The 142,835-nt window shown below is 39.4% G+C and overlaps 9 protein-coding genes and 1 long non-coding RNA gene across 23 annotated transcripts in view; 7 read left to right on the forward strand and 3 right to left on the reverse strand.

Moving 5' to 3' along the window:
- Positions 1-14,018: 14,018 nt before the first annotated feature.
- Positions 14,019-67,152, reverse strand: ntn1b (netrin 1b). 2 transcript variants are annotated; one of them, XM_077559699.1, is made up of 7 exons: positions 66,946-67,152; positions 65,825-66,864; positions 39,082-39,270; positions 32,619-32,768; positions 29,852-29,905; positions 22,046-22,120; positions 14,019-14,341 (listed from the first exon to the last, which is right to left on the reverse strand). In XM_077559699.1, the coding sequence occupies exons 2-7, from the start codon at positions 66,837-66,839 to the stop codon at positions 14,019-14,021; spliced, it is 1,806 nt and encodes a 601-aa protein (XP_077415825.1). In that variant the 5' UTR covers positions 66,840-66,864; positions 66,946-67,152. The 2 variants fall into 2 exon arrangements, with proteins under 2 accessions (XP_077415825.1, XP_077415824.1); XM_077559698.1 differs by having other exon boundaries at positions 65,825-66,867.
- Positions 67,153-70,083: 2,931 nt separating this feature from the next.
- Positions 70,084-78,670, forward strand: LOC144044963 (phosphoinositide 3-kinase regulatory subunit 5-like). 3 transcript variants are annotated; one of them, XM_077559695.1, is made up of 17 exons: positions 70,084-70,301; positions 71,457-71,557; positions 71,627-71,695; positions 71,780-71,918; positions 73,087-73,156; positions 73,247-73,424; positions 73,504-73,672; positions 74,670-74,738; positions 74,840-75,603; positions 75,705-75,827; positions 76,159-76,290; positions 77,124-77,226; positions 77,312-77,388; positions 77,551-77,644; positions 77,729-77,811; positions 77,888-78,006; positions 78,478-78,670. In XM_077559695.1, the coding sequence occupies exons 1-17, from the start codon at positions 70,202-70,204 to the stop codon at positions 78,614-78,616; spliced, it is 2,529 nt and encodes an 842-aa protein (XP_077415821.1). In that variant the 5' UTR covers positions 70,084-70,201; the 3' UTR covers positions 78,617-78,670. The 3 variants fall into 3 exon arrangements, with proteins under 3 accessions (XP_077415821.1, XP_077415822.1, XP_077415823.1); XM_077559696.1 differs by having other exon boundaries at positions 77,133-77,226; XM_077559697.1 differs by lacking the exon at positions 71,457-71,557.
- Positions 78,671-78,940: 270 nt separating this feature from the next.
- Positions 78,941-83,126, forward strand: mfsd6l (major facilitator superfamily domain containing 6-like). 2 transcript variants are annotated; one of them, XM_077555536.1, is made up of 2 exons: positions 78,941-79,116; positions 80,567-83,126. In XM_077555536.1, the coding sequence occupies exon 2, from the start codon at positions 80,608-80,610 to the stop codon at positions 82,231-82,233; it is 1,626 nt and encodes a 541-aa protein (XP_077411662.1). In that variant the 5' UTR covers positions 78,941-79,116; positions 80,567-80,607; the 3' UTR covers positions 82,234-83,126. The 2 variants fall into 2 exon arrangements, with proteins under 2 accessions (XP_077411662.1, XP_077411663.1); XM_077555537.1 differs by having other exon boundaries at positions 78,941-79,105.
- Positions 83,127-84,377: 1,251 nt separating this feature from the next.
- LOC144044121 (bMERB domain-containing protein 1) lies at positions 84,378-93,086 on the forward strand. Of its 2 annotated transcripts, none has more exons than XM_077558343.1 (6): positions 84,378-84,582; positions 87,934-88,051; positions 89,511-89,584; positions 90,758-90,872; positions 92,115-92,185; positions 92,272-93,086. In XM_077558343.1, exons 1-6 carry the CDS (start codon positions 84,558-84,560, stop codon positions 92,388-92,390), a joined length of 522 nt encoding a protein of 173 aa, XP_077414469.1. In that variant the 5' UTR covers positions 84,378-84,557; the 3' UTR covers positions 92,391-93,086. The 2 variants fall into 2 exon arrangements, with proteins under 2 accessions (XP_077414469.1, XP_077414470.1); XM_077558344.1 differs by having other exon boundaries at positions 87,937-88,051.
- A 2,309-nt stretch (positions 93,087-95,395) lies between these two features.
- On the forward strand, positions 95,396-105,506 carry tom1 (target of myb1 membrane trafficking protein). Of its 5 annotated transcripts, none has more exons than XM_077556790.1 (16): positions 95,398-95,596; positions 96,575-96,659; positions 96,737-96,815; positions 96,890-97,039; positions 97,160-97,294; positions 97,395-97,529; positions 100,436-100,552; positions 100,738-100,868; positions 101,937-101,979; positions 102,058-102,181; positions 102,483-102,546; positions 102,667-102,733; positions 103,398-103,463; positions 103,860-103,922; positions 104,363-104,402; positions 104,832-105,506. In XM_077556790.1, exons 1-16 carry the CDS (start codon positions 95,545-95,547, stop codon positions 104,924-104,926), a joined length of 1,446 nt encoding a protein of 481 aa, XP_077412916.1. In that variant the 5' UTR covers positions 95,398-95,544; the 3' UTR covers positions 104,927-105,506. The 5 variants fall into 5 exon arrangements, with proteins under 5 accessions (XP_077412920.1, XP_077412916.1, XP_077412918.1 ...); XM_077556789.1 differs by having other exon boundaries at positions 95,400-95,596; positions 100,735-100,868; XM_077556794.1 differs by lacking the exon at positions 97,395-97,529 and having other exon boundaries at positions 95,396-95,596.
- On the reverse strand, positions 102,820-107,188 carry LOC144043315 (uncharacterized). Its single transcript, XR_013291083.1, has 2 exons — positions 106,586-107,188; positions 102,820-106,148 (listed from the first exon to the last, which is right to left on the reverse strand). It is a non-coding gene; the product is annotated as an uncharacterized LOC144043315 (long non-coding RNA).
- Positions 107,189-107,549: 361 nt separating this feature from the next.
- Positions 107,550-114,591, forward strand: gcat (glycine C-acetyltransferase). Its single transcript, XM_077556795.1, has 9 exons — positions 107,550-107,841; positions 108,504-108,634; positions 110,198-110,299; positions 110,398-110,544; positions 110,915-111,069; positions 111,185-111,267; positions 113,432-113,603; positions 114,054-114,175; positions 114,272-114,591. The coding sequence occupies exons 1-9, from the start codon at positions 107,622-107,624 to the stop codon at positions 114,421-114,423; spliced, it is 1,284 nt and encodes a 427-aa protein (XP_077412921.1). The 5' UTR covers positions 107,550-107,621; the 3' UTR covers positions 114,424-114,591.
- A 726-nt stretch (positions 114,592-115,317) lies between these two features.
- Positions 115,318-123,796, forward strand: LOC144042623 (volume-regulated anion channel subunit LRRC8D). 4 transcript variants are annotated; one of them, XM_077555427.1, is made up of 8 exons: positions 115,318-115,369; positions 116,248-116,604; positions 118,385-118,728; positions 118,804-118,924; positions 119,152-119,199; positions 119,293-119,402; positions 119,788-120,153; positions 122,230-123,796. In XM_077555427.1, exons 2-8 carry the CDS (start codon positions 116,275-116,277, stop codon positions 123,314-123,316), a joined length of 2,406 nt encoding a protein of 801 aa, XP_077411553.1. In that variant the 5' UTR covers positions 115,318-115,369; positions 116,248-116,274; the 3' UTR covers positions 123,317-123,796. The 4 variants fall into 4 exon arrangements, with proteins under 4 accessions (XP_077411553.1, XP_077411551.1, XP_077411554.1 ...); XM_077555426.1 differs by adding an exon at positions 115,655-115,738 and having other exon boundaries at positions 115,324-115,369; positions 119,152-119,402; XM_077555425.1 differs by having other exon boundaries at positions 119,152-119,402.
- Positions 123,797-125,996: 2,200 nt separating this feature from the next.
- Positions 125,997-137,064, forward strand: ddx39ab (DEAD (Asp-Glu-Ala-Asp) box polypeptide 39Ab). 2 transcript variants are annotated; one of them, XM_077559807.1, is made up of 10 exons: positions 125,997-126,113; positions 126,757-126,973; positions 127,065-127,192; positions 128,819-129,095; positions 129,172-129,290; positions 129,366-129,497; positions 133,056-133,165; positions 133,338-133,482; positions 136,205-136,352; positions 136,722-137,064. In XM_077559807.1, exons 2-10 carry the CDS (start codon positions 126,766-126,768, stop codon positions 136,736-136,738), a joined length of 1,284 nt encoding a protein of 427 aa, XP_077415933.1. In that variant the 5' UTR covers positions 125,997-126,113; positions 126,757-126,765; the 3' UTR covers positions 136,739-137,064. The 2 variants fall into 2 exon arrangements, with proteins under 2 accessions (XP_077415933.1, XP_077415932.1); XM_077559806.1 differs by lacking the exon at positions 125,997-126,113 and adding an exon at positions 126,354-126,517.
- Positions 137,065-139,129: 2,065 nt separating this feature from the next.
- LOC144044872 (CCN family member 1) overlaps positions 139,130-142,835 on the reverse strand; it is a 12,163-nt gene continuing 8,457 nt past the window's right edge. The window contains exon 5 of the mRNA XM_077559564.1: positions 139,130-142,324. Within this exon, the coding sequence (XP_077415690.1) occupies positions 142,019-142,324 (306 nt within the window). The 3' untranslated portion in view covers positions 139,130-142,018. The remainder of the gene's footprint in view (positions 142,325-142,835) is intronic.

Here is a 142,835-nt window from a genome sequence, read left to right on the forward strand (position 1 = left end):
TGTTTATACCAGTTTTTGTGAGAGTCCAAGAAGGTGATGTGATGTTCATCCAGGCACCTGCGTGTGTTTGTGAGATCTCTCAGGTAATCTTTACATCGATTTGTTTGTGGCAGACAGGCCGACTTAAATCCTCCTCCTGTGAAGATTACTCTGACGAGACTTTCGATCCTAACGTCGATGGGAAGCCTTTGATGGCCTTTGCGCTTTGATGCCTGCTAGGATGAATTGTAAGCACCTTTGTGAGACACACACATTGACCCAATAGCATCATCACCCACTGGGACTTGACATTTTGCTGACATTCTGTTGTCCCTTCATCTCAACCTTACATACCTGAAGAATGTTGTTGTTGTTTTAACCATAGTGGCCATCCCTCTTAGCGCATCATCCACTTCTAGTCAGGAAACATGAATGGATTGTCAATCTATTCCTTTAGTTTGCAGATGCTGTTGCTCACACATTTACTGTCAACTCCATTTAAACAAAAACAACAGATCGCTCTATATTTTCTGTGTTTTCTGGGCAATGATATGAACCCAAAATGTGCTGTAAACTCAAGGTGAACTTCATTTGACGTTTTTCAACTTTTGAATGCGCATGCCCAAAGTTAGATCCATTGACAAGAAAGGCCTCACAATGATGATGTACTGGTGATCAACTTTTAGGTGTCTTCTTGGTCTCATGACATCAAAATATGAACAGCATGATGAAGAGGACTGTTTAAATACCAATTCTAAGTAAAACAGCAAATGTTGTGCTTGTAATTTCATGCAGGTTTAGTTGTGTTTCTGACCATTCGATTCCGTCAGGGATTCAGGTAAATGGGTGTGTGTGAGGCAAGACAGTTGACAGTTGAGGCAAATAATGGCGGACCCAAATGCAAGGAAGCTGAGAGGTAAGACATAGTGACTCTCCGACCCCAAAAATAATAATTTCCAAAAAACTAAAAGATCACCAATATATACACTCTAAAAAAAGAATGGTTGAACCAATTTAAGACTACAAATTGTTGACCAATTAAAAATAAAATCACTTCAATTGGTAACACACAAATGAATTAAGATAATCCAAAGTAAATAGATTAAGTTTAATTAATTGAGTTAAATTAATCCAAAATGAATCCAAAGCGAATATATGAACTTTAATGAACTCATAATTAAATGAATCCAAAATTGATCAAAAATTTAATGAACAATTAAATTTAATCTATTCACTTTGGATTAATTTAATTAAATTGTGTTACCAATTGAAGCAATTGTTTTTGGAATTGGTCAACAATTCAATTTGTAATCTTAAATTGGTTCAACAATTCTCTTTTTAGAGTGTACTTCATTTAAAAAAACATCCCCAAATAATCAAGATTCAAAGTAACAAAGAAACACAAGGGGGAAAAAAATCACCAAGACAGGAACCATGATAAACAACAACTATGAACAGAAGCAGACGAGACGAGACAACGAGGTACACCTGGACAAGCTGATTGGTAGACACAAGGAACAGGACTGACAATTACAGGTGCAAGCAAAAAACGAGTAGACATGACGTGAAAATAGCGAGACAGGGAAAGCATGACACAAAACGAAGACTAAACAAAGACGTGTGATTCATGACTTTTGATTGAATACTTTTTAGTCAGACATTGCAACCTTCCATCCATCCATTATCTGAACCGCTTATCCTCTGTAAAATAAATTCCTGATTTCAATGAACTTAGTGCAATGTCATATAGGCCGATATTTACATTGAATGTGACTTATTATAATAAGTCATCCACTCAATTGGTAATGTAAATTTTAGGATGCCTTGAAAAGTCATACACAAGCCATCTCATTGTTTTTAAACAGGTTTAAAATTTGCCAACATTCTGAGAGTTATAGACGTACTGACAGCGGCGTGAATGGTTTTTCGAACACTAAATCTCAACATAGGTCAGCGCTTTGTTTCCCCACAACTTCTGTCTCACACTCGACCCAGAACTGTCTGCGAGCTTCTCAGAGCTCCATGGACGAGCAAGAGCAAAGAGTGGGGGGAAAAATGGCAATAGAAAAAGTGATTGTGAAATGTGGGAGCGAGAAGTGTTTGGCAGCGGTCTTCTTGTTTGCTCAGTAAACTCCAAAGCCTGTGTGTGTGTGTTTTTTCTGCCGAGGGAAATGCCCACATTGTTGGGCCCGGAGACCGTGGTTACAGGCCGGCCTCGGACCCGGCCAGCCACGTTGCGACAAACAACAAGATGAAGGTCAGCTAATATAGCAGTTAATTCCACTTCCTGGTCCCCATGACACCCGGGCCGGCTTTATTTGAAGATCCCAGACCCTGAAGTCACTCTGGAGTTTGTTTTTGTCCCTGAGCATTTCAGATATGAATGTAACCCAATGAGGAGTGGGTGGAAGAAGGTGGGAGGAGAGCCAAGCATTTAGGAGGAAAATTCCACATGGCCTTTTTTTTCTTTCTGTTTTCCATCTTTTGTCACTGATTTAGCATGAAAAACGTACTCACACGCACCTTCCGATATGGAATAATGTTCCTTTAAACTTTGAGATCAAGCCATAATCGTGCGACAGTGGTAGTAGAGTAACAAAGTACTTAGTGCAGAATGTTCACATATCTGAGTATTTATTTTTCTGATGACTTTTTACTGCCCCCATCCATACTTTCTAGGCTTGCTATTTTTTCTACCTCCACGGACATAAATATCATGTAAAAAATGTTTAAAGAGAAAAAAGTAATGTAAACTGTGGGTGATTCTTGATTAATGAACATATCATAGGACTTATAAGGCACAATCCCAACCTAATTGTTTGCTGTTGTTCCACTAATGATTTGAGGCAAATGTGTTGTGGCATTCAAGAAATATTTGCCTAATCTGTAAAACACATACAGGAAAAATGTTTTTTTCACCCCCACCAGTTATACTAATTAGCTAAAATGGTAATTTTGTTAGTCAGGTTCACAACATTACCAAAGCAAAGCGGACAAGTCTTTTTGATGGTTTAAAAGCCAACACTAGCTAGCTGTTGTTTCTTTTCTTTTCCGTGCAATGAAAGTTAATACTTTTTTTCATTGTGCCAAGTTAGCAAAATGTGTATTATATAATTGACAGATTTTTTTTTTTTAATTTTAACTTACTTTGTTCTTAAGTACAGTTTTACAGCATTTAAAGTATTACTTAAAACACCCGTGTTTTGTTCCTTTGTGTTTTTCTGTGGGCAACGGTGAAAAAGTATCCATAACACCAGTAATGGCATCATAAAGGGTCTGGATGTTCAGTGCATTATATTCAATACTATGAATATGATATGGTTGACTTGACAAATGTGTTTAACAAAGCAGCAATGCTTGCATTATCTCCATTATGATTCTGTCGGGGTGTCTTCAAAGGAGTAGCTTTCATTTAATTTGGTCGTATTTTACAATCTGTTTATACTGAATGACAGTTTGAGAATGTTACAATGTTACCTAAAATATCATCAGTAGAGTTTTTATGACGAGCTTGGAACACACAAATCTGCTATAAATGGCTTCCAATGGGAATAATTATAAACCAGCCTCGCACAATAGATTATATTTGGATTTTGCGGTTTCGTTATCACTAGCAGTATTTATATTAAAGATTGGTTAAAATCAATAAAAATAAGAATCGGCATCGTCATAAAAACAACCCAGACATTAAGGAATGTTTACAAAAAAATGTCAAATCGCAGTTCATGTTCTATTGTGCATGACAGAATGAGACAGGGCTCCTCCGGGAGATAAATTACTTATTGTTGAATTAAATCCATTCATGCTGCTCTTAATGTGATTGTGTGCGAGGAAAGACATGAAAAAGAACGATTTTATGAGCTTATTGTCTCACTGCACATTTAACTGAGAGCCAGAGAATGCACATGGGAGTCGGGGAGGGTTAAAATATACTACACAAGATCCAAAAGCCAAGTGGCTTAATCCTGTATGGAAATGGTAATGAGAAGAAAGCTCTCTGTCTGTGTGCACTCTCCTATCCAAGATGGGATGGAGGCCTCTCTAGTGGGGTTCCTCCAGGATGCATAAGAAGAGCTTTTGTGCCCCAATGTAGTAAGCCAGAAATACAGCTTTTGAACCATGTGCATTGAAAGAGAGAAATGGAGAGGTTTGGGGGGAATGAATTGGTGAGGGAAAGAAGAGTCGGGGGTTGGGAGGACTCGAAAGGTGTTAGTGTCAAATGCAGAGGGTGTCATGCATTTGGCGAGTGTGTGTGTGTGTGTGTCCTGGATTGCGCCTATACGTATCCGTGCACGTCCTGTATCAAGTGCCTCTTTAAGCTCTCCTTACATCCCCAAAGATGCTTCACTCTTCAGTTCCCACTACCCTTCTTCACGTCACATGACTGCGAATGAGGGCTTGGGAAAAAACAGCCATCGCAGGACAGATGTCCGTGAAAATTTATACTTTCTTTTGGATGGCTCCCAAATTTTGATGGTCAAGGTATGGTGGTAAGAGGCTGGGTACACCCTAAATTGAACTGGACTGGACTGAACTGGCCACAAAAACAAACATTCATACTAACATTCACACCAATGGAAAATTTGGAGCCTTCAATTAATCTACCATAGATATTTTCGAAAGCTATGGTGAGAACATGCAAACTCCACATAGAAAGGCAAGCACCTGGATTTGAACCCACAACCGCTTCCTTTACTTAGAATACTAATGTTCATTTTTGATTTCTTATAATTATTTTGCATGTTCATTATTGTGGTTTGCAGGGTGTTGTACTGTGTTGTATTATATTGACAGTGGTGTAATTTTTTTTTGTTTTACTCGTTAGTATCACTAACTGGAGTAACCCAAATATTACAGTGGTTCTCAATTTTTTTTCAGTGACGTAACCCCTGTGAAATATTTTTTTCAGCCAAAAACCCCCTAACCAGCGCAAAGCATTTCTGCAATAATAATAATAATAATAATAATAAAAATACTTAAAACCTAGTTTCTTTGTAACTCGATTTGTATTTATGTGGTCTCTTGAACTATTTGGAAATAAAAATGTACTTCTAAATAAGAAAATAAATGAATAAATAATTAATTTAAATATAAGTAAAGATTTGTACTTTTTTCAACTATTTATTTGTATCAGGGACAGTACATATTACCTCATTCACTGCCATTGATGGCTATAGACGTCAAAAATTCATTTGAACTATTTCTATTAGTTTCACATTTTTTCCACTTTTGTTAACAAGAGTATGAAAACATTTCAGTAAATATGCCAGAATTAGCCAAAAGACTACTTTTCATCTGCAATCCAGAGATAGATCGTAACATAAAGTGTCATCTTTTGGGATCATAGTAAAGCTCTGTTCTCAAAAAGAAATAATTATAGGTAACTGAATTTTAAATAAAGTTTTCAAGTGATTGACAGGTGTTTCCATGTGGCTAGTTGGGTCGAACCATTCTGGTCTGGGGGAGATGCTGGGTTTATAGGACACTGAAAATGAATAGCCTACTGAATATGAAATAAATTTTTTGAACTTATATTACTCTGAACTATTTACAATAATATATTTTAAAATCTCACGTACCCCCTGGATTGCCATCACCTACCCCCAGGGGTACACATACTCCCATTTGAGAAGGGGCAGCGTGCCTCAGTGGATGAGTGGTCGTCTCCCATCTGTAAGGTTGTGGGTTCGATCCTCACCCCTGATGACCATGTCGAAGTGTCCTTGAGCAAGACACTGAACCCCGATTTGCTCCCAGTGGACCTGGCAGCGCATTGTATGGCAGCAGTCGACCACCGGTGTGTGTGTATGAATGGGTGAATGTGAGGCTTAATAATAAAGAGCTTTGGGCACCATATGGTGTAGTTAAAGCGCTATATAAATGCAGTCCATTTACCAGTTACCAACCACTGTACTAATTGTACACTGGCGTGTACCAATACCTAGAGGTATCGGGCCGATACCATTACCAGGCTTTCGTTCAAGGTATCGATACTCATGACGTTGTCCGATACTGCCCTCTTGTGGCCGTTTTACAATCAGGAACTTGAAATTAGGAATAAAAAGAATAGAAAATTGCCATTAATTTCATGCAATTTTAAGGAAACATGCTGCATTGAAATATTGGTATTTCTTTAAAATGATCTATCATTGTTTTTTGGGAACTTTTGTCTATCAAAAGTACGAGGGGTATTAGAACTTGATTTCTGTATCAGTGGCAACTCAAGAGTGAAGTACTCGTACTGGTATAGGTCTGAAAAAAAAAGTGGTATCCAACATCCCTCTCATTTATATATTACATATTACATGAATCAGTTGGCTGGTGTATACTGTTGCTGTCTGGTGAAAACAAGGTATATTTCCCATTAATGACCATTTATCCTTTTGAACACATTACAAATCTTCCATCTTTTAATTTACATTTGATTTAAACAACCAATGTTTTATGTTGCCTTTTTGTTGTGACACTTTCAAGACAATAATTAAACTTTGATACATTTGGGAAAAATTGCATTTTTTGTCACTCAAAAAACTGACAAAGCCAAAGTGGGATATTCTACAATAGGTTTCCTTGATGTTTAGCATTTGAAATAGTGTCCCAGTTTTAACATCAGTTGATGCAGATAAAATTGTATATAGGCCAAAGTTAATTTGCAGACATGTTAAATCAGAATTGAACAAATGTGTCTTGGGCCTGAAAGTTGACTGAATATGTTGACTTGGTAATGTCCCTTATGAGAGAAGTCCTTTTTCCAGACATTCCCCCGATGTGTGAAACGCGGCCGTGTGAGCGCAGATTAGACACGGTGGCGCTTTAGGCCGATGATGCAAATCAGTCTCTGTGATCCTCTCGGGTGTTCCCCCTTCTTCTTCCCAAACAGCTAATCCACTCAAGTGTCTCAGGCCTCTCAACTCTGTGGCCAAACTCATTTGGGCAGGTCTCAATAATTACTTCTCTCCCTCCCCCCATTAATAGCCATTAGAACCTTGTTCATTTACACCAGAATGTTTTGGAAATACATAATTCGATAATTATAAGACAATCTGAGAAGGTACGACAGCGTATTAGGGCCACGTAAAAAAAAAGAAATTTAGAGGGCTGAGGCAATATTCAGAGAAAAAAAAAACTTACAAGAAATACACATAGCGTAGCTATATTCTAATCATGTGAGGATTTGATGGTGGATAATGGGACACTTTATAAAATAAAAGGGCAGGATGGAGTCGGATTCATTCTTAAATTTAAACTTTACTCGTCATTCATCGCAGCTAGAGCGACAACACTTCCTGATCTCCTTTCAGATGACTAACACTAACCAATCAGATGCTAGCGTACTTTAGGTAAATGCTAGTGAATGACGGAGAGTAGCAGATTCAACACATCAACTTAGATACTTGTACAAAAAAATACCAAAATTTATGAATGTGTAAATAATTATTCTGGAAACATAAATGTACAAGTAAATATACATTTGAACAAATTAACTTAAATGCTTGATCGTCCGAGTGTGGACCCTTTGCAAAGCGAGGCGTCACACAACGGTTCAAAGAGCGAATGCTTAACATGATATGGTTAATCTATGCTAAAGCAATTACTATCCTCCTATTTGTAAACCCGACCGAAAAATATTGGCACAAATAGTCGAGTAGTACGCTTCGTGTATTTCTCTAAAGTTTTTTTTTTCTTCTCGCAAATCTGCCACTATATAAAGTCTTAAATTTGTTACTTTATAAAGTGGCAAATTTGCGCAATTTTTTTTTGTAAATTTGCGAGTTTATAAAGTGGCAAATTTGAGAGTTTTTTTCTCTTTTCTAATTCTGAAACCACATTGTTCTGTAATGTTAAAAAAATGATCTGTTCTATGCTTGCATTTTTCTTATTGCATATCTTAGTGTTTGGAAGGGTTAGAAGCAAGTTTAATTAGGGGCCATTTTTTATTTCTTCATTTTATTCCTTTTTAACATAGTTTCAAGACAGGACATTTAACTGGTATTGCCTTTAAAGCAGTCCCAAGTTGGCCTTTTCTATACCTCTATTGCTTTAATAAATGGCAAATATTCGACAGTGTAGTGCAATAAAACACTTAAGTCATGACATGTCTATTACTAAACAAAATAATATTGTCTTAGACAATAGGATTTATACAGTATATGAATTTCATTTGATTGAAGTTAGCAATGCATTCCATAATAACAGAGAGTCCATAGTCTAAATTTAGAGCGCCTTTCAAATAAGAAGAATAAGGAACAAATATAAGGACAAATTCATAACATTGTGTTAAGGCAGTAATGCTCAGTGGGTACTAGTGAGCATATAAACATGTTTCCTTTCAGTTGTCAGCACAGCACACCAAGGGCAAGAAGGCCGTTCTGCCTGGAATAACCTCATTGTGTCACATCATTGGCAACAGCGAGCCAGGCAAGCAAGTGGAAATTGTTATTTTTTTATTTTTCCAAAGTGTAGTCACCGTTAACAGGAAGACAATGGCAATGGTGCAATTGTGGAAAGTTCCAAACTGATGCAGCTGATGGGCCCATTGAGCGATTTATGAACATCATCCTGAAGTCAGAAGGTTCTGTCATATGTTCCCTCTCTACCCACATCACAGCCACGAACTATTTGATCCCAGTGGTGTTTGATCAGGTCAGGTTTTATCCACACAGAAGCCACCTAAGCATGCCTCTGTGGATTTAGCTTATTATGTTGGAACACAAAAAAGTGCCATAAGATGAACAATTAAGAGTCAAGTCAAATGTCTTAACTGTGTACCTTTACTATGAAACCAACAGTATCATATTGTGCTCCCCGCAGTTTATTAGCAAGTTCGACATGTTTTACAGCCAGTAACAGCAGTGAGCCGAAGTTAATGGAGAACACAGCTTAAACGTCACTGGTGACTTAACAGGTTGGTCCCTTTTGAGCATTTTTGCACTCAGCATTGCAGAAAGAGTATATCACTATCCTGTCAATTCAGATGGACTCACATTCGAAGCATGGCCACTAAGTAGTATTTTGTTTTAAAATCCCCAAATGAATAGAGCAACTGATGTTGCCTCCCAGCTTCAGGAACATCTGCACTTTAGGTTAAACTTGCAGGGGGCATCACTCCTTATGTTCAACCTTCATTACGACAACCACAATTGATTTTTTTCCCCCAGTGGATCTGAACAATACATTTAGCAGAACTTGGTTGATGTTTCCTGTCAGCGTACAATCCTTATTTTTTAAATGCTTGTTTTTACCTCAAATTCAAATTTTTCTTTTTTTCTTTCTCAACATTACATGTGGACTAGGTAACAATTACGATGCTATGAATCATTTATCTCTTACAATACATATCTATTAACAGTAGCCTACAGTGCAGGCCAAAAGTTTGGACACACCTTCTCATTTAATGCGATTGCTTTATTTTTATAATTACTTACTTTGTAATTTATTTAAAAATAACTCAATAATAACTCAAAACATGTTTTATGTTCTAGATTTTTCAAAACAGCCACCCTTGGCTCAGGTTACTTTTTTGCTTTAAGAGGTAGTCTGTTAACTGAAATGGTTTTCCAACAGTCTTGAAAGAGTTCCCAGAGGTTGAAATGCCAAGATTGTACTACGAAGTAATCAGAGTAAAGGGTGGCCATTTTGAAGAATCTAGAATATCTCAAAAATTTCCAAACATTTCAAAACATGTCAATATAAAATAAGCCTATTGTTTCATACACACCTCTTTAACAGTGGCAAAAAAATGGGTTCAGTTATCCTTAGTAAAGATGAAATGTATACAGCCATCTTTATCTCAATAGAATATGGCAGAATAAATATGTAAGCCAGTGGTCAGCATGTCCAATGCCCAACAGTTCAAATCTCTGCTCTAGCTTCTTAGCACAATCCAAAAACATGAATGTTAGGTTCATTGAGCACCAATGGCCTTTTTTCCATGCCTTGAGCAAGTGTAGACTAAATGTGTGCATGGGTGGAGTTGGGTGCAGGTAGAACGTTGTGTTTGTGCCGTTGTGGGAGTGAACACAGATGACTTACTTTCTGCCCAATGAAAGCGCATACTTTCATTCCCTTTAAATTCAGTGCTGCAGAGGCGCACACAGTATTTAACATTGTGGAAGCAGAAATAGACTTGCTGGAGTCCATGCAGAAGATTGAAACACACAAAGTAAGTTTATAAGGAATTGCAAGCAAACATCTACTTGCGGATGATTTAAATTTGGTAAAGGTGATCGTAAGTTTATAAGGAATTGCAAGCAAACATCTACTTGCGGATGATTTAAATTTGGTAAAGGTGATCATAGATCACCGCTGTGAAGTGGGTGCTTGGAGACCGCCTTCCACTCCAATCGCTTATATTGTGTGTGTGACCCCCTGCATAACTGTGCCAAAATATTTTAAAAAGCTGATAATAATAATGATGCGTTTAACGACTTGATTTCAACAAGGATTCAGAGGCAAACTCTTTTCATATTTATGAATGAACTACAATGGCACCCACCACACATGTTGGCAGACTTGCTTATAGTTGGTCTATGGTCTAGTCTACAAAAAAAAAGGGAAAGGCGCTGCGGGAGAAAGAGTGGCTCACCTGTAATGCAGTACACGACAGTTCTGTCCTTTTTCAACCCTCTTAAATGTTGTACACCAAGCGACGCCCCTCTTCACTGGTGTGCCCAATGACCCCGGGAGCTGCTGCGGCTGACCGGTGTAGACTCACAGCTGAAAAGCCAGCGACAAGAAAAGGCGGACACTCATCCCCGCGTTCGCTGTTTAATTCAAACAGACGCTTGCTTGCAGCGTTTTTTTTTGCTTGCGTCACCACAACATCCTATTTTGACCATATTCTTACGGCTTTAATTTTTTTATTTTAAAATTGCCATTTTCGGTGGCAGAATATTCAGTGCATCACTAGTCTAAAGTATAGTCTACTTTCTGTCACCAAATTGTCAGGTGCACCGGGTGCATGTAATAGAAAATGCCCATTGTCCGCTGCATGGAGTGCCCAGAATGCCGTAGTGCAGTCTGACAAATTTACAAACATAGAAAAAAGAGACTTGCCCCGGCACGAAAATGAAGATGTGCGAGTTTTTATATTGAGTGCAAGTGTGCTGTCTACAAAAAAAGAATACTAACTGCCTACACAGTAGGTGTGTGAATCTTTGTTTGTTTATATGTGCCCTATGGTTGACTTGCGACCAATCAAGGGTGTAACTGCAGCTCTCATGCAAAGACATCGTATCCAACTCCACTGAGGCCTTAATAAGGACAAGCAGCATAGAAAATGGCTACTGCAAAAGATGACCCACGTCTGAAAATGGATTAAATCTTGGTGAGTATTTATTATATTTTAGCAAGCAAAATGTTGTCACCCAATCAAAAAGCGGTATAATATTTAATTAAAATGATATGATGTGCATTGAATAAATGCATTTGCGTAGTTTTGCGATTGCAAGACTAGAAATGAAAATCTGATTTCAGCAGGGCTCTCTCTCTTTTTTTAAACACAGCTTTATTTCTGATGAATTAAATTTCACTGCTATCAGGCTGTTCAACTGGCAACCACATGTCAAAACTTTTCATTACAGCCATCTATAATTCAATGCAAAAGGTCATAAACGTAAAAAAAAAAGGACAAAAAAAATAATCACAAAAGCTGCAATGTTTCACACATCATTAAATATATTCCTTTGATAAACATAATATATTAGTATTACAAGACATTACACCACCTTATCAATGGCCACTGCTACTCACCGTATAAACAAAATAATTCAGATATGTGTCTGGGGGTGGGGGGGGGGGGCAGAAGGGTGGTAGGAGTACCTTTCTGCAAAACCACCACCACATTTGTTTTGACAGAGATTTTTTTAGCATATTTTAGAGTTAGATGCAGACTACTGAAGTGCGCCACTGGGTTAATTTTCAAAGAAAGCATGACTTAATTCAAATTGTCAACCTGGTGGAAACACCGTAGCTAAACTTTGTATTTAACAAGCAAAAAAGGCCAAAGTAAAACAATTTTTTTTTTTTTTTTTAAAATAACCACTTATTGGCTGCTTTGAGGTGATGCAACCTGTTACTTCATCACTCCACATGTAACTGTCACCACAACACCAAATCACCAAATACTGCATGTGTATTCATCGCAATCAATGTAGCCAGCAGTCAGCCTTTGTGATTTTAGTTTCATGCTTGGCAGTTCAGTTAACTTGAAGAGAGTAGTGCCTTGAGATACGAGTGACCCCACTTACCAGTTCTTCAAGATACAAGTACATTTTTTGTTTTGACTTGTGAGCAAAAATGTGTGATATGACCGATATGTAGCAACAGTTGGGCAGATAGCGAGCAATTCTGCTTCAAACTGTAAAATGCCATTCCAGGTTGAAGTTTACCGTCAAACCAAACATAAAACAAAGAGAATGACATGCTATGTATTTAAAACCTTACCTTTCATTCTGCTAGCTTAATGCTATCACATAAAAGGAACCCCCCCCCCCCAAAAAAAAACCCCATCTCCAACATATAGCAGTATTGTAATGCATTCAGAAACAGATATTTGAACACAAACAGTGCGGCAACATATGTATAGAGACAGAAATTATACTGTTCTTCATCCTCTGTGAAAACTGACGCATATTACTTCAGTTTCTGAGTCACTTACAGTAGTTTTGAAATACTTTTTTTGGGGGGTGTCTGCATGACCTTATCATTTCTGGGGGTCAGGTCACAAACACCACAGAGATGCAATGAATTAATCATAATAATTTTACTCTTATATGTTTTTATAAACTACAATATGATAGATTTTTATTTACCTTATTAAATGCAGGACAAAATTGTTGACATTTATGGGAGGCTGGAACGGCTGAATTGCACCCGTTGATTTTAATGAGGAATGTTGATTTGAGTTACAGTGTGGTCACAGAATAATTTAAACGTATCTCAAGGCAACACTATATTTGAAGAGAAACGCCACGCTTTCTTGTTATAAGTCCAGTTTTCAGCAGGTCGATGTGTTTTTGACTTCCATAGAAAAATAATACATCTTTTATTTACTGTGTGAAGAGTTTGGCGGTGCACAGTCACTGAGCAAATGGGAACAAATAACAAAAGTTAAAACATTGCTGACTAGAATATATACAGTATTACTGAGGGACTTTTCTTACTCATAATTTCAAATGTCACCACTGTTACTGTAATAAGCGATTATAGCGACAGTATGAAACTAAATAAAAAAAGTTAGGTATTAATAAAGTTAAATGGTTGGGTTGCCATCTGAAAAAGCGATTCATTAACAATTCATCAGGGAAAGAAGCATTATTATCTGTACAAGTGGCACTTTCCAATAGTTAATATCACATAATATGTAACTATACAGATTTTTTTGCATCAAATGGCATAATAGAGTATGTTTACCCTTTTGCACGTCACTTGAAAAAATATGAACATATCTCATATGCTCTAAAATAAGTCAACTAGTCGTAGTAAGTGCAGGGTTGACGTGTCTATTCTACATCTAGTTGATGCTATGACATCGATCTACTTTGAATGTATGCACATAAAATGTACTTGTACACTGCGGAGGTCACCACGACAACGTAGTGTTAATATGAGCAGGCCCATGTTAGCGTCTGTTTGTAACGTTTGCATTTGAGGAGCTGACCACAGCTATGAACACTTTCAGAAACATCGGGCAACTTATTTTTACCGTAATGATAAAAATCTGTTCATGTTCAGTTTCAGGGAAATTCCTACAAAATAAGGTTACAGATGATTTTGATGCGTTGTGATGTAACTCATCTAGGTGCAAACTCTGCAAACAGACAAACAGAAACAGAATGAGCTCCTTCACAAATTATTATTTTTTTCCTTAATATTTTGTCCCAACTCAGAGCAGCAGCCCTCAATTACCCCTTTTACATTACACTTGTGTTTTTCTATCGAAAAATGGAATCATCCTTCCAGTTTTGTTTGTCATCCCTTCTTCCTTGCAAATCACTGGAGATTTGCCTCCACTTCTCCCTCCCTCCCTTTTCCCCCCTCTAGCACTTTCCCCTCTTGTCGCGCTGCTGAAACTTCCGAAGGCGGCGTCCCCACAGGTCCTTCCAAGGGATGAGCAGGCTGCCCTTGTCCGCCACCACCCCGCTCTGGCCTGGGGAGTCGTCATCGTCCGAGCCCATCAGCAGGTACTTCCTGCCGGGTTTGATCTTGGGACATTTGCAGGCCACGTCCTTGGCGCGCACCCACAGCAGCTGGTCCCCGCGACGAATGCGCTGCTCGCCTTGTTTGTAGACCGATATGATGTTCACGGTGAACTTCCACCACTCGCCCGCCTTGTCCCCTTTCAGCACGTGCGCCTGGACAGCTGAGAGTGGAGAGCAAAAAAACTTTTCAGGCATCTCGACAAATAATGCTAATAATAATTCTTTCACGCCAAAGCTGGCTACAGCAGACAAACTTGCCATGAGAGAAGAATTACAGCCCTCGCCGGCGGAGCCAAATAGAACATTTCTTCACATCACTTTGATTGCTGCAAGAGGGACACATCTCTGAAGCCAATCTGGCCTCGATGTGCCTTACAATGTGGCTTTCATTTCAACTGTGTTATTCATATTTATTTAAAATAGTGCAAACGTTTCTAATCTTGAGCACACTGTTTGAGATGACAGGGAATTGCTCAAAAGGGTCACGCAAAGCAGCTGCATGTGTGCAGAATCAACTTATCTCTTGATCCACATCTCATGTAACGCTACAATTCCTGTGTTGAGTCTTAGGGGAACATTGTAACGATCGTCATTCCTAACACCATTGAGTGAATAAGGTGAAATTATACAATACAAATGACCCAATTTACAAGGTTTTTGAGATACAACACATCATTTGGTCCATTAAAAAAAAAAAAAAATGTTTTGCTTTGTCTTACGAGCACAAACATGAGATACAAGTGTTTTATGCTTGCTAAATATTGAACAATCTATCAAAAGAGAGGCTTCAAGCTCACACTTTAAGTTAATTGTAGTGCTGTCATATTTAAAGTGTTAACTCAATGATTAATTATTATTAAATTAATACATTGATTATGTATTAATGCAGATTAATCATACTTTAAGTTTTTTGACCGCAGGTGGTTACATCAAAGGTAGCACAGGTTGTGTTTGAGCAATAAACATAACTACATGCATTGATGTCAAGCATTTAATAAATGACATTCAGAATATTTGTTCATGTCAAACTACTGGGGTCATTTTTTTTATTTTTTATTATGCAAGTAATTAACTGATTAGAAAAAGAGAGGAAGATGAGCGTCTGCTCATATAAAATGTTGAAGACGTCCTCATAACACTAAATGTCAAAAGGATTAACATGTAACAGGTGCTCTTCAAATTGATTAAAATGCCTTTTTTTATTGGGTGATTAATCGAGGTTAATCAAAATTCTAAAATGTGATTAATCTGATTAAAACATTTTAATCGTTTGACAGCTCTAATTAATCGTCAAACTAATGATAAAACAATTACAAGTAGACATTGTGTAATTAAAACAACATAGATTTAGCTTTAGCAACGTCCACTTAGCTTAATGCTACCAAACAATGTAAACGCCCTTGACATGCTAATTGTTAGAACTGTTTTATAAGCATCGGTGGGGTAATGCATGTAGATAGAAAACATAACAATACTCACAGGCATATATTCTTTATCCTCTTAATGAGTCATGAACAGATGTAGTAGAGGAAGTAGAGGAAGTATTATTTTCAATGCAGCACATGGATTGCAATCAAAATGTATAAAGTGTAATTGATTACATTCTATGAATTTCGATTACTCAATGTTTTTTATTATTATTATTATTATTTTAAATAAATGACAGAATTATGTGCTATTTTGTCCTCATTAAAAACACAATTTGTTGGAACAGATTAATGGCACGGAGTCCACCGGCGGTCCTCTTATTAGAGCCGAGAATGAGGTGAACTGGAAGGGGCGGGGCATTATGCCGCGTAAGTGTGTGTGTCTGCGCAAAATACACACAATATGGGAAGAAAGGAGGTTTGTTGAGCAGAGTAAGAGTGAGCTCTCACAGGCCTGCCATTCAATCGCAGCCCTCTCCTTCATGCGCACCACATAAAGAGTGCGTGAGGGGGGTTTGTCGGGAGGAGAGGCCACTGTTTGTCTTCCCAGCCACAGAATAAGTTGCAGGAGAATCGGAATATGTTCCGACCTCGTGAGCGATCCGGGTTCTGCTCCCAGAGCCCCATCCAACTTCCCAGCGTGAGAATCCACTGGAGACAGCGCCCTCTTCTCTGCAGCATCCAGGCACCGAGCCTCGCTTCCTCTTGGTATCTTTCACTCTTCCTCTCTCAAGTATATTCTCACTTTGTGCCTAAACACACACAAATCCCCACACGTCCGGCCACTTGCTTGAAACTAAATAGCGGCCGGCAAAAGAGGCGCACTCAGCAGCGGGTCAAAGAGTGTGTCGCAAATAAGTGACAGTGTGGTGAGACACAGAGTTGTGCGAGGAAAAACAGTTTTTGTGAGAGGAAGCGATAAGTGTGAAATAGCGCTGCGCTCACACAATGGCTGCCAAATGAGAGCAGCTCACAGCCAAACCTCCCAGTGGGTTAAACCGCTTTGGGCAGTGTGCTGCAGCTTGACACTGCGCGCCATCAACCGGCACGGGCTAATGACATTAGAGCTCACTTCATTACAGCGGCAGGGAGGCCCCTGTCCCATCTGCTTATCAGCTGAGAGAATGATCTGAGACCTGCCAGCCTCAACGGAGTCAGTCGCAGAGGGAGCTTCCGTGCCTTTGACCGCCATCCCCGAGCGTTGGTAAACACACCAGGCTTTGATTCATTGTTCTCCCGGTGGCGCACGGAGGGAGGGAACGTGTGTGCCGAGGAGGATGTCAGGCGAGAAAATAATCCCTTTGTGGCGGCCATCTCCGTGGCGACCACGGCGATGAAAAACAAAAATTGAATAAACAAAACATATTTCTTTCTCTCCGAGGTGGCAATCCGTCACCGTCTGCCTAATTTAACACCTGTTTGTGCCCCGAGGAATGCTCGGTGACGGCAGAGTGCACAACTGTGTTTAAACAGAGGGCCCCTTCCCGTGACCCCTGGGGGGCCAGCGTGGCCACGCACACACAGGGGTTGCGGCACCCCCCAGAGAACAGGGAGGGAGCAATAAAAGCGAGACGACAGGCTTGAGAAGTGAATGAAAGCCAAAAGAAAGGGAATGCATGCGAAGCAAAGATGTCTTCAGACGGAATCCTCTCCTTCCAGAAGGACTTCAGAAAGAAAATCAGCAGGAATTGCTTGAGTTTGTCAGTTGTTTTCATGGCAAATCCTTCAAATGATCAAAATTATCTGCTGTAAATTAGATGGCGGAGGTAAAAGATGTTCTAAATTTGGCCCCCGTGTGTCTAGTCAAGTGTTTCCCAACCTTTCTTAATCCAAGGCACATATAGAGTTTTACAATTGAAAAAAATCTCACAGCACATCAAACAAAAATAACAATTAGTATATATACTAAAATATTGATGATCTTGCCTCAATGTGCTCACAAATGTTCATATTGAATGGATCTTATGTCAGTTAATTGCTGTGTTGTGTAAAGTTCAGATGGTAACTTTCACCGGTTCTTTTATCTTGAATGCTCGCTTTACTAATAATAACAACCAGGAGGACTGCATAACTTCTCAGTTGAACTATTTACTGGATGCCAGAAAGATCGAGTACACAGCTGTGGAGCCTTATCTGCTGAATGCGGAAGAAGGCCTGTTCTATTCAAAATGGTCTCTACACTTATACTGCCTTCTACCCACCCACACGGGAGACGGCTCAACCTACCCCATGTGAAAATGTGTGACCTGATGGTCTTAACTGGTTTCAACTGGATAAATGTGCCGATAGATAGAAAGGCGCCAAGCCAGGACTGGTCTCAGCGACACAACGGCCTCGCTCAAGTCACCTATCTAGTCATTGAGAGGCCTGATCTAACAATTACCTTGGGAAAGTAACCTAATTACTGATTACTTGATTTAAAGGTAACTTAGTTGCTGATTACTTGATTTAAAAAGTAACATTACACTACAAGTTAATTACTATATTAGTTACTTTCAGCATAACAAAAAAACTAAAATGCACAAAAATAACAAAAGTGACTACAGAATTTGCCAATACTTTATTGGAAGTGCATTTATAACAGTCATGTTAGTCATGATAAAGTTTTTTTTTTTTTTTTTTTATCAAATAATGTAATAAAGGCCTTTTTAACTTCTCATTATTTTAGTTTAATATTTTGGTGAGTCTGTTCTATTTGGGCCAGTACTGAAACTGTTTAACTTGGAGGGAGATGGTGCCTCTCCAAGCTGATTTTGGGAGGACTGCACCCTGGATTGATTGTCAATCACAGACCACGTATAGGAATGACATGTAAGACAACCACTCACACGCAAACACGACTGAGTGGGAGCTGAACTCACGCTACCTGCGTGGAAGTCGGGTGAGTGAACCACTAAAGCATTAGTGCCTGCACTTTATGATTACGTAAAACAGGAAAAGCCACCCAATAAGTGAAATCCGCCAGAAATACCCTATTTAAATACTCACAGGCATGTTTTAATAGCATTTACAGAACTCAATTCTTCTAGTCTTTACACATGCTTTTACAAACATACAAACACATTTAAACACTTGTAAAATATTGAAAGAGAGAGCAAGAGCAATGGATACCCCAAAAATATTATACAGTGTAACGGTTGTGTTTGCATCAGTAATCATGCTCGAAGATGTATATCAAAAAATTGACATATATAGCATGGCCTTCTGTAGGCGTAAAAAGCAGGATTACAATACTGTAAGTTTGTTTCGTTCTTCATTCATATTTACACCATCTTAAACAAAATAAGTTTGCTACCATCTAGTGGTCAACTATTGAATCACATCCATTATAAATGAGCGTAAAACCAAAATAGACTTAATTACACAGGTTTTGTGAATAAACTCTGACACGACCGGATACACGTAGCACATTTTGACCGGATATTACATCACACGTACGTTTGTAGTCTCAAAGCAATTGCGGACGATAAATAAGGTATGTTTGGGAGGACGACGAAACAGAAATCTTTTTGGAATTAATTAAAGAAGCGAATATTAATGCTGTTTTAAATGTAAAGCAGTAAAGATACGCTACGGTTTATCAAGAATTACAAAAGCAAACATTTACGACGTCATTGCACAGCGCAGTCGCTTCCTGGTCTTCTTCTTTTTCTTTTAAATTACTGGTGGATCACATCTCTTAATGGTGTATATACCGCCACCTAGAGCGGCGGAGTCCCCTCTCAATATTCGCAAAAGAAGAAGAGATGGAAACGGGCATAAATCGCATGTCTGACTCCAGCACAGGAAGATCATGCAAACTCTACACAGGAAAGCCAATTTCAAACTCAGAATAATACAACTGAGAGGTAGTCAAGACAAGTCAAGACAGCACTTCCGAGTTGGTGACCCATGTGAGAAGGCTGTTTGACCTTAAATATAATCCAAGACATTTGGATTGAGGTTTTGGATTATGACTGTGACAACCAAGAAATTGTGTTTCCCTCTCCTTAAATTCCAAACAATATATTTTTTTAGGAATGATTGCTAGCATATCAAATCAAATACCTGACCATAGGAGCAAAACAACATCAACAACTACAATTGCGTGCAACAACAACACGCTCTACCAAGAACTTCTGGTTGAGGATGTTGATCGTAAAACTGACTCTTTTCACAACATCTGGTAAAAATCGAAGGAGACATATCATTTTGGATGGATTCTTGATTTGATCCCAGATTTTTTTCAGACATCTCCATTTGTTTGTTTGTAGTCCAAATCCTGACAAGTCTCGAAAGGAAACAATGTTGTTATTTGTCTACATTTGATTGTGCATTGAGTTGTTTTGGTTTTTTTTACTTGTGGGAAGTAATGCGAACCTAACGTTAGAGTTCCATTAAAATATTAGTTATTTTTATTAGTTAACATTAACACATACATTACTTCAGAAGGCATTGCTAAGAAAAGTGTTAATATTAAACCTGTTATTTGAATCGTATTTTCCTGGACATGCCCACATTTCGGACCTAGAAAAATCATCTGTTGGAATTTTAAAACCATCTGGGATTTCTCCACTTCAGTCAGTATGAATTATTCCACTCCACTGTGGCTTGTGTTTCACTAGTTGGCATCTATCACTGGGTCTGCATGGTAGGCATTATGCACAGCACCACTGCTTGATCGTGATGTCACTTAATGTGTGGCGTTATTACAAGCTGCATTAAGACTCAGCCTCGTTACTTACCTGTTCACACAAGCATTGACATCGACGGGACAATGTCACTAAGCTCCAAAAAATAAGCATTTCTCTGTTTCACAATTTTTTTTATTTTACTTGTGGTTTTGCTACTTTTGAGGGCGGACTTGCATATTATGCAAGTGGCTTTGCTAGACTCATTTTTGGTCAAATATTTCCACATTCTTGCAGCATAGTACTGCATATGACGGTGAGTGTGTAACAGTGTTATAAAGCAACACAAGCATTGTGATTGTGGTACGTGTGGTGATATAAGTAAAGTGCTAGCACAGTTACTGTCTGTGTATCATTGTACATTTTGGCGAAGAGGATGGAGCTTTCCTTGGATGCTGCTGCCCCCGTTCCGCGCTACCAGTTTTGCAGTTACACAGGTAGGAATCTTTAAAGATTAGCGACGATTGGAATAGCCAAATCTATCAAGGCTAACTACTAGTGGTGCAACAGATCATCATTGATACATGGTCGGTTCGGATCAGGCGCCACGGTTCGGATCGTCAACGATCCGCGGAACGGTTGGTGGGGGAGGAAAAAAACAGTGCGCATTCACGTTGGACACAATTCAGGAAATCTGAAACATACTCAACGTAACACGCTAAGCCTAACTTCAAAATTAAATTTACCAAATACAGTAATACATTGACGGCAATGCAAATAGCCTTAGTACACTTTTACTTTGAAATTGGCCCACGTTGTGGCGTGATGGTTACCTTGACTTCCCTTTTAGACATTTAGGCGTTCTTTATCGTAATTTTGATCGACATTGTAGTTGCGGCCAACATCAACACAACGCTATCCCGAACTCATATTCAATCGCTAATTTAGGACGCCAAGAAATCACTCATTAATTACGCCACCATTGTATGATACGGCAGAAGTTTCCGAGGTAAGTGGCTAACGGCTAACTGTTAGCATTACCGTGTGTCTGGCTGATTGCTGTAAATGAGTTTGACAGCTGGTACCTGATGGCTTACTTGAATTATTTTTCAATATTCTGGACCAAGGCCACTTTGTAATTCACTCTCCATTTTAAAGGAAGGGAATGCGCACATTAAGGTATTTTCGTAATTATTAAAAAATAAAAAATAAATAGAACTTCCTCATTTATTTTATAAAACACTTTTGCCCATTAAAAAACAACAACAACAACAACATTCAACTCAAAATTTCAAACATAGTCGTTTAGATTTTAGGAACACCACTTTAAGCCATTAATACTTTGATACAAAATAAATAAAGACAAAAGTATTGTTTATCTTTTTTTTTTTTTGCTGACCCATAAAAACTATCCGATCCGAGGCTCAAATCCGTGATCCGATCCGAACCGTGACTTTTGTGATCCGTTGCACCACTACTAACTACAATTCTATTTCATAACCAGCCAAGGTTATTATAGTTGATGAAAACTCTCTCTCTCTCTCTCTCTCTCTCTCTCTCTCTCTCTCTCTCTCTCTCTCTCTCTCTCTCTCGCTCATTCAGCCATGACGTCACTGTGACAAAGTGCCGAATATCCGAACACACACCAGATTATTCCACCACAGAAAGAGAAGATGTGAGTGGAGATGAACGTGCATCACGAGCTGCGACTGTTTAAGTCATCAGTCGCAGGGCAGGGCAGCAACAGGGCGTGGATGTTGCGTGGCTCTGATTAATTGAGACGTTTAACGTCCACAGCGGCACATTTTTGCGTAGAGGACTCACTCACCATAGTCTTTTTTGCAGTACTTCTTCATGGTGATCTTCATTTTCCCTTTGGAAGCTTTACAGTGGGATTCACAATCTGGAAATACGGGAAACACACATTTTTAGCTTTTGATTCATACAATACTGTATATTAAATCACATCTTAATTTAAAGCAGTGATTCTCATTTGGTGGGTTGCTGATAAAAAAGTTGGGGGGTAGGGGGATGACAGCATAGATTTTTTTTTAATCACGTTTTCATACATGTAATTATTATGTTCCTCTTTAATCCAGTTTTAAATGAATGTTGCACATGTGCAATTACCGGTATGTTTTTTTTTTATTAAAAAAAAGATGACGTGTGTTTTCAAAGGCTATTTTTAACTTCTGTAAAATAGTGTCACAGCATAATGACCATGGAAAAATGTGTGGTTCAATTGCGAGCTCCTGTTCTAAAGAGTCATTTTTTGAAAACCCTCCTGGACTTTCATTATTGTGGATCACATCGTACCCGGGATGGTGTTCTGGGGGGTCCCACTGAGAAACATTAAGAAATCCTCTTCTGTTTGTCACTCACATGTCCTCTGTTCCCTTTACAGTGCACCCCTGAATATTCGTGGTTTGGCATTTGAAGATGTGTTTTTGGAACTTCTCTACGGAACAGTGGACCAGCTCTACACCCTCAGCAGGGTCCTCGAGGGTGCGTGGGAATTCGCCCAACCAGTCCACATGTGCTTTGTGGACTTGGAGAAGGCATTTGACCGTATCTCTCGGGGAGTTCTGTGGGGGGTGCTTCGGGAGTATGGGTTACCGAGCCCCCTGATACGGGCTATTCGGTCCCTGTACGACCGATGTCAGAGTCTGGTCCGCATTGCCGGCAGTAAGTCGAATTTGTTTCCTGTGAGGGTTGGACTCCGCCAAGGTTGCCCTTTGTCACCGATTCTGTTCATAACTTTTATGGACAGAATTTCTAGGCGTAGCCGAGGCGTTGAGGGGGTCCGGTTTGGTGGCCTCAGCATTGCATCTCTGCTTTTTGCAGATGATGTGGTGCTGTTGGCTTCTTCAAGCCGTGATCTCCAGCTCTCACTGGAGCGGTTCGCAGCCGAGTGTGAAGCGGTTGGGATGAGGATTAGCACCTCCAAATCCGAGACCGTGGTCCTCAGTCGGAAAAGGGTGGAGTGCCCTCTCCGGGTCGGGGAGGAGGTCCTGCCCCGAGTGGAGGAGTTCAAGTATCTTGGGGTCTTGTTCACGAGTGAGGATAGGTTAGAGCAGGAGATCGACAGGCGGATCGGTGCAGCGTCTGCAGTGATGTGGACGCTGTATCGGTCCGTTGTGGTAAAGAAAGAGCTGAGCCAAAAGGCAAAGCTCTCCATTTACCGGTCGATCTACGTTCCTGCCCTCACCTATGGTCACGAGCTGTGGGTCGTGACCGAAAGAACAAGATCCCGGATACAAGCGGCCGAAATGAGTTTCCTCCGCAGGGTAGCCGGGCTCTCCCTTAGAGATAGGGTGAGAAGCTCGGTCATCCGAGAGGGACTCAGCGTCGAGTCGCTGCTCCTCCACGTTGAGAGGAACCAGTTGAGGTGGCTCGGGCATCTGGTTCGGATGCCTCCTGGACGCCTCCCTGGGGAGGTGTTCCGGGCATGTCCTACCAGCAGGAGGCCCCGGGGACGACCCAGGACACGCTGGAGAGACTATGTCTCTCGGCTGTCCTGGGAACGCCTTGGGGTCCTGTCGGATGAGCTGGCTGAAGTGGCTGGGGAGAGGGAAGTCTGGGCTTCCCTGCTAAAGCTGCTACCCCCGCGACCCGACCTCGGATAAGTGGAAGAAGACGGACGGACGGACGGACGGTATACACTGTATGATAGTTATTTAATTGTAGTGTCTCTCAATTGAGCCAAGTGCCGTAAGCATGAGACAAAAGACAGAAGGTTTTTGTTAAGGCGGAAGTTACATACATAAAGTTCATGCACATAAATCTCAATCCAACAGCAGCTGTGTTGGATTTGTCAATCAGCAGGAGAGGGCACAGCTCAAACTAAGCAGTTTTGCATCACAATTTGAGTCAAAAGTTGCATTTTGTGCCTCACAAACACGGTGAAACGCAAAACGGCAAATGAGGAGCACTGCTTCGATTTGCCAGGGATCAAGTCAGCTGTGTTCACTCCTACAACGGCGCAAATGCACAACTCTAACTGCGCCTGTCTACAAAAATCATAAAACAAAACAAAGAAAACTACCAATGCGCAGTTTCCGCGAGACTTGCCGTGGGCAGGAAAATTCCAAATGTAAAAAAACCCAACATGGCGGCCGCTACAGAAGGCATGTTATTAGTTCCCTTCGCTGCCTCCATCAGGGACTCGGGAGGCAGCCACAGTGTGTCACTTATAACCAATCGGGGAAGAGAGCCCCGTTCGTGTGTGAGCCTGTTGCTGCGCTTAATGGAAGCATATTAGGCTACGACTTTGAGGCCCAAGGTAAATAAACCCTACGAGTAACATTTTGACAAAAGGTGAGTTGTGTAATTTAGACCACTTTGTCAGAAATCAGTTATTATTATTATTTATATTTATAATATTATTATTTGACAGGTTAAGTTTTATTTTTTATTTTTTAACTTTAACTCATTCACTGCCATCGACGGCTATAGACGTCCAAAATTCATTTGAACTATTTCTATTAGTTTAAAAAAAAAATCCTCACTTTTGTTAACAAAAGTATGAAAACCTAGAAAAAAAATTATTGGACATTCAGAACAGATGTAAAATTTGTGGTTAATCGTGAGTTAACTAGTGAAGTCATGCGATTAATTACAATTAAAAAATGTAATCGCCTGACGCCCCTAATTTGTAATAATCTTTTCTTTAAAAAAAGAAAAATATTAAAAACAAAATGTCTAGGTTTTCATACGCTCGTTAACAAAAGTGGGAAAAACATGTTAAACTAATAGAAATAGTTCAAATGAATTTTTGACGTTTATAGGTGTCAATGGCAGTGAATGAGTTAATTTACTTTTATTTTATTTTATCTCATTTTATTATGGTTCTCACCAACTAAAAGGTGTGCATTTGAGACATTTCTCCTATTTCCTGAGTTACATAAAATCATTAAACTGCTTCTTGAGTGTTACTTTCTAACAAGTGAATCATCTAAACACTTTTAGTGAAATCGATGAGAACATTAATCAACATTTAATATAGTTTAACATTTCAACTGTTCCCTCTTGAGGTGTCCTCATTTTAGAACCTTTCACACTTCCAAAACTCCTACTAGTGTAAAGAATACTTTTCGTTTTCCTAGTCCATAGTCTAAGATCATAAACATAAACATTAGAAGCTCAAGTTAAGTTAAAGTGTTAAAGCCTTTTTTTTTTGCATTTAACACCTTATGTTTTTAATCCAGGTTTGATATTTGCCAAAGTGCATGCACTAAGAATACTATGCACTAAGAAATCAAAACTGGTCATTATAAAAAGGGAAACCAATTGGTTACTTATAAAGTGAAATGCATTAATGCATTTATGCGCGCTTGACATTTCGTGGCAGGCTTTAAAGACGACTGCTGCTTTTGTCTCCCTGCCAGGTAATGTCCATAAATGAGGGAGCTGGTGGTGGGACCAGAGGGCATTTTTTTTTAAATTGAAATCATTTGTTCTTTCCACTCTCCACTGACTGACACAAATTGCAAGCAGATCGTCTACTAGTGTTGCCGTAGCTCCTGCTCTCTCTGAGTCGGAAGACTTGTGCTCCCTTTTCCGGGGGGTGGGAATGCTGGGCTGGGCCGTTTAGAAGAGGAAGGAGGGAGCAGTTGAGAGAGGGGGGCCTTTCAGTTCGCCTGAATATGGACAAACTTCATTATTTCTTCCAGCTCGCCATCCAGTCGTCCCCTTTCTTCTCCATTATCCTCTGTGTGAATGAGGTTGCCCGGGTAATGATGGAGGAAGAAAAAAACGCCCCTCTCCCCCCACTCTTAAAAAAGAAAAAGTCGTTTGGTTTGTGGGATGAGGATCGAATTCGTGTATGTTGAGGAAACATTTTTTGCCGCTTTCTCAGGTGGTGGGATCATAAAAAATAAAAGGAAAAAGAGAGAAAAAAAAACAGAAATCCCAGAGTAAATGACTTTGACTAGTCCATATCAAGCAATGGCTAATTTCCATCTGAATGCAGGAAAGAGGCTGGTTGGGGCCTCGATCTGCCTCTGGCCTCTGGGGGCCTCCATCACACCTCCCCTTTGATAGGCGACACTGACGTTGCGCCCCCTCAGAGAAATTGCTGCACACTGAGCCATTACACCCGCAGCGCTCATTAAGGTCCAATCTCCTGCTGGGAAGACAAACGCCCCCATTGTGTGGCTGTGCGGCAGCGCCACGCTCATTCTGCGGGGACCACACGGCTTCTAATTTGGAGGGTGGCGTCCACACACAATCCAAGCTTCACACTGTCTCAGCCATACTTCTTTCACTGTCGCCGGGAGTCAGAAATGACTCACCCCATTCTCAGAAATGCCACAACAGGGCGGGCAACCAAGGCAATCAAGAGACGGCTGACAATGGCCCGTGTCAATGAGAAAACGATGGCTCTGCTTCCGATACTGCAGTGTCGGGAATCCGAGTTTTTGCTGACTGGTGGCTAGTAGGGGACCCGAGATTTTTAAACACTCGTAGACACAATTGGAAATTTCCCTATGGGGTTACCTAGTAGCAGTCTTGTTGTCAAACATGGCAACAAAACTAAATTAGGGATAGACCGATCATTGGCTGGGCCGATTATTGGTGCCGATATTTAGCATTTTGATGAATAGCGCCATTTGCCTTTTAAAGAAAAAATCTGATGGCCGATAAGAGGTCAAATAACTAAGGGGAGGAACCATTCAAAATTTCCTTTAACTTCTAGAGATGCCGCTGACCTTGGGAAGTCTGCACCTTTTGTTTTTGTTTGAAATAAAACAAAAATAAGTGAAAGTTTTAAGATTTGCTGATGACACTGGAAGTTCCCTGAACTTTTTGTGACAATTATAAAACAAAGGTGTCTATTGTCTTAAGATTTAGACAAAGCATATTATCTTAGACTCATCACAATAAAGTCAAAGGGGAAGTCAACTCGAAAAATTAATTTCCAATAATATGTTCAATGTAGGCCCACTAGTCTAAACACGGTTTTCTTATTAATATTGCATTTGTGAAATATGAGTTAAGCAGTACTAGTGGGGGCACAGACACATTTTCGGGTTGATTTGTATATTTCAAATATTTTCCCTTTTTAGTGCAAATGAGTATCAGCTCCAAATATCAATTGCCAGTCTCTCTGATTACTAATAATTGATATTGGCTTAAACACAAAAAAACTGATCGTTCTATCTCCTAACGAAATTAAGCAAATTCATCACTCAGGTGCACAAAACGAAACGAGGTGGTAAGTGGGAATGTAAGTGGCTAAGTTATTTATTATTAATTTCACATCATATATATTTAATAAAAGTTATCAAGATTTCAAACCTGTTCTTTTTTCCCCCTCCACCTCCCCTGCGTCTTCCCTTTCCGTCCTGTTTCCCTGTTGGTCATCGTTTTTCATTTTTCTTGGATTGGTTAAGCCTGTTAAGGTAAATTTTGTTGCTCTGTACTTGTGCATGTGCAATGACAATAATCCTAACTCACAGTCAAACTAATTGAGGCAACACTGTAAACAACTAAGACAACAGGTTCGAAGAGGGTCCGGACCTAATGAGCCATGAACGGAACACACTCCCCCCCAAAAATGACACTAAAGCGATGGGTAAACACTGCCGTGGCACATCGTCTTATGTCACCACATGGTGACTCTTGTTAGAGTAAACCAACAATAGCTTCAGCCTGGGCTTTGCTGCCAGCGCAGTCAGCCGTGATTGAAATACAAACTGGTGCAAATGAAGCATGTAATCAGATTAAGGTTGAAACCCCAGGGGGGGTTGCTGTGCAGGCTGGGAATACAGGCAATGACGCCACAGGGAGCCATGAAAAGTGAGACCAAGTTAATGTGGATGGAGGATGGAATATACAAATATTAATGCAATTTTATTTACAATGTTTCCAATAGTGTGAATAGCTATAAAAAAAAAAGAGAGAAAAAAACTGCGTGTAACATTAAAGGGTCTTAAACTTGATCCGGTAAAGTACATTTTTAAGTTCAGCGGCATGGTATGTAAAGGGGTACTTAATTCATTTAGCCATTTTCAGCAGTAAAAAGTTAGTATCTTGTCCAGAACTAATTTGATAACTTCATTATTTTTCATGCAAAATGAATACCTTTAAAAACAAATGTTGCTGTCGTCTGAAAATGACATCACAGGTGCTCAGGAAACAGGTAACAACCAATCACAGCTCACCTGTTTTCTGGGTTTGGTCATATTAACAAACTGAGCATAGGCACGCGTCATGTCACCTTCGGTCGAAAGCAAGTGGCATAATGTGTTTTTAAAGGTATTAATTGTACAGGAAAAAATAAGTTATCATATTCATTATAAACACAGTTGTATCTTCGTTCTGCTGAAAATTTCTAAATGAGTATCCCTTGAACTTTGTTTAAAAAAAAAAATACATCTAACTTTTGAGTACAAGGCTTTTAAATTAATTGAATCATCATTTAATCACAGTTTAATAATTGATATTCTAATTAGTGCTATCAAAGTTAAAGCGTTAATTAATTAATTAATCACATTTTTTTTATTGCATTAATCATGTTTTAAAGCAGTTTAATCACACTATCAATTTTGGCCGAAGATGATCCTTTAGCTGACAGCAGATGATTACGTTAAAGGTAGCACAGGTTGCGTTTGAGCAATAAACATAACTACATGCATTAAAGTAAAGCATTTAATAAATGTTTGTGTATGACATTCAGAATATTTGCTCATGTCAAAATATTTTTCCCTCCATTTTAAATTACGAAAGTAATTAATTGACTAGAAAAAAAGAAGAGGATGAGAGCATGGAGTGGATCAAAAAATGACATCCTAATAACATTAGATGTAGAAAGAATTAACGCGTAACAGGTGCTCTTCAAATTTGGTTGGCAAAAAATATTGATAAAAAGCCTTTTTAATTAAGCGATGAATCGCAATTAATCAAAATTCTATAATATGATTAATCTGATTACAAATTGTAATTGTTTGACAGCTCTAATATGAATTCTAATCTCCTAGATTTAAGCAAAGCATTCAATTTCAGACTACGCACAATGTTGCAGTGGTTTACAATAAAATGAAATGCATTTTTCATGAAAAAAATCTATTCCTCATTTTTGATAAAGAGTTGGGCTTACTTTTCTACTGGAATTTATTGTTGCCCTTTATGTTGATACTTTGAGGTGGTGCAAAAACTTTCAGAGCAACTTTATTTAGAACTTTTATTCAATAAAACTATTCTAAATTGAATGTACTTAAATAAAACATTGGGTTGTACAAGCAAGGATTAAATAGCACAAATTGGAGATGAGCATGCAACATTTGTCATATGAAGAGTTTTTTTGTTGTTGTGTTTTTTTTGTGTCTTACAGCATTAGGGAGGTAAAAAGCACGTCACTATAGCAGAAACTGATAAAAGTAATTTCAACCCAGTTAAGAGTAAAAACAGCAAATATGAGATTACATCTCATAAATTCTGCTTGATAATTGTCATTATGAATAAAGAGTGGCCTAAAGGTGACCATTCTAGACATGAAGGAAGTCCAAAGCATGATACACAAAACAGACTAATGTAAAGTCCATAAACAAGAGAACAATATCAAACAACGTCAATCAATTACTCCCTGTGAATAATGATAAGAAATGCTGCGCTAGACCGTTTGCTTACTGACCTGATGTCTCATCGTAGCTGCTGTAAGTCGCCGTAGGGGATGCAACTGGAATCTCTGCGGTGCAGACGGGAAGCGGGTCATTAATTGTCATCTCAAGAGAATTGTCAGCATGTGTTTTTTTTTGTCCACTAGAGCACACTTTCTCCTGCCTTGGACCATATGTAACCTATTTGGGATCATACATGGAATACACCTGTGGGAATGAACGGGATGTTTTCTTAATGACATTGCCTAATCATCTGTCGGAAGATGAGTTTGCTTTAAGTGCTGTGATTGTGGTACGTTGAAGGTGCTGAGAGCCAAACTGAAGCTGAACAGTGCTATGGGAGAAGCAAATATATTCTCTTTTTGCGCTTCATGATGAGGATAAAAACTACATTTCAGCAGCTACAGACATGACTTATCTTTTAATACCAGTCACATGCTCTTTGATAAAAACAGCTACCAGTGATCTCTATCTATCTCAGTGTGAGGCTGGTGTATATTACTGAAGGCTTGGCGTCTGCAGCCAATAAATATACAGTATCAGCCATCATTTCTTTGAAAAAAAAAAGAGCTAAATATCTATCCAAAATAATGGAACAGGATATAAGAATAACAAGATGTGACTGCAAGGCTAACAAGCATTCACAAGCATAAGCATTTCAAGTTGTCTTCAAAGATAAATTGAGCATACACTGGTTTCAAATTCAAAGCAGTTTGGATTTGTAAACCTATTGTAAGAATAATAACTCCCAGCAAATGGTCATGCTTTTGTTCAGATGAAAAATATTTACAATTGGATAAAGCACTGTGGTTTATTTACTATATAACATTTATTTATGAAGACCAGATGTCTTCTTGAGGGTGATAAAACCCTCAATGTGGATTTATTTACAATAACACCATTGTAACACATTGTATGGTGGTGCCTTGAGATATGAGTTTAAGTTGTTCCATGTACATGCTTGTAACTCAAAACATTGCTTTCTTGATTGAAATGACGGGAAATTCCTTTAATCTATTCATTAAGCCACCCCTTCCCCTCCAAAAATTAAAAAAACGAAGTATTTAAAAACATAGAGTAGTAACATAATTGTGTAAGTTTGCCCATCATCATTTAATGCTGCAATTCAATACATTTTGCTGCTCTTTCTGGAGTTCCCATCTTGGCCACCAGTAGGCAGTATATTAATATACTATATTAATAATAATATATATATATATTATATATATATATATATATATATATATATATATATATATATATATATATATATATATATATATATATATATATATATATATATATAATATATAGAGAATAGTACTTCATCAACCACTACTGTGATGCATTTATGCAAATATGAGTTCATTAAAGGGTTTATAAACAGCTACTATCTATGTTAAACGCAAGTGTTTTTCATTTTTAAAAGGAACCCTGACTGTCATGACAAGTTTGCTCTATATTATTTATTTGGTTGTTACTAACATAACTATGAGATTCATTTTCCTCAAATCTTTTCCAGTTCAATACATTTTGTATAAACTTTATTTAGACGTACGCCTCCATTGTAATTTACGTCGCAACGCATTCAGTGCGTAGTGACATAGAATGGCGGCTGGCTCTCTGCCGAGCAATGTGAAACGCCTATCAAGAAAGCAATGTAAGCTTCCGTTGCGTTCCTAAAGGGACGATCAAAACTATTGAATGTGTCCTGGTGAATGACGAGAGCACGACGTGGGGGGGATGGGGGGTGGGGGCTGACTCTCCCGATCGCATGTTTCTTTAGGAACGCTACGAGGCTTAACTTGCTTTCTTCACATTGCTCGGCAAAGAGCCTGCCGTCATATTATTAAATTTAATTTAATTTAGTTTCTTCAGTGTTCCTGCAAACTCCGCACAGGAGGGTCTGAGCTGAGATCCAAACCCATTTTTGCCAACCACAAAGTGCTGCTTCTCATTATTAATCATGAAAGTTAATCACATGCCATGAACAAGGTTGGCACCTATCAAATTAATCCCAACGGAACATCTGTCAATAATAATAAAGACTTGGCGTTAGAGAAAAATACATTATTATATTTAGTCCTTAAATTTTCTCATTTAAGTGGTACTGGACTTTTTGAGCCCAAAATTGGATAATAACGTCATTAATCAAATTATTTAAGTCAGGGCTCCCCAACCGCAGGCCTATATAGCAGTAACAGACCACACTGAAAGTTATTATATATATATATTTGAATCTGCAGACTATTAATCCTGTGTCTCATTCCTGCACGTTTCATACACCTGCAAGCTCAAAAAGGTAGGAAAAAGCTGATTGGACGTTCTCTTTTAGTCTGACATGTTAACTGTTGGCGTCTGACTGTTTTTTAAAAATAAATAACAATAATTATATGTTATATGACATCTTTCTACATGTATACGTTCACTGTGACATGTCTTTCTGTATGTCTAACTGTACTGTGCAAATGATTTGTTACTGTACTTCAGATTTTCCAGGAATCTTCTATACTTGAGTATGTATTTTTCTGCAGTTCTGTAAAACTACTTCAATACGGCGTGGGGGTACTTTGCCACCCACCACTGGCAATCTTTGAGTGGTCTTAACATCAATCATTTGAGCAGCTCCACTAAATTCTCACGAGGCCACAGATACTGGGACATACTGATGGATGGTCCAACCTTGTGTTTCCTTGTCTGTTCGTATACAAGTTTACATTTCATTAAGAAATGATCATTTTTTTAACTGTACTTTTTCTGTCAGTTGTGAGAAAGGCTTACTGATGCAGGGAGCGATGGGAGAGCGGCTCTGCTGGTACCCCTTGGCACATCGGTTGCAGGTGATTCCCGCAACTCCGTCCTTGCAAGGACATTGGCCTGTTGTCTGATTGCACGTCTTCCCTGCCGCTCCAACTGGATGGCAGTCACATGCTGGGGAGAGGAAATGACAGAGATGTGTCACCAAAGAAACTTGAAAACAAAAGTCATGTAGTTTATACAGATAGTAAGTAGACTACACCATAGACCAGCTAACGGCAGGTCTAAGTTGTGGTGCAGGTGGTTCAATGCAATTTGGTGGATTTGATCAAAAGCGCAGGCCGACAGATTATGCTCTCTGCTGATATGTGAGGTTTTTAAAATCAAATCAAATCATCTTAATCATCGCAGAAATCAATTACTCAACCGTAATCTAAATGCTCAAACATAATGAGAAATCATTCCCTTTAGAGTTGACTTAGTTTTCTTTGAGTGACATCCCAGACGAGCAAATGGGCCTCGCACCTGCATAAATCCACATATTACACAGCTTGCCTCCACCCTTCATGAGGGGGAAGGGGGGGGGGGGGGAAACTTGATTCCGATTAGCATTTCACAGACTTAGCATTTCTTTCATCTTGTGTTTTAGTATCGAAACGTATGCAGGTATGAGTCTGTCTTGAAGTAGAACGGGCGCAGACGTTTGTGATCAGGCAGGCCGTGTGCTTCTCAGATTGAGTTTCCAATGCGAAACTTTTTGGCAACGATTTCCTCGCAAACATTGGCTGAATAATGTTTCCCGGTAACGCTTGAGTGGAACACACTTCAAAGTCTGCTTAAGCGGTTAGCTGGGAAAACTGCACGTTCAATGTGAGAAATTTGCTCTGTGAGTGTGCACTATTACAGTACCAAGATACAGTGTTTGAAGTGCAGCCTTTGGATTAGCATTGAAAGTGTTGCACTGTGTGTACTACAGGCATTGGTGGTTTTACTTCAACTCTTATCAGATGTTTTTAAGAGCTCACCACCTCAATTTTATGGCTATAAGTATTACTGTAATTACAAGAAAAGTCATATTGTTTTTTTTTGGGGGGGGGGGGGTCATGAAAAAAGACGTTACAACTACTACTACATACAAGCAAAACGTTTATATTGATAAAAGGAGGGTCAAAACCCATGTATTTGGTTTAGCTTTTAGCTGATTTCTTTATTAAATATTTAGATATTCATTGTTCTTCTTACTTATTTATCCATACCCTAACCCTAACCCTCCCATAAGGAGACACTGGAGGTAAATTTAAAAAGGCTAACGGGATTCAAAAACTAAAACAAACTACAACTAAAATACATAAAATAAATAGGATATGTAACCATAACAATTAAATGAATAGAAAAATGAATAAGTAGAAAAATAAGGATAAAAAAATAGATAAATGGATAAATACGTGAGAAGAACAATGAATATCTAAATATTTAATAAAGAAATCAGCTAAAAGCTAAACCAAACAAATGGGTTTTGACCCTCCTTTTAAAAGGGGAATCAACCCCAAAACGTTCTTGTTTTATTTAGCCCCATTCTGATTAATAGTGTGTTTGCGAAATATGAGTTAAGCAGAAAAATCCACCAGTCTTTTTCCATCTCAAGGGTCGGCCATTTTCCCACATACTGACGACTGAAGATGACGAGCTCCTTGTTAAAGTGGAAATCAACCCCCCCAAAAAATTGTTTTGACAACATGTTCTATGCAGCCCCTCTAGTGTAAATATGGCATTCTTGTTAATATTTTAAGTGGAATACGAGTTAAGTAGCAAAATCCAGTCGTTTTTATCCATCTCAGAAGGCGGCCATTTTACCACTTGCTCTCCAGTGAAAATGACATCACAGTTGCTCAGGGCTCAAGTAACGACCAATCATGGCTCAACTTCAGAGAACAGGTGAGCCGCAACATTGATGTCATCTTCAGTTGACAAAAGTGCAAAATGGCCGCCCACTTGGATAGATAAAAATGGGTGGATTTTGCTGCTTAACTTATATTCCACAAATGCAATATTAATCAGAATGGCATGTTAAGACTAGTGAGGGCACATACAAAATATTATTGTCAAAAAAAGTTTTGGGTTGACTTCACCTTGTAATGCATCAACAGTTGCCCTCTGGCAGGCTGTTTCAGAGGTACAAAGTTAGAATATCTGACTGCTGCTTTTCCGTAAATTTTTGTTGTAGCTCTCGGAATTTAAAAGGCTGGTGCCAGAGGACCTCTGGGCCCATGAGGGTTGATATGATAAAAAGCATATTAGTCAAATATGATGGGTCCAAGACCGTAAAGACATTTAAAAACGAGTAAACGAAGCATAAAATCGATCCTGAAGCACACAGAGAGCCAATACTAATAAATATTTGTTAAAACAACAGCACTGTGGCGAAGTGGGAAACACATCTGCCTCCAGATTCTGAGTTTTGGAATTTGCTTTCAAACTCATGCTCGGTTAAGTGAGGACTCTAAATTGCGCAACTATGTGAGTGTGAATGTGAATGGTTGTTTGTTCTGCATGTGTCTGTCATGTTTAGATTCTGTTTTCCTTGTGTGTCTTCCTTGTCTTGTTAAGTGTGATCCTGCCCTTCCACGTGTTATCCAATCAGTGCCCTCAGCCACTTGTGTCTTGCCCAGGTGTGTCGTTAGTGTTTGTGTATTTAGTCTGCTGTCTCCCTTCTGTCTGTGTGGGTTCATTGTTTTTCCCCCCATGTTATGCTGCCCGTTTTTTGCCTCGGGTTTTCCCCATGTCATGCTGCTCGTTTTTTTGCCTCGGGTTTTCCCCATGTCATGCTGCTCGTTTTGCCTTGCCTCTCCTCACACAGAGAATAATTTTTATAGTAAATATTGAACAGGTAGAACATTTGCACTTTTAGGAGGAAAAATAATCATTGATCCTCCCCACACTCCAGGATAATTAGCATAATCTTCATATTTGATAATAAGCCTTTGCTGAATTTGATTGGAAGGGGAGAATCTGACTCCACGCTGTTGTTGGGTAAATTTAATTTGGGCTTGAATAAAAAGGGGAAGGGAACCATTGGCTATAAGGAATTTGGGCAGAAGGGGGCATAACGTCAGTGCATGCATGGTGGATTTATTTCCCACTCATGATGTGAAGGTGAGCATGTTTGCCTACTCTGCCTCTATATGAGCCAGGGGATTGACTGGAAACCAGCCAAGGGTGTTGTCCACCTTTCACAGGATAAACAAGATAAATAATAGAGGAAATGGTTGAGTTGGGGCAGAATAATGCAGTATGACTAAGACTGCGCCCACTTATAAGTGGGTAAGTACAATAGTCTAAATGTGGCATTCTGGTGAACATTGTGTTAGTGGAATATGAGTTAAGCAGCAAAATTCATTCGTTTTTATCCATCATTGGGGGGGTGACATCACTGTTGGTCAGGTCCCAGATAACAACCAATCATACCGCAGCTTCAGAAAACAGGTTAGCTGTGATTGGTCGTTGCCTGAGCCCTGAGCAACTGTGATGTCTTCTTCAGTCGACAGCAAGTGACAAAATGGCCACCCTTTGCGATGGATAAAAAACGGATGAATTTTGTTTCATAAATCATATTCAACAAATGTAATATTAATGAGAATGTCATGTTTAGACAAGTGAGGTCTCATATAGCATATTATTGTCAAGAAATGTTTATGGTTGACTTCCACTCGAACTCATTCACTGCCATTGACGACTATACGCGTAAAAAAAAATCATGTGAACTATTTCTATTAGTTTCATTTCATTATTTTTTTAATGAAAACCTAGATTTTTTTTACTGTACATTTATAACAGATATAAAATTATCATGCGATTAATTATGATTAAACGCCCCATATATATATATATTTTTTTAAATTAGGCCCATCAGGCGATAAATTTTTCTTAATTGTAATTAATCACATTACTTCACTTGTTAACTAATGATTAATCACAAATTTTATATCTGCTCTAAATTTACAATATTTTTTTCTAGGTTTTCATACTCTTGTTAGCAAAATTGGGGAAAAAAATGTTAAACTAATAGAAATAGTTCAAATGAATTTTTGACGTCTATAGCCGTCAATGGCAGTGAATGAGTTAAAGGCTTCAACCTCTAATATTTTGGAAGAACAAAAAAAAAAAAGCATCAAGTATATCTAATGTGATTCTCCAAGAGTTTTGTCTACTATGCGCTTGATGAGGGATGAAGTTGTTAATGTGTATATAGAATCTAAAATAAAGCATGAGCCATTCCATACTGCCACTGGAGATTCGCACGTCGAGTTTTCTCCCATACAGCGTGCATCCATTAGGCACATTGGTGCAATACATTTAACTCATGTCAAGTGAGGCAGAGGAGGAGTCCTGAGGGATAAAAGCAGACTTCCTCGGATCTGTGTTGGCACGCCAGTGACTATATTTCCTGCCCAACAACAGAACAGTGGGATGGTTGGCTGAATTGGACAATAATTGGTTGTTTAACTGATGTTACGTTGGCCCATTTTGAGGAGGAAAGGCAGAAATCGGGCTGTTTGGATGAAGGAGGCGCGGAAGTGAGCGGGTCTGGGTACTGATCCAGCTGTTTAGAAAGACTTTGCAAACATCAATGGATGTCGCTACATCATCAGGTTGAGCAAGAACCCCTCTTGCATTAACCCGACGCCAGATCCAACACTCTCAGTCTAACTCCTCTGCAAATGTGTGAAAATGTTTAGACTGGCAGCCTGAAACAATGCTGCAAAGGACCATTTAAGTGTGGGTGATCTATCAAGCTTTTGTTCAACACAGCATTACCACATGCAGTAAACGGATCCCAGGACTGTGTTTATAAAAGAGCTTGGATTTAAGAGTTAGTTTTTTTTTGAATCCCGATCACAGAGCTCTTTCGTTTCATTTCAGTCAGAATAAATCAATATGAAACCATGCAGAACGACAGATCCACAGAAACATTAGCAACGACAGATTACAGAGCGTTAACATTGGCTAAATATGAATGAATTAAACATTTTTGGAGCCATGTCAATGTTATCATTAGAAAAATAATTTTTAAATGTTCCGTTCCATGCTGAAGTGATGTCCTTTTCGCTGAAATGCTTTGGTCAGCACAGATGCTCCCTTTTTGTCTTTCCTGTTGATAATCTTCTGCAGTTTGAGGTATGTGTCAGTATGTTGTGTGTACTCATGTGTGTGCACGTGTTACATGCAGGTATGAATAGATTAGCGAGCTGGTTCCACAATCCGCTCACACCTCAGCTTCTGCTTGTTATCTTTGTCTTGTCAGTCATTCATAGGGGACCCCAAATAGCTTTGTGCTTGTACGGGTCACTTCACCAGTGCCGAGACAGGTGGCTCCTTTATTCCAAACTTTCCAAAGAATTCCTTTAATACCTCAAGCATGGCGGTATAGTATTGACTGGTAACAGTGTGTGAATAAAGGGATTATTTTACTGGAATTTTACTGGAATTTTTGAATGTCTAATATGCAATGACAACCTCAAAAGCCCCTTTTATGACAATGTTGACTTTTCAACACAGGATTCAACAAGGCGTTCTTCTGCATGTACTGAAAGAGGGCAAGTCCAACCAAACATATTCTTTACAATAATATGTTCCACCACTGGTCTAAACATGGGATTCTGATTGATATTTTGTTTGTGGAATATGAATTAGTAGCAGCAAAATTCATCCGTTTTTATCAATCTAATGGGACGGCCATTGTGCCACTTGCTGTCAACAGAAAATTACATCACAGTTGCCCAGGGTTCAGGTAACAACCAATCGTGGCTCTGCTTCAGAAAACAGGTGAGCTCTGATTGGTCGTTGCCTGAGCCCTGAGCAACTGTGATGTCATCTTCAGTCGATAGCGAGATGGTCGACCCATGAAATGGATAAAAAAAACGGCTGGATTTTGGAGGTGCTACAACCAAACCATCAATGGTGAAATTCACAACAGGTGTTTGATCAGTTAAAATTTCCAAGGGTATCCAGTAGTATGCCTTTCTGTAACTCTTCCAGTCTTTCTCTTTGTTGTAGTCTGCTGATGACAGTGCATGTGTGACATTCTGTTTCAAATGTGAATTTTGCAGTTGAGCTCCTTGTTAAAGTGGAAATCACCCCCCTATCCCCCCACCCCACATTTTTTTCTTTTTTCTTGACAACATGTTCTATTCAGTCCCCCTAATGTAAATATGGCATTATTGTTAATATTTTAAGTGGAATACAAGTTAAGTAGTAAAATCCGGTAGTTTTTATTCATCTCAGAAGGCGGCCATTTTACCACTTGCTCTCGAGTGAAAATTACATCACAGTTGCTCAGGACTCAAGTTACAACCAATCACAGCTCAGCTTCAGAAAACAGGTGAGCTCTGATTGGTTGTTGCCTGAGCCCTGAGCAACTGTGATGTCATCTTCAGTCGATAGCAAGATGTATTTGTATTACGGTGTCTTTATTTATTTATATATTTACCTTTGCAAGCTCTCCGGTGTGAGATGGACTTGGTCATGTCCCTGTAGAAGCCTTCCTTGCAGTAGTGGCAATGTCGGCCGGCCGTGTTGTGACGACAGTTGAGACACACCCCTCCGCTCCTGCGCCCTGACAGCTTGTACAGCTCCATGTTGAATCGGCAGCGACGAGCGTGGAGGTTGCAGTGGCAGGCTGATCGGCGGGAGACGGGGAGACAAGCAATCAACACTCCGACAAGACGCTTTATCTTGACTATTTGCAGTCTAGCTCGGCACCCTCTGGCGTTCATGAACACAAAAAGCAAGCTGTAAGAAGACGTCAGTTTGTTTTGGGAAAATGTGACTTTGTCACGCAGCGTATGTAAAAATGGGACTTTATTTCATCACAGTGAGGCGGAGGGCTGTTATTGAAACAGATGGCCTGACCTGGTTCAGATCACTTTGCCTCTGCCACCTGCTTGCAAATTTAACCTTTGAACCCTGGCAGGAAAAGGTTCTTCCACTGTCACAAAGATCTGAGACCATTCTACAATTTTCAGTCATTTAAATTCACCTTAAAGAACTTCCTTATTAAACATTATTAGATGATCTTGTTCAAAAAATATTGTCAGATTGTTATCAACCAGCTATTAAGTGGTTCAAAGCCAGTCATTATTTGACAGGTTTCTTTAATATTGTATCCCTAATTCATTATTCCACAATGGACATAAAATCTGTGAGGTTTTCACATTTTGTCCTGATTTCCGGTCTTTACTGTTCATATGAGTAGAGCTCACGTTGCCTCGCATTTCAGTAATCTTCCCCATCCGCGTGCCTCACGTCTTTTAATGTTATTGCATGGAGATGCTGTCTGCTGATAACTCCGTCACATGTGCTCCAATATCATCAGGGCTCTGAATCACATACAAACGGACTCACACCTGCCAGAAGGGACTCAAGCCGGCAGGTGGCGGGGATTCATGCATACACCCCTCTTTAAACATGGGGCCCATTACTAATACACACACATTCACTCAAACACTCACACAGAGGTGTTTGGCAGCTGTCACAAGCTTATCTCCGATGGTTCCCTCCCTGGGGCTGATTGAACACACAAGGTTTTTAAGAATTCACACACATGCTCCCTCCTCCCATTCCCTCTTTGCTCTTTACCACGTTCTTATCCCAGATGTTATCTCCACTTAAAGGAAGTGTGTGAGAGGGAAATGGAAGCGGGGGGGGGGGGGGGGGGCGTCTATTTTTCATGGAGAATAATCGGAACGCTCCTGGTTCACTACTGAAGAAAGAAAGTATTATATTTTAATCTAAATGAATATTCAGAGATGGCATATAGCAGACAAATACTATTTAAAAAATATTTACACACAAACAGAGTTTAACTGTTTGTTTTTAAGGGAAGACTTTGCTACCCAAAAATGTGTTTTTTCAAATTATGTGTGAGGGTGTCAGACAATTAATAAATACTATCTTTACAGCTGTCCCCAGGCCCTTGTAGTGAGCACTGGACTATCTCACTCACACAGTCACCACAACAGTTGTCCAGCAGCGGCAATAACGTAAATGCCGATAAGCCCGATGCCACCTCAGAGCACGTGCCATCTAAACATAGATACAGTCGAACATCGGTTTTTGTTTGCCCTACGATTTTTTTTTTAGCAACATTTGTTCCGTTTCTGTTAAAAAAGAAAGAAAGTTGTGTAAAGGTTGAACAAATGGCAGGACATATTCCACAATGCAAGCTTTTGTATGTATGGCTTGACTGAATATTTTGGTCTTTAAATATATTTAAATTTAAATACATTTAATTTTGTTTTAGTTGAATGTAATGCTGCTCCGTGTGTGTCAAAGTAGCAGTTTGTTGAAGGTTTATACTTACCGTAACATCAACGCTAATTTATGTTAGCCTGTGTGTGGCATTTTGTATTTTATGTTAGCCTTAAGCTAGCAGAATTCAGTTGCTATTATATGACTCGGTTAACCTTTAGGTGTTCATAAAAGCAATTTACAATTTTCTTTTGCGTGTCAGTTTTACAGTAAACGTCAAGTAGGACTGACAAATAAAGCACATGAAGCAAGTTTTGCTTTTCATTTCAAGCACTTTGAGAGCAAGCACACTCGCACAGAAAGGCACAGACAAAGACATGACAATACATGGAGTCATTTGATTATGATTGTTTAAAAAAAAAAAGTGTTTTAATATGTAAAAGAATGTATTTAATGCAAATCGGAGAAGCAAACCCTTTTTTTTTTGTCTCTCGGCATCGCAGATTTTCACCTAGATGGGTCTGGAATGTATACCCCACAATAAAAAGGAGTTTAATTTAAAGTGTAGTAGCTTAAAATTGCAACTCTCATCAGTTATGCATGTGATGATAAATGTGTACTACAGCACAATTGTGTTGTGGTTCTGCTTTGATTTGGTGTAAAGGGCCTGCTTGAAGCAATGCTATTCGATTCTATTTATGTTCAAGGGTCATCTATCAGGCTTAGTGAAGGAGCCACTCGGGGTGGGTGTGCATATTGGATGGAAATGACAAATCCCACATTTTGGTGGAGGCGTCCAACCCCCCCCCGCCCCCTTCCACTCCATCCAGAGACGAGAGAACAATGATGGGGAAAGATTTCTCTACATGATGATCTGTGATGTGTGCAGTGTGTTTGTACGAACATATTAATCTGAATGGAATTCTGTTTTTACTGGAACAATTATTCTTTCACCATGCACAATAGGGTGAAGTCACTCTAACTGTGGGTTTGATGAAATGCTTAAATCAGAGCTGCCGGCCTAGAAAGACTTTTCTGCCTTCTGAAGATTACAATGACAACACTGCATAATTCAGATACAAACACATTGACTGGTTCATACATTATAAGGACCCATTTAATGTGCATCTCATTGGAAGGCTTGATTTGTCATGTATCTTAACTTCAACTTTTTGAGAAATTGGATCACATGAATTTTACCGTAAAAGAATTTCACTGACCATCTCATGGAGATTACACAATGCTTACATAACACTAGTCAGGTATATGTGGGTGGCCTTTTAAGTTTGTTCTCTCAAGAGTGAGGTGAAGTCATGTGATGCTTTATATGACGATCTGCAACGTTTTTAATTTAGTTTAATTTAATTTGCCATGATTAACTCATTCACTGCCATTGACGGCTAAAAACATCAAAAATACATTTGAACTATTTCTATTAGTTTAACATTTTTTTCCTCTTTTGTTAACAAGAGTATGAAAAGCTCGATTTTTTTTTAATTGTACATTTGAAATAGATATAAAATTGTGATTAATCGTGAGTTAACTTTTTTATATTTTTTTTAAATGAATTTATGGCAGTGAATGAGTTAATGGTTACATGGTTCAATTATGAACGTAGGGCAAACTTGTCAGTCATAGCATGGAACAGTATGTTATCGTGTTTTTATGCTTTTTGTCATGTTTACGGTTGGGTTAGGGCGCATCTCATTCAGGACAGGTAAGTTATAACTTGAAGTCACTCTCAAAATTATTTGTTAATTAGCAGGTAACGGTGATGTTATGATGCCGTCGTTGGCATGACCTCAAAACTGCTACTCAGCATCTTATCACCCATTTAGTGCTCACAGTTCGTAGGCGGCATAATTGCATAAGGTCTAGGGTTTTCTGGGATATATTAGCAAACTATATCATCCTCAATTACTAAGAATAAATACAGTAAATAATTCATTTGATTGAACTAATAATAAAATAAAATAAGCATGGGGTGTGCACTAGCTTAATCATGTGACACAAACACGTTCATTCAATTTATCTTTAATAAATAAAGTAATATATTTGAGACATGATCTTAACACTTTTCAGCATGGACTCCGGAGACATTTTGACCTGCTGCCACCATACGGCAGGTTTCTCCGTAAGAATTTCAACCACGCATGTCTGCAGCTGCTTAGATATTGTGATGTAGGTGAGTGTGAGGACAACAAGAAAGGAGCAACACGCTCTCCAGATGATGAATCATTTTACAAGAGATTGGAGCGATTTTGATGATTTCGCTGCAGGCAAAAATGTAAACAGTGAAGGAAAAGAAAAAATGTTTGATTTCAATCTTGGCCAGAAATGTTGTAGGTTTACGCAATGAGGCGGTCGCGTTGGTATCTCGGAAACAAATAAAGCCTAAATTAATGTGCCAATCCAAACGTTATAAGATCATCTTTGACCAAAATAAGAGAGAACTACATGAATGCATATCTTAATCAGAGCATATTGATTGTAGTCATTTCAAAGGAAGATTAAAGGATCAGGTCCAATAGGCAACCTATTGAGCTTATTGTGTAGGTACTCTTGTTGACAAACGGGAATGTGACCGATGACTCGAAAATGGAAGAAAATGTACTTGGCCTTTACAATTGCACCAGTTTCCATTTTTCTGGACCTGGCCTTTGTTCCCTCGGAACAGAAAAGAATATTACCTCAAACTGTTGGATGCACGTCCAAAAGATATTTTATTGTACTATGATTTTAAATTAAGCAGGGGCCTCCTTGAAAAAGACATTACTTGGATGGCCACATGTGTTGCTCCAAAACATGAATGTAACGTTCAGCTTTATGTGCATTGACTAGGCAAGATGCTGTTTAGGGGGCCCCTAGCTTGCCAAACTACAATGAAGAGATTCTTAACCCTTTAGATGGTCTCTTAAGATAGCACATTCTATAAGACTTTATGAACAAAACATACTGCAGTTAAAATTAAACATCTTAAGTTGGCAGTCATTTTTACATCACTAAATAAAACAGCTTGTGAGTGTTTAGACAAATGTTTAATTTAAATAAAACACAACAAAACAAACTCAATTTTAAAGTGCTACAAGGAAAACAAACTAACTTAAAATAGCTCCTTAGGTTATCAAGCAAATAGACCAGGAGTGAATATTCCTATTTTTTTAATTACAGTAATATTGCAGTAATACAGAATATTAAAACTAATCTGTTTTTATATTAAAAATTGTGATGTGAAGTGTCTTTTTAAAGCTTGTACCCAATTACAAATTTGCCACTTTTAAGCATTTTCTACAATAATTTACATATTTTACTAGTTAAACCAGGGACTGGCCAAGGGAAGGTTAACATCTGTAAATAACAAAATAAATGCCTGAGGCTAGCGAGCTGGCTAGCAAAACAAACAAACTTGCTAAAAATAAAATAAAATGGAATTTTATTCCGCCTACTATCCATCACCAACAAGTGCCAATGTTTCTCCTTTGACTGTTTTTTTTTCTTCTGTTTTCTTTTTCTTCCGTTTTTTCACACCGCTCAGTTAACTTCTTTTTGATGCCATTACGGTGTCAGCATTCCTCAACTTTCCCAGTCATTTTGTTGCCACTGTCCCAGCTTGTTTTTTTTAATGCGTTGCAGGTATCAAATTAAAATGAGAGAATATTTGCGAAACAACAAGGTTCATCAGTTTGAACATTATCTTACACATCATTCCAACTTCATAGGATTTGAGGTTTGTACTGCTAATTGTACATTGACAATTGTTGACCCTGGCCATTTCCCGAGCAGATCAGGGAGTCAAAATCCCTCTTAAGATCCCTCAACACAAGTTAATCATTCAGAAAGAATTGGATCTTTGGTGACTTTGATCTACAGTTGGGGGCATAATGCTGACATGACTGATTATGGGTATGTGTTTAAAAGGGCCTATTACAGTACAGTTCCTGATGACTGTCCGATCAATAACCCCATCCAGATATTGAGAAATCAGATTTAGCTTACCGCCCACATCACAACTGGCACAAAGGGCAAAGGGCAACGTGGAGGTTGAAGAGCATCTGTTTGTCTCTTTAAAGCTACTGAACGTAGAATGTTCCATTTCGAATCGCTACTGCCACCTGCTGGCGAAAAATTAAAATGCACATACCGTTCTTCACGTGCACACCACGCACATTACGTCACATCCGCAGACAGGGCGCGGGAAATTCTAACCCGAATCCAGTCAGAAAACTATTGGCCAGAGGCTTGCAGGAGTACCCATTGTGAACAGCTAAGATGTTATTCTACTAATTAGAAGGCATTTCAGTCATAGATGATCAAATAAAAAGCTTTTTGTAAAGTTATTATTGGGAAAAAAGTTCCATATTGTAACTTTAAGGAAATATACTAATCATTCTAATGATGTCACCATTGCCAATCACACAGCAACACCGCTCTTCCCTGTGGGGAGTAGTCGTGTCTGCTTTGCTACCACAAGAACAAACAGAGAAATGTAATGAGCCATCACTCAGCTCACCTTTCACCTCTGAGAAGCTGCATGTGTGTGTGTGTGTGTTGTTTGTTTTGTTTTTCCCTGGGACCAGATGATGAAAAGATATAAGCTCAGATAATAAAGTGAGTTTTCCTTATTGATGAAAGCCTATCTGAAAGACATCTCAACTTTGGCCAGATTGTTTGCTTGGAGAAATCTGCTGCCCACTGTCAGTGTTTATTTGAGCTTTTTAGAAGATGAGGCTTCATTTAAAAAAAAAAAAATCTGATATTGTGTTGTATCACTCACATAGAAAAACTAAATATCCTGTAGCTTTGCTTGACTTCTCACCTCCAATGGTAGTAACAAGTCATGCTTGAAAACATCCTTTGAGATGGTCAGCTTCAGGCCACCAACTCAAGCCTGGTAGTTGAATGCTGGCAAACTGAAAGCTTTCCATTGACTGGAGATGTCACGGGAGGCGTTCCCCGTCTTTCCAGGCAAAGCTCTGTGATCTTTGGTGGAGATCAATTAGCAGAGCAATCAAGCAGCCTTGTGCTTTTGTGCACTTGTAAACGGCCCCGTTGCCGGGCGAAGGCGGAATGCACTGCCTCGACATAAACAGCTAGTGGATGTTATTTGGCCACATAAAATGACATGAGTGCTCACAATGCATCATTAGGCAATGCCATTTAAGTTCAGCTGATGGTAATGTTTATGGGGCACGGTAACGACCTGCTTGTGGCCAGACGGTGAAACAAACAGCTGACTTTATTATTTGGAAAGATTCATCTATGAAATGTGACTACCGCTCTATGTGTGACCACTCAAGGCCGTGGCCACCCCTGACTACTACGTGCCTCCACCATTGGTTTTGGAGTGTGTTCTAATATTTTGTTCATATAAATGTAAGTTTTTGTAGAATGTGTCCACTGTCCTATATACAGTCCAGTATTTATGAATGAGCTAGCCTTGCCCCCGTGTTGTTTAGATGTAGAAACATACTGACAGGAATGCTCTCTTTTCCTTCCTCAGTGTTTCCTTTCATGTATGGCAAAGGTGATGAAAAGTCTGATCCATACTGTGCACTATTGCTGGGTTGTTATGGCCAAATTGCCTATTTCTCGTCTCTTTATTATTTTTATTTTATTTCCCATTGAAACAATTTAACAGGATTTCAATCTGTTGCAGTGCACATACAGAGAGCATATTGACTGATATTTTTAAAACAGCATAAAGCGATTTGAATTAATAAAGGTAGACTAATTCTTAAATGTGTTAATATCTTGGCAGTGTATACAAAGCAGGTATGATTCCTGACCTGTGTCCAAATACCCAACCGTGTCCCATCTCAAGGCTGGGTAAAAAATGTTTGAGTTGCATCAGTTAGGGCAGGGGTGCTCAAGTTCGGTCCTCGAGAGCTCCTATCCAGCCTGTTTTCCATGTTTCTCTCCACTAACGCACCTGATTCATGATCAGGATCGTTATCAGGCTTCTGCAAAACTTGCTGATTAGCTGATCATTAGATTCAGCTGTGCTGCAGGAGGGAAAAAAGGAAAACAGGCTAGGTAGGCACTCTCGAGGACCGAACTTGAGCACCCCTGAGTTAGGGTATCTGGCATAAAAAAAAGCCAAGAAAATCCCACTTGCTCCAAAGCCAAGAGTTATATATATATATATATAAAAAAAGTGCCATTTAAGTAGTGTTACTGACATACAGCTGATGACATTGTTCAAAAAATGCAAACGGGGGGAATTATAGGTGCACTAATGTCCATAGTCGACAGAATTGTTAGTCTTAGTACGACTCCTGACATGACGCATATTCAATAGATCTTCTGATTCCAATTTTACAATGCACCCTTCGCTACCTGCGTGCACACACAATGATTCTCCACGTTAAAGTGAGCGCACACACTGAGGTGGATATATTAATCAGATCACAAATGTAAGCATACTCAAGCTTATTTTTTGGTATGTACTGCATGAAGCATGAAGGGTGCACCTACACCTACATTCTGTGTGGCATTATCGGCTTCTATTCTCCTTTTTTTTCATGTTTATTGTTTTATTTTCCAAGGCTTCCTATTAATTATGCAGTGTAGTTTGAGACAGAATGAATTGTTGCCTGGAGGTTGTCTCACCATCACTTTTTATTGATGCGCCTGTGCGACCGACATTCCCAATGCAGCAATGTCAGGTCTCTGTCCTATGTTTATTTCATGAATTAAATCAATTTTCTTTTCAACATAATTCTGCCTTCATCCACATCATTTTTACTTGTTTCTGGACATTTTGGGATCATTGTTGGTATTTTTTGATTCCACGTTGGGAAGAACATGCTGATGTGGATATGTAGCCATGGCTCAGGGTGTAGAGACGGTCGCTCAGTAACCAGAAGGTCGGCTGTTCGATCCCCGCTCTCCCCAAGTCATGTGTTGTTGTGTCCTTGGGCAAGGCACTTCACACACATTACCTCCAGTGCTACTTACACTGGTGTATGGAAGGTGCGAATGTTTGGTGGTGGTCAGCGGGGCCGTAGGTGTACATTGGCAGCCACGCCACTGTCAGCCTGCCCGAGTCCAGCTGAGGCTACTTAAGTAGCTTACCGCCACCACAGTGTGGATGTGTGAGTGCATTGATAATGTATCCATTCTATTGTAAAGCATCTTTGAGTGTCTAGAAAAGCGCTATATAAATCTGATGCAGTATTATTATTAAGACAATCAGGCCGTTTAAGCTCTCGCAGGTTACATTTTGGCAGTTTGGCATTCGCTAAATTGTCTTACAGTGTGAATGTTACTTTTTTTGTCCAAGTTATCTGCGAATTGTCTTTAAATTTTGGTTTCTTGTCTAACAGTTTTTTTTTAAGCTTACAACTGCTAACCTGAGGAGTTTTCCATCTAGGCGGTTTGTTTTGGCTGTATATCTGACCTGAGTGCAGTGTTAAGGTGCGAGGGGTCGTCTCTAAGGACTAAACCTGCCCCAAGCATCTGTGAGACTTTTCTGCTCAATGTTCGGCGCAGGTCCAAATGTTTCCCACTGAGCAGGGAGGTTATTATAACACTCCGGCACGCGCTGTGCTCCCCTGTGTAGAAGAAAAGGGGAGAAGGAGGTAGGAAGCCACTGGGCTGTAAATCATAACGCTGCGATGAAAATCCACATTGTGGCGGCATGTTTATTATGCTTTTCTGCTCTTTGCTCCATGGATCTATTTCAAACAAGCCAGATCCCTATGTCAAAAATGTCTCCTATATGTGCATTAACCCTATACGCCGAGTTTTAGCGTTTCTTTTCCATTTTATATTCACTCGGAGGCCAATGGAGAGAGACAGTGAGCACCGAGGACAGAAAGATTAATCGAGGGTGATTAGATACATACAAAGATGTGATCTGTGACTATGGTATGTTGACTTTCTCTGAGCTCACACATTGTAGCACAAAAAAAAAAACTGAGGGAGTTGAAATGTGACTTAAAAGAGGATGACAGACTGAACACGACGGCCACATGGTCTCCAGATAGGAAGGAAAAAGTTAATGGTGGCCGATTGTTTTTCTGGAAACACTGAGTTGACATCACAATGGTATTCAATTCACTTTGCTCCCAAAGTTTGTGCTGGTTGCTAGGTGGCCTCCAGGACGTTGCTACAAGCTGAAAAGGAAAAGGCTTGGTTCTTCCTGAATCACAGCAGCTTCTGGCAACCTTTGCGGTGACCCGTCAACATTATTAAAGAGGAAATAAAAGGCTACCTAGCCCATTGAGGTCGTTTACAGCATGAGGCCTCCCTGAGCATCACTACACGTATTTTCCACATAAGGTTTTGTTAGGGGAGCATTCCAAAATTGAAACAGTAAGTAAATATCCTCTGATGATGTCATCAGAATAAGAAAAACAGATGTATTTACTCATAAAGTATCATCTAAAAATGAAGAAAGGATTGTAATTGTGGAAATTAGATGAGCGAGTTAAGCCTACGCTAAGTTTGTGCCTGGTCCTAAATTGAGCTTAATTTGGTTCCGTTCCATTACATGTCTGTAGCAGTTTCCAGAATGATAACTGAAACATTCCTGGATCTGCAACAAAACTTTTTCTGTCACGGCCCTCCAGCATTGTTTTTGGAAATTAGTTGTGTAGTTTTTTTGTTTTTTTTTACCTGACTAAGACATACACATCCAAAAACCAATCCATTTGAACACAAACATTATCTCCATTCATTACTCCACCAAGTGCAAATGTACGGAAGCGTATTGCATACACCAAAAAAGTCCTGTTTTTCTGACAATTTTGGGGGGGAACTTGACAGAGTATTTTTTCCCTGTTTTATAAAATATTTTTTTTCTGTTTTTCTGAATATTTTTTTTCGTTTTTTATGAATAATTTAAACAAGGGTTTTCACTCAGAGATTAGAGAAAAAAAAATATTTTTAGTATACACATTCATTCCTTTATTGAGAGCCAGTAAGTAAACATGACCATCTTATTGCATATGGAGATATGCGGGAAAGTGTCCGCTTCCGCTATTAGCGAGTCTGCAACAAGTCATTTGGAGTTCAGAGGTAAAAAATAAAAATAAAAATAAAACTCCAAAAAAAAGAACACCAGCTGTTTTTCGGAATAATAATTGTTTTAAAGTTTTTTTGAATATTTTTTTCCCTGTTCTTCTGAGTAATTTTTCCTCCTGTTTTTCTGAATATTTTTTGTTCAGCCTGTTTTTCAGAATATTTTTTAACAGAAAAAAAAATCTGTAAAACAGAAAAAAATATTCTGAAAAGCAGAAAAAAATAATAAATACTCAAAAAAACAAAGCTTCCCCAAATAAATTGTCAGAAAAACAGGAAGGGCTTTTTTTCAAGTGAATGCAATACGCTTCCATACAAATGTACTAAATGAAAACTTATTTTTTTGAATGTCATTGGTTTGTCAGTTAGCAGGATCACACAACAACCAATTTCCACAAATGTGCCAAAGATGAGCAAATGACATTTTGATGACGGTGAGACTAAAGTTTAGGTTTTTTTCTCACACTTTTAATCAATGTTCACCCTTGCCATATAATGGGAGTCCTTTCCGGGGCTGCCATAATAGGGAGAAAGGTTCTGACTGCAATGACTCACTAAGGGGCCTAAAATTATTATTTTCAATTTGCTGCTCTAAAGTAGTGGGAAATAAAGTAATATTTTCCAACCAAATGCCCACAACCCGAAGTCAGAAATGGTAAGTCCTGCCATGTTATGCATCCGCACCTTACATGAAGCAGAAAATGTTATGCTAATAATTTGCTTTGTAAGCAGTTCAACCATGGCCAGTTCTGTGCTGATTGTTACGTTGCTACTGATTCTACTTATGTTAAGTATTAAAAGTTCACCCAGCGTCGCGGTCACGTCTTCATCCATTAGTGTCCTCAGCATGATGGGTGGCTGATACTGTGTTAATTTTTTTCAGGTGTAATCCTGACACTCGACAATATAAAAACCTTGTAAAACAGAACCCAGACACTCCATGTATTGTCTCGGTGCTCCGTCTGAGGTCATTATTTTTCCCAGTGGTGGGCTGAAGTGGGAACCAGACACCCTGCGTTATCTCCAACTCTCTATCACGAGAAATTGGGCCTCGATGTCTGTGTAAATAAGCGCAAACGCAATCAAAACGTTCTATGGGGTTTACGTCAGCAGTTAAGGTTTTCCTGAAAGAGGAAACTGCCTCAGATAGAGACACTTCTGTTGTCTGTTGCTGTGAGAGTGAAGCTGGGCTGATCTACTGTTAAACACTGGATGTGATCACTGATGAGACTGTAATGCCACACTCATGAGACTGAGAATGGCCATCACAGCGGAGGTTGATCAAATTGGGTAAGGCTTCACTCAAGTCCTAGGTACCAAATAAACGGACCACCAATGCTCTCTCCCAAAGAAGAGCTGGTCACTGGGATATTTTTGAGATGCATATAGAAGACTAGCAGATGTAGAAATCCATAAAAGAGCAACGGGACTTTTTTTTTCCATCATCATGAGGGGAACCGCTTTGATTGGTCGGCTGTGTTCCATCCCACAATGGTGCAAACGCCCTCTTCTATATTAGAGCAAAATGCAAAAAGAAGAAAAACTCCAGGCATGTGCACAGTTAGACTTGTAGACTGTACTTTGAGCTCTTCAACCCGGTCTCATCAGCATTGCTCCTCATGTCAGCCAATCAGCTCCTTTCCCTATTTATGTTCTTTTCATATCTTTGTCATTCATCTGTGTATTTATTTTCTTCTGTGTCGTCATTCAATTTCTGCTCATTGTTGAATGTCATGTCATGTTGATTGTCGCATGTGTGGTGAGTTTGTTACCAGTTTTCCTCAGTTTAGCTCCTAGTTTCTGGGATTGTTTTGCACTTTGCCTTTTATTTTATTATTTTATTTTTTTAATCATTTATATTAATTATCTAACCGATAAGTCACATTCTCAACAAATTTAAATATGCACAGAATAGAGCATGGTGTCAAAACTACGGCCCGAGGGCCATTTGCGGCCCGCCATCCATTTTTCTGCGGCCTGTGGCAAATATTAAAAATTATGACATTTTGACATGGCCCATAAGGCTAGAAGGGACGGTATCACTAAATAGAGGCCATATACAGTATACTGTAGATCTTTTTTTTTTTTTAATATGCCAACAATTTATGACTTAAATAATAGGACAGTTTCTCTTCAAAATACTGTGGTGAATAAAGATAAAAGCAACAAAGAGTTTCATCCACCTTCTGTTTTGTGAGAAGGTCAAGGATTTATGACGGTATCAAATTACGGATCCTCAAGTAACTGCTTTAAAATGGTCAACTTACTACAATTGGCTCATTTTGGTTCTGGAGATGGGATTTTGACTGCTGTTCAGTGCAGAGGTGGATCTAGTCGAATTGGATACAGGGCCGTTGGCCACCCCAAAATCTTGACCATATTTATTAAGGATATATATCTTAAACAGAAAGCTGTTTATACAACTTAATTAGAAAATGTAAACAATTTACAGTTTAATGAATTCACGTCAAATAATTTGAAAGTGGCCCTTACGTCCTTCCATTTTCTTGTATATGGCCCTCAAACTAAGAAGTTTGGCCACCCCTGGAGTAGAGTATCAAAAATATGCTTTCAATTTTCACAGGTAAAAGCAATAATGGTCTTGCTAACCCAAAAATGAAGGAACCGTAGCTTAAAAAGTGTCACAGAGTACAAGTGTTTATTGTGCAAACAGCACTGACACTGAGCTGGTTGTGTGGGGTGGCAGTGTAGCAGAAGAGCAGGTTTGGGCTCTGAAGCTGAGCCCCAAAGCGTGTCCCTCCTCCGGCCAATTAATCATTCCGAGCCTGCCCTTCTTCACACTTTCCAAAGAAGCTCAATCTGTGCACACCCTAGGTGGTCCTGATGCCACGCTGGATTTTCCCTCTTAACCCCCATCCAGACAGACTTTCTACAAAGGCTCTAGGATCCACACGTACACAAAGACGTGCGTGTCCATTTCGGCTATAAAGTAAAATGTAGCTTGTAGAACAGAAAATAAACAAGAAACTGTTTGAACTGTCACGGGCACACGACTGGACAGACAAAGGATGAGGCCCAACACATAGTTGTGAGTCACAAGCCACATATAATCAATGGTGCATAAATTGAGATGGAGATCTCTTGCCAATCATTTTCCATCCATAAAAGATTGATCTTTTTTGTAAGTTCACTGCAGTGTTGAATTTGTGTTACAATTTAAAATGTTGTTTCACTGCACAGTTGTTTGCAGCAAAAACGATAGATGAGGAATACAAAATGACAAATCAATACTATGAAGTGGTTTCAATCCGCAAAATGCCATCATAGCACATGACATTTTTAATATGCTGTCAAAACTCTTGCTGGTTCCGAACGGCTTCTTTCTGTCTTGAATTATGTGCTCAGGGAAACAACCAAATCTAGAAAGCATGCCATTACCCAGAGGACACTGGGCTGTAACACACGGACTTGAAAACAAATCCACAAAATGCATTTCTTTGTTTAGCAGTCATTTGTGTACAGAAAATCTTTTGACCCAAGTCAGACATGCTTATGTTGAAGGACGACTGGAGGCGACAGAGTGAATGCCAGTTTTTGGAAGCATTGTTCTTGTTGGCTATATTGATTTAAGACATGGTTTGCAGCATGTACAGCAAATACTGAATGGTCTCTTGTCATTGTTGTTGTTGTTGTTGCTGAAACTCTCAGCCTTTATTGTGGACCAGGGGGGCTCACAAGAATGCAGGCTGAACTTTAACGCGTTTGATATTTACATAGCTTTTTATAAATATACAGTATGTTCAGTATTTTAATGATAATTTTCTGCCATACTTTTTTATCCTGGAAAAAAAAACAGAGCCAAGCCACTAACACAATACAATATGGACATCATGTAACGGTATTATGTAATTGTTTTACATACGTTTTTTTTCTTTTTCTTTGCCTTTCTTAACAATTGAAGTGGTTAGAGAAGGTTTTTTTTGTCTTTTTGAACCGGGTGAAGAAAAAAAGAAAAAGCTCACTTGAGAAGTCCTGTTTTCTCATTCCATATTTCTTTTCATTTGAATTGTTATGATAATATAAGTGGCCAAATGGTTTCTTTGTATTCAAAATGTTTATTAAAGATGACAGCAATTCTGCCTCTGGTTTTCCTCCTTCCTTTAATTCATTTAATGGATTATTTCAATGTTTTTTTTTTCATGCACAGTGCCCTTCAAAAGCTTTGAAACAGTCAAGCCATTTTTTTCATTTTTGCAGTAGACTGAAAACATTCAGGTGAGATCAACATTGCATCTGTTTTTTCCCCAGGTATTTACTGCATTGAATAAACAGCAATTTAGACCATAGGCATACTTTATTATGTCTTAATCCAGAGCTTGGCTTGGCGAGTCTCACACATTGCATTTTTTCCACTGTTTAAGATTCTGATATGGATTCGCCATTACATTTTGGGTCCCTATTTTGCAACACAATGAAGGAAGTTGGTTGCAACATTCTTTAAATTGACAGACAATATTTTTGCTGACTTGTGGGAGTTCTACAGTTAATTCAGCTGCTGCCAACATCATGATTATGAATGAAGATTTGTGATCACGAGCAGCTTGTTGGGATACTAACAAAAGGCTGCCATGAATTTGACATCACGCTTTCACTCCGACTCCTACAATGTTTTGAATACTTCATAATTCTTTGTGTTTATATATACAGTAGTCATATAATTTACTGCCAAGTAGTGGGGGCAGCAGTTTTAGCAGAGAAGCCAGGACTGCCCTCTCCTTAGCCACTTCATCCAGCTCTTCCAGGACACTCCCAAATTATTCCCAGGCGACTGAGTCTCTCCAGTGCCTCTTGGGTCATCCTGGGGTTTCTCGTGGTGGCACGTGCCCACAAAACCTCGCCAGGAAGGTGTCCAGGAAGCATCCTTATCAGATGCCCGAGCCACCTCATCTAACTTCTCCCAATTTGGAGAAGCAGCGGTTTGATTTTGATCCCCTCACAGATGACGGAGAATCTAAACCTGTCTCTACGTGTGAGAACCGACACCATTCAGAGGAAAATTATTTTGGCCGGTCCCTCGCTCATGAACAGGACCCCAACCCAGCGAACACGTACAGTTGATGCCCATATGGGGACCTCTTGGTCGAGTTGGACTTTCACTGGGCATGGGCTTGGAGTGGGCTTTGTTGTTGGGCCCCAGTTGGGCAGTAGGTGGGTAGTAGATGGGCGATATTAACTCTCTCAATACATATGACGTATCAATACGTCATAAGCGTCATAGTCGCCGCGTACACATGACGTATAAATACGTCATAAGCTTTTATTTATGCACGAGTGTACAGGAGGGGCTGGCACAGCTTCTGACTGAAGGAATAGGCTTGACTGCAATCTTATTGAAACGAAACGGCCAGCAGGTGGCAGCAAGTATAAGATCAGCCAGTATAACGCAAAGATCTTGTTGCAGAAGAAGAGAAACACAATTTTTTTACGTTTTTTTCCTCAGGAATTGGAATTTCGACAAAACTTGGCTATATTCTAACGCTGATAACTAAAGAATGGAGAAAGATAGAAATACACTTCTTTTTTATGTTGAAAGAAGAGAGTCTAATCTATTGGTATATTCCATGTTCATATAGCAATAGAACACAATATTCTGTGGGCCTTGTGAAATCAGTCAAAATCCAGTAAAATGACTAGTATTGAAGCGGATTGCTCCATTGAAAATGGCTGGTATTCAATGAGTTAAGTATGGTCAATAAGTGGGCTCTGGCTGGGCTTCACTCCAAAATATTCAAATTTTGTACAGAAACAGCATGCGTGATAGAGCTTACTATCTGGCCTATATTTCTTTACAATTAAGTAAGATTTTCTTTTTTAAATAAATGCGCAAAAATATATATATTTCAATTTGATATTGACACCTTCTTAAAAAGTCATGTTTTTCAGATTTTTCAGTAAACTGGGAGAAATTTTCACTTACAGAAGAGACTTCCCCAAAAACTTGATGGTTAAAATGTGATCAGTGATAGGCCGATTTCATGTTAAATGTAAAACTTGAAATTTGTTGTGTCCTTGTATAGCTCAGTGATTAAGGTGTCTTGACTTAAAAAAAATTAATAAATTAAAAAGGTGTCTTGACCCTGGTTCAAATTTTATGAGTCAACTTTTTGCTGTATTGATTGTTTTTTATAATGTATTGCTATGTTTGGCTGGGACCCAGCTGGGCAGCCAAGGTGGGGCGCATTCACCAGTCCATTCCATACCCATGTGGGTATTAGCTAGGGCCCATATGAGACCTACCTTTAAGCCAATGTAGGTTTTAGCTAGATATGAGGCCCACCTTGAGCCCAACTGGGCTTGCCCACATGGTGCCACTATGAAATCCCTGGCTAATACTAACTGGGACCCAGCTGGGCAGCCCAGATGGGACCCATTCACCAGCCGATATCCAACCCACATGGGTGTGTTGACAGAGCAAGGTACGTGAACTCCTCCACTTGGAGCAGGATTTCATCACCGACCTGGAAAAGGCAATCCACTCTTTCCTGATTGAGGACCGTGTTCTCTAATTTGGAGGTTCTCTCTCCAGTACAACCACTGTCTCTCTGAGTACGACCCATTTCGTGACGTCACGAGTTTCGATCAACACGTAAACGGCGTGCGACAGTTTCTGCCATGACGTCACCCAAGCAGGAGGAGAGGAAACAAGGAAAGAGAAAAACTTTAGGTGGTTGCTGTTTTTCTCAGCTTTTTATTTTATGTACTTGACGTGGATGGATGGTTTGAGTGAGAGGAGACGGCATTTAGATGAAGAATTTGAAAAGGCTGACTCACAAGTTCCGAGTTTCAATCGACACGTAATCGCCTTGCGACGGTTTCTGTGACGTCACCCAAGCACGGCGCCGCAAAAATGAGAACAAGGAAAGAGAAAAATTTGTGGCGGTTGCCGTTTTTTCTGCTTTTTTTCATGTACTTGGCGTGGATGGATGTTTGAGTGAGAGGAGATGACGTCTAGATGAAGAATTTGAAAAGGCTAACAGTAGAGTGGAACGAAAATAGGCAAAGGATTATTAAGATAATTGTTTTAGTGGAAGAGACTTAAGCCGAGAATGCATCATCGTCGTGCATGAAAGTAAGATACTTTTTTATACTAAATCATTTTCAGCCAATCAGCACGAAAGCCCGATCCAGAGTTTATCGGGCCAGCGGAGTACCTACCCTCGTGTAGGACCTTCGCTTGTCCCCGTAAGTTCCTGTAAATGTGGCCCGGTTGGGAAGGCTCCTGCAATGGAGACCCGCACATATGGGGCTGGCCCCGTAAATTTACCCCGAAGTTCCTGCGGTGGAAACGCGGCTATTGAGTCCGAGTGGGCCATGTTCCGTGCCTCCATTTTTGAGGCGGCCGATCGGAGCTGTGGCCGTGAGGTGGTCGGTGCCTGTCATGGCGGCAATCCTGGTGGACACCAGCAAGGGATGCCGTCAAGCTGAAGGAGTCCTATTGGGCCTTTCTGGCCTGTGGGACTCCAGAGGCAGCTGACAGGTACCGGCTGGCCAAGCGGAATGCAGCTTCGGCGGTCGCTGAGGCAAAAATTCGGACATGGGAGGAGTTCGGTGAGGCCATGGCTTAGAAAAAATTCTGGTCCACCATCCGGTGTCTCAGGAGAGAAAAGCAGTGCACCATTAACACTGTGTATAGTGGAGATGGGGTGCCACTGACTTCTAATCGGGACGTCGTGAGTCAGTGGGGAGAATACTTTGAAGACCTCCTCAATTCTACCGACACGCCTTCCTTCGAGGAAGCAGAGTCTGGGGACTCTGTGGTGGGCTCCCCTATCTCTGGGGTCGAAGTCACTGAGGTGGTTGGAAAGCTCCTCGATGGCAGGGCCTCGGGGGTAGATGAGATCCGCCCGGAGTTCCTAAAGCCTCTGGATGATTATGGGGCTGTCATGGTTGACACGTCTCTACAACATCGCGTGGACATCGGGGACAGTGCCACTGGATTGGCAAACCGGGGTGGTGGTCCCCCTTTTTTGTGTTCCAGCTATAGAGGGATCACACATTCTCAGTCTCCCTGGTAAGGTCTATTCAGGGGTGCTGGAGAGGAGGGTCCATCGGGAAGTCGAATCTCGGATTCAGGAGGAGCAGTGTGATTTTTGTCCCGGCCGTGGAACAGTGGACCAGCTCTACACCCTTGGCAGGGTACTCGAGGGTGCATGGGATTTCGCCTAACCAGTTTATGGTGTATGATGTGTAGACACTTGCTGTGAAATGTGAATATTTACTTTGCGAGTTAATTTATTAAAATGTAATTTTCTTCCTGTGGTCCTAACATTTTAAGTTAGGAGCTACTGCGTTCCTGGCAAAAAAATGTGTGCAGCCCTGATATATGTGCTAGAAATGGGTAAACCACCATCAGTGAGTCTGCCCACGGGGAGGGGCCGCTGCATTGCTGAGGAGTGTCCCACATTGTCCCTCAGAAACATACCCCTTGTCCCCCCATGGGCTTATTAGCAGTTGGTCACCCTACCGCAACCTGCTCCAGCCAAAGTTGAAGAACACGACATGAAGCCAACAGAACCACATGATCTTCAAAAAGCACAGACGTAGTACTGAGGTCACCATAGCAGACCCCTTCAACGCCTCAGCAGCACCTAGAAATTCAGTCCATAAAGATTTTGAACAGAAAGTACCGTCTGCCTCGATGTTGTAAATCACATAAACAGACACGTATATAAAGCAGAAAAGAAAGCAAAGATGCTTGACATTGACTGTTCCTCCAGTGATGCGAAGGTCACTGGTGACTGCCTTTCCACTCACTAAGCGGCTGCCGGCCACATTGTTTGACTTTTCCACTGCAGCAGCCCCGAGCCGCAGTCAAGCTTCGGCATGTTCTAGATGACTGAGACTCGGCAGTCCATCTAACTGGCACTCTGCTGCTGATGGGATTTTCAAGGGTGTGTGACTTTCAACCCTATTGGGAGACCAAGAAATGTTCCCCAACCTGCTTCACACCTGTTTTCTATCAACCAGTGCAGGTTTTATGTTTGCTTTCACCTGGAATCAATTTTTTCCAAATACTTACTCTCGTTTTTTTCTTCACTACAACTACTCCTATTCTCATGTAATCTTTATTATTAAATCCAATTTGTTGTTTTGGGTCGGACTATTTACACAGCACATCTGAAAGTGGTAATGTTCGAACCCAAAGGGGAAACAACTATTGTAGTCATTAATAGAGATCTCAACAAACCGCCACAATAGCAACACATGCAGTTGTTTTTATGATTGTGTTCTCATCTTCTCTGTGGCATCGAGTGAATGTTATGTTCTTACATTAAATTTAATAGTAGTGGTTGCCTATGCCTTGGTACTGGCACACAATGATGGGCAAGAGAGAAAGGGGGAAGAACAAGAGAGGGGTGCGAATGGAGAATCATCTGTAAGGATCTATGACATCATACTTTGCTCCACTCATCACATGAGCCAATGGTAAGGATTTCAAATGAGAGACAGATGGTGAGTGGGCCTGGCGGGGCCAGACCTGTCGACCCAAAGAGGAGGCGGGCAACACAATCAGCGTGACAGTGGTCCCAGCGGTCAGTCCCACGGACAAAGACTGGGAGAGAGAAAGAGATCTTAATGTCTTCAAATCCTTGTGGTTGGATGTTGAACCAAATTGGGGAATTCTCTTTCAAAAGGAGACTGGTTCTGTGTTGTATGGCGTCTCGGGGCCCCAAGAGGCTCCTTACTTCATGTCCAAACTGGTGTTTCTTCTTTCTGTGAGTTGCTGTCATGCAACAAGCTTGTTGAGGAAAGAAAGAATGCACTGTTTTTAAAAGGAGCTCTTGTTGTTTTGACTTTCAAGACTCACGGCGTGACTTGTAATCTGCAACGCTGTTGATTTTAAAAACTCTTCCTCTGGTTTATGAGCAAACATGCTCCACATCCATCTCCAGAATGCTCCACGTTGTTAAATGTTTTCTCAGCATGCGTTTTAGCTCTCCTTTTGTAGAACTATTGGCGCTCCCGGGACGAGAGCCAACGGGTAATTGACACAATCATGTCCTTATTAATCTACTTTGTATGCAACTCTTCAACTCTTGGATGGACATACGTACATTTTAGAATATGTCAATGGGGATTTTTTTTTTGTCCATTCAGAAAGAATCTTTGTTCGAGTTCATCCCAAAGATGTTTGATGGATTTTAGGTCACGGCTCTCATGTTCTTTCACACCAATATTATCCAAACATCCCATAATAGACGTTATTTTGTGCACCTGAAAGAAAAGACTTCCCAAAACGGTTGCAAATATGGAATCATATAATTGCCCACAATTTCTTGGTAAGATTGAGAATTTAGTTTTAATGGGAACTCCCCCAATCCATGATTGATTAAATGATTTAATTTAGAGGTGTACCTTTTGGCTTTTGTCCACATGATTTATGATAAGAGGGCAACAATATACAGTGTATAAATTAAATGCCTCACAACAAGTTTGTGCCTTCTTGACTTCCTGTCCCAAACAGCACATTTGGCCCTTGCTTGCCATTCCAACAGCCTTGTGGTTGTAGCTAGTACTACAATTGACAGCCATGTCTACATTGGCCTATAGTGCACAAATAGCAAATATTGCCTAGCAACAAATGATGATTGACATGACCAAGGAAAAGATAATTAGCTAGGCCTGCGGCCACAATCTGACAGGCCCCATGATTAATTTTCCACCAAACAAATATTTATTTATGTATTTATTTGTGTGTGTGTGTGTGCGTGTGTGTGTGTGTGTGTGTGTGTGTGTGTGTGTGTGTGTGCGTGTGTGTGTGTGTGTGTGTGTGTGTGTGTGTGTGTGCGTGTGTGTGTGTGTGTGTATGTGTATGTGTGTGTGTGGTGGGGGTGGTGGTGTAGCTTGGCATCCACAAATTATTTGTATTTCTTTTTAAATATTTATTTTTCTTTGTTTTGGGTTTTATGGGGGTGAGCAAGCCCTCATTCTTTGTGGAAATGTGTATATTGGAAGTTTATCTGTGTTTTTTTGGGGGGAGTTTCCCCACCAAAATAAAAAATATATTATTATTATTATTATTTACTTGCACTAAGTCTTATACTTTCCTATACTACAATGTGACTTAAGGCCTAATAATTTTTTTGCGGCTTTGGAATGAAATGCAGGACAAACATCGTACTGTACCTCCCTGAGTTACAGACATTCGTAGATACAAACAAATGCTGACTAAATGTAATTCGCAAGTTCATATTTTTAATTGCGCGCCACATCATACAGTACATTACTATAGTTTCCATTTCAGCCACAACCCACGTAGAACAACACCTAACCATACGCACATTTCCAGCACATATCTATCTTGAAAAGGGGAAGACAAGAAAATGAAGAAGGAAGACCACTCAGGCCACCAAATCCTCTGCAATGCCTTTGTCAACCTGTTCCTGGACATACCACGCTAGTTTGCCCCTTTGAGCACAAGTCGTGTCCAAAGGGGCAACCTTTTCCACTTTGATAATCAACCCTGAAGATAAAAGTGTGTCAGTAATGCAAACTGACATTTGAAGGTTGTGTGAACAGAATCCATACAAGTTTCACTCAAAGAAAATAAAGCCATTTTACAGCTAACTCATATCATAAGGCTTTGTTAGTGAACCTCTTACAAGAGCTTCAGAGATCCCTAGGAGAAACAAGTGTTCTTTGAGTTGTTGGAAAGAGGGACTTCTGGACACAAGGCAGGGGAATATAAGAGACAAAGAGGCAAACATTTAGTCCTGAACCTTAAAATGTCCATAACAACCGATGGTAACGTTCTTGGCTTTCATCTAGGTAAGTGCATTTAGGCTCATCTTTCCCTTGTTCATGCTTCAATATTTACTACAATATTTACTAACAATACAATCCTCAACACATGCAACTTTGTTGTGATACACCGCTTAGCCATGATGCTCGCTAGTAGTGTTAATTTTATCAGCCATTTTTAAATTTAGTCTCAGTTTTAGCCCAGTTTCAATCACGCTTGTTAGGTTTGATCATAGTTACTCAACCACTTCCCGTTTTTGTTCAGTCAATTTTTAGTCGACTATAAATCTAGCATTTTAGTCTTTATTTTAATCCATGAAAATAATCTTATTTGTCTAGTTTTAGTCAACAAAAACTGTCAACAATTTAGTCTAGTTTCAATCAGGACAATCATTTTACCCCTGTTAAATGTTGAACATTTTAGATCTAAAACTATTTCACACAAAATTTCCTCTCATCTTTTTGATGAAAAAACAACTTCACACACTATTACAGTATATCAACAAGTAGCTACTTTAGCTCCATGCAACGAGCTAGTAAATTAGCCAGCATTAGTTAGCGGAAAGATTAACATTATTGTTGGAATGATATAGCCGTTTGATTAATGTTACATTATAACTATAATTGACTTTCTTGTTTTTCTCTTTTTTTTAACCTTCGGACCTAACCTTTCCCATTTGATTGTGCATGTTGCACTAGCTTGCTGTGGAAAGGGGGGGGGGGGGTCACTGTGTGTCACATGACAGTGTCACTGTCACAGATTAGCAGAGACAGGATTTTACAAAATCATATAGGCCTAATTTTCGTCCTGTTTTTGTTCATGAACTGAAATGTCCATAGATTTTAGTTTTTTATTACGTGAACTACATTTTCGTCTCGTCTTCATTATGTCGATAAAAAAAGCATAATTTAAGTTTTTGTTTATTAATGAGGGTTTAGTCTAGTCTAGTCTAGTCTAGTTTTCGTCCGGGGAAAAATGTGTGTTGACGAAATTATTTTTGTTTAATTTTTGTTAACGACATTAACACTACTCGCTAGTCTCGTTTGACAAGCGAGTCAGCCTGTCCCACTAGCTAACAGCTCTGCTTGTTGGAAGAAAATAACAGACACTGTAGACTTCTTCATTCTACCATGCACAAGGTAACTGTTCTTTGTGTTTACCTTGGAACTGATATTGTGTTGGTTTGGACACGTCTGATGGTAGCCAAGCTAAAAAAAAATAAAGTGAATCACCCGTCTGAAAACATCTCACCTGTTCATTGAGCTGATGTACAGCTAGAATTACAAAGTACTACAACGGCAAGAATACATGTGTGAGTGATAAAGGCTACCGTTTCCAACTCTCAGTATCCACTTGGCACGCACGAGTTTCCCACACAGTTGCCTTTGCAGCCCATCCGTCAGGGCAGACAGTGGGTGGAGGGGGGGTATGGGGGGGTTGTGGTGATGGCCTGGCAGTACAGGGTCACTGCTACACTGCACATGGAGAGAATATGAAGCAGCTGCCTGGAGGGACCCGACCCGTGTCATCAGATGTGTTTTCTTTCAACAACATGCAATCATCTTCATCTGGATAATGGCTTCTGTCTGATACTTGCCATACAAGTTAAAGGTGAGTTCACAAATGATTAGCTTTTCTTCTGAATCACAATACTTTATCAATAGCATGGAGGAATTTGATATATTTACATGCTGTACTCATTCATCCATTTTCCACTGCTTTTTGTGTTCAGGGCTCGGGATGAAGTGGAACCCATTCCAGGTGACTTTGGCAAAGAGTTCATAAACTGTACAATATACAATAGAACACATTCTCCAGTCAATCACAGGGCATCTTATAAAATATTATTGATATTATTTTCTGTTCTGTTTACTGCCAAAAATACTGTACAGAGACTGACAAGATTTCACATTCACACTACGAATGGGAACTGACTGCTGTATTACATCCTTCCCTTTTCTAAAGTGCTTATCTGTACTTAGATCAGGGGTGAGCAGGGTACACCCTGGACTGGTCGCCAGGCAATCGTAGTGCAGGTACGAACAACCATTCACACTACTATGCATGTTTTTGGAATGTAGGAGGAAACCAGAGGGAACACTCACACGTTCACACAAAGAACATTGTATGAATATAAGAAATGACATTTTTATTATCTAATGAAATAAATCTTTTTTTTCATGTGGCAAAATAAGTAGGCTCAATGTTTAGTGTTAGCAATACCCCTACTAGACACTGTTGACTTTCTGGATGGCGATGCCAATTTACGGTTGCATTTGATTGGTCAGAGTCAAATAAAAGCATACAATTCCATATGGAAAATTTCATTTATGGCTCGATTTTGCAATACGCGTATTGTACAGTATGTGCCATTATCGCGATGTCCATATTTTTTCAATATACTGTGTAGCCCGTCACCTGCTTTTACACCAATGAGGAAGCTCAAGACTGATTAACTACTTTTTTGCTTATTGAAGCAGTCCCAGGTCTTTTTTCATGCTTTATGTGTCAGACCCACCTTATTATGTCCTCTTTGGTAGATAGAAGTGATGGTGAAAGTGGGCCTCCCACACACAGCGAGATGGATGGCGCAAGTGACAAGCTTTTTGTTTTAGTAAAATACACTCACATGCCGCCTTTGCAAGGGGCCAAAGGCGGAGGCCAAGCTGAACAACTTGTCCTGTTTGGTTGAGCGAACCAATGCATTGTCACAACTTGTTACTTTTCCAGCTTTGCTTCACGGTGCTCAGGGCAGTGACTTGTTGATACAGCCCCCCTGAAGGCACCCCCTTGCTCTGCTTGAAAAAATAAACATTACAGCAATACGTTCACTTGCGCTGAACTCTTAAATCAGGATTTAAATGACCTCCCACTGTGTTCTTTCTGAATTGCTAGCCTGCTTTTTAAGGCGGCTCTGTGGGTGCCATAAAATGTCAGTAAAAGCAGACTAATTGTAATGGCAACTTGTGAAGGAAACACAAACACGCCCCTGAAGTCTATCACTGCAGCTGCAATGTTTCTTTCCCTCTGCAGTTTTGGGGAACATACTCAAAGCAGCATTACACATTCAGATAGCTTGGGTGCACTTATTGTTGTCGAAATTACTTCCTACTATTTATTTTCTCCTCTGTAATTTTCTTTTGGTGCAAATACAAATCAAAAGTCAACAAAGTGCATCCTCAGCAATCAAATGTGTGGATATTGAACAAGCAGATGTCATTGATTTATTTTGAGTTGGCAACATAATTAATATGTTTTAATAATTGTCCTAATTAACCACCTTAAGTCTACATTGGTCTAAATAAATTGTGTTTTTGTGGCTAATTATTTTTAAATGGCAATATCCATCCATTAATCAATTTTGTAGAGAGTTTATCTTAATTATTTACCCTTGTTTGTGAGCTGAGTGAAAGGCGGGCACACCCTTGACTGGTCACCAGCCAATCACAGATCACATGTACAAAAACCATCAGTTAAACTGATATTCACACATATGATCAATTAAGGGTCTTCATTTTACACCCTTAAAACTAAATTCAAAAAACAAATAATAAACGTACAAAAAAGTAGTTGGGTCAAATTAATCCAAGTTAACGTTCAGTCCATTTAAAAAAAAAATGTTGAACCAAAATTGGGTTATTTTGACCCATCAGATTTAAAAGTGTACTGGATATGCATATTTTAGGGATGTAATAAGAAGCCTAAACGCCCCAGAATTGTGTATTACCATCACCACCATCATCACAATCATCATCATCATCATCATCATCATTATTATTATTAATATTAATATTAATATTATTATTATTATTATTATTGGCCCACACAAACAGTAAACACAGGGAGGATATGCAAATTCCTCACAGCATGACCAGAGGTGATATTCGATTCGTTAGGTGGACATGCCCTTCAGTCTCTCTAAAATAATTTACTTATAACATATGTGTCAAGGGTTTTAAAACGTGATGTCATTTTCTTAAATAATATATTTTTTTTAAACCATGGTGGATCGTTTTTGTAATTGGAAATGTGAGCATCAAACACGGCTTTTGTTTTCTTTTTGAAAAAACTGAATTGTTTATTTCAATGCGTTGGTGCGTAATTCCCGTGCGTAAATGCAGATTTTTACCATAATTACACAATAGTTTTTATCCCAAATATTGTCGTAAGAAAAAAAAAACGGATTTTGGCTTACCGACACACTCGTTGGCCTCCCTCGCCGTGGCGCGCTGCCAGGGTCGGTCATAGTGAAAAGGTTTGCACCTGTCGCACTCGGGTCCCGCTGTGTTGTGCTTGCACTCGCACACCAGTTGACCTTCTCTGTCCTTGACGCACTTGGACGCGTGGCCGTTGCACTTGCACCGTCCACCCACCTGTAGGTCCGACACGGCGTAGTAGTACGAGTCTCGGGCTAACTCCGAGTCGTCCTCGTTCTCGTCCCCGAAGGTGTGCAGCCGGCTAAAGATCACTTTAATGTCGGTGGCCGTCACCCAGTCCTGGAGCACCGGCGAGTTGTCAAAGTCGTGCGCTGACGGTCTTCCGTCCAGTGTGCTGAAGGCGATGAGACCCCCAGTCAGCGGGTGCATGTCCGTGTGGGAGTCCGTGCAGATGGCCTCCTGCTCGTTCTGCTTGGTGATCACCGCCTTGTTCTGCCGGTTATACATCTTCTTGCACTGGGTTGAGTAGTATTGGAACGGCACCCAGGATTTGCCGTAGTCCATGGACTTGTAGATGGCCATGGATTCTGGTCTGGGTGAGCAAAACTGCAAGCTCACGTAGGTGACCTCGAACTTCTTGCTCAGGGACAAAGTGAGGGTGACGTTTTGGGGATATTGCGCGTAGTTCTCCGACTGCCAGCAGGTGAGGTTGTGCGGGTTGTTGAGGTCAGTCAAATAAGCGGCCGGGTGACACTTCTTGGGGTCCCCCGCGTCGCAGGTGTGGCAGTCCCGCGTCCTGTCGTCTCCCTTCTCGGACACCACGCAATACCTGGCCGCGGGGGAGCCACACGTGCTGGACACTCGCACGTCCTTTCCGAAGGCTGAGTTGACGAAGTCGGGGATGCACCTTCGGGGGTTCCCGTTCTCGTCGTAGCACGGATCTGGAGGGGAGGACTGGGCAGCAAACATGCTCAGCCCGTAGCCCCCAAAGACCCTCTCGGCCAGGGCGTAGAGTGTCACAAAGGTCAGCCAAACCTCCAAAATTGTTTGCATGGTAGTCCGTGCGCCGCGGTGATTTCTCCTGGCATGAGAGAAAAAAATCAGTACAGTTGCAAATAAGACACATTTGAGTAGATTCACGAGTGTGACATATTCTTACCAGGAAAATAACCCTCACTCAAATAAAAAAAACTACTCAGCTGGTCTGCGTGCGGCAAAAATACCTAGAGTCATAAACTTTTTAGTTTATGCACACAAAAAACTTGGATTGTGTTTTCCTCTGATGGAACGAGGTGATGTGTAGGGCCGGCTGGCTGTGAGTGTCTCTGCCTGCGTTTGTCCACACTCAGTCACACCTCTGGCCACCCTCGGCTCTGTCTGCCCCATTCCATCTGTGGTGAGCTGCAAAAAAAAGGGGGTCCTCTCACTGCTCGAAAGAGGAGAGGCATCCACCTCGGTGAGTCATTGATGGGGAACAGCGTCATCTTGTGGTCAAGATAAGACTCAATACAGATATATATATTTTTTAAGAAACGTATTGTTTAATCTACAGTTTTTGTTTCTTTCAAGAAAATAACCAAGAGGTGTGCACACTATAGCAACTTTATTACGTCTGTGCTCACTAATAGCAACTAGGCCTAGTCCGTTGCATATGTATTATGTACAGTGTGTTTCCCAACCTTTATTAAGCCCAGGCACACACCCATTTTACTTAAGAAATAGAACACAAACAAATAAAATTATTGAAATAATGATTGATATTGTCTGGTTTGACTCACATTATGGATGTGTTTGATTGAACACATGACTAATACATACTCGCAAATCCAAAGCCATAACGTGTTCTCTTGGACCAACTACCATCTAATGGAAGTGCATTTTATTGTTCTGCCTCGCAGTATACGTTGCGGGCATGGATAGAAGAACAAAGACGTGCTTGTAATTAATAATTTTTTTCTGGCAAATGTACTTAAATTTGATATTTTTTACTGTGGCATTCCTGATGATCTCTCACAGCACACTGGCACCCTGGTTGAGAATTTTTAAACTATATTGTTTCTGAAGCAATTTTGGGTGACTGTTGAAGAGCTAAAAGTTTCCCAGGAATGCTGTGCAGTGAATTGTTGTGATGTAGAATGTGAAGCAAAGCTGGAACGATTTAAATTAGATAAGAAAAAAATGGAAGTCGTAAAGCATGTAAATATGTAGTTTGTTAGTTTGTCTACATTTACAGGGCATGTAATCACTGACTTTTATTTGGATTTAAAAAGTTATCTCTTTTTTATACATATGGTTCAGGAGATTAGAATTATTTTTTGGGATGGGGGACTCCCAATACCAAGTGTCAGTATCGGCGCAAATATCAGCCTTTTTTTTTAGCCCATTCACTGCCATTGACGGCTATAGATGTCAAAAACTCATTTGACCTATTTCTATTAGTTTCAATTTTGTTAACAAGAGTATGAAAACCTGGGGGGAAAAAAATCTTGTACGTTTAGAACAGAAAATTTGTGATTAATCGTGAGTTAACTATTGAAGTCATGCGATTAATTACAATTAAAAAATTAATCGTCTGACGGCCCTAATTTTTTAATAATATTTTCTTTTTTGTATGATTACCTAATTATTTAAACTCAAGATTAATCACAAATTTTATATCTGTTCTATATGTACAATAAAAAAATTCTAGGTTTTCATACTCTTGTTAACAAAAGTGGAAAGAAATGTGAAACTCATAGAAATAGTTCAAATGAATTTTTGACTTCTATAGCCGTCAATGGCAGTTAATGAGTTAATGTATCTGTACTTACAACAGCTGCTGATACCCGTATGGGCCACCCTCTTGTGAATGTTCTACGTTCAGGAACTAGAAATTTGACAAATAGAAAATTGCCATTAATTTCATGTAATTTTAAGCAAAATGTTCAACTGATTTATATACAGTAGGTTTGTCTTTGAGATTATCCGTCATTGTTTCTCGGGGGAAATGTTATGTATCAAAAGTAATAGTATCGGTACTTTGTATCTGTTTGAAAAAAAGTGTCATCGAACATCCCTAATTAGAAAACAGAGCCAAAACAATTCCAAGTTAATTTATTTTTTATGTACAAAACATCTCAAAGTTCAAAATATCTCAAATATGTGTATATTATTTATTCAATCATTGCGGTTTGTTATAACGCATTACATGCACTGAAAATGAGAAACTGAAACAAGGATATGTTAAGATATAGTTGTGATTTTGTTGTCAGATTAGGCCACCCATCAAATGAAAACAAACCTTCTATTTCTTTATTTCTTTTTATAGAAGAGACTAGAAACTAACACAGGAGGATGCGGTTTGTATATCGTTTCCCTCCATCGGATCATCTCAAAGTGTAGTTAATAAACAGTAGTTAGTAAACAAAAGCAGGGTATCTACTTGCAATTACACAATAAGAAACTGCTTGACATGACTCAAGTGGAGATCAGAAGGCGACTGATGGAGAAACAAACTTGGCCAGAAACTAACATCAATAGCAAATACTGTATTCACAAGTAAAATTGTCTCCTTTGTAGTTTTGGGCTCCGTTGAGTGTCATTCTAGTTTGAGTAGATGCAAGTTTTTGGAACATGACAATGTTGGTGAAGTAATTCTGCTGTCCTGAGTTCATATCTGAAAGAAAGGATTTGGAATATTAGCACAATAAAAGTACATCCTTCCACAATATAGCTAAGACACGTTGCTGCCTCGCAGCGGGCTTTTTCCTGTTTTGATGGGCACAGGTCAGGCCAAGTTTGTTACCATTTACTTTGCAGACCCCTTGTCTTTGTTTGGTAAGCCATTCATCACGAGTCAAGTGACACCTCTAACACAGCTGGCATTCTGAGACAATAATGTAACATCCGTGTGAGTCTCATAGCAATTCCATTTCCAGTTCCATTCATTGTAGATGTAGCGCTTCACTGTAATTATGTGCAATATCTCTAACGTGCTCATTCCAGAGAAGCAAATGGAAAATTGGGAACATTAGATTTGACTGGTTTTATTATTTGAATCATCATTTCCATGACTAATACTAATGTGTGTGTGCGTGCGTGTGTTATCAGACAAACAGGTGCCAAATAGGAAGTCGTACTTGAAGAGTCATTTCCGTAGCACTTTTGACAGATAAAGGTGATTGTTGGCTGTTAAATTTCTGAATGAAAATGAAGAAGTTGTGGCTGGTGTTCATAGCCAGCCCACTTGTGAGTCAATATCTGAGTAGGAAGTGGGAGGCTGCATTGGACATTTGTGTGAGACTTTTATTATGATGGGCTCCGAAAGCAGTAGTGAATGGAAAATGTTAGCTTTCATAACAAGATAATATTGAGACTTTTGTTTATACATTTTCTTTTCTTCTAATTTGTGACTGCTTTGAATGCAACTGTAGACGATGGAGCAAAACTCGTGCACGGAGGATCGTCTTCAGCATGTTCTTGAACGCTGCCTCTGTGACCTTGAGTTCAACACTCCTGACAAGCAACTCTGGAACGGTAGGAACCAACAGCAAAACATGGACAAGTGAGCTCAAGCCTATCTCAGTGCTGGTTACCAGCCAGTTGCAGGTCACTGACAAAGAGCCGCTTACAATTTTGAGCTTTTCTATGTGTAGGGGCAATATTCAAAATCTCAAGTAAAGTATTTCCTGGCCACCCATCGTATTTTCATCAACAGGTGTTTGTTTAATCCTGTTGCACAAGCTACACTGTAAAAAAAAAAAAAGAGGGAGAAAACTACTAATAATTTTTTTTAAAAAAAAGAGGGAAAAAACTACTAATAATTAAAAAAAAAAAAAAAAAAAAAACGTTAATTTTCCTGCAGCTGGGGCGCCAGAAAGATACTATGAAATAACATAAAATTACTTTCTCGTAAAAACTTTTTTTTCATAATTAAAGTACAGTTTTTAACTGTAATTTTAATTCTAATTTTGTATGTAGGTTAACAGTATATGACCCCAAAAAATTAGATTAATCTTTCAAAACATGGCCAATAACGGTGGAAAAACTATAGATACTCTGTTTAAAATTGCAACAGTTTACTGTTAGGGTAATTCATTTATGAAGCATTTTTTCACCATATGAGGCACTAAAACTACTTTACATTTTTGACTAGTCATTCACCTAGTTATTTTAACTTTAAAAAAATAAATTGTCAATTCATTAAGAAATTATGGTAAAATTACACATTTTTACTATTAATTTCTCAGTAAATATAAATGGGTTTTAAAAAAAATTGGGTTTTAAAGTTTAATTTTACATTTTATTCCATTAAATAACAGACAAATATTTGTGAAATTACGATGCATTTGTGAACGTATTTTAACAATCAATATATCTATTTTTAATGGAGTTGTTGTTTTTTAAACAGAAATATTGTGCATTTTTACAGTTTTAGTGATTTCATGTTATTTTACATTTGCCATGTAAAATAAGAGTTTATTTTTTGTAAATTAAATTATATTTTTTAAATACAAAAAAAAACCCAGTAAAAAAGTAAAATTCAGTTATACTACAGGGTTTTTTAACAGTGTAAATAGGAAACAAATAAACATGGATGGTACATAAAAACTGGCACATGTTTACTGTGTCATCATAGTGAAACACAAAAGGAGAAATAAGTTCCCTGCGTGCTTTTGTCTGTCTGATCAGCCGGGCTGTGCATGAACCGCTGGTGTTTGGAGGAACTGGTGATGAGAGATCCCCACAACTTCCCCTTCCTTCTGCAGACAATTCTCAAGAGAACAAAGGAGGTGAAAATTTAAGTACAATTCAAGTAGCAATACATTCTGACGGCGTTTTTAACTTTCTGTCGTTTATAGGTGCTTGTGCAATGTCAGTACGTACTAGTGGTGCCTCTTACGCTCCTGTTTTCCTCAACACTCATAAAAGTGAGCTCCCATACAAACCTTCTCTATGTAGCTAACACACAGTCACATATTATCATGTGTGTTGCACATTTTCTTGTCCCACAGGCTCCTTATCTCCACCCAGATTGTGATGTGCTGTTGGAAGCTTACCTGCTGTTCCACCATTTCCTGTCCTGGCCAGATCCTTATTGCACTGCCTCGCAACACCTGCTGAATATAATCTATAATGAGCTCAGAGCACCAGGTACAGCCTAGGACATGCAAAATATTCAACATCTTTTGGTCCATTGAGTGCCAATTTTTTTAACATGAGAGAGCCAACACACGACACGAAACAAATCGGAATTGGGGTACGTCATGTCTTGTTGGCCTACCTTGCAAAATGACCCTCTGCCCCATGGTGAATGGCACCCTAAGCATGATGATGCAAGTTTACACCAGCTTCCAGTGGGCGTTATTTTTGCATCACTCAAACGGCATGTGGCAATTAGTGCTGGTGGTAGTGAATTAGACGGTGTTTATCAATAAATCTCGAGATTTGCTTAGGGGTGGGCAATTTCTGCCCAAATATATGCATAATACCTCATTTAAATATGTGCAAATACCACTGGCGCAACGAGACGCATTTTGCTTGGCTGCACAGTAAGTGACACATATGACCCTCTCCATTTATACCTGTTAAAGGCGCGCAAAAGCTACACAAACCATGAATGGATTATATTTGTGGCTTAGAAGTGTTTTTAATGCAAATATTTTGCATAGGGTAGTAGTAAAATCATGGTGCGTCCCAATTTACGTACAAATGACCTAAGAGTCTACTGTAGTACCAAAACTAACCTGTGAGAGGCAACAAAGTACCATGTCATTCAGGCTGACAGGGGGAAAAGCCAGAAGAAAGTAGTAGCAACAGCACACTACTAATAGAAATATATATATATTTAGAGTTTTAAGTAGCGGGGTGGAGTAGCCATTGGGAATTTCCGCAGTTTCCCGAAAGGCCGGTCCCTTTTCACTCCCCCATTGATGAATAGTAATCGCTGCATGTCACCGGCCGCACTCCCTTGCCCTATCGACGAAGGAATAGGATTTGGCTCATGTTGTCTGCAACCCCCATCTCCCCCAAATTCTCGGGTTGAATTTTTGTTCCATTCTGTCCCAGTTGAGTAGTAATAGTATAGCAGAAGTAAAAGCTACTACTATTACTATTACTATTACTGCTACAACTGTCAAGGAGAAAGATCAATCACTCTTAACAGACCTACAATACAGGATAATCAATCAGGATAGTCTTTCAGAGACATATAATAATCAGCAATATTTTGCTGTCCTTGGTCGGAAATGAGGAAATGTTCACTGTAAAGATGATCATGATGTATTTGCAGAGAAACGATGAATCAACCTTTGATTTTTAGGCATATCATTTCAAAGACTGGTGAAGGCGGAGCATTGCATTTCCAATGAAAAGCAACACTCTAAAACTATGTAAGCTCAACCTGACACATGAAGAACGAATGTGCAGTCGATTTAAGAGATGCAATAAGTAATCGATCTCTTTGTGTATGTGTTTACCAGGATCGTGCTTTTAGTGAGTCCAGATGAAGATAGTCCCCCTGAGGTCCAGTCTGTCTCCAAGCAGCTGAGTGCAAATCAGCTGCCCAAACGAGACATCACTATCACCCTCATTTTGCACGGCTTCCAGGCTGCTCTGGGCACCAAAATCCACCTGCAGGGACTCCGTGATGCATTGCAGGTGGATTTTGGTGCAAGAAGCTTCTATTTATCTTTACATATCTGAGTTGCAGGGCATTTATTCCTCAAATTTGCTCCAGACAAAACAGCCTGGTGAGCTGGAGCAGCTACTGGAGACAGTAACTTGCTGCATGGAGGCGGCAGCCTCCACAGCAGATCTCAGCACTGCCAGAGAGAATCTGCTCCAGACTCTGGATCAGCTCAGACAAAGCCTTATTCCTACGACTGGGGGTGATCACTTGGATACTGGTAAGTATTATATAGAAACAGAATGACAGCAATGGTTTTATACAGCTATGTGCACAAGCACAAATGTACCAACGGGTCTGGTCTATTGATCACTAAAGTACTGTTAGTGAATGAGGAAGATGGATGGATGGATGGATGGATGGATGGATGGATGGATGGATGGATGGATGGATGGATGGATGGATTTATTAATGGATGGATGGATGGACAGAGATGTTATGGATGGATGGATTTATTAATGGATGGACGGATGTATGGATTGATGGTTAGCTGTTTAGATGGATGGATGAATGGATGGTTGGATCAATTAATAGATGGTTGGATGACTAGATGGATGGTTGGTTGGATCAATTAATAGATGGATGGATGATGGGTGGATGGTTGGTTGGATTAATTAATGGATGGATGGATGATGGATGGTTGGATAGATGGATGGATGATGGATGGCTGGATGGATCAATTAATAGATTGATGGTGATGATGATGATGGATGGTTAGATGGTTGGATGGATGGATCTATTAATGGGTGGATGGATGGATGGATGGATGGATGGATATATTAATGGATGGATGGAGGGATGGATGGTTGGATGTTTAGATGGATGGATGGATGAATGGATGGTTGGATCTATTAATGGATGGATGGATGGATAGATGGATGGCTCAATTAAGAGATGGTTGGATGGTTAGATGGATGGATGGTTGGTTGGATCAGTTAATAGATGGACAGATGATGGATGATAAATGGATGGATGGATAGATGGATGGATGAATGGATGAATGGATGAATGGATGAATGGATCAATCAATAGATGGATGATGATTATGATGATGATGATGATGACGGATGGATGGATTGTAATCAGTGCAATACTGTATAGTCGAAGTGCTTCCAAATTAAATAAAGAGCAGTAGTGGTAACTATCAGCAAATGTGTATTTAGACTGACGTCAAACCTCACCGCTCCTCAATCTCAGCATCTTTTCCGTCCCATTAGGGCTTGCTGAGACTTTCATGCTGCCCTTTCCCAAATGTCACACCATCTACTGGCAAAACGACAACTTTGGTGACTTACACCTTTTGAACACCTCCACACAAGCATGTTAACTTACCAGATATCTCAAATCCGAGTTGTTAACTCCTGCAAATGCTTTCTCCATATTCCAGACTTTCTCAATAATATTCTCATGAGAGAATGCTACCTGGATTCCCCTCTGGCATGTGTGAAAAAAGATGAGGACGACAGTACTGACATCCAGAAGGAGGAAGTCATGCAGAGAAGCAAAGCGGATCAGGTCTTGAAGAACCATTCTATCTCCACGGCATCCTCCTTGCCGTCCGGTCACTCTCCCTCCTCAAGCTGCTCAGTGTCCACAACATGTGGCTCATCATTTGTGAAAAGTGACTTTGGTGAATTTGTGGCACATGAGGACGCAGCTGAGAGACAAAAGAGTCAGTCAACGTATAGAAAGAAGCCCAAGAAGAAATCCAAAAGCCTCTTGGGCCTGGAGCACTTCTCTGTGTTTTTCAAGAACCCATGCAATGTTGGGGCACAATTCAAACAATCTCTACCGAACCAAGATCAACTCATGCATCCATTTACCGGGTCCCGTCCTCGCCGCGCTGAAGATACTCTCTCGCCCCAGAAGCATCTTTGCATCCGCAGAAGGCCCATCCTGAGCAGCAGCGAAAACGACGCGCCTCAGGCGGCAACTCTGGTGCGAGTACTGGTGTTCGGTCGGGACAGAGAGGCCGGACGGCTGGCGAGGGCTTACAGCGACCTGCAGCAGAAAGAGGCCAAATGTCCGCTACTCACCAAGATGTGCAAGTTGCAGTTTTACTTTGTGCCCTCAAAAAGGACATTTGCGGGAAATTTGAGAGGAACACACTCGTCGAGTGAGACCGGACGTTCAACTAAAGCTGCTTCTGTGGTGAGATCACCTGTTCACAACTTCTTCCTCCTTACCACTGGCGGGACGTGCATTTGGTACGTTTTCAACTGTTACTAATCCCCCTCGCATCTTGTTGGCAGCCGAATGGCATTTCCCCAGATGATAGCACCACAGATTTAGCCCAGATGTTGGGAATGATGGACCCCTGGTATGACCGAAGTGTCCACAGTCTGCTCAGTCTCTCCTCAGATGTCCTTTGCCAGGTAATCACTCTGAAACCGTCACCACTAGTCTGCTTCATTCAGTCACATTATGATAACCAACATGGCCCCAAGGGGAAGCTTAAAATGGATCAGCACCAATTTGTACATATTGATAGACAAACATCCTACAATCATTTGTATTCTTGTCAGCAGACATTTTTCAGCTCTTTCACCCTTAATTCTTTTGGGTCGTTATTAAAATATGAAGGTCATTAAATACGCCTACAAGCACCACCTGTTTTGAGGATGAAAAAAAAATAGTAGTGGAATACATGTCCAGAAATACAGTATCTAAAAGCGAATGTCAACTTCTGTGTTGTCTGTGGTGCAGCCTGCATGGAAGGAAGAAAGCGTCTCCGAGAACAATGGCAGAAAGGTTCATCTTCCCTTGATGGCTGACTTGGTTCTTTACTACTGTAGACATGCAAACCAACCTGTCCTGGTGCAGCTGTACCGGGTTGAGGTTAGTAGAAAATGACACACATGTAGGACATCCCAGTGCATGTTATTAGAAAAAGTGTTAGAATATGCATGGGCATTAGGTTGCACTGAGGTTGTCAAGTCTACGACTACGTCCCAGTCAAAGGTTTTAGATTTGAATCTTGGCTCTAATATTTCTTTGTTTAGTTTTCATGTGTTCCCTGTGCTGGTTAAAAGCCCATCCCTCCTTCGTCCACTAGGAGGCAGTGTGTCTGTCTTTTTTTAACAGAGATGAGCACTATCCCGTTTTTTGTTTAAAAATTGGAAAACATCAAATCAGATTTTCTAGTGTTTCTTTATTCAACACATGTTGGGAAATAAAATACGACTGTCTGTTACCCTTCAGCTTGCTTTGTCATGACCCAGAAGACCTTCTTCTTCTGCTTTTGCTACAGTAGCGTAGAAGAAGAAGAAGATGTAGCAAATCTTTGCCCATAGTTACTGAGGTTGATAGAAGGCCTGGCTCACAATCTACATTCTAGTTTAGTGCTTCTCAGACTTTTTACACCATCTCCCTTCATATATTTTTTTCTAATATATGTATTTGTATTTCATTTTTTTATTTTATTTTTAACTCACTCCATTCCTCATGTACCACGAGAAAGAGCCCATTTGTAAGAATGACTGTTCTGGTTCATATCAAAAGTTCTCCCAAACCAAGCTTATCCAAGCATACATTTATGGACTTGAAAAACAAAACGATCTTCCACACAATATTGGAAGCACATAAAATGTTTTGGTGAAATGCTGAAATCTAATCGATTCACTCAAGGATGACTCTGTTTGGAAAGTGTGTACCAGCCTAATTTAATTTAGTCTTCACAGCTGACCCTGGCTGGCGGAGACAAGAGAAGTGAAGTATTTATTCATTCTGTAGAACTTGGACACACGGCTGCAACCAGAGCAGTCAAGACCATGGGTGAGTCACACTCTGACGTCCAGAAGCAGACATACACTCGCCAAACAGAGCACATTAGACAAAGTGCATGTCATTGTCCTTACAGGTGCTGCCGGCAAAAGGTTCGGAATTCATGAAGAGAGCGAGGCTGCCCCCTTAACACTACGTGTTGCCTATAATAAGGTGCTAAAATGAAGCATAATGGACAATACTTTGGCCTACTTTGAGAAAATTGCAGTCCAGGCGTGTTAGTAACATACCTGGGAACTGTTTTGAATTATGATGAATGATTTAAACATTGAGCAGCTATATTTATCAACCAGCTCACTTCATCCATGTTTGCAGGTGGCCTGCAGTGGAAGGAGCCAATGGACGCAAGCAGAAATGCTTTGCACATCCGTAAATATTCACAAAGTCTCGAGGAAAGCTGAACATTTAGGTGTGCCGCATCACTCTATTTAATCTATTCATAAAAAATAAAATAAAAACTGTTTTGTAACATATTTGAATCCTGTCTATCAAGAGTCTGGAAGTGAGAGCTTGTGGCTGTCAGTGAATGAACTCCCAAAGAAACACTGTCCCAAGTCTAAAAAGAGCAACAGCCAGGTGAATGTTTTATCGTATACATTGAAAATAACACATCTCGTTTTTCTTACCAATACTCTTTATATCCCTCTGGTAGCATTCCTCGAAATCAGAGGTGAACGTCAACAGAGTTGAGGTCAGCAGTGGGAAAGCGCAGACAACCTTTGCTGTGTGTCTGGATCAAGACGAGAGGAAGTTCTTGCAAAGTGTCACCAGGTACTACAAAGCCAGTCACACATAGAAAAAGTCTTGCAGTGTGCTAGGGCGTTTCATTTACACAAAAATAGTAATTTGCCATCATTTTGTAGCATATATAGCAACCATTAATAACTAATCATATAAATCATAAATGGGGGTGTTGAATGCTCATGAATTTTCATTAGTAATGGCAGGTCTTGCACTTTACTACATTTCAAGCCACAATTACTGTTTTTTAAAATGTTATCTATGAAAGGCAATGAATATGTGTATTGTATTTTATTTTTCTTTGAAAACTGCAATTGGCTGGTGACTAGTCCAGGGAGTACCCCATCTCTTTCCCAAAGCCAGGTGCGACCTAATGATGACGAGAAGTTTAGAAATGGATGGGTGTTTATTATTATACTTATTATTATTATTATTTACATAATGACAAGGACTCTCCGTGTTCTACTCATTTGAGGCTTCTGTACATGTCTGTGTCCTCAGGCTCGAAGTGTCTTTGTGCTGTAAACCGGGAAGCAGTTCCGACTGGAAGCCTTCACCAGGGCAAGTCCAGCCTCTGAACCCATCTTACTGCTCCATGCTTTGCCTTCCCTTCATCTCTTTCTCTGCCTTGCATACCTGAAAACACCTTAACTGGAATGGACCAACAGCAATGGTGACCAAAAGAAACACACAGTTTGTCTCACAATAAAAGTATTTTTCAATGAATTTAAGTCATCTTGGGTATTGTGTATTCACTGATGTTGGAGAGGCAGGATATGGTTCACAAAATGGATGCCTGGGTTTTGTATTCATATGTTCACATGTACTAAACTCATTTTCAAACAGCTCAGTGCACGTGTGCACATTTTTAATGCATGGTGGTGACACCTGTTGTCACAAACAACTAAATGCTCTCACTCAAATACATGAAGAACATTTTACTTTGCCACCCGTGCCTGAAGGGGTCGCTGCAGTCTTGCAAACTATTTTCCAGATGGACTGTAAACGTTGCAGAACAAGTGTCTGAACAAACTGGGAACAGGTGGAGGTATCAAAAAGTGATCGAAATGCTCCACTTCTTGATGGAAAAGGCGCAGTGCAACGATTTAAGAAGTGTGGCGGGGAAGAGGTAAAAATAAGGTACAACATCTTTAATGTTTTGTTTTATAATGTGGTGACGTAGACGCGTGCTCCAAGTCTCGATCAGAGAACTGGTGCGTCCAGCCTGACAGGTGTTGCATGGTGAATGACAAGTTCCTTATTGCTTTAGACAGCACTAAATGAACCTTTTCGCATCAGAGATTTCGTTTTAAACCTCAAACTTGATTTGAATTAATGTATTTTTAAGAATCTAATTTTATGTGTATTGTACGCATACTCAACAGACACTTCATCAGGTACACGTTTGTAAAAACAAAAAACAAAACTGTCTTTATGATGAAATAATGATCCGTTTTTATCGTCACTGCCGGAGAGGTACTCATTTTAACTTTTCATTTGCGATTGCATGTGCGTCAGACTTTGAACTTTTAGATACATTTTAGAACCTGTCATCTGTGCATTGTTTCACTTTTGTAATAACTTTATTTAGAGTAGAAATGTACGGAAGCGTATTGAATTCACTTGGAGAGAGAAAAAAATAATATAAAATACTCAGAAAAACAGGGAAAAGCAATTTATTTTGGAGCATTTTTATTTTTTTTTTTTAACCTCTGAACTCAAAGTGACTTGTTGCAGACTCACTAATAGCGGAAGCGGACACTTTCCCGCATACCTCCATATGCAATAAGATGGTCATGTTTACTTACTGGCTCTCAATAAAGGAATGAATGTTTATACTGTATTGTGGTTTGTTCTCTAATCTTGGAGGGAAAACCCTTTAAAAAAAAATATTCTGAAAATAAAAAAAATAAACAGAAAAAAAATAATTCAATAAAACAGAGAAAAATTCTCAGAAAAAAACAAAGCTCCCCCAAAAAATTAGTCAGAAAAACAGGACTTTTTTTTTTCAAGTGAATCTCAGTATTTCAATTCAAAATGTGAACACATAAGAAAATACTTTTCAGAAGGATGGGTCATACCTACTTCCTATATCTAAAACTATTTGGCTTGTTTCTTTTGTACTTTATTTTAAATTGTGAAGATGGTAAATTTTTATTTTTATTAGCTGCACGCTATACTAGTAATTATTCAAAAATTAATCAAGAAACATTTCATGCTAGTGAATGTAAATATTAATGTCACTTTTGAATTTAATTCCTGAAATATACATCATAAATATTGTTTTTTCCACAATATGCTAATTAATTGAGGCATTTAGTAATATTTAGTCTAATACTATTGAAAATGATATGCACTAATAATGTCAAAATGCTTAGTTTTTTTTGTGGGATATAGTAGTATTTTCCATTGTTTTTGAAGGGTTATGTTTACAGGCTTGTGCACTAATGCCCGCACTGATTTTATTATGAACAAAATATGTTTGCATGAATTTAATCTCTACTATTTTCAAGGGACATTTTGGGGTATTTGTGATTATATTTCATCTGCTTATTTTCCTCACACATTTCCCTGACTCTGTGTCCCTTAGTTGCTCCATGTGAAACCAATTAAGCACTCAAGAAGTCAACCATGAAGAAGACCAAGCAGATCAACATCAAGCAGACCCTCGTTCTGGCGAGAGCCTTTCACTTCCTGCACTCCTGCGCCAAATCCTGCCTGCTCCCCTTCCTCACGCTGTACTTCAAACAACTGGGCCTCGCTCCTGAGATGACGGGCATCATCATGGGCACCAAGCACCTCATATCACTGTTATGGCAGCCCCTGGCCAGCCTGCTCGCCAGGATGTACAACAAAAGGCGAGTGGTGATAAACGGCTCTGTGGTGTGTTCGGCCGTGGTCGCGCTAGTCGTGCTTCTTTTTCCGCCGGTAGATCTGCAAACGCACATCAACACCTGCAACGGGTCAAATGTTAGAAGCACTCCGTCCCCTGTAGAGCCTCACCCACAGGTCACCTTTCCTGCTAACAGAACATCTGTTGCAGCGGGCAGAACTTCACAGCGTCCCGTGATAAGAACAAATAGTACAGCGGAACTAAAGCAGTTCCATACAACGACACTCGCCTCAGTGAGAAAGAAGAAGTCCCAACTCAAACGGGATGCAGAAGAACATAAAGATTTTATGTCCAGCCTGAAGGGGATGGACGTTCAACACCAACTATTCTTCTTAATACTCATCACAGTGTCTGTATGGGAGCTGGTGGCAGCCCCTCTCGAGTGGACAGCAGACGACGGCCTGTACGATTATCTGGATTCTGCCAACGCTTCTGACCGCTACAGCAGCACCGGGGTGTGGCCTCTGCTGGGAGCCGCATGTGGCGTCGGAGGTGCGGGGCTGCTGGTCAGCCACTTAAACTGTTTAATCGTCGGCCGCACCTCCAGGAGTGCCGTGCACTTCTTCTGCTACTCCGCCATGTCGGCGCTGGCCTTGCCGGTCGTGGCCTTCTTCCCTCTTTACCGCAACAAGCATCAAAGCAAGGTGAACCGACTGCTCAAGGCCGTTCAGCTGGTACGCGGCTCCCAGCGCGCGCTGCTATGCGCCGTCACCGCCCTGCTGGTGGGGGTCACCCGCTCGGTCGTGGACAACTTCCTCTTGTGGCAGATGCAGGATCACGGCAGCAGCGAGCTGCACATGGGGGTGTCTCTCAGCCTGGCGTCGCTCTCTCAAGCCGTCTTCCCTCTGCTGGCCGTCCGACTGGCGAGACTGCTGAACCCAGGAAGGGTGCTTGCGCTGGGGGCAGCCGCTCTTGGATTGCAGTGTTTGTATTACTCCTTCCTGTGGGGACCATGGGCTGCTCTGCCGGCTCAGTTTGTCAACTGTTTCAGCGGCGGAGCCTTCTGGTGGGCCGTGAAGGTGCAGAGCGACGATGTGGCCACGCCAGGAACTGAGAGGAGCATAAAGAGACTCTATAATGTCTTGTCTTTACACTTGGGGAGTGCACTGGGAAGTTTTGCCGGAGGGTACGTGGTCCGCTGGTGTGGGCTGGTTTGGCTCTTCAGAGGGGTGGCTGTGGCGCTGATGCTGTGGTGCATATGTCTGCCTTTGCTCCAGTGGAACGCTCCCCGCCAGTACCGGATCAACTATTCTCGTCTTTTGGCGGCAGATGCCAGTGAGGCTAGTGACTCGGAGTCGGAGCAAGAGAGAGACTGGCTGGATAAGGCCATGGAAGACGACTATGGAAGAAGGCTAAACCGCTAATCTAGTGACAACAAAGAAAATGAATGCACCGAAGTGTAAAGTTCAACATAAACACAAAGTGAACAATGTCACCCAGTTTGGACAAAACAATTCAGCCCAGACCATGTTGACTGTCTTTTACAGACAAGAAGCAGTCAAAATCTGCCAGTAATGAGGCCTTTAATTGCATGTAAAGTTGTCCTCATAAGTTTACATACATAGCATAGTTTGCAAGATGTGTGCCATCTTTCTTAAAAGGAAAAAGAAGTGATCAGGAAAAATACATTTTTCATTCGAATTTAAACAGGAAGGCATTTTAAGAATAGCACAATTGTTTAAAAAAAAAACTGAATTAAAGAAAATAATATATGATATTATATAATCTGTTATTCTGTCCTCTATATTGTCAACATTTCACAAATTCTGCCAGAGTATGTTAACTTCGAGCAACACACTATTTCTGTCTAAATGAAACTCCTCAACTCATGTCAACATAATTCTTGTATTGCACAAAAAAATGCAGGTGAGTTTTTCAGTGAACAACAGAGCGCAGGTAAAAAAAGATAAGTGAATTCCTCCTTTTCTGTGCCTGTTTTGTTATTTTTATGGAGTGGAGGCATAAACTGTTGCAAATGTGTGAGTTTACACAAGTCGTTCATTTTTTAAACAAACATGACAGCAGGAAGGCGAGGAAGGCTTATATGTGAATCCACTCACTCAAATGCAAACACAAGACGTGTACACAAAGTGAGGTTAAACAACTATGGTGTCCTGTTCTGCCACACCCACTTGGCACATAGTCTGTTTAACTGCTGGTGAAGTTGGAGTGAGGTGACATTACTTGACGTGTATTATTTTTGAAAGGTCTGTACAGTATTTGTGTTGAACAGTAAATTGCTTTGTTCAAAACCAAATCTTTTCTCCTTGCCTTTTGTGTTGCGATGAATAAATGAACACCACTCTCCAAGGATGTCAACATACAGTGGTTGGTCACCAGAGCTTACAGTTGCAGGGCGAACTTGCTGAACATATGCTGAGCTCCCCTGTGCCTGATGTGCAAAATCAAGTCATCCATATTATGTTGTTTACAGAAAAACTCAATCAGGTAATTCTGATGAGAATGCCAGCTCCACTGGGATAATGCCATTGTGGTTCGGGCTCAGTTCACTGATAAAACAGCAGGTGTTGCACCATTTTCTTTTTCTCAAACTGAAATGTTACAGGCTTGCAACCTGCAAGCAGGCTGCTTTGAATGCCGTTCACTTATTTGTGCACAATTATTAAGATCAGGCTTTCTCGATTCTCATAAGAATCGCAATTCTCATTTAGTACGATTCAGAATCGATTTTAAATGTCCCAAAATCGATTTTATCTAAATTATTTGATACTGTCTTCCCTTTGTTTGTGTGTGCCTTTATTGGGAGCGCTGTTCAAGTTGTACCCGATTTGGCCACTTAGGGGCAGTGTGATTCCACGCGGTCTGATACACTGTTAAGTTGTAGCCACATTAGCGAGTAGAAGGAAAACGTTATTTCAATAAAAGTTGTTTTTTTGTAGTGTGGAGCCATTCTTTTGAGTGATAAAAGTGCCGCGAGTAGAGCACTAATTAGCATTAGCGAGTCAGACAGGAGTAGATCATTACGATTCCTTGAACATCTTTCAATTGAAGCAAAAATCATTGTCAATCAAATCATTTTGAATCAAAACTCGTTCTTAATCAAAAATCAATTCTGAATAGAATCGCACACCCAAGAATCTGAATCGAATCGTGAGACATTCAAAGATTCCCAGCCCTACTAGTATTTTTTTCTATGTTTTGTTTTTGGGGTCCAATCCGATTTTAGCCCTTGATACATTTAATAATCAGCTCTGGTGAGTATGATGCACTGTATTTTGTTGAAATGTTGCTTGAATGTTTTGTTGGTGTGTTGTTAATTAGATATTGATTCTGCTGCAGATAATGGACATGGCACCATTGATTGTTGTATAATATTGACGGTTTCTATAATAGCAGCCTTACGGTAAAGAGGTAGATCCAGTCATTCTGTCATTGAGTGGATAGTATTCTTTTAGTTGACTGATAGTTGCTAGTGACATGTCGTTGCATGCACGTGTCACTAGGCGGCGTCCCCGAGCGGTTATTAGCAACCCGTGGTCCTCTCGGATCCATGAGTGCTGTAGTGGTGGGTTCAGCATCCACGCGCAGCTCTCGCTACATTCCCTCTCGTGAAACAGCAGTACCTCAGTGGCTCTTGTACTTGTTTGCGCTGCTGAAGGTGGACAAATGGTGATGAACATGGAATAACAGACTTCTTCTGAACCAGACGACTGTGGACAAGGCACAAATGGATGAAGCAAATGAAAAATCAGGTGACCTTTTTTTTTTTTAATACTTCTTTAATGCGTGTTTTTTGTGTTGTGGTTAAAACATTTTTCTTACACATAATTTAGAGTGCACAACTCATTCTTACAAGTCTTGTAGATATTCAGAAAACTGTTTTATCAATGTATGACTTTAAATTCAAACATTGCATGCAAAAGTCACCATGTGTCAACATGTTTTTGTTTTGTAGACCATGCAAGGGGTGCATAATTATGATTAGTTTATTTTGCGAGCTCACAAGACCTGTAAAATGTATTGGGCATTATGCATTGGCTACACATATTTTGTCTGAACGCTCTCATTGATTTGATATTGACACTTTACATGTTGTGATGTCTAAAAACAGTGGCATTCCTTATCCACCATCAGCTATTTTGCATACATCAGTATCATGTATTAAAATAATTATTACTTTTTATAAAATAGCACATGCATGCAAGGTGACATTTTGGATTCAGATAAACTACATGCAGGCATTTGAAAGGTGAGGGAAATATCCACATCACCAGCTGTAGATAAAAATGATTAAAAGTGACAGGCTGTGAAAATGACAGCAGTCATTGAAGAAAAATGGTAGAAACAGATGGAGCCGTTCCACATTTCTTTACTTGGCCAATTCCCTGCATATTGATCAATTGTATTTTATTTTTATTTTTTTATTTATTTTGTGGCATTTAACTGATTGAAGTTGCAGAAGGACCACATGAATGTTCCGGTGGGCTGTGCGTTAGCTGTGGCATCATAGTGACTCACAGTGTGAGAGTGTAAATGTCCTTTCAGCCAAGCACAGGTAATTAAAAGTAAATCTCCGCTCTACTGGGTGACTCATCGCTACTGGTGAGCAGTAAAGGAGTAGGAGGATGTTGTAGCGGGGGTTGCGCGGTGGGTGGTGCAGTTATTCAGTGACACTGAAATTTTGACTTCAATTAACATGTGAACTAAAATCTGGAGTTTATTTCTAAACAAGCATCAGTGCATGTGCGACTTTCTCTTACTTCTCTTATATTTTAAATATTCTCCCATCATATTTTTGCACATAATTAGAGCATTCTCTCACTGTGCCACAATATTAGATACACGTGATTTAAAAAACTAACAAAAAAGTGGGAACAAAACAAATAGCCTAGCGATGGAATTTAGCTATATGGCAGCATGGTAACTAGTGGTAAGCACATCTGCCTTACAGTCAAGTTGGCTCTGTTTTCAAATCGCTGTAGTAGTACTATGTTCTCCCCATGCTTGTTTATGTTTTCTCTGGCTACTCTGATCTTCTCCCACATTCCAAAACATGGTAACCATTCCAGTCTGTAGCCTACGCCTCTATTCCCCAAAGTTAGCTGTGATACCTTAATGAGAACAAGCGCTATAGAGACTATATGGATCGTTTTTAGCTATTATGATGACTGTAGACTGCTATTTATCATTACTGTTGTTTTGGTAGGCTAGCAATTTCCATGCTACAACAAGCTAATTGACTGAACAGCTTGCAGCGGGATTATAATGAGTGGATACTGCACACAGGTGTTTTATTACCAACCTTATTACAGTTCATTTCTTCTATTAAACGGCACATATTGTGGAAAGCTGACTTTTTAATGACTAATGTATAAATAGTTGGGTCTCTGGAGTGCCTGCTCACCCTTTAAATGTAAAAAAAAAAAACACCCAAGTAATTCTTGTCTGCCTATTTCTTAACATGTCTTTGCGAGTGAGCGTTCTTTTGCCCCCAGTTTGGTGCTGTTAAATACAACCCGCACTGAACTTCTCATGTAAGCGACATTTGGTCTACACCATTAATCTCAAACTGATGGCCCAGGGACCAATTGAGGCCCCCACAATGACATTTTGCGGCCCTCTACTTGACATCAAATTTAGTCTCCTTTTTTTTTACCATGTCATTACCCTTTTTATGTTTTTGTTATTATTTCTTTAATCAGTTATGGTCTACCACAGCTCAGGCTCAAGACAGCTTTCAGTAAACATAATTAGGGCCTACCAAGTGCACAGAGAAAGTTGTTGTGCTTTTGGGGGTTACTTCCCGCTCCAAAAATTACATGGGAAGTCAGTGAGTAAACCGAATCCAATAAAAGTTATGCAAAGAAGAAAAGGACTTAAAATATAAACATACCCCAACCGTAATTTCTTGAGAAGGGTACTCTTTTTAAAACAACAGCTCCTCAACATACACATTGACAGTATGCATGTTTCTGGAGTGAACCAGCTCCCCACAGTTTATAGTGAGAATTAACAAAAATGGACCTTGGACTTGTTTTTGAAATTTTATTTTAAATGAAACACACAACATACAATATATGTTAACAGACATTAAATTAATACTGAATGATTGTTTTTGAATATACTTGTCTGTACAATGTTATTAAAAAAAACATACATTACATACTCATCAAAAAAAAGAAATGTGCTTGAATCTACAAAATAATAATAATGAATGCATGTAGAAGTCATTGAATGGGTGAAGTAGAGACACATATAAAACATATGAACAAAACAAATTGACTTTAGCACTATTTGTGTCTGCTTTTTAACATTCTGTCTTTAATACAAATACTTCAAAATAGAGCTTTTGTTTGCTGAAAAACAATCTTATGTCCATGACCTACTCCATGAGGCTAGTTTTTTTTTGTGCAGACACACACCACGCACACACGCACGCCACACACGTTATAGCAAGCTAGCCAATAGCAGCACAATAGAGCCATTAATATTAACACTTGTTTCCCTCATTAGCACGTAGCAACATGATTGAGGAGCAAAAAAGCAGACTAGTAATGAAAATTATTTGCTGGTGTTGAGTGGTAGAAAGTAAGAAACTTTTCACATATCCTGGTAAAAGGAAGGAAAACTTTGACTCAACTAGAGAGACATGCCCTGTGACTGGACTGAGGAGGACGACACGCTCCGCTCGTCTTCTTGTAAGCAGGGGAGGGGGAGGGATCAAGGTGGATCAAATCATTTCCAATCAAATGGGGGGTGTGCTGTATTATTATTTTTTTGTTTAATTTAAATATTACATTTTAAAACTCTATGGTTATATACATATATATTATAGCTCTAAGTTTCTAGCTTGTTAAAAAGAACACACAGTAAAAAATATATCTATATACTCTAAAAATTTGGGGGTGCAATAGTTCAGTAAATGGCCTAAATACGCGTCTGTACGTGACACCAAGATTGAATGGCATTTAGGAGAGAGAACGCACAACTAAGAGTTCCATGTTGATATTGTGACTTTGGGCAAGTTTTGTTTGGACATTATACAAACTATTTTCAAATGAATGTAAGAAATATATGTGATAGTCTTGTTTATCTTTCATCAGAAGATGTCATCTCCATGGCCGATTCATCGGTCACACTCGAGGACATCGAAAGCGAGCTGTTCAAAATTGAGCGACTACAAAACGTCCTCGTGCGGAGAGAATCAGAGCTGAGATACATGTAAGACGTATTATTTTATATTATTTTCAATAAATACATCTCAATGTGCACATCCAGCGCACCACCTTGGCATACACAAGCCAATTCTCTTTTTGTTGGGTCATTGTCATCCAATTTCAATAGGAAAAAAAAGGTACACAAGTACAATTTATGATTGTTAATCTTGGCTGTCAAAATACAACATAAAGGCAAGCTCAATCCCTAAAATACAAATATACAGTGTCAAAAAACAAACAAAAAAAACCTGGTGATCAGTGACTGTGATCATCATCATCAGCATTGATCAATATAAGGGATTGATAAACTCCCCCTGTCACATTCTGGTGTTATGATTTTGACTCATATAGTTGTATAGCACAAAAACTCTACTCAAGAAGGGTATATAGTATACATTAGTCCCTCAGGAGAATCAGACAATCCTCCACCATGTCAGAGGGAGCAGCCATGTGTATCATGATGTGAAAAGTGTGAGAGCACAGCCCACACTATCTAACCAAGAGCACCAACTTTCAGATTGTTCCTCCACTCAGCTTTACTTTTAATGATTTCACCAACTTTCTATCAAGGCAGACTCTGTTTTGTTATTTTACAGGCTTGCAACACTGCAAGACATTTACTGAACAAGGCTAGATAGAGTACATTATAATAATCCACTTGAGAAACACATTTCATGATCTCTGCACAGTAGTTGCGGCATTCTTGTGCAAAATTTGCATAAATATTATATAAACATTTGAAGTTAATCAAAATCTGAATAATCTTTATTGGCCATTATGTGAATACACACAAGGGATTTGTCTCCAGTGGTTTGAGCCACACTACATTACAGTAGGTATTACAGTAACAATCGACTACTAAACGAACACTACGGTAGTCAGTAGCTGTCATGCAAAATTAATGGGAGGGGGGAAACACGCTAAAATACAGTACAATGAGTCTAGAGTTTCTATTTCTGTCCTTCCTGTCCTTTTGTCTCCTTACCAACATTGTGTGTGCATATGTGCAATACAAAAGCAGATGACCACAGATAAACAGTGGAAGCCTCTGTGTCAGACAGTGAAATTATATCTGATAACGAAGCAACAGTGTGTTTGGATTCATTGCATGTGAGGGGACAAGGGAAGTTGCTTTATTACCACAATGCAACTGTCAGTTGTGCTTTTTAAATGATTCACACCAATGGCTCCTTCCAAGCTCTTAATTAAACATCATCAAGTGATTTCAATCACATCACACAATGAGTGGCCAGAGAAATTTGGAATAGTACTGATGGGTGATAGTGAACGAAAGCGGCTTTGACGATAAGGGTGTTTAATGCTACTCTTTCCTGTCATTCAGAAACCGTCAAATGATCATGTTCAAAAAACAACAACAGTTTTTGATGTTTAATTTGTTATTTTTGTGTGTGCACTTTTTAGAAGGTCACATTTTGTAACTGGATGCATTTTCCCCTATACAGGATGGATGACATTCAGTTGTGCAATGAAATCACAAGGCTGAAGAGAGAACTGCAGAAACTGGTCTCAATTCCAGGTACATTCAAAAAGATTCTAATTCATTTGAGTGTGGTTGTTGTGAAACACCATTAAAAAGACTCTTACTCATCAGTGAAGACCTCTACAAGGACGGTGCGGACTGAAAAAAATAAAATAAATAAAAAGTGATCGCCCAATTTTCAAGGCTAATTCCTCTTCATTTTTTTTGTTATGCACTGACGAATGATGATTCCCCCCACACCACCACCACCATTAAGTTTGTATGACATCTACTGTAGAGCCATGAGAAAGGTTGCTGTGGCAACTAAAAAAAATCAGCACAGACCACGCTAGAGAGTGTTTAAAGTGTGGATGTACAGTATTCATAATCATCCCGAATATCATTGGCACAATAATAGTGTACTACTAGTTTGGCATACTTCTTTAGTGTACACAATACTTTTTATTTGCATGGCATTTATTTTATTTTTGTGCTATTTTTGACACAAGCTAGTGCCTATGCACTAACCCCACTTGTCATCATAGGGGTTGTGTACCAGACCACCCCCAGAATAAGTGAAATCAGTGATATAATTTAACCATGTCAAAACTAAATAAGTGTACCATTTTCTAGTGGTGACCAGTGGAATTACACCCGATTTAAATGAGAGTCAGGCCAAAATATACGGACCAAAAATGCCAAAATAATGAATAAATACCCCCTCAAAAATATGAATAAATAAAAACTGATAAAAAAAATATAAGTCAAAAATTAAATACAAAAAATAAAAACAATGGTAATTGAAAACAACTATGTATGTAAAAAATAAAAGTAAAAATAAATACAAAAATGTAAAATGAGACTCGAAAAAAAAAAAATATAAAAATAGATTTGAATACCAATCAATAAATAAAAATGCTCTGCTCTTATTTATTTCATGCTGCAGAAGCAGCATGAAATGTTATTCAAATGAGGGGGTGGTCCAAATAATGTCCTCCATAATAATAGAGTTATTAAATTTACCGAAATCCACAAAATAGCAAGACCACTAACCTTGCCTGTGATGAAAGGCGGTTAACCTAAGATAATCTTTGCAGGGAAATATCTCTTTATTGAACAAACCTTAAGGGACGGTGGGATGTTGTCATTTTGGTGGGTACGTGTAATGTTCTGAAATGTCAGCATGAAAATGACTCTGTGGAATGCGCGTCATGTGTGACTGTTGAACAGACCAAGACAAGTCCAAGGAGGATCGGACAAGGGAGGAGGAGCTGCTGCAGCAGATCAGCAAGCTGGTGGAGACCAGAGACTTCCTTGTAGATGATGTGGAATTTGAGCGGCTCAGGTGAGGTTATTTGCATGCTGCCTCCGTTGCGTACAGGTTAAGCCTCTAAATCTTCAGCCCCTCCTTTGTTGGTGGAAAAAATGTTCAGCCACCTGTTGAAAACATTTGAGGTTATTATTCCTGACTCAAGTAGCGGGTGTGTTTTCACAACAAATTTCCCATTACACTGTAATAGTTTTAACACATGTAGTCCCCTGCTATTCACTTGATTACTTCTATAATTGCTTTGTAAGAACTACGCATTGCAGTCGGATTGTTTTCAATTCTATTTGGATGACTCAGGAATTTAGGGAGTTTAACTTTTTATTTACATTATATTCTTAGTGTATGTACTGTTTTTCTATTTAATCACTTTACCCTGACCCAATGTAATTCTAGTTAAACTCTCCTGGTATGCCAAAATTGTTCAATTGGACCTGCTGTATTTTTAATTATTGAACATGTATTATTTACTAGGGGTGTCAAAATTAGTGTGTTCATTTTGAATAAATTTTAAGTTCCTTCAATGCCACCAATTTTTTTAACGCATGATTAATGAGGCCTTACTTGGCCTGTAGCCTACTGGAGGAATTCCACAATGCAGAAGACACGTCCATGTCAAATAAATGTCATAATAATGCAAATATTTGTGGAGACTGGGGTCAAGTTGTATTATACAATTTTGAAATTGTGCAGAATTTCACAAGTTACTCCATGTTAAAGATTAATATGAAAAGAAAAATGCACTGAGCCGTTACCAACGTCTTACAAATGCAATTATGCCATCTAGTGGCAGAAATATGACCTCAACACAAATCAATATCACACTCTCTTTTTACAGTATAGTATGGTTTTAATTTTAACTCAAAATTATAAATAATTATGAAATTACTGTATCAATGACTAAAAGATGCAGCCATATTTCTATGAGTTAACTTTTTTCCCCACTTTTATGTTAACAAGCGTGTGAAAACTGAGAAAATATATTTTATTGTACATTTTATTGTACATTTAGAACAGATATAAAATTTGTGATTAATCGTGAGTTAACTATTGTCATGCGATTAATTACGATTTAAAAAATTAATTGCCTGACACCCCTATTATTTACAAGCAGAAATGAACCCCCCCCAAAATTTTGAATACTTTGCCCAAGTTGTCTCCCTTTTCTGAATCTAGCATTGTGATTGCTGATTGATTATATCAGCAGGTGTCCTCTACTTTTTCACTCCTTCATGGACCAAAAACAATTGTTCTTCACAGAGAAAGAGAAGAAGACCGAGAAATGGCAACATTCTCGCAGCCCAAGTTCCAAAATACTTTGGTGACAAAAGGTGAGCTACACAAGCATCTCCAATGTATTTGCTTTTCAAAGTCTCCGTTTTGGCAAAGTCGTTGAAACTGCACATTTTTAAATCAGGTGCTCTGCAAGACCAGAAGGTGGTGCCCAAATCTCCCCACAGACCAGCACCATTTATCACCAAAACCGGTCTAACGCTACTGAAAGACTGCTGCGGCGTCACGTGCTCCATCATGTAACACGTCTGTGTGCATGCTTACAAATACACTTCATTGTGTGCATTTGGGGGATAAAATGTTTTTCCCTAAAACATACATTTTAAGATGTAAATTCTTGGGATTTTACAGTAAGGGGAAACATACTGTACAGTATGTCCTCAAAATACAAGGTGCAAGTGTTGACGTAATGTTGCATAATGTCAAGTGTTTGTATTCGTACTATCCAAATTGCCATATTTTGAATGTGATCTTGTTAAATGACCCATTGGAGGGAAGCTGAATGAAATACAGTATTTTATTAGCATGATAACTATTTGGCAGTGCAACTATCATCACTGATTGATATTACCAAATTTAAGGCTATGACTCTTTCTGTTACAGTACATATATCAGAGTTCATGTCATGTCAAAAATAAAGATGCTCATTAAGTTAGACAATATTTTTGGTGTATTCAAATGAATGTGTCTAACTAGTTGTCATATATACTGTAATGAATGTATTGTCATCTTACATCACAAGCATGCTACCGTATCACTGTAGTTGAGGATTAATAGCGTTAAGTGTGGTGAGAAAATGTCCTCAGTCTCCTCACTCCTCAGCTGCATTATTTTGCCCCCACAACGAGATGCAGACATACTCTGCAGTCATAGATGAGTCATACAGTGGGCGGTCTTAAAAAGCATCACCTCCTGCTCTCCTGGTTCAAATGAAGTCAACAAAGCGGCACCGTCGTTTCAACGAAATCCCAATGGAGCATTCCTTTTTTTTTAAAAAAATACTGTACTTGCTTCAGTGGATAATACAGCAAGCTGAATGTGAAATCAATTGGTAAGCAGTCCTTTCCTTTTAGCTGGTGACAGAAATAAAAAAAAAAACATTTCATCATTGTTCACATGGCAACAAAAATCTATAACATGAACTGTGCAGTGCATTCATGTGTTATTTCAGCGTTATGTGACATCACTCCTTGGCAGGCAGAGCAAGGCCGTCATACTTGGTTGCGGATCAACAGACCCGTAGACAGGCAACAGTCCCCAATGTATTTAATCTGAAGGCTAATTAGTGGGCTACATAGTGTGAATATATAGACATACCAACCCACACTAATTGGGTGTTAGTGGGAAAAGCGGCTTGACTTGGCTGAGACATGAAAGAGTCCCTGGAAACGTGGCATCAGGCATCGCCAATTAAATACATTTTCCTGACTGTACTGCAATAGTGTGACTAAATCCATAGCTTAGTCCTGCAGGAGATGAATCAAATTAAAGAGTTCTGTACCAAGCATTTAAGGCACTAGCTGAAAAGACAGGTCACGGAAAATTTCTGAAGCGCCGTTCCCGATTTATTAACTAAAATAACTACAAAATATACAGTATACCTAAGAAATGTAAACCTCAAAAGTAATTAGCCTTGAGACTGGAGAATAACAGCATGCTCAGCGCCTGGAGACGACGGAAGATCTTCACATTTGCTTCCCTCATCATCTTTGTCTTTGCGTCAGCTTCAGCAAGCGTATCCTTGGGTGAGTGGGACAGAAAATGCTCAACTTGCTTCACCTCTGCTCCTGCAAGCAAACACGCTTCCTGCCCAAAAACAGTTGCTCGCCTGTGTAAGTCATATTTTCATGAATGCCCAACTAACTACATTCATTCTATTTAGCATTACCAAAATCAAGTAAGGGGGGGATCACTATATCACTGCTCAATAACACAAACAGATCATGCAATATTCATGGGCATACTTTAGAACACAATTAGAATCCATTAGTACTAAACAAAAACAAACAACACCCAACTATGCCATGTACAACATCTGGAGCATTTCAGAATCAATGTTTATCTAATAACATGATTTTTTAACATGAAAACTGGACACAAAAAGCCATTACAGTATACTTATCAGAGATACTTATAATTAGTTGTATTTATTTTTATACAGTTGTTTGTATTGCATTTTCTACATACCTAAATCTGAATGGTAAAGAAACAGTTCCATTGGTTATCAAATTTAAAGTTCCATACAACTACTGATTCCGAAGGCCCTTAGAAGATTAGAGTGACATCATGGCAGCACGTAGTGGCTGAAATCTGATCAAATATTAACTCATTGACTGCCATTGACGGCTGTAGACGTTTTAACAATTTCTATTAGTTTAACATTTTTTCCCACTTTTGTTAACAAGAGTATGAAAACCTAGATTTTTTTTATTGTATTAGAACAGATATAAAATTTGGGATTAATCGTGAGTTAACTAGTGATCAAATATTAACTCATTGACTGCCATTGACGGCTGTAGACGTTTTAACAATTTCTATTAGTTTAACATTTTTTCCCACTTTTGTTAACAAGAGTATGAAAACCTAGATTTTTTTTATTGTATTAGAACAGATATAAAATTTGGGATTAATCGTGAGTTAACTAGTGAAGTCATGCGATAATTATGATTAAAAATTGTAATCACCTGACGCCCTTAATTTGTATTAATCTTTTCTTTAAAAAAAGAAAAAAAGATTATTAAAAATTAGGGGCATCAGGCGATTAAAATTTGTAATTGTAATTAGTCGCATGACTTCACTAGTTCACTAACTCACGATTAATCACAAATTTTATGTGTTCTAAATGTACAAAAAAAATCTAGGTTTTCATACTCGTTAACAAAAATGGGGAAAAAAATGTTAAACTAATAGAAATAGTTTAAATGAAATTTTGACGCCTATAGCTGTCAATGGCAGTGAATGAGTTAATAAATAAATACATTAATTAATTAATAAAATCCACATACACGTTGTGCAAGAAGAAGAGAATGGACTTTTCGCGGAAGGCTATACCAAATGTGTACTGCATAGGTTATATCTTCAGTCTCCATGGTCTACAGTCTCCATGGTCTACAGATGATACAGTATTTTTTCCTCCTTACCCATAAATCGGCATATGCTTGAAGTTGTAGCACTAAAAACAGCCCGAGTGTGGCGCACTTTTGCCAAGACGTCAGTGTGATGACCTTCATGACGCTATCCCTTTAATTTATGACGCAGCTCAACTAGTGGCCCACTTTGTGCACTGTGAAGCTAGCAGGCGGGGTGCAGCAACAGCAGCATCAGCGAGCTCGGCCGCCTGGTGCGCGCGCCTCGACCTAATTCGTCGGTGCTCTGCTAGGTCTTCACTGATTCCACAATGGAGTTTTTTCTAGGGAATCCGTTCAGCACGGTTGTCGGCCAGCGGATCGGTGAGCTTGTTTTCCAGCCAGTCATGCATGTTTTCAATGTACCAACCAAATGCCGAGCAAGCCCGGCGTCTTCTTTAGTCATTCTTCGCGCACATTCACAAGCTTATTGCTTATAATTTAGTTTCAAATGCAAATACTACATAACATACAGCTATGGTGTACTCCATGTCATTACTTCAATAATAATTAAGCCTTTATTGAGACTGACAGAGGAGCATAAGCTAATACTTGATTGACGTGCTTGCTAGCCAATGGTTAGGAAGAGGCGGGGCCAAACCGTCGCCAAGTTGCAAATCGATTGGTTGAAGCGTGGTCGACTTCCTGCTGACCTAAATCAGATACAAGTTGTCATGTTTATGCACTGACTCATGCAAAGAATGAACTGCAGTCTTACTATATTTACATTATGTGGTGGGAAATATTGGTCTGGCATCTTATTTCTTTCAGTAACATGAAGATGAGCGAAAATGTATATATTTTTCTGTCACTACACATTGCTCACGGAATTAAAAACTAATATTATTCTTACTGAATAAGAAAGTATTATTATTCCACCTTTTCTAGTGTTGAAAAGCCTCAAATGTAATAAATAATGGTCTCTTATTATTTATTTATTTTTAATTAAAGTGCTATTGCCATTACCTATTTTGTTTGCACTGCATTACCACTGGTCTCTGGCATGTTTTAACTTCTCTGTGAGTCTTGTAGATGGTCTAAACTAAATTTCTAATGCGGCCCATGGAGGTAGCTGGTTCAAGTATTTGAAAATGTATTTGAATTAAAGGACTATGAATTTAAATCTTCTGTGTATCGAATAAACAATCATAAGCACATCTGTTAACTATTGCTGATAATATTAAGATTTCTATTCTTTTAAAATTGTATTTATTATTTTTTTTGAAAATCTCTCAAAAATAAGATTTAAATTAAATAGAACAAAAACACATTTACAATGCATACTTTATCTGTCTATCACAGAGATTGCAACCAGCTCTAGCCTGCCATCAGAAGACTGGTCTCTCAACATGGAGATCTGCGACATGGTGAACAGCTCCGAGGAAGGGTGTGTTTGTGTGTGCAAGTGTAAGCAACGAGCTTAGGGTTGCATGTATCTGAAAGGTTAATATTCTCTAAATCCAGACCCAAAGACGCAGTTCGAGCCATTAGAAAAAGGATTGTGGGGAACAAGAACTTTAAGGAGGTCATGCTGGCACTCACAGTGAGTGTATCTACACACCTGGCTCCACCCTGTTATTGTGTAATCAGATATGAGACACATTTTTCTGTTTCCAGGTGCTTGAAACATGTGTGAAGAACTGCGGCTTCAGGTTTCACATCCTAGTGACCACAAGGGATTTTATCGAGGGGGTTCTAGTCCGTTCTATCATCCCGAGGAACAACCCTCCTCTGATCGTACACGACAGAGTGCTTGGCATCATTCAGGTCCGCCAGGGCTACATGGGGTGGAAAAAAAGCTATTTTTAATTCGTATTGACATTTCTGTGGTCACATTCCATGGAAATCTTGTGTTAGTTTGTGGTTGTCACTTGTCATCTTTTCAAGGCGTGGGCAGACGCATTCCGTAGCTCGCCCGACCTGACGGGTGTGGTGTCAGTGTATGAAGACCTGCGCAGGAAAGGGCTTGAGTTCCCTATGACGGAATTGGATGGCTACCCACCAGTCCAAGCCCCCAAAGTGGTACAAACACCTTTTCACTACTGACTTTTGAACGCTTAATGCTACCTTTCATCTTTGGTCAACCTTTCTTCTGGGGTTCTTTGTGTGCCTCGCTTGCCAGGCCTCGTCTCGGAACGGGCCTGCAGTTGTTACTGTCCCCGCTGCACTGCTCTCCTCCAAACCTCCCCTAATCCCACCCCAGACCCTTGAGCTAAAACAGACGCTAGATGGAAGTGATGCCTTCACTCCCAATCAGGTGATGGACTTTGCTGCACTTTGAGGGATATTTTACTACTCTTTACATGTTACCTTGACTCACAAGTATCCCCAATTTAGGAATTTCTTTTTTCCTTGCTTTGTTTGGCTTCAGACTCAACATTCAGACACTCGCAAGCATGGTAACAGGCCATTTTTCTGACGTCACTCACTAGCCCAAGCACCATAGGCGCATATACAACACTGCGGTTGTTGTGACTTGTGCTTGTCCAAGCATTCAGTAATTGCACTTCTAAAAAGAAAGAAAGAAATTCTTATTTCTTTACATTCTTATTAATTATGTACAGTTGTGCTTAAAAGTTTACATACTCTTATGTAAACTTATGAGCACAACTGTAAATGTACAAAAGCTAAACGCCACTTAATGACACAAAAATGCTATGAATTGTCACCAAAATACAAATGCATATCTCTACTCATGTCAACTCAAACCTCTGAAAATGTCAATAAAAAAAAAAGTATTTTGGATTTTAAGGACATTAAGCCGTTTTCTCACCATACAGTGCGCGCATAAGTTTACATACCCCCTGGGTTATGTAAACTTTCAAGCACAACTGTATATGCATGTGAGTATTATTGTAGAGCTGCTCGATAATGAAGAAAATATTCATTACGATTGATTTGGTAATAATTGAAATCACAATTAGGACGCTCATTTGTTTTTTTTTGGGTACAAACAAGAAAATGTCTAAACATAAAAAAAAATAACAAGAAAAAAATACATTTCTTTGAAACACTAATTATGCAAGGTTTATTAAATTAGTTATTTTAAAGTAAAACATTTACAAATATATACATTTAAACGACTCAAAATTAGTATTAATAAGCTTTTATGTTTGTTCATGATTATGCCAATTTTCCAAATGTGTAATAATTGAAATTGTAATTAAATTTCGATTAATTGCACAGCACTATATTATCGCATAATAAAACGTGTGCCTTTTGGGGGCCTCAAACAGATTCAAGGCATTTCAATTCATATCCATCCTCCCCACATTGAGGAAATTGATTTGATGCAAAAAATAATTGAGTTACAAGCTAAGGTATCACTCTGCGTTTTCCATTCATCACATTACATGCGGGCATTTTCACACACCTGTCCATACCAATCTAATATTTAGCAACAGTTTTAAAATACAAATAGAGACTGTCTGACCACAACATTAGATAAATAAAGATCCAGTAATTAATTTGGATAGAAAATTCTACCTACAAATTAATAGTAACTAGAAAGGCACTCAGTAGAGCGTGAATGTGCAAATGGATACTGTATCAATTGTGAAGCGACTTTGAGTGTCCAGAAAAGCACTATGGATTATTATTAGTAGTAATAGTAGTAGTAGCAGAATACAATCTTCCTCCTAAATTGGGGAATCCAGGTCAAGTGAGAACAAACCCTGAAACAGTTTGACTTAAGCCATAGGTGCTTCTACTCATCAGGTGCTTCTATGAGCTTGTTTACCTGCCAGTTAATTAGAAGCACCTGTGGCTAAAGCCAGTCTGTGGCAGGGTTTCTACTGACTGGATCTGGATTCCCCAACCCTGTCTTCCTCCAAGATGGAAAAATCTGTGGTCTACATATCCCCCCTCCTATAATTCCTTGCAGTAGTATACAAGTACTTTCCAATTGTAATTAATTGCTACTGTATTTAGGAGACCTTACAATTCAGCTGTCACCATAGTATCACATACTGTATACAGCAGTGGTGGGCAAACCAGGTCCTCAAGGGCCAGAGTCCTGCAGGTTTTTGGATGTTTCCCTGCTCCAACGCAGCTAATTCCAATAAATAGGATCGTTATCAGGCTTATGTAAAGCTTGCTGATAAACTGATCGTATATCAGCTGTGTTGGAGAAGGGAAACGTCCCAAACCTGTGTGCCCACCCCTGGTATACAGTATGTTCACAAGATGGCAGCAAAGTCCTAGGGAATGATATGAAGCCCCAAGTCCAACGGGAATAACCTTTTATCAACTCTCACACACACACTTTGTGGCAGAGTTAACTCGATAGGATCGCTGTATGCCAACTTGAAGTCACAGTTGAGTAATTGTTGTGTAATCGTGCTAACTCACTAACCCATAAATATTATACCTCTTCACTTATGACTACATAGAATAGCACTCAGTAGAGCACAAGGTGTTAAGAATCGTGACTTGCTGTAGTTTTGCATATTATGTATAATGTTCCCTTAATCAAATCATAATGCTAAATCAATCCATTGTAAACAAAACAGTGTTATTTCCATGAAGGCTGATTTAAGATATAGTTTTAGAATTGGATCTCAATACAGTACTAAAAGCGGTTGAATGTAACAATGTGGAATTATTTTTATTGTTGTTAAGTAAACTATTAACTCATTCACTGCCATAAATTCATATAATAAAAAAAAGATTATTAAAAATTAGGGGCAAGAGGCGATTAAATGTTTTTAATTGTAATTGATCACATGACTTCACTAGTTAACTCACGATTAATCACAAATTCTATATGTTCTAAATGTACAATAAAAAATTCTAGGTTTTCATACTCTTGTTAACAAAAGTGGAAACAAATGTTTAACTAATAGAAGTAGTTTAAATGAATTATTGACGTTTATAGCCGTCAACGGCAATAAATGAATTAAAAAATAAATAAATAAGGAAATAATAATAAAAATTTGGTGCGTCAGGCGATTAAAGTTTTTAATCGTAATTAATCACATTACTTCACTGGTTAACTCGCGATTAATCACAAATTTCATGTACAAAACTAAATGTACAATAAAAAAAATCTAAGATTTTCAACAAAAGTGGAAAAAAATGTTAAACTAATGGAAATAGTTAAAATGAATTTTTGATTTTTATAGCCGTCAATGGCAGTTAATGAGTTAACTATTAACACTCCAGGTGGGAGCACTAAAGGCAGAGCTGGGTGTGGTGCGGAGCAACCTCACAATGATGTCCGACATGATGAGTCAGCTGGATCCCGCGACGGTAAAACAAGCTGACATGGAGTTGCTGGAGGTACCAAAATTACAAATATTCCGCTGTTATTATCAACCTAATGATACTATTGCTTTATTGTGCAAGAAAATGTTTCCCGCCCTTTCACGTTGCCCTTAACTGATCTCGCACTTTATGCATGTGCTACATCTGGACCGCCACAATACCCCTTCCCACACATTCTATTTTGGTTGTGTCATTAGCAGTTATACACAGTATGTAAGGAAATGCAGGACAGGATAGTGAAGATTGTCCCCAGGCTTAGTGAAGAGAAGCTGATTGAAGAGTTACTCGCAACCAATGACGAGATGAACACCGCCTTCTCGCGCTATCACAGGTAAACCACTTTTTTGTTTTGTCACTATACAAACGTGAGGCAATAATACTCCTTTTGGCTTGAATTAACAGCTTCAAAATCTTTTGGATTAGTAAATTGTGTAAGGAAAATGTTAAATGTGCATTTATTGTGTAACAGTACTTAAGATCTCAAGGTGGACCAATGGGTAATATGCAAGTGAACACATAATAATTAGCTGAAAATGTAATAACATTTACATTTAACCCGATCCAATAATGTAATTTAAAACAAAATCCATACGGATATTGCAATCACATTTTTACTGATATATATGTATGTAAATAAATAATATCCATTAGTCTTTGCATCAAAGCAGTTCTAATTAAGTGGGCGGAGCTTACTTTGATTAAAGGCGCTGTCCGACGTCTTTCCGTAGCTGTTTTTAAACACAACATTCAAAACTGACTATCGAGAAAGCCAAGGACAGCAGCCAATCAGGAACGAGCATGAAACCAGCTGTCCAATCAGGAGCAGGGTTCGCACACGGCAAATTTGCATAGGCCACTAATAGTAGCTTGCCTCCATGGCTTGGCTAAAAGGAAAACGTTGAATCTCCGCCCAGAAACGTCCCGGACAGACCAAAACAAATCCTTCAGACTACACATTTAACTCTCAGAAGAGTTTGTTTAACACTAATCAACACATCAACTCTATCGTCCATTTAATTCCGACAGTGTAAAAAATAAACTTTGCGGTCTCAATCAACTCTGAAACATTTGCCATCAAAATTTTAACACTGCAATCTTTGCTGTGAATGTGACTGTCTAAGATTCTCAAAACATAAAATGTAAAACGTTGGGCTAAAAATTAACATAACTAAAAAAAAAAGATCCACCTGAAAATGTAATAAATCCCCAATAATGAAATAAGGTATTACGTTATCGGTAAAAAAAATATATTATTACAATATCAATCAGAATAATTGTCTATTTATTTACAAGTGGAGGATGTCCATTGGGATACTTACATTACATACTACATACTCATGTATGTAATTACTTGCTGCTCTTTGTTGCTTCCATCCTTTATTTTTCTCAATGTTTTTAGATTTGAAAGACAATTAACAAACGGTCCAAACACAACGCAACAGGTAGGTAACCATGTCTGTAGACACGTATATTATTTTTTAATGTTGACAGTTCACATAACATCCTTTTTACGTTTTCAGAGCCATACATATGTAAACCTAACAGACCTCAATGTGAGCCCATCAGCGGCTGCATCAGTCACCAATGGAGGCTCGCTCAACCACTCAAAAGAAGACAGTTTGTCCAGCCGGATGGCAGGACTCAGTAAGTTCTTATAGATGATCTTTATATATATATATATATATATATATATATATATATATATTTATTTCATTTATTTATGATGTAATTGACATTGACTAAATTCATTGTGGGTAGCTTAGCTTTTCTATGTACCGACTGTAATCAGGATAAGATGATTTATTTGCATTTCATTGCATTTTATGCAATTACAGTACTTGTTACAATTTTTGGATTGGGCTTTTTTTAGGGATATTTCTGGGTTAATTTTGCATTCTACAAATTTATCAAGACTACGATCTACTTTTTGCTGTCCTTTTAACAGACACAAGGGAAGGAGATGACGTGGATGCATTTTTACACAAAAATAGCTCAACTCAGAGAGGAAGGTACATAAAATAACACACAAACAGAAATATGCTTAAGTTTTGTTTTTGTTCTATTTTTCCTGGTTGTTGGAATATGCAATTAGCCTAATTTGTAGTTCACCAAAGTGAATTTGATTTCAGTGAGCATCCAGACATTGGACTAGATGGCCTTGCAGCTCAGGACTCCACCATGCAAAACTCTAAAGAGGTAAGCAAAGTTTTCACTTAAGGTTATGTGCTAATGTAGCTCTAGAAAGTAGCTAATTTTCTGACTTGAAAAGCAATCTCAGTAAATCATTGGTGTGGTATTACTTTATGTTAATAAATGTTATGGTAATACTGTTACATGGATACAGGAAATGAGACTTCAAAGAAGAAGTACATGGTTGTTCCCAAGAAATATGACATCAGTTGAAATATTGATTTTTTCTTCTTTTTTTCATGTTTGCCTTCACATAAAAAAATCCCAACAAAATAATCAGATATGTCTAACTGTCTATTTTGCATTCCTCTTTCAATTTCCTTAAAAATACATTTTGTACTCTCATGTTTGAGCAAATTGTAACACACAAAATGCATTTTCCTTGCTAGCGAATGTCATTCTTGACCCTGAGAAAAAGAAAAAGTAAACCATAAGACAAACATTGGTTTAACATTAAACACAGTTTGTTTACACCTCAAATTGAATTGTTCAGTTGGCTGTCGGACTATGAAATAATTTTGGAACAGCCAGTGCCTCTTTGTTGTCCATGTGGGGTGAATGTGTCTTGCTGTGTTGTTTTGCCTCTATTAATGTAATCATTAGTGTCAAGAAATAGCTAGAAATCACTTGATGCTATTCTGAAATAATTCTCTATATCTGTGCAACGAAGGATTACAGCCCAGCCTCCTCCCACAGCTCCTCACCAAAGTTAGACTGGATGATTAAAAGGGGAATGGTGGGTCCATGTCCAAAGTGTGCCTGATTTCCCCCCCTCCACAGTGTCTTTTTTTATTTTTTATTATGGGTTTTGTAGTAGTAGTAGTCGTAGTTATTGTGTCGTCATGAGGTTGCAGTTCACTTTTGCTTTGGCCAGTGCTCTACTTTTTCAGCCCCATAAATGTTTGGTTTGCATGCTAGTCAAAGTGGCAACGACTTCAATTATTTGAATTGACATGGGTGCATAAGGAGCATGGAAAGGTTTGCTTTGCTCTGTCTTGATGTTCCATTTTCTTATTATTTTTCTACTTTTTTGTGTCATGTTGGGATGGTAATTTTGTGGTATTTATTCATTTATTTATAAGGGGGTGAGTCACTGTTCTTGTTGTGTTGATATATTTCTCTAATCTCTTAGATTCCCGTCAAGCAGTCCAATGTAATGGAGGATATTGAGAAATGGCTTGAGCTGGATGATGAGGTGAGAAGGAGGATTGCTATCAGGTACTAGTGGTCAGCACATCTGCCTCACAGCTCTTAGGTTGGGGGTTCAAATCCAGGCTCCGGTTCTTTCTACCGTGCTATTGTAGGCTTCCTCCTCCCACATTCCCAAAACATGTTAGGCTCAATGAAGACACTAAATTCTACATGAATAGGTGTTAACGGTTGCATGTACCCTACACATACTCCAAAATGGGATTCCATCCGTCGATCCATTCTTTTCCACTTATCTGGTGCCGGGTCACAGGGGCGGCCAGCCTAAGCAATCAATTTCACAGAATCAACCATTGATGATTATGCTCACACCTTATATCAATAGCACACTTATTTTGCCTCTAACATCTGAACTTCCCTTTCTTTTCTCATCCCGAGCAGAATAATAGCAAAGTAGTAAAATTATGTATTTTCTGTGTGGTACAGTACGATGACTTTGGGGAGTCTGATGGTGTGACAAGTGAAGGTGAGCAACCTCGAAGCTGACTTCCTTTTCCATAACAACCCAATTTTTCCCGCCAGGGTTTGACTTGTACAGTCAGACCAAGTATGCTATGATTTTTTTTTTTAAGCTTGGACATGGATTTGACTTTGTGTCAGACATTGTGATGTTTTGTGCACAACTTGTGAGCTTTTTTTCCAGTATAAACTGTGACTTGGTTAATTTGATTGTGTGAGTGGGTGTGTGTGAATTAGGTCAGAGAACAAATTCAAGTCAAGGCACCACTGTCATTGCAACTGATGCAAATTAAATTTGGATTCATGCCACCCATTTTAGATTGGCATGTATTCAGTTGCCTATTTATTTCTTCCTTTTTGTCATTCAGTTTTTTTCTTGTAGCAGGTTGTGTGTGTGTGTTTTTTTTCTCTAACAGCGTTTTGTCCTTTTGTGAAGAATTTGACAGGTTCTTGGCACAAAGAGCGAAAGCGGCTGAGCGGTTACCATCAGTACGACAGTCTTCCCAGGACGCCAACCACTCCGAATCCTGAGCTGCAATTCAGCCTGCTTCACGCGCAACTCTCATAAAGTCCTTCTGCCATAAGGGACAGATGGAGACGTTTTTTGGTTTCATGTATCAAAGGCACATTTGGCATGGGGGATTGCAGCCCATATTTACTTTTTGTGTATCCTGCTATTGCTTTACTGGGGTTTTAAACTGGTCATGTGAAATGAAGGCCAGAGGATTTTACTTGATGTAATTAAGTGGTGGTAATGCAAACATTTGCACACTTTCTATAGTAACATTCCTGCTATTGAAGAAAACTTGGAATATTGTTACTAAAACAACTTTTGCAACTTAGATAACTATATTGCTATGAACTCTTATTTGTGGAATCACATTATGAGTTACAGATAATGCCTCTGTCAAAGTAGCAAACACTGTTAATTTATATGTAAGTAAAGTTCTGATAATTTCTCATATGAGGAGTTTGAGGCTTTTTGTGTTAATATTGATATTGGATGTAAAGGCAAAGTAATTTAGTTTTTCTTTTTTTACTTCCATAATATTTCTTTGTCAAGATGTTTTAAGTTTAAATGCAGAGTGCAATTAAAAAAACAACCAAACTACCAAGCGTAATGTTTTCCTGTTATCACTTACCCCTAAAAATCTTAGTATGTTTGACGTTAAAAAGTCAGCTGTCTATTTTTGATGGTTTTATACATTAAAAATATATTTGAGTTTAAAAAAAATTATGGATAAAGTGATCTGAAAATCCGTGGAAAATCTTCTCTTTTTTTTCTCAACAATTGTCCTTGTGCCCAACTGATGGGGGGTACACACCATGATTCACTCTCATTCTATTTAGTGTCTTCAGTGAAGCTAACTTGATGCTTGTGTTTGGAGTGGGAGGAAGCTGCTGGAGTACCCAGAGAGCTGAGGTTCAAAACTAGAACCTCTACCGTGAGGCAGACTTGGGCAAGTTTAGAAGAAAAAAAATCTGTAAATGTGCCTCATTTTTAACTCATTCACTGCCATTGACGGCTATAGACGTCAAAAATTCATTTGAACTATTTCCAATCTCCAGCAGACCATTTGCTTCTTCGGCATCACGTCTCCTCAGTCTGCAGCTCATCAGTGTCTGCATCATGGTGTATCTCTGTCTCTGTTTCCATGTCTGCTCCAGCGTCCAGGGTCTGTTGGTTTGATAGATGTGTGTCCAAGATGTAGGGATGGGGGCCAGTCTGGGTCACTCTCCATCATTTCATATGCTGACTCACCGGAAACACACATTAGGTTTGATTTAGAGAGAAAGTTCACGCTGGACCACACTATGCTTCAACTACAATGATCCTTTAAAAAAATAAAAAATAAATTGAGTCTTTATTTAGACTCGGGGTCCATTTAAAACAAAAAAAAAGAAGCAAAACACACATGAATTTAAAAGAGGCAGTCATACCAGTGCTTCCACATAGCTGATTGATACCTGAATATGGCTGTTTACATGTGTCTTTCAAATAATAAAGATAATGTAAATTTTATCCATATACCCCTAGATGTCAGTAAGAAGTGTGTTCAGTGACAGGATTTTAATGTTGAGGAATGTGGAACTTTGGTGTGTCAAGTACAAACAATAAATAAATAATTATATAATACAAGTAATACATTTTGTAATATTATTCAAAATGCCATTAAAAGTTTCCCTTACCTTTATGAAAATGCCGAAAACAAACACACATGTGGGCAGGACTGGACTGGCATAAATAATCGGCCCTGGCACTTTAACTTAGGCCCACCGCCAGCCCAATTCCTGACCACCCTTAGTTACCACGTAGCTTTACTACTGCTGATGTTTATTGGTTCAGTTTGCTCTCTATATTTAAATGGATCATGGGCTGCCCCCTCTAAATTGTGGGCTGGTCTCTTGGGGTAAAATGGAGGGAAACAATTGAATAGCACCACGTCGGCCCCAAAAGACACCGGCCTACCGGGCATCTGCCATGTATGCTAGATGGCCAATCCAGCCCTGCATGTAGGGAAAACGCTTTGGTGAAAGCGAGAGCCTTTCTTCTCACTGCTGAAACCCAGGCCATCCGACGTTATTTCCTCAGCCTGAGGTCCATGTGATATTTTCCAAGTTGGAAAATGGAAAAAAAACTACGCAACATGATCGAACCATTTTTGTAAACAATTGTGAGCAAGAACTGAAAATCGTGGCTTTCCACCTAATATGGCGATTTACCCACAATGCACCACGACGGGGTAAACATCACGTTACTTGACAGAGCCGATGACAGAATAAATGTAAAATTGTTTGTGATTCAGGGCGGCAGTAGCTGAACTTGCCTTCGTGCAGCACGTGGTGAATGACGTCGTTTCAACACAAGCTTGAATGTGATTGGTCAATTTTGAGCAGATTATTGGTCCATTTGTAGAATACTACACCAAAGAGTACTGTTTGCCGTGTGTGCGCATTTATTTATTTATTTTTAAATGTACGCGCTACTCCACTACTGCTACAACAACTTAACTTGGTCAGTATTTTATTAAAAAACAAACAAAAACAGGTGGCTCTTGTTTGTCTGAATCGAAAGGTACAAACATGCAACCCGATTGGACAAAGAAATCACCGACCAAGTTTGCTCTCATCTGATTGGTCCTCGATGTCACGCCCTCTGTTGAAGTCGCTGCAGGCTGCAGCCAACTTCCGGTTACCTTTGACAACAGAAAACACGATCACGGTCATGTCTCTCTGTAAAGCTGGCTGGACTTTGTTGAACCCTCTCCGGCGGGTTCTGCGGTCTTCGGTCGCGGTTTTAAATCGGAGCTACGCGGCTGTTGCTGAAGCCAGAGCGGTGTTAAACGGCGAGCTCGAATCTATTCGCGTGGCGGGGACTTGGAAAGCGGAGAGGATCATCACGTCCAAGCAGGGACCGCACATCAACGTGGACGGAAGCAATGGCAGTGAGTGAAAACAAAATTAGACGCACAAGATTTTCAGGGGTGGATATACTGGCAGTGGCAAGCAATAGTAGGCTATCCTTTACAACTGTTGTAATAATTTATGCGGATGGATTTGGTTAATGTAAGTGCTTGACAAACAGGTTAAAGTAGAACAAGATGCAATTTCTGTAAAGATTTCTGTGAAAATAAGAAAACCATTTGAAAATAAATTGAACTGTATATAGCCTACTGCAGCACCACAAGTTATCTTTTCTGTAATTGTACGATGTAAAAACTTTTAAAATTGTAAATATTCCGCTAATATTAGTGTGTTTCAGGGCTGCTAGTAGTCCAACTGTAAGGACTTGGGCTTTAAAAGTGGAAGATGGTAATAGTAATGCTCTGTTTACGGACTGCTGTGCCCTTGAGCAAACCCCTGGGTGGTCCTTTCTCTCTGACATCCCTCGTTGCAAACTTGCATAAATGTGATCTGATTCTATGTGTAGTCGGTGTGCAACAACAAATATTCGTACAGTAAAATGTGCGTTGTGTATTCCCTTTAAGAGATTATCATGAGTATAATAAAAATGAATGAGATAAAACCAGTTCTTGTGTCATCTCAGAAGATTCTGAACCACAATGCCATCTTATCATATTATATTTTTTTCAATTAACTCTTTCAGGCATTTTAAATTTTTGTGCCAACAACTACCTTGGACTTTCCAGTCATCCGGAGGTGGTGCAAGCAGGGATTAATGCTCTGAAAATGTACGGCGCTGGATTAAGCTCGGTCAGATTTATCTGTGGTACTCAGGTATAGTATCCAATAATCTGATAATACACAAACATAAACTCAGAGAAAACTTGTCAAACCAACATGAAATCCAAAACCAGCTTCATCCAAAATTGTGTCACTGCCTCAAGAGCTCAATATTAACCGAGCCAAAATATATTCATTTAACAAAGTATTTACGATTGTGGCTGTCGTTTGTGTTGCATTTCATTAGACTGTGCATGTTGTTTATAGGGATGGCAAAAATGGAACATTGAAACGATCACATCATTTAAAACGATTGATTGACAAAAATAATCAATCTTTTGGAACATTCGTAACATCTCCCCACAGCGACATCTGGTGGCCAAGTGTAAAATATTACAATCAAACAGTAGTTCAGTGTTGCCAGCTCCCCAGTAAGGAAACTAACTACTGGCTGGCTGTCATCACCTAATTTACACAACTGGCAATCGAGCTATAATTGTAATGGACGCCATAAGAGAGAGAAATAATATCATGGGAAACAAAGACTGAATAACCCCCACCCCGTCAAAATCAGTATAAAAGTACAAATGAGCTTTTTGTTGCTAATACTTGGTTTGTTTTTAATTTTGCCTTTCAACATGACTTAAATGCTTTGATGAAACCCAAAGCGCTATCACATTTAATCAACAACTGCATTTTAACAGGCTACATTTCAAAGGCTTTTTTTTGCGACAGGGCATCAAGTTTTGACAGAAAGTATTAGAGAGGAAAAAGAATGACCTGCAAAAACATGACACCCGTTGCGAGGATTGAACCTGGGTTATAAACCTTTTTCTCAGCCCATTGTGCGGATGCGTTACCACTAAACCAACCGCCGCGTTGAAGAGGATGTTGACATTTTATCATTTAGGGCGATGAATCAGCAGGGCAATTTTACATACGAACTATACTATAGGTTGGATTTATTTCAGATTCAAGACATTTTAATATAGTGCAATGGTCGGATTTTATCTAATTTTAGAAAAGGCACTTGCTGAAACAATGTGACGTTTGGCGAAAGGCAACTGACATGTGACATCCTGATTCTGAGAGATTTAGGATCGCGATTCGAATCACAAGTTCCGCCTGGGTTCCGGTACGCACCAAAACGCGATTTTGCCATCACTAGTTGTTTATAATTTGAAGATCACGTGTAGTTTTTCATACATGCCAACATATCTCAGTATGTTTAAATAACATTTTTAATTCAAACAATGGAAAGAGTTACAACGTACATAACAAATTACTCAGTTTAGGTGGAGGCGGTTCTGTCTCAGGCAAATGAGTTACTGTTCATCCTCAACCTCTTCTATGGGGACAACAACAAATACGGTCAGCCTGCTTGTTGGTAACTTTGCCAAACATTTGATCATGTGCCACTTATCAGAAGCTAACGTTGTTTGCTAGCGCTATTCTGTGCTAATGTCTGGGCTCTCCTTAACTTTTAGATTCCATATGGCTAAATTTGTGTTAATTTCATGCTTGCTAAGTGAGCACCAGGAACGTAACCATTTGTAAACAAAAATGCAATTAGCTGTATTTTGTCCCCTTTAGATTCATAAGTAATGTCATTTGCAGGATTTGCACAAAAACTTGGAGCAGAAGTTGGCAGAGTTTCACGAGAGGGAGGACTGCATCCTCTATGCCAGTTGTTTTGATGCCAATGCTGGACTCTTTGAGGTGAGTCATGCTGTATCATCTACAGCAAGGAATATCTGGGTACATAAAGTCCCCGTTAGGTGAAGTAAACTAAAAAAATCGAATCACTCCCGCTTTAGGTTCTGCTGGGCCCAGATGATGCTGTGTTGTCGGATGAACTCAACCACGCCTCCATTATTGATGGTATCCGCCTGTGTCGGGCCAAAAGACTGCGCTACAAACACATGGACCTCAGTGATTTGGAGAGCAAGCTGAAGGAGTCGCAGGTGTGTGGGGCATCAGGAAAAGGGAATTGACAAAAATTCCATCATATACTTCAGCATCTTGTTGAAAGACTCTAGCCAGAAGAGTAAAACTGTTAGAGGTGAATTGTCAAGTCTCCCATTAACCAAGGGACAGTATCCTTGAAATGTAAAAATGGGCCAAAAAGTGTATCTTCATATCCTTGTGCAATTTATCAATTATTTTGGCATTTTGTCTTTTAAAAGACTCGTTTCGTTCGATGTCTACTGCAACCCAATGCAAACGACAAGCACAATAATAAACGCATGTCATTGAATCCCCACTGACGGTGTTAATGAAAATTGAGCATTAGGATCTTTGTTCCAAAGGCTTACAAGCATTTGTATTTCTTAGTCATGTCGTATGCGGCTGGTGGTGACAGATGGCGTCTTCTCAATGGATGGAGATGTGGCTCCATTAACAGGAATCTGTGACCTGGCCGAGCAGTACGGAGCCATGGTGTTCATCGATGAATGCCATGCCACTGGTTTCCTTGGGCCCCGTGGCAGGTGAGTAAAACATTTGACCTTTTTTTTTTTTACACAAAGAAAAGTTGTTTTATTTTGTACCATCCACAATTGAGCTTGCAAATGTTTTATAGTTGAAGTTCATGTTCATTTGCAGAGGAACCGATGAGCTCCTGGGTGTGATGGACGGAGTCCATATTGTAAACTCCACTCTGGGAAAAGCACTGGGAGGTGCAGCTGGTGCGTATTACGCTTTTTAAATCTTGGCCTTTCTTTAATTTTATTACCTTTTGCACCTGTCGTGACCACAGTCCATTATATATAAGACTTAAGTTTAGGCTTAAAAGGGAAGTGAACTAGCCTGGCGATAGCCAGATTGATTTGTGCTTCACTCGAAGGAGTTCTGCACAATGTCAGTCTGGGCCTGTTTTGCATTTATTTGTTCGGGAAAGGGCGGGGCATGCTGTACAACACTACGAGCTGATTGGACGAAGCAGAATCGTGTGCACGTCTACCTAACTTTTTTTTCGACCAACCACAGCAAAGGATGAAAATGTCGTCACCAACATGAGACTAGCTGATATCATGGCGTTGAGTTTATGTTGTCGGTTTTGCAATGATGATATGCGGATACAAGAGAACAGAATTCATTGCAGCATCCACACATTTGTCCACCGGTGTCGCCATGTTGGTTTTGTTTCTTCCCACGGCTTCGGCGCTTCTTGTTTTCGTCACAGCTGCATATCCCGCCCCCAAATACAATGTGGCTCTATGATTGGTCCGAACCACCAGTGCTTCGTATCGGTGGAAATCAATGGGAGCGGTACAAGATGGATTCTCGGGAGTTTGAGAACTCACAAATACCGCGAGAATACATCTTGTGAGAGCAAGGTTAGAAGTCAACCCCCCCCTCAAAAAAAATTATTGACAATATTATGATCTATACAACCCCATTAGTCTAAATACAGTATTCTGATTAATATTGTGTCAGTGGAATATGAGTTAAGCAGCAAAATTCAACAGTTTTATCAATATCAGAAGGCCCCCATTTTGCCACTTGCTGTCGCGTAAAAATGACATCACAGTTGCTCAGGTGTCAGGTAACAACCAATCACAGCTCAGTTTCAGAAAACAGGTGAGCTTTGATTGCTCGTTGCCTGAGTCCTGAGCAACTGTGATGTCAGTTTCAGTCTACAGCAAGTGGCAAAATGGCCACCTCCTTAGATGGATAAAAACGGCTGGATTTTGCTGCATAACTCCATCCATCCATTTTTTTAATCGCTTTAACTGCTAGGCGGGGTACACCCTGAACTGGTTGCCAGCCAATCGCAGGGCACACAGAGACAAACAACCATCCACACTCACAATCACACCTAAGGACAATTTAGAGTGTTCAATTAACCTGCCATGCATGTCTTTGAAATGTGGGAGGAAACCGGAGCACCCAGAGAAAACCCACGCAAGTACGGGGAGAACATGCAAACTCCACCCAGGAAGGCCGAAGCCCGGACTCGATCTCACGTCCTGTGGGCTGGGAGGCGGACGTGCTAACCAGTCTTCCACCGTGCCGCCGGCAGCATAACTCATATTCCACAAATATAATATTTATCAGAAAGTCATGTTTAGACTAGTGAGGTCACATATAACATATTATTGTCGAGAAATGTTTAAGGTTGACTTCCCCTTTAAGTTTTCTTGCTACATGTTTAAGTAATATCAGCGCTTCTCATTATTAGTATAAAATATACATCAGTAATTTTTATTTTTAACTCTTTAGATTCTCGTTTGTTTGCACAATGTGCAGGTTGGAAAACAACCTAAAAAAAGCTTCTTCTTTTTTTTTTAAATATTCCCAGTAACACCCTTTTTCTCATATTACTAATAGTAATGTCAGAGATATGTAACTGAGTAAGACTCATTATGTATTAGAAAAACAGAAAAACACCTTCTTTGGCTTGTCTGTGGCAAAAAAAACCACACCTATTGTTTACATACAAACAAGACTATATATTAAATATTGTGTGCATATCAACATGTTTTTTTCCATCTTTCCCCATTTGAATCGCATCGGTCCTGGTTATGCAAGCAAAATGTCATTAAAATTCTGAATTTCAAAGCTTGTTAGATCGCATAAGGCTAATTAAATCATTATTTGTTACTAAAAACATGCTACCTGGTTAATTTGTAACCAGCTAATTTTATGTCCATAAATTAGCAGTATCGATCATTTTGCGTGTTGCTATTTTATTCGTTCAGTGACGTAACAACTCCCCTTTTGCGTTTGTGGCCAAAAATGCATTAACCTTTGCATTAACTCAACTGAAATGGTTCAAAAAAGGAAGAGAGGTCAAATGTAGAAATGCAGAAAAGGTGACACACAATCTCATATTTCCTCTCATGCCAGGGGGCTACACAGTTGGTCCGAAGCCCCTCATTGACCTGCTGAGGCAGCGGTCTCGGCCTTACCTCTTCTCCAACTCCCTCCCCCCACCTGTGGTGGGCTGCGCCACGCGGGCTGTCGAGCTGCTGCTCGCCTCCAATGAGATTGCGCAGAGCATGTCTGCCAAAACCATGAGGTAGATACTTTATTTGCTACTATTCATTACGTGTGTATGTGCTGCTCTTAAACAGCGCACAGATGAGCAAACATTGATATTATCAGCAGATAATTTGTTAGATACCCAGATGCAGCCCTCAGATCACAAATGTGATTGTGTGCATGTCATGTGATCTAAAATACTAAATGGTTAAAAGTAAAGCACTTAATTTGAGGAAACAATACAGAACAGTATATTAGATTTTCGTTATGCTAATACAAATTAAGTGTCTTAACATTAGAAATCCATTTTCCAAAATGGATCTCTTAAAACAGATGCTATAAGAATCAGTACACATCTTGCTGTCACTGGAGAGAAAGTTTATCCTTTACACTTGTTCCTAGATACAGCATTATGGTACTTGATGATGATGATGATTATTAATTGCAGCAAGGGTGTGTCATTTTATTCATGTTTTCTGTTCTACAGATTCCGAAACAAGATGACGCAGGCCGGCTTCACCATCTCGGGCTCCGCTCACCCGATCTGTCCAGTGATGCTGGGTGATGCACGGCTTGCCTCTCTAATGGCAGATGACATGTTGAAGCTAGGTGAGATATTAGTTCTGCATCAAAACAAAAGTAAATACTGTCTGTTATGTAGCGATGAACTTCAGAAATCAGTCAACTCGACTCTCTCCTCCACAGGAGTGTATGTGATTGGATTTTCCTTCCCCGTCGTGCCAAAAGGCAAAGCCAGAATCCGTGTTCAGATTTCCGCTGCGCACACTGACGAAGACATTGACCACTGTGTCGACGCTTTTATTCAGACGGGCAGAAAGCATGGAGTTATTTCCTGAAAAGTCTTCTACGAAATGAGAACCAAACAGACGGGTGCTCCTTCAGACAGTGTTGCCTGTTACGTATGGCCTTATATGAATGATGGTGATGATTTATATTTGGCAATTTTGTGTACTATTAAAGTTGCGTTTGACTGCCTGAGAGTGAAATAAAGTGAACGAATGTAACTTGTGATAAAATCTTTTCACTGTGGGTTTCATTATTCAGACATTTTTCTTTTTCTTTTTTTTCTTTTTAGTGCCTTGAAGCCTGTTGATATGTTCCAATGGCTTTAGTGCAACAAGCATAAAGAAGCAAAAAAACATAATTTGCAGTTATTAGGGTTTATTTTGTGTGATAAGGTGAACATTTTTTTTAAATGAAAGGGCTGTGAATAAATTTTAGAAATCCCTGCATGAATTAACAAAGGATAGTCTACATACAGAGGAAGAAACTTGGCACTCTGCCTTTAAGCATTTTTTCCCCTGTTGGATGGCATTAAAGATGGCCTTTTAAAGGATTTATCTTCTTAAAAATGGCAAATACTGTAGAGTGTGATGATGGAATTCTGCAGGCACATTAAATAAAGATTATGATTATTAATACAGCCTTTGATATGCCTAATTGCAAATTCCAACATTTGTATCCAGCATTGTGTTTATTGATTGCAATACTATTTAGCTGCACTGACTGCATTGCAGAAATTGAGACCATAATACAGATGTCGTATGATCAATTGCAGTTTAACACCAGTGCAAAACCCTACAATTCAAAAAAGTAAATACATTAAAATACTTTTGTTTGTTTTTCCTGTTCAGGCTGAGTTAGTACTGAAAGAGTTAAAGGGTGCCTGAATTGGATTTTTACGCCACACATTCTCTAGTGTCATGGCAACAATTGAAAAGTTGTGTAAGCCAGGAGATGTGCAGGTTTTGCCAGGAAAACCGGAGGAAGTTACTCAGTTCTGTAAGTGAATGTTGTTTTTCTGACTTATACGAACGTATAATTGTATATATTCTGAACCTATAATTGTATTGAATAGCATACAGAGTATATCTTGCACTGAGGCAATTCAGTCAAAACCTGTGAAGAAAAGACCAAGAAATACACTAAAATGTGTAGCAATAGCTAATATCTATAATTTACAGTTTGGACTATTTCTTCATTAATACTCTGCTTAACCAAGCTGGTAAGCCTCGTTTCATTGTTGTGCTGTTGTGGAATGATCCATTATATTCTATTCTACTGCAGCCTTTGTGAACAACAAAATCTCCCACCAATGCCATGATACTTGAGGTGGCCTCAGCCCTCTTTATTTCAGCATATTGGTTGTTGGTAGGTTTGCAACATGCACTCTAAAAACTGTTGGGTCAAAAGTAACCCAATTATGGATCAAAAATGGACTGATCCGTTTCATGGGTCAATCTGTCCCAACTTTCTGGGTTGTTTTATGCAAAATGACCCAGTTTTTTGACCCAAGCACAGGATCTGATCAATATTTACACACGAAAAAAAATCTTGACTCAAAGTTGGGTCAAATAGACCTAAGTAGAGGTTAGGTCCATTTTTTACCCATAGTTGGCATACTTTGCATCTCAATCTGTTAGCTCTTCCATTTTACAATTAAGTAATAACTACAGTAGTTTTTATATAATGACAGTATACTAAAAGGTATATTTTTTTGACAACCCCTGAAGCTACAACACCCTTAGCATTCACCTTCAGTATATTGCCTGATCATATAGGCAAACATTAGGCCCTAATTAATGAGCCTGATCTTGAATGAACATCTACTGTACATCAACCAGTCAATCTACTCAACCAGTTTATGTGTATATTTGCAGTGATCTGTGCTGGATAAGGGAGTCTCAATGTTTTCCCTGTCAGAGTTAGTTCTGCTGGATCAGCATGAGAACAGGTCCAAACTGCTCAAGCCCTGGTGGGAGGTCTTCATGGACTACGCTGTTGTCTTGATGTTGATGACCTCAATTCTTGCTAGTACAGTGCAGCTGTCCAGAGACAAAGTGGTTTGCATTCCTTTGGATCCTCTGACCTCAGCAAATTCAAGTTATATCCCCTCAGACTCTTTAGCATTACGGTTGCCGGGTAGGACTGCAGCTGATGTTGGACGAGGTCTTCATTTGACTGCTTCTGGTCAACACGCTCATCTGGTTTACCAGCAGTATGTCTACGTTAGCCAGGTACTCTATCAGCCTTGTTTGCCTCGAACGCCAAATCATGTTAAAACTCAACGCAGACAGAACAGAAGCATACACCTGCGTAAATTATAGTTGTCTTGATATCATTCTTGAGGACCACATTAAAAGGCGTTTTTCTCTTCTGCATCCCTCTCGGTGACCAACTAACAGATCAAATAGGCTATAACAGATAAAATAAGTTTGAAATCACATTTTTCAGTACGATATTTTGATATGTATCTTCCTTGTAATTATTAAAGCATTTAGTTCCATCACATATTGCATATGCTGTATTTTAAAGGATCTTTGTGCAGTTTGTCACTTTTTTTTTTACTCGCTAATGCTACCTCTGGCCCAAAGCATAACTGCAGCATCTGTGTCAGGCTCGTTCACGGTGCGCGTGCGAGTACGTGCACGATCTTAAAGCGACAGCCACAGTTGACAAACGAAGAGATGAGTTCAAATGAGGTCAGAAAAACTCCGCCCCTCCCCAAGGAAACTGTGGAGTGTGATAGATAAATAATAAGATAAAAGCTGATAGGTACAGTCAAAGTCAAAAAACAGTCAGGGCTCTTTGTACTCATCTGGGCATTGGTGGAGCATGCATGATGTAGAAAAAGCTTTAATATTACTTTTTTTAAACTGCACAATGCATCTTTGAATGAAGTAGTGTATCTCAACATAGCCGCAAAATCTAAAAGTGAGGCTCTCCCTTCAAGTTTTTAGTCATAATGTGGTATTTCCCTAAAACCAACGTAATTCTAATGCTCATATTATCAGACAAAATATGTATTTTTGTGTGTGTGTGTGTGTGTGTGTGTGTGTTTACTAAGAGATTTAAACAGCTCTTTTTTTTTTTTTTTAGCTATGTTTGTTCCGACCAGCTAGCATAGCAGCTAACACAGCTAGCATGTACTCGAGCAAAAAAAAAAAAACTCACATTAGCATTGATTTGCAACCATGTTACTTGGAACCCTATTGATGTAGTCTAATTAGTAGGCTAATACTAAAATCAAATTTGTCAGTAAGGTGGGGCTTTAGGACCCAGATGCGGGAAGGCAAAGCAAGGAGGCCGAGGTGTAGTCCAAGAAAAAAGGTTTTAATTTCTAATCAAAAAGGCTATCTTCAAAGTACAAAATAAATTGAACTAACAAAACATGAATCTAAACATGGCTTAACAACTTAGGCAAATCTAACAGCATGACATGGTTCCTGACAAGGCAAAAAAGGACAGCGTGACGTGGAGAAAGACTTACAACAGCAACAATGAACTGACACAGACAGGGGGGAGACACCTGACTAAATACACCAACACTAATGACATAACAAGACACACCTGGCTGAGGGCACTGATTGGATGACACATGAGGGTAATGGGGACACAGGTGGAAACAATCAGGAGTCAACTTTCAAACTAAAACAGGAAATGACAAGACAAGGGGAACACACAAGGAAAACAGAAGCTAAATGTGACAGGAACTAAACATGACTAGAAATAAACATGACAAAATTATAATTTCACTTTATATGTTTGTTTTTGTATTTGTTTACTCGTTATTTTATTAGGCAATATATTTAAATATGTTTTTCAGGTGCCTGAATATCTATAAATATGTACAAAAGAAAAACTATTTTTCTTGAAAACAAAACCAAAAAAAACAAACCTATAAAGCGGTAGCCTAATTATTATTTTTTTATGTTGGTGCCTCAATTGTCCTCTAATTCTCAAATGACCCACAACCTAACTGATTATTGGTTAATGAGTCTTTGTGTGACTTTGCAGGTGTGCTACAATGAAATTTTGCCTTGGTCCTCCCGGTTCTTCCCCTACATATCGCTGCTGCTGTCTCTTATGTTGGTGGGCAGCGGCTCCTTCTGGCTCCGCTTCCCCCACACGTCTGCGCTCATCGAGCACTTCCTCGCCATCTTGACAAAGTGTTGCGAGTCACCGTGGACATCCCAGGCCCTGACCCACGCTGCTCAACAGGAGAACCTCCGAGACAAAGAAGTGCCACAAGAGAGACAAGGAGCAGCACGACCTCTTCCCTCTTCCTCCTCACCCCTGCCGAGTGGCCCGAGCCTAAATTTGAGAGTTGAATCGAACCCATGCAGGACGATTTTGAAATGGTGAGATTCTCCCACACCTCCTTCCAGTCACTCCAATGATGTGTCCGCTAGGCTTACCAGTTCCTCGGTCCACAGCCCTCCTCCTCTCAAGCAAAGAATCAGTCTGGATAAAAGCGATGGTGAGGAGGCCAGGGCCCTGTTTGAACGGGTCAGGAGATTTAGATCCCACTGTGAAAGCTCAGATGTCATTTACAAGGTCAGAAAGCAATTAGCATATGTTATTTAATCTCTGCTTACAACAATAACATTAATATTTAGGCCGGTGGTCAATCAGTTAGCACGTGGCACACAGTTTTTGCGGTGGTGGGTTCAAATCTGGGCTCTGGCCTTCTGAACCCACCACCTCCAAACTGTGAGGTGAATGTGACTCCTCCCCCATGCCGCCACATTTATAAGAATATTATACCTTTTTTTTGCCCCTAGGTGTACTTGGCCCAGACTATATTCAAACTGCTGATGGTAACTCTGATTGTGAGTTACACCGTCCCTCTTCTCAACTCGTTTTCCTTCACCCACGTGTGTGACGCTGATGTGCAGTCCTTGGTGGGCTACGCTACCTTTCAGTGTATCCACGTGCTCTCGTCCTTCCTGCGCAAACTGCTGTTGACCTACTTGACCTTATTGGGACTGTACGGCCTGCTTAACATTTACACCCTTGGCTGGGTTTTGTGCAAGTGGGTCTTTTTATTAATTTATAGTAAACTTGTTAAAATGTTAAAATACATACAAATATGAAATTAAAATAAAATAAAATTCAACTTAAAAAAGTAATTAAAAACATTATATAGTATTATATACCGTAAAAAGTATGTGCATACTTTGTTCATTGTATTATATTCAGGACATAAGCAGTAGTTTTGGTTTGTCTGTCTCACAGTCCTGAGTTTAGTAGTTTGTAAATGGTTCAGTTTTTACAACATTTTTTAGAATGACACACAAAAAAGCATTTTGGTTCACAGACATTTAAAGTTAAATTGTCTTTGTCAAAAGTGTTATTTTTGGTCAGATTGTGATTTGCGACGCCTAACTCTATTTTTCATCTGATTTTGTTTGGTCTAGCTCTCTCTGCGAGTATCCCTTCCATTTGCTGAAGGAGACGAGGTTCCTGAGAGACATGCCTGTGCTGAGGAATGACCTGGCCTTTCTTTTACATATGTTAGACCAGTACGATCCTTTGCTGGTTCAGCGCCTCTTTGTTTTTCTCTGTCCTGTCAGTGAGAGTCCTTTGCTAGAGACATGTTTGGGAGAGGACAGTCTACATGCCTTGACTACTTCCGACCTCTGTGATCGCTCCTGTCTACATCTGGTCGCCCTTCCTCAACTTCCTCCTGCACTCTTCACACTCAGCCACCTTCAAGTCCTCAAACTGGAGCTCATCGCAGATGCTCGGTTTACAGTGCAGATGTCCAACATGACCTCACTCAGGTGAATGCATATCAACACGACAAATTGCCATTTCCACCAAGTCCCAATGCTTAAATGTTGATAAAACAAATTAAAGTGGAAGTCAACCGTGAACATTTCTTGACAATAATATGTCATATGTGACCTCACTTGTCTAAACATAACATTCTGATTAATATTACATTTGTGGAATATGAGTTATGCAGAAAAATCAAGCCGTTTTTTTATCCATCTCGGGGGCAGCCATTTTGCCACTTGCTGTCGGCTGAAGATGACATCAATCAGCTGTGATTGGTTGTTACCTGAGACCTGAGCAACTGTGATGTCATTTTCACTCAACAGCAAGTGGCAAAATGGCCGCCTTCCGATATTGATAAAAACTACTGGACTTTGCTGCTTAACCCTATGAAGCCTGAACCATGAAATATATGAGAGAAAATTCTGATTCTTTGTAAATAAAGTATTTATTGGTCATTTTGAACAAACTTTTTTTTTTTATCAACTTCCACATATGACTTTTGATTTGTGTCATATTTGATACATCTGGTCACAATGCTTTAAATCTATACATTTATAACTGTCAAAAATATAATAATAAACAGACATATTAATATTTTCAAAAATCAGAAAGAACATTTCCCCATATTTATAAGTATAGGTGTCTTAAGGTTGCTGGAAAAGCCATCAGCTGGGTGATACTGACTTTAATGGATTATCCGTGCAATGCATGTGTCACATCATATACAAACCCAATCTCAAAAAAGTTGGGACTGTTAGCAATAAGAGGCTGGAAAAGTCAATTGCACTTATAAAAAAAAAAAACAGCTGGAAGACCAGTTACCGCTAATGAGTGGCAGTGTCTCTCAGAAGCCAAGATGGGTAGAGAATCATCCATTCCTCCAATGTTGCGCACAAAGATAGTGGAGAAATATCAGAAAGCTTGAAGTAATCATCATCTACAGTGCTTGACATCATCCAAAGATTCAGAGAATCTGGAACAATCTGTGTGTGTAAGGCTCAAGGCCGAAAAATCCTACTGGATGCCCATGATCTTCGGGCCCTTAAACGGCACTGCACCGCAAACACGAATGCGCACTGGAAGGGAAATCACAGAAAGGGCTCAGTAATATTTCCAGAAAATATTGTGGGTGAACACAAGGACAACCCAAGTTGTTATCAGCACTCAGTTTATAAGCCTGCATGAGTGCGTGTGGCATTGGCAGCGTCCCCATCTGGAAAGGCATCGTCAATGCAGAAAGGTATATTGAGATTGGAGAACAACATTATGCTCCCATCCAAACATCATCACTTTCAGAGATTTCTCAACACGTTAATGCCAGACCACATGCAGCGTCAATTACAACATCATGGCTGCATAGGAAAAGGATCCGGGTATTGAAATTGCCAGCCTGCAGTCCACTTCTTTCACTTCTAGAGCACATTTGCCGCATCGTAAAGAGGAAGGTGAAACAAAGAAAGCCCAAGACAGTTGAACAGTTCGAGAGACGCGTGCTAGACAAGAATGGGACAGCATTCCTATTTCGAAACTTGTCTCCTCGATCCCCAGACTGTTGTAAGAAGAAGAGGGGATGCCTTACAGTGGTGAAAATTGCCTTGTCCCAACTTTTTGGAGATTTGTTGGCACCATGGAATTTAAAATCAATATAGTTTTCCCTTAAAACGATACATTTTCTCAGTTTAAACTTTTGACCTGTTCTCTATGTTCTATTCTGAACAAAATATTGAAATTTGGCACTTCCACATAATTGCATTCAGTTTTTATTCACAATTTGTATAGTGTCCCAACTTTTTGGGAATTGGGTTTTTACGTCAGGGTTTTAATGGGGGAGGGGGAAATATTATACTCAATCAAATAGAGGGCTCAAAATGTATTGTATTTAATAAAATAAGAACTAAAGACTGACATTGTAATCCCCAAATACTATAGAAAAAATGCTGCAATATATCAAATATGGTCAAGGATGATGAAATGGATGATCTTAGACACAACTAATACTGTATTAATTGTGTCTAATTCCAATCAATGCAACCAAGGTGTGTTGCATTTAACACATGATTTTATTATTACTACAACAGGGAGCTCCACCTCTGCCAGTGCACAGCAACAGTAGAGCCCGGCGCCCTTCAAGTCCTCCAAGAACGTCTTGAAGTCCTCAACATCACCTTCACCCACTCATCAGAGATCCCAAGCTGGGTGGTCTCCCTCCACAGCCTCCGTGAGCTTCACCTATCTGGTCGCTTTGGTCGCAACTGGCCCCTCGGGAGCCTCCAAAACTTGCGTCGCCTCCGCGCGCTGGTGATTCACGGCATGTTTCAGCGGGTCCCCGCGGTGCTGCATGAGGTGGCTGGCAGCTTGGTGAGGTTGGAGATTGGTAACGAAGGCACCAGACTGCTTGGAGTGTCGGGCCTGAAGCGGATGGTCGAGCTATCAGAGCTGCAGCTGCGGGGCTGTCAGCTTTCACGTTTGCCATCTGCCCTCCAAGCTCTAACCAAACTACGGGCTCTGGACATGGACACTAATAGGCTGAAAACGCTTGAGGAATTGTTTAGTCTAGCTCACCTCGATTGTCTGTGTTGCCTCCGACTTCCCAATAACTACATTGGAACACTACCTGTCTGTATTGGGGGACTACAGGGCCTTGAAGTCCTTGATCTGTGCAACAACCAAGTCCAGGATATTCCTTTGGAACTCTTCTCTCTTTGCAAACTTCAAAAGCTGCTGTTGGCTGGGAACCTGCTTCAGACGCTGCCTGCTGAGGTGAAATCGTTACAGCGGCTCACAGAGTTCGACATCAGTAAGAACAGGCTCCAGAGTCTGCCTCCAGAGTTATTCAGTAACTGTCTAAAGCTTTGCCTTTTAAATGTATCACACAATTCTTTACAATCATTACCAAATGAGATTTCATCCTTACGTCAACTGTGCAAGTTGGACCTGCGTGATAACAATCTGCATGAACTTCCCGCTGAATTGGGCCGCTGCTCAGGTTTACGTGGAGGTGGTGTCCTGGTGGAATACAATCTTTTTCTCTCATTGCCTCCACGTGTGAGGGACTTTTTGAGCCATTCTTGCTGCTCGGGGTCAATTGAGTCAGATTTGGAGGATTTTCCACATTTTTCTCCTTCACAGTGGCGATTCTCAACAGCTACGGAATCACAGATATGAGATGAAAGAAAACATATCAGTTTTCTGTAGCGCATGTTCTCATCAGTCAGGGGTAAACAGTAGGGGTGGTAATCTTTGAATGTCTCACGATTCGATTCAGAATCGATTTTCGATTAGGGGCGATTTTTGATTCAAAATGATTTGATTGACAATGATTTTTGCTTCAATTTATAGATGTTCAAGGAATCGTAATGATTTACTCCAGTCTGACTCGCTAATGCTAATTAGTGCGCTACTCGCGACACTTTTATCACTTAGAAGAACGACTACACATTGCAAAAAAACAACTTTTATTGGAATAACGTGATTGTGACTTTTTCCTTCTTCTCTCTAATGTGGCTACAATTTAACAGTGTATCAGACTGCATGGAACCACACTGCCCCTAAGTGGCCAAATCGGGTACAACATGAACAGCACTCCCAATAAAGGCACACACAAACAAAGGGAAGACAATATAAAATAATTAAATAAAATCGATTTTGGGACATTTAAAACCGATTCTGAATCGTACTAAATAAGAATCGCAATTCTTATGAGAATCGATTTTTTTGGCACACTAGTAAACAGGAGCCTGTCTTAGCTGACTAATTAGAAAGAGACAAGGTACAACCTGGACTAGTTGCCAGTCAATTATAAATGGACAACGAAATATTGACAATCATTTTTGCACCTATGAACAATGTAGAGTCTTCACTGAAAATGTACTAACTGCTACTACACTGCTGCATTGAAAATTTAACTACTGAAAGTATTCTTTTTGGTTAGCTACGGCGAGAGTAGGATTTTAGTACAGCTCAGATCAAGAGCTTTTGCCATGTTTATGTAAAAGCTCTCCAAATCACAAACTATCTTAAATTACAATAAGCAACAAACGGCAACATCAAACCAATTTATACTGATTTATACATTTGTGAATGTTTTTTGACCTGTTTAACCTATATTGAGGCTGATTCATTTTTTTTTTCATGTACCAATGCATTTACATCTTTTAAATCAAAATCAGTTTTCTGATTCCAAACAGTTTTTGTTACACCGCTACTATCTGCAGATTGAGATGTAAATTGAACTATTATTTTTTTCACCCTAGTGAGGATAAGCAGTTTAGAAAATGGATAGATGCACATTTGACTATTTTTTTTTATTCATGTTGTATTCTGTCTTTTTTAATGTCAATGTGGAGAGTTGTCCCCGTGTTCATTTAGACAATGTGCAATTTTTCCCCGTTTGTATAAAAATTATTTTGCAATCAGAGAATGTCACAGTGTATATTATATGTGTTGTTAACGTGATGCTTTCAATCTTAGCAAGCACATATTTCCTGGTCAAATTCTAAATTGTCTTTCACTTGTATAGAGCTTTTATATCTACACTCAAGGTACGCAAATAACTTTATCACTGATATTCATTATTCAATATCAGGAGCTAGTGGTTCAGGACTTGCTGAAGGACACTTGGGCATGGCCACAGGGTCACAGGATCGAATCCAATCCTTTAGGTTGGAAGACAACCACTCAACCACTTGAACCCATACTACCAATTGTGTTAATAAATCACTAATGAGAGTCTCGTGTTATGAAGTGGTTTTATAGTTGTTGAGAACTTCTTGCCCAATATTAATATTTGATATTCTATAAAATATGTTGGTAAACTTTTAACTGGTTTTAACTGTGGCTGTTGAAATATTTTAACATAGCAAATACATTCACCAACTCACAATGCCCTTTTGCAGCTGTGCATGCAGGCTGTAAGATTTTCGTACTACGTGACTGTAGGGTAGTAGTTTCAGTCAAGTTGTTGTTACATCGTCAAAACTGGGCTTTATGTGGAAGTAAATTATTTTTTTATTTTTTACAATAATATGTTGTATATGCCCCTTCTATTTCTAAACACGGGGTTCTAATTAATATTGTGCTTGTGAGAAACTGTATAAGTAAAGCAGCAAAATCTACCTGTTTTTTATCCATCCCAGGAGGTGTTCCATAATTTTGCTATTTGCTGTCAACTGAAAATTACATAACAGTTCAGGGCTCAGGAATGTAACGGCCAATCATGGCTCCCTTTCATAAAAAAAGATAAGATGTGATTGTTTTTTTTGTTTTTTTTGTTTGCCCTGAGCAACTGTGATGTCATTTTCAGTTAACAGCAAATGGCAAAATTACGGAACACCTTCTGGGATGGACTGAACGTAGAATATTCCATTTCGAATCGCTACTGCCACCTGCTGACAAAAAATGAAAACGGCACATACCGTTTTTCACATACACACCACGCACATTACGTCACATCCCCAGGCAGAGCGCGGGAAATTCTAACCCGAATCCAGTCTGAAAACTATTGACACACACACAGCTAAGGTGTTATTCTACTAATTAGAAGGCATTTCGCTCATAAATGGTCAAATAAAAAGCTTATTGTAAAGTTATTGGGGGGGGGGGGGTCCATATTGATGTTGCAACTTTATGGTCACTGTATTAAAGTTGGTAGCCTAAACGTTTCAAAACAAATATTAGAAGAAGCGCTATATTTATTTTAATAAAATTTGCTGAAGCTAGTAGCAAAGTGCAAGATTTCCATCAATGGATTGTAAACTGCTGTTGTTTAGACCACTTATTTCGACACGCGAGATTGACCGTAACCTTGTCCAATCGCTGACTTCTTTTTATTTTGAGCGTTACACTCCACCAATGATGTAAGCGCCTTTTGAGCTAGGCGGGACTTCCGGTCACTAGTACACCAGTTGTGTGGCCTCTCTACTCCATGCGGTTTTGATTCACTGCTGTAGTCGCATCTATTCAGGTAAGAGTCTTACAATAGTTGATGTTAATAAATGAAACTTATTAAACATATGCGACGCTTTTCTATTTAACCCCATTAAAGCTTATTCTGTAAATGAACAGGGAACCAACAATGAATAGATAGACTGTTTCTGCATTGTTTAGTTCGTAGTGCTAGTGAGTTGTTTAGCACATTGTAGCCTAGCATTACTTGGGTTCGCCGCCCTGGTCAGCGCAAGCATGGCTCCGCTATTTCACGCTTGCCTTTGTCTGAAGTCACCCCGATTGCCGCTGTTTGTAAACGCAAACAAGACCTAAAGAGTTACTTAGTAGTGCATGATTTAGCTAGTCGCTTGCCACGTTATGCAACCGAATGTCGACTGGTGGGATCCGCAACCGGCGAATTTTAAGTTCAAGACCAAGGGGGTATCTGCTGTGTTCCTAATGAATGAATTGTGTTTATTTTATCAAGTCGGCCCATTATTGCATCGCCTCGATTTAAACTTTTGGATTACCGATTAGATTCACGTGTACATTGCTGTTGTAAACAGGCACTCATCCACACGTTGTTTTTGCAACTTAACTCAGCTTCTCACCCACATATTGACTCAAATGCCTCCCCGCCTGACAACATGCCATTTTTAACATTTTTCTCATTGCTTCAGGTTGAAAAGATGACTGAGAATGACGTTGATAATGAGCTGCTCGATTACGAAGATGATGAAGAACCCCAAGGAGCACCCGAGAGTGGAGCCCCAACTGGCAAGAAGGAGGTGAAGGGATCCTACGTTTCAATCCACAGTTCCGGCTTCAGGGACTTCCTGCTCAAACCAGAGTTACTCCGCGCCATTATCGACTGTGGCTTTGAACATCCATCGGAAGGTGATGCTGCTTTGACGTTTGTAGGCTGTCAGAATTGTGTTTCTTTTTATAAGAAGCGCTGATGTAAATATTTTTTGTCCGTCTCATATAGTCCAGCATGAATGCATCCCACAAGCCATCTTGGGCATGGACATCCTTTGCCAGGCCAAATCCGGCATGGGCAAGACAGCCGTGTTTGTTTTGGCTACTCTTCAACAGATTGAACCAGTCGATGGACAGGTTAGTATCATCCACGTTGGTATTTTTCTGTTCAAATCTACTTGTTTTTTTTCTTTTACCAACGAACTTGTGTATTAGGGCTGGGCCATTAAGTTTTTTTTTAGGGTGTGTCTAAAAAAATAATAATCTGGTGGCTTCCATAGTGCATAGTGTGCCCCCGACCCCAAAAGTGCTTACACTAACAACATGACTTTGAACAGAGAGAGGAGGTATAGTTTATAAAAGCACACTCATCATTGCCAACTTAGCAATAGTTAGCTTTTTTTTTTACCACTTTAATCAAACATTTTCAAAATAAGAAACAGCCAAAATAAGCACAACACACTGTTTTCTGTATGAAAAAAGACGGTTACACTTAACACTGCCAAGGTAGGTACGTGGCAAAAGCAGTTACTTTTCGAGAAGTTTTTTTTAACCCGAAATATGTGCTCTTATGTATGTTTTACCATTTTCACCTTGCATTACCTGTACAACTCTCCATGAGAATTGTTTTCTATATCCATTTTGCCACTTCCTGTCAACTGAAAATAACATTGCCGTTGCTAAGGGCTCAGGTAACAACCAATCGCGGCTCACCCTTTTACTGGGTTTGGTCATGTGATATTCTCAAGTTGAGCCTTGATTGGTCGTTGACTGAGCCCTGAACAACTGTGATGTTATTTTCAGTTGACAGCAAGTGGCAAAATGGCAGCCCCCTGAGATGGACTAAAAAACAACTGTGTATTTTGACGCTTTATTCATATTCCACCAATGCAATATTAACTCATTCACTGCCATTGACGGATATGGACGTCAAAAGTTCATTTGAGCTATTTCTATTAGTTTAAACATTTTCCCCACTTTTGTTAACAAGAGAGTAAAACCTGGAATTGTTTTTATTGTATTAGAACAGATATAAAATTTGTGATTAATCGTGAGTTTAGTGCAGTCATGCAATTAATTACGATAAAAAATTGTAATTACCTGGTGCCCCTAATTTTTTATAATCTTTTCTTAAAAAAGGATTATTAAAAATTAAACAAAAAATGTTTGTTTTTTTAAAAAAGAAAAGATTATAAAAAAATTAGGGGCATCAGGCGATTAAAATTTGTCATCGTAATTAATTGCACAACTTCACGAGTTAATTCACGATTAATCACAAATTTTATATCTGTTCTAAATATACAAAAACAATTCTGGGTTTTCATACTCTTGTTAACAAAATGGGGGGGGGAGGTAAACTAATATAAATAGTTAAAATGAAATTTTTAAAGTCTATAGCTGTCAATGGCAGTGAATGAGTTAATACTGTAAGAATATCATGTTTAGACCTAAACGAGATTGTAAAGAACATATTTTGTCTTGACTCCCCCTTTAAGAATTGTGTTTACATCAAGCGAACAACATTTATTTTGTCATTATCTGTGAAGAACATTTCTCTGGAAGTTCATGAATTTTAATTTTAGAAAGTTTTCAAAACTTGTTTGGTCTCAAAAGTAAATACTTCCCCAGACTGTTGTCTTTTTTTTTTCTTTTTTTTTTTGAGTGTCATTTACGGGTTCTATTAATGAAGGAGGAAGCCATCAGTTGATCGCCATGAAAACTCCTTCAGTTCTTCAGGCCATGTACTTCTGTCTGTTCTTATAGGTAGCCGTATTAGTCATGTGTCATACGCGGGAGCTGGCCTTCCAGATTAGCAAAGAATACGAGCGCTTCTCCAAGTATATGCCTGCGATCAAATCGGTGGTATTCTTTGGCGGGCTGCCCATCAAGAATGATGAGGATGTCCTGAAGAAGAACTGCCCCCATATAGTCGTTGGAACGCCGGGCCGCATGCTCGCTCTCATCCGCAACAAGACGCTCAGTCTGAAGAACGTCAAGCATTTTGTCCTGGATGAGTGTGACAAAATGTTGGAGCAACTTGGTATGTTCTGTTGAAATGTTTGCACGCATTCACTGTTTGCGAAGGTGGCTAATTTGTCCCCACTGTCTTCGTGCAGACATGAGGTGTGACGTACAAGACATCTTCAGGATCACGCCCCACGAGAAGCAGGTCATGATGTTTAGTGCCACGCTCAGCAAGGAGATCCGACCGGTCTGTCGCAAATTCATGCAGGACGTGAGTGAAACGGAAACGCCGTCGCTTTGCAGCTGTTTGCACCTCATACTAACAGCCTATTTGACTCTTGTGCAGCCCATGGAGGTGTTTGTGGATGACGAGACCAAACTGACACTGCACGGCCTGCAACAGTACTACTGCAAGTTAAAGGACATTGAGAAGAACCGCAAGCTCTTTGACCTCCTCGACGTGTTGGAGTTTAACCAGGTAATCTGGATTATGATTATTACCTCAGTTTTTATCATGGAAACAGTTTGACTTTGGAAAAAAGTAATTCTCTTCACATTTACTGTAGGGGACTATGGGGTTTGAATTAAAAAATGAATCAAAGGCTTTTTCACTTATGCAATTTAGAAATTAAATCTTTTTTTTTTTTTTCGATTCATTGATTAATCAACAGATTTTGTTTTTAAAATAATCATTAGTTACAGCCCTTAACTGGTTGAGTTGAAATCTCACACAAGTTCATCACCGTAAAATAAAATGATACTTTTATTTAAAGGAGAAGTTAAGTTAAAAATATATATATTTCTAATACAGGTATATGTTCTTCTAACACAGCATTTTGATTCACGTTGCGTTTGTGGAATGTGATTTTTTAAATAGTTTTTTTATTTGAACACATTTTCTCATTTTTTAATTAAAAAACGTAACAACAAAAAAGAATCTGACCAACAGTCTCTACCAATCTATCTATCTAGCCAAGAGAAATACAATTTGTCACAACACAAAAAAACAAACGTCACAAACATAACCAACAAACCCCGAGAAAAAAAGAGTCTGACAGACACGCTAAACCAAGATCTATGTAAACGAAAAAAATATAGTTCTGTCACAACACACACAAAACTACTACTCTATACTCTATACCCTACTCCATCCACACTCGCACATATACACACAAACACAATATATTCCTGGTGCTACTTTCAACATACAGTCGTTATGGAAGAAAGAGAAGAAAAAAACAACAAACATTCAGAAGACCAAAAAAAAAAGACAATAATTTATAGAAATGGTAAGTAAATAATATATCTAATACATTAATTTAACTCAATAATACTAATAGTATTGGGCTAATTAACAGGGCCTCAAATATTTGCTTCCAAACAAAATCAAACTATTTTTGTTTATTATTGTCTGCTGATATAGTTCTCAATATTTAAATATTTCATTCAAGATTTCCATTTACTTATTCATGGAGGGTCTGTATTTTTCCAATGTTGTGACAATAAATTCTTATAAACTAATGAAGAAAATGAAAATTGCCATCCCACTGGATATTTCAATTATTTCACATTTTGAAGTAAGCAAGTCTCTGGCGGAAACAAAAATCTGTTTACAGATGATAGAAAGGCTCAATATCGATCCAGGCTTCATGTATTTTTCCACAGTACCAAAAGGAATGAATAAGAGAATCGCTTCTTCAACACTTTAAACAAGTAGGAGGGGAAGATAAATCACATTTATAAATTTTATCCCTGCTAATAATAAATACTTGTCATTAATTTATACTGGATTAATCGAAGATTTTCATCGGTTGTAACTGAATATGTACGGTGTAAACATTCCTTCCATCTTATTTTGGAATCAAAACTTTGTAAATCCTGATTCCAGCCATAATATATTTTATTTCATAAATCCTTGCTATTTTTTAGCATTAATAAAGAATTTGTAAAGAACACATATACATTTATTTTTTCTGATTACGCTGTTCCAAGAGGTACTTTACTGTTGCTGTAACTCCGTTCTCTATATCACCATTTTTCTTTAATCCTATTTTTAACTTAAATAATTTAGAGTCTTTAAGCTTAAATAAAAAATTTAATGTATCAAATTAAAGTATTTTATTTGAATATATATATATATATATATATATATATATATATATATATATATATATATATATATGACAATGTCTTCACACCACCATTCATCCAGCTTTTCCACATTAATGTATTATCTTCAATTCCAATCGAAGCATTATTCCACAACTTAATCTGTTTTGGAGTTCCTATCTCTACCCCCAATAGATGCTTTATTTTTTTCCACAAATTTAAGGTATTATTAATGATAAAATTATTACTTTTAACTTTTCTCCTAGAAAACGTAATAGATAGTAAACTATTGGGCTGCAATTGATGATTTTCAATATCCAACCATGAATCTTTGTCAGTATTATTAATAATACGATCAATATAAAACATCTGAGTTTCTACCTGATAATATTCCAAATTAGGGATATTAAAACCCCCTTCTTGTTATGAATAAAATAATAAATACATTTTTATTCTTTCTTATTTCTTATTCCATAAAAAATTATTTTGGTGGTATTAACGGTATACACTGAAACAGATAAACAAACATGGTGTTTTGTGGAAAACACTACTTCACTTTTATATTTTTATGCGGGATCGTGAGTGGTCGGCGGCAACAATGAATACACAGAGACTGATATGCTTTGCTAGAATAACCGTGCCTTTTATTCCCCGCAAACAGCAATCAACACTTGTACTGTGCTAGAATAATCGTACCTTTTATTCCCCGCAAACAGCAATAATCACAACTCGCTTTGCTAGAATAATGGTGCCTTTTATTCCCCGCAAATGGAAATCAATACACTACAACGTTAAGCAGCATAATATGATGATCATCAGCGCTTACCTTGACACTAGACCGGAGAGCCCACGGTCCGGGTAGAACCAGCTGCAAAACGGCTGGGCAATCGTACGTGTTCCACAGATGACTCTGTCGGGACCGCGGGCCGCTGCGTCTTTTATTCGTTAACGTGAGAAACCGGGCTAGCCAAGCCCTTTCTCAGACACTTTCGAAAACATGTTTTGCGAAGCAGGGAAGGCTGTAGTATACTACAAGGAAGAGTTCCCAGGCTGATCCCGCCCTTTATTTACAAATTTTTGGGCACCTGGATTTGTACAACAGTTCAGGACAACAACATATCCTTATATAAGAGGTTTCATGAGGACATATCAAACCATGGTTATTTTCCCTTCACGTGGAAAGCCACATCATTTTAATCAAATTATTCTACCAATTAAATTTAACTTTAAATCGCTATATTTATTAAGACTATGTTTGAAGTCACTTTCCAATGTTAAAAAAAATATTATTTTACAGTTATTCTTTGTTTGCACTAATATAACAGCCAATATGTTTTATTTTACAATTTTGTATCTTAAATTGTTTAAATTTATCCAGTTTCCCCCCGGCTTTGGAATGTGAATTAAGCAGCAAAATCCAACTGGTTTTAGCTATCAGGGGGTGGCCATTTTGTCACTTGCTGTTGACTTGAAATGACACTGCAGTTGCTCAGAGCTCTGGTAACTAGGGCTGGACGAGTTTGATTTTGGCTTGTCTCGATCTTTAAAACTCAATAATCGAAGAAAAACGATTAATGAGGAGAACAGCGTGGTGATAAATACTTTATTATTCATTGATACTGTCTTTTAATTTTGCTAGATTTTTTTTATTTATCAAAATGCATCAAATTGATGCGTTCAAATGTGAAATAGTGTACTGCACATTTTCTTCCAAGGGAACAGGCCCACGTACCCTCTAGAGTGGTTGTATACTTCTCACCTTTTTCATCCGTAACCCGTTTTCATGCCTGAAATGCACAAGACTTGCATTTACAGTATCAATAAAGTGGAAATGCGCCGGTTCTTTGAGTCTTATTTGCAAGAGTGCAACTGTGCAAGAAGGGGGACACTATGGACTTAAGTGTTTGATACCCTGTCCTGCCTCTAGGTGGTGATCTTTGTCAAGAGAATCCAGCGCTGCATCGCCTTGTCACAACTTCTGGTGGAGCAGAATTTCCCCGCCATCGCCATCCACAAGGGGATGGCCCAGGAGGAGAGGTGAGGCTACCACACGTGTTCTTTCATAAACTGTGCACCGTTGACCTCCCAAGTATGTTAATGCTGCATTTAGTGGCACCAGTTAGCTGGACACATAATTGCCTTCAAAGAGGCAAGCCCTCCAGGAATGCGGGTGGCAGCTGTCCTGATGATACTTTGCTCCCCTCCGCAGACTGTCTCGCTATCAGCAATTCAAAGACTTCCAAAGACGCATTTTGGTGGCCACCGACCTCTTTGGCCGAGGGATGGACATCGAACGAGTCAATATAGTTTTCAACTATGACATGCCAGACGATTCAGACACTTATTTACACAGGGTGAGGATGCAAAATCTTTCTTTGTCATGACAATAGTGCCACAACTTCCTGAAAAAGTATCAACTTAAACACAAGGCCCGCCGGCCAGATCTGGCCCATCACATCAAAACCACATTTAAAAAAATAAAAAAATAAATCCATATTGGTCGAGCCAATAGCAGTGTTTCCTCTAAGTTTTTTTTCATCCACGGAGACAAGGGCAAAAAATCTGATTTTTTTTTCCCCCCAACCAAGGGTGGTGTTTGTCCATAGGGGGTGCTAATGGACATTAAGCCATCGACCGATGAGGTCGGGGCTGACGGAGCTTTTCACGACATGCCAAGTGCATGTCGGCTGAGCTGGATTAAAGCAAAAAATAATAATAATAAATAAATAATTATTTGACTGATGATTAAAATGACTTGCAGCCTAAAGTGCTTGCCAAAACATACATCTAAAACCTATGGCCGACTTGAGAATCACACCTCTAAAAACATTATCTTTATAAAAATGGCATGTTTTTTTCCTGGAATATTGCCCCCGCCCTCTAAAAAATATATACATTAATTGACCTTTTGCACGTGGTGTCACAGCCCTCCTTGCAACGCCGCCTACGGAACGCTGGACAGCAAAAGAGCCACTTGCCTGTATTGTAACCATTGAATCTCATACAGTGTAAAGTCCTTTATCTAATCGATTTTCTCATAAAACGGTCATATCTCGCTGTACAGTCGGTTGTACAGACAGACAAAGGAGTTGCTCTCTACCGCATACCTACTAATGAAGACAAAAGACGTTTGATGATCGATAGCATCAATCAACAGAAAGAACTGGCAGCCCACAAAGTATTCACAGATTTGCAGCGATCATTTTTTGCGAGGTTAGTAGATAAATGTTGTAATTAGTTGATAAATGTTCATACATTTTACTAGTAAACGTACACTCTAACAAAGATTGTAACGGAGGTGTCGAATTTTATATTTCAAATCGAGCCAGATAGTTAGCGTCCACTCCAACTGCACGAACACACAGATAGTTTTAAAATGCACCTTCTTCCAAACTATTAAGTGCATTTGACTGTTTAATAATGGGGGATTTCGTCTTTGTGCTTGGAGTTTTTCATATTCATGAAATTATTGCATAGCTTGCCACTACGATAGTCATTTGTTCCATGCTAGTACGCATAGTAACAGCATCATCAAAGCGTTACAATATAGAACGAACGGACTGTGTAAAAATAAGTCAGTCAGCATGATTAACAAGTTTTACCTTTGCATTACGAGGTATATTGTCCCCCGGTGTGAGCGTAACATCTCGTCCCAGAGACTCAGCCAGCGACGAGCTTTTGAATCAGCCCCGGTGTAAGGAGAAAAGACGGCATTGACTACATAATGATATAGGTCGTGCGCTGTGAATTCTGGCAAAGTCGGCGATTTAATTAACAGCAGGTAAAAACAGCAGGCAACAGAAAGTAAAGGCTGTTTTCAAACTAGCGATGTCCAACTAAAGTAAATATCGCGCTCTGAGTCCCGACTCAATGTCCAACTTCGACTGACAGGTGACCTTCGGTTGAACTAATAGATTCCATTGCTCTATGGGCAATAATAACTTTTAATTTGTAAAATAGCAGTTGCTAAGTCACTCCGGGGTAAACTTCCACTTCCATTCAACAATCATTTCCTTCCACCGTCCGTCATAGGGCAGTCACATCGGTGCAAATGGTCAATACGTAGCCTTAATACTCCGTCGTAATTTGTAGTGGACCTCTGCTATTTGCATGGGATAGGACTGAAAATAATTGATTCCCATTGAAATGCACATTTTTGTACCGTATGTTTATAGAAAGAGACAAAGTGCAAACAATTGCTTATTTTCACGGGGTTAAGATGCTCACCTCACATACCGGCTAGATACAGACTGACATTGACGGACAGATAGAAATCTATCTCAACAACAAGTTTAGCTGTTTTTATTGTTTATGTGGTGTTTAAACAGTAAAGCTGTGGGCGGTTTGTGACGGGGGGGTAACGCTTGACTTCACCATGCGTACCAGTCCCCCTCCCCCCTTTCTCATCGACGCGCCACGATTCACGTAGGTCACGCTATGGTTTCTAAACAACATCTTTCGCCAAGGGTGTGTAATTTTCAGGCCTGTCGATGTTTACCAACGGGGCACTTTCCGAATGAGCTTCCAGCCAAGTTAGCTCAAAAGTACACTGCCGGCAACTCGGCAAGTGTCAACTCCTGTCCCCTCCCATACGTCATGAAGATTAAATTGATACTTCCCGCAGCACCTACAAAATAAAAGTACGTACATATTCTGGCTGTCAGGACAGCTTCATTGTGACAAGCTGCGACAATAACGTGACATTTTTGCGTACGGCAGTTTGTTTCTTTTTAACTTTTCCAAATGACGGAAATCCGTCAGACCGACGGAGATCTTGAATCCCTGTTTAGAGTAGCGATTACTATTGTCGTTTGTTTTGTCGCCGTGCAAACTTGCTGGTCTTCTTTTTGTCTACCCATCCGGCGTACATGCCCCTCCCCTCCAGTATTGAAGGCACGGCGGTACGGTATGAATGTAACGGAAAACGCTGCATAGTCATAAGAGACGGTTGAAGAAACCATAACTACAATGTGTCCCGTGACAAAAATGGTCTCCAACCCATGTAGGACAATGTGAGCTGGGTTGACTTCTAGTCTGCTTATCCCTTGTTCAACATGCATACTTTGCTTTCCTCAGGTTGCCCGCGCTGGTAGGTTTGGCACCAAAGGCCTGGCTATAACCTTTGTGTCGGACGAGACCGATGCTAAGACTCTAAACGAGGTGCAGGACCGCTTTGAGGTCAATGTGGCCGAGCTGCCTGATGAAATTGACATCTCCTCTTACAGTAAGTCCCGGCATTTTCTAATAGCGGCTGAAAGGAGCCCGAGCCCTGCGGTCTGACCCACTGGGATGATTTATAGATTGAGATAGATTCCAGTCACTTGACTGTAAATCACCTGTAATTATCTTGCGTGCAACTGCTCAGTGAGACCCTGGAGTCTGGTGTCAAGATGGGCTCACAGATAATCAGTGTTATTTAGTCGTTTGTGTCAACTTGGGAAAACAGTTGGTGGTGCTGCTATGCAACTACACAGCTTGTTAAATTTAAAATGGCTTTTACATCTTTCACCTGTTGTTGTGGGTATTTTCAGCTGTTGCCTTTTGGGAGTTTTCACATGCTCAACTCATGTCTCCCCTCTTTTTTCTACTCTAGTCGAGCAGTCCAGATGAATCCCTCAGCCTGGGGGACATCGCCTCAACGTGTGGATCTCACCTTGTTCTTGGACTTGGATATCTACTTTGCTGTTTATTTGAAAGCTTCGGTTGTTCCTTCCCATCAAACTTGATTTTTGTCAGTTTTGGGGATGTGGTATATGATTGGTTTTATTTGTATTTTTTTATGTTTTTTCTTTAATTAAAAATGAAACTTTTTATAAATAGCCATTTCCCTTTTGTCATATTGAATTTGACATTAATCCTGACCGTGTTGTAAGCAGCCGGTATCTTTAATGGACTGAAAATGCAAGTTGTAATAAATAAAATTAAATAAAAAGACATGCAAAGCTGTCTAGCCTTTTAAACAAATGACTTTCAAACTTTTTTCAGACCCATTAAAGGGGAATTTAAAAAAAATAAAATAAAAAATTTAATGACCCCATCATAATCCTAACGTTAACTCAACCATCTGTACACTTAAATGCTGTTGGAATTGTTTAGCTGCCTGTTTTTGAGGAAAACTTTTTGAAGCCATCAGTTCCAAAAACTTTTATCTTGGTCTCATCACTCCAGAGTACAGAGTCCCAGTAGTCTTCATCTTAGTCAGCATGCGCCCTGGCCAACTCTCGGCGCGCGTTTTTGTGCCTGGGCTTTAGGAGAGGCTTCCTCCGTGGACGGCACCCATGCATGCCATTCCTCTGCAGTGTACGCCGTATTGTGTCACGGGAAATAGTCACCCCAGTTTGGCTTTCTATTTTCTTGGATAACTGCAGTGAACTTAGATGTCAATTTTCTTCCACCCTTCTCATCAGAAGACGCTGCTGTCGAGTTGTTAACATCCGTGGACGACCTGGACGTCTCTGTGAGATGGTTGCAGTTCCATCTTTTTTGCATTTTTGTACCACTTTTGCTACAATATTCTGACTGATAAGTAAAGCTTTGCTGATTTTCTTGTAGCCTTTGTTGGAAAACGATCCTTATGTTTTCCGCGTGTTCGTAATGTTGATTTTCAGAATCAGACTTGAGATCGGTGAACAGTTCCTTCGAAGGATTTATTTTCAGAAATTTCTGAGACACACAAGATAGATACAGCCAAACGCTATTATGATTCCCCGTGTGTCTTTGGCTCCTCCCACTTGCAGTCGCTATTATGCTTGAAGCATTTCAAAAAGCCCCTCCTCTTCCGCAGGAAACAGACCCCATATCCTCAGCCTCGCCCCTCGGCAGGAAACAACCCCCTCCCTCGCCAGTGGCGTCTCTCAGTCTCAATACAGACAAGATACTCAATACACATGAACAGATGGTCGATTGATATGGAAAAGAGTAAGTCCCACATGAATTTCTTAACGATAGATTAACATTTTGTGTAGCCAAATTGAGAAAAAGTAAAGTGCAGCTTAACCATAAAATTGAACTAGGATAAAATATAACTGGATTTTAATCATCCTCTTCCTGATCATCATCCATATTTATATGAATTTCATCAGTTGGTAAGTCATCCTCATCTGTTTCCTCTTCTGCCAAGACATCGACGAGGGCTTTTGCAGTGGTGTCAAAGTCCGGTCGTCGAGTGCCTGAGTCCTGCATGTTTTCGAGGTTTCCCACGTTCAACACAGCTGATTCATATTTAAGATCAACAGAAAGCTCTGCAGGAGCTTGATAATGATCCTGATCATTGAATCAAGTGTGTTGAAGCAGAGAAACCTCGAAAACATGCAGGACTCAAGCCCTCGACGACCGGACTCTGACACCTGTGGCTTTGGGGATGACGTCACCCTCAAACCATAGTGGTTCTAACTTGCCAGTCTCTGATGTGAAATCCATGGTCGAGGGGATGGGATCTCTGGGTAGTGCTCATGAGCCTTCTTCCAGACACATAACTGGAAGTTGACTCTTCTTGTGTGCTGGAAGGGTCTCTCTGTTGACCTCTCCACCTTCCCACCTTGCAAGCGGGTCCTCTTCCAGCAGATAAGAAGAGTCAACTTTCAGGTGCAACGGCTTGAAATAGTATTTATCCCCCTTGAGTTTCTCAAAATTTTGGCACGGTACGACCACGAACATAAATATATTTTCTTGAAATTTTATGCGAATGTTAAACCGATAGTCGACAAGTAGCTTAAAAAAATAACCAATAATTGTATATTTTTATTTTATCAAATAATTAGTATATAAAATAATTTTAAATTTGAATTATTTTACTAAACAATTTTACATGGCCATTTATTTTATTTTATTTTTTTAATCTAACAACCCCACCCACCCCTGAAATTTAAAATAAGGTACTGGTAATACCTGACAAGTTGGTTATATATTGGCCCATAGCATTTCTGACATCCAAGCGTAGGAGTGAAGTATTTGCTAATTAAAAAAGAAAAGAAAATTGCAAGGCAGTCGTTCAACCAACAATTATTGACTGTAGAAATCTTTAATGGAATATACAATATAAATCATACTGTAATTATTACAGATGGGATCTAATGTACACTCAGATTTACAATCCTCAACATTTGCATGGGATACATGCAAGGATCCGAACCCAGACGCATTCAGTGCTAAAATATACATGGACTATGTCAGTACAACTGGTAAAAAGGTTGGGCCATATACAGCCTGGACATTGCTGCTCTAGTATGTCCCTATAACAAAACTAAAGGTATAGTTCCAGAGCAACAGCATAGAAACATGACATTTGTCTAAGAAAGCTTGTATGAAAGAAGAAAAATTGCTTAAGCCACTATGGCACAGCAGGAAGAACTATTTCCGAAGAATGCTTCTCATGGTTTAAAATATGTAAGGTGTGTGATCATGAATCAAGTTCCAAAAACGTCCATAAAAATGAGCTTGTTGATTGCGCAGAACCAAAATACTCCTTTGACGACAGTCCCTTCGTTGACTGCACTTTACAATAACAGCAAGAAGTGTGACTAATGCTTTGGGTTCACGACTCAGCCTCCAACTGTAGCTTCTTGATGACAGGCCCTTTTTTGGCAGAACAGCAGTTCCGCCCTCGCGTCGCAAATGATAGGTTTATGCACAGTTTTTTTTTATTTTTATAGCAACCCAGCCAGCGAGGATTTAGCTCTCGCTGCTCCTCAAGTGAAGATTGTAATTTGCGCAGGATCGGGTAGTTGACTTTCTGGTGCCTGATTCCCAGGCTTGTTCCTCCGGTGCTTGCTAAATACCTCAGTTTCTTGGTGAGACAAAACAGGGGATGAGTCCAGCTGTGTAAGCGACCCTTGACACGCATTTCAAACCTCGGCACGTCAGGTTTCATCTCTTTTTTCTTTTTCCCCTGTAACCATCATCCATCTTCAGTGTGACTGATATCAATCTGTGGAAGTTCTCCTCATGCAATGACCGACAGACCTCTGCTGTTTTGTTCCTCGGATGAACCAAACTTGCTGCGTTCCCTAACGGTGTGTGAAACCCAACAATAAATACGAATGAATCAATAAATACCAAATAAGGCCACGGGCCACGAGTGTGTCATCAGGCCTTTGGGTCAAGTACTCCACATTTGGGCATTTGGGCCGCTTTCATTCATAACTTGTGTCACATGACCAACAAAATGAAACGGCAACCGTTACTATTCGTCTGTCAGCTATTTACATGTAATCCCCCAGCAAACAAAAGTCTTTCAGAGTTCAAGGGGGGCTCTTGGAGAAACAAAACACCCCATCAAGGACATAAAAATAAAATTTAATCTACACGAATGCAGAGCTGATCTGATGATGCACTCAAAATTCTTCCCATTCTTCTCCCCGGAAAAAAAAAATCACTAATGATGATGTAAGCACATACCTTGCATCTACTCATACTGTACATCCACCAAGGAAGCTGGCCTCTGCAGGGTGATTGAAAGGTCACTTGCTATTGTATAATACTTTTAAATTATTCATATATTGGAATTTTAATCTTCATTATTCTCAATGAGAATTTAATCTGTAATTGTTATACTCTTTTTTTTTTTTTGCTCTTAATGCAGTGTTTTCCAACCATTAGAGCAAATTTTCTTTTTAATCTATTAAACAATAATGCCATGAAAAATTAGACCCTATATGAAATATCAATGTTCCTGTCTCAATTTACTCTCAAATCTAATCTTTGTTGTGTAAATGTCAGGTGGATAAGCATGTTTATTGTATATTCTGCCATCTAGTGGAAAAGCATTGAATTGTTCTGCTTGTCAGTACACGTTGCTGGCATAGAGAGATGCACAAAGATATGTATGAACAAATTAACTAATTCACTGCCATTGACGGCTATACACATCAAAAATTCATTTGAACTATTTCTATTAGTTTAACTTTTTTTCCACTTTTGTTAAGATTATGAAAACCTAGACATTTAAAAATAATAATATTTTATTTTATTTTATTTTTAAAGAAAATATTATTAAAAATTAGGGGCGTCAGGCGAATAAATTGTTAAAAAAAATAGGGGCCTAAGGCAAATTTGTAATTGTAATCGCATGACTTCAATAGTTAACTCAAGATTAATCAAAAATGTTATATTTGTTCTAAATGTACAATACTTTTCTTCTAGGTTTTCATACTCTTGTTAACAAAAGTGGAAAAAAAGTTAAACTAATAGAAATAGTTCAAATGAATTTTTGACGTCTATAGCCGTCAATGGCAGTGAATGAGTTAATAATTAGTTTTCCGACTAATCAAGGGAAATGTGATCATTTCAATAAAGGTTGGGAAACACTGTATTAACACCAAAAACGAGAACAAAATGACAGATTAAATTTAGCATTCAGGCACATGCACAGACATTTTTGGGGGGGGGGGTGATTGAGCCAACAATGAGCACACATCACCAAAATGATTCATGAAAAAAAAAAAGTAGATACATAGATATTTTTAAACGTATGTATTATTTTCTGTGAACACAATCAACAGTCAATAAACCTATTTACAAAAGAGGTGAATGGAAGCTACAGTGGATATAAAAAGTCTACACACCCCTGTTCAAATGGCTTGTGCGCACTGCACAGGAAGGGGCACAATTCTCACAACAACTCATAGTAGCAGTCTGATATCAAAACACTTTTGGGGAGAATTGATGACAAAATGGGTGTTGTTTTTCTTCTTCTCAAATGTTGACTTAAGAAGAAAAAATGAGCTCCAGGCAAAGGGCACTTTTCTCATCCAGGGTAAGAGGGATGGTGCTGGAGCACCATTAGGGCTCTATCTGTGCACGTGCCTGCGGCACTGCATGGGGTGGTTTGGTGTCAATGTTTTTTGAGTTGTTGTTGATAGGAATGTAGGGTCTTAAGAGCTAGCCAGCCAACTAGTCAATGAACTTGTGTGTGTCTCCGTAGAGCCAGAGCTGCGGGGGCATGGCCGCCTCATTGAGATGATTGCACTCGTCGCTGCACTTGCACGACTGGATAAACATGACGGATCTGGTGAAGCGTTCGCCATCGGGGCAGGCGAAGGTGACGCTGGCGGTCCGCGTGCGACGAGGCGAGCAGCAGCGGCCGTCTCTGCACACCCCGCAGTAGTTGGGCCTGTGCAGGCGGGTGCTCCGGCAGCCGGCGTAGGACAGGCGGTGCGGTTCCGGGGCCTTGTGTGTTCGGGAGCACTTCCTTCCTTTCTGTAGAGGTAGACAGTGAAGAAGAGGAAGGGGTTAGCACCAGAAGTTAAAAAGGAGGAATTTGAAAGCTTGGTCTTCTTTCATTCTTTTTCTTTTCCTGTTCAGCCCTTTTTATCTTCTCTTTCTTTGTGAGCCTTCTCCAACTCCATCTTTTCAGGTGTGTCAGTCACAATTCTTGTTTTCACTTTCTTATTTTTTTACAATTCTGTTCTTTTTTTTCCTGTGGATTTTGGCAAGGGAAAAATAACTTGTGAAGACCAGATTTGTCATTTGGTGAGTGGTCGGGAGGGTAAGCCTGAACCTAGTTTTTTTCTTACCCCTACATATAAAATTTTTTTGTTTTTCTCCTTTTCAACCTCACGTATGGTCTTCCCCTCTTTCACTGCTCTTTCCTTTTCTTTTTTCACTGGTCTTTCCAATTCCTCAAGAGTAGTAGAAACCCTGACTGTCTTCCTTCTGTATCTGGTGCCATGATTCATTTTGGTCAAAAATAAGAATAGCACATACTTTT

This window comes from Vanacampus margaritifer, chromosome 2, assembly GCF_051991255.1.
Source record: "Vanacampus margaritifer isolate UIUO_Vmar chromosome 2, RoL_Vmar_1.0, whole genome shotgun sequence".
Classification (NCBI taxonomy): Eukaryota; Metazoa; Chordata; class Actinopteri; order Syngnathiformes; family Syngnathidae; genus Vanacampus; species Vanacampus margaritifer.

What these genes read in the sequence shown, in the direction of transcription:
- tom1 (XM_077556789.1), top strand. Translation starts at nt 95,545, where the DNA reads ATGGAGTTTTTTCTAGGGAATCCGTTCAGCACGGTTGTCGGCCAGCGG. An exon ending in ATGCCTTCACTCCCAATCAG is followed by an intron (nt 97,530 to 100,435) that starts GTGATGGACTTT and finishes TTAACACTCCAG; the next exon opens with GTGGGAGCACTAAAGGCAGA. An exon ending in GTCCAAACACAACGCAACAG is followed by an intron (nt 101,980 to 102,057) that starts GTAGGTAACCAT and finishes TTACGTTTTCAG; the next exon opens with AGCCATACATATGTAAACCT.
- LOC144042623 (XM_077555425.1), top strand. Translation starts at nt 116,275, where the DNA reads ATGTTTTCCCTGTCAGAGTTAGTTCTGCTGGATCAGCATGAGAACAGG. An exon ending in TGCAGGACGATTTTGAAATG is followed by an intron (nt 118,729 to 118,803) that starts GTGAGATTCTCC and finishes CTCGGTCCACAG; the next exon opens with CCCTCCTCCTCTCAAGCAAA. An exon ending in TCCAACATGACCTCACTCAG is followed by an intron (nt 120,154 to 122,229) that starts GTGAATGCATAT and finishes TTACTACAACAG; the next exon opens with GGAGCTCCACCTCTGCCAGT.
- mfsd6l (XM_077555536.1), top strand. Translation starts at nt 80,608, where the DNA reads ATGAAGAAGACCAAGCAGATCAACATCAAGCAGACCCTCGTTCTGGCG.
- ddx39ab (XM_077559806.1), top strand. Translation starts at nt 126,455, where the DNA reads ATGCAACCGAATGTCGACTGGTGGGATCCGCAACCGGCGAATTTTAAG. An exon ending in GTCGCAAATTCATGCAGGAC is followed by an intron (nt 129,291 to 129,365) that starts GTGAGTGAAACG and finishes ACTCTTGTGCAG; the next exon opens with CCCATGGAGGTGTTTGTGGA. An exon ending in GGGATGGCCCAGGAGGAGAG is followed by an intron (nt 133,166 to 133,337) that starts GTGAGGCTACCA and finishes TCCCCTCCGCAG; the next exon opens with ACTGTCTCGCTATCAGCAAT.
- LOC144044121 (XM_077558343.1), top strand. Translation starts at nt 84,558, where the DNA reads ATGGATGAAGCAAATGAAAAATCAG. An exon ending in GAATCAGAGCTGAGATACAT is followed by an intron (nt 88,052 to 89,510) that starts GTAAGACGTATT and finishes TCCCCTATACAG; the next exon opens with GATGGATGACATTCAGTTGT. An exon ending in GAAACTGGTCTCAATTCCAG is followed by an intron (nt 89,585 to 90,757) that starts GTACATTCAAAA and finishes ACTGTTGAACAG; the next exon opens with ACCAAGACAAGTCCAAGGAG.
- gcat (XM_077556795.1), top strand. Translation starts at nt 107,622, where the DNA reads ATGTCTCTCTGTAAAGCTGGCTGGACTTTGTTGAACCCTCTCCGGCGG. An exon ending in CCAATGCTGGACTCTTTGAG is followed by an intron (nt 110,300 to 110,397) that starts GTGAGTCATGCT and finishes CTCCCGCTTTAG; the next exon opens with GTTCTGCTGGGCCCAGATGA. An exon ending in AGATGACATGTTGAAGCTAG is followed by an intron (nt 114,176 to 114,271) that starts GTGAGATATTAG and finishes TCTCCTCCACAG; the next exon opens with GAGTGTATGTGATTGGATTT.
- LOC144044963 (XM_077559695.1), top strand. Translation starts at nt 70,202, where the DNA reads ATGGAGCAAAACTCGTGCACGGAGGATCGTCTTCAGCATGTTCTTGAA. An exon ending in GACTCCGTGATGCATTGCAG is followed by an intron (nt 73,425 to 73,503) that starts GTGGATTTTGGT and finishes AATTTGCTCCAG; the next exon opens with ACAAAACAGCCTGGTGAGCT. An exon ending in CTAAAAAGAGCAACAGCCAG is followed by an intron (nt 77,812 to 77,887) that starts GTGAATGTTTTA and finishes TCCCTCTGGTAG; the next exon opens with CATTCCTCGAAATCAGAGGT.
- ntn1b (XM_077559699.1), bottom strand. Translation starts at nt 66,839, where the DNA reads ATGCAAACAATTTTGGAGGTTTGGCTGACCTTTGTGACACTCTACGCC. An exon ending in TCCCATCGCTCCCTGCATCA is followed by an intron (nt 29,906 to 32,618) that starts GTAAGCCTTTCT and finishes TCTGCACCGCAG; the next exon opens with AGATTCCAGTTGCATCCCCT. An exon ending in GTACTGCAAAAAAGACTATG is followed by an intron (nt 14,342 to 22,045) that starts GTGAGTGAGTCC and finishes CTCCACTCTCAG; the next exon opens with CTGTCCAGGCGCACGTGCTG.